The 144179-nt window shown below is 43.5% G+C and overlaps 1 protein-coding gene across 1 annotated transcript; it reads right to left on the bottom strand.

The window, feature by feature from the left end:
• Positions 1-44531: 44531 nt before the first annotated feature.
• On the bottom strand, positions 44532-110461 carry LOC137332060 (E3 ubiquitin-protein ligase MARCHF11-like). The gene is made up of 4 exons (XM_067995787.1): positions 110060-110461; positions 88925-89080; positions 59594-59786; positions 44532-44857 (listed from the first exon to the last, which is right to left on the bottom strand). Exons 1-4 carry the CDS (start codon positions 110459-110461, stop codon positions 44532-44534), a joined length of 1077 nt encoding a protein of 358 aa, XP_067851888.1.
• Between the last annotated feature and the right edge of the window lie 33718 nt (positions 110462-144179).

The raw sequence follows: 144179 nt of genomic DNA, 5'->3' as shown, positions 1-144179 counted from the left end.
TACTTCTGCGTTTCGTGGCCGACAACCAGCCTGAGAGGCAGGCAGGCAGTTGGGTGAGAAAGCCGCTGGGGATAGATCAGTGTCCTGAGGTTGGGGAGAGATCAGTGCCCTCGGGGGTTGGACGGGGGGGGAGGTTGGGGCGAGATCAGTGTCCTCTGGGGGAGGTTGGTGCGAGGTCAGCGCCCTCGGGGGTTGGACGGGGGGGGGGAGGTTGGGGCGAGATCAGTGCCCTCGGGGGGGTTGGACGGGGGGGGGAGGTTGGGGCGAGATCAGTGCCCTCGGGGGGGCAGGGGGGGGGAGGTTGGGGCGAGATCAGTGCCCTCGGGGGTTGGACGGGGGGGGGGAGGTTGGGGCGAGATCAGTGCCCTCGGGGGTTGGACGGGGGGGGGGGAGGTTGGGGCGAGATCCGTGTCCCCGGGGGTTGGACGGGGGGGGGGGAGGTTGGGGCGAGGTCAGTGTCCTCGGGGGTTGGACAGGGGGGTGGGGGGAGGTTGGGGCGAGGTCAGCGCCCTCGAGGGTTGGACGGTGGGGGAGGTTAGGGTGAGAAGTCAGTGATCGGGGTGGGGCTTGGACATGGGAGTGCCGGCCAATCGCGGGGGTCCAATTGCAGCAGGTAAGCTTGATAGGCTTGAAGGAAACGCTCCTGCTCCTCCTGGCCCACTCGCAGTGCAATAAAGGCACTGATCTCGTGACCCAGCCCTTCTTGCCTCCTTTTACCTGGTGAGATTCACGAGGCCTGGGAAAGCTGTCCTGGAGGCGTTTAAAGCTCAGTGAAAATCACCAAAACAAAACAGCTACTTAACGTCTCTTAACTTACTTAATTGCCCCTTTAATGACCCGCCCGTCGGCACTAATTGGGGACCCGACCTCGGCGATTTGGCTTCATGCACGCATCCAAACAGGCCGACGTTAAACCTGGAAGTGGGCGCATTGGAACCGGGTTGCGGTCGTGACCCAAAAAACTACTATTTTCACCTCCCACCCGACTCTAACCCACCCGTTCTTGGAGGGTTAAAATTCCCCCCTTATATAATTACAGATTCAATTGACTGTACATGTAAGAAGTTGGCAGCCTGCTTTTTAAAAAAAACCACCATGTCCTCCCCCAACATCAATAGCTAACTCGAAACAGAATTAATTTATTGCTTTTGCCTTCCTTCCTCCCACTCAGAATCAAAAGAATTATTTTCAGTGTTGCTAACAAAGCCCTTTTTAAATTGTTACAATAAGCTAGGTATAAATTCACATGAAAATATAATGGGGTAGAATTTCTCTGGAGGTTCTTGGGCTCTCTCACCGCAACTTTGGCAGAATATCGACAGAAACTCTTTATCCTGTTTCTCTAGGGTTCCCGTTGATCTCCCACTAAAGTTATGGCAGGAGATTCAGAGAATCTCTGCAGAAACTCCAGACGAGTATTTTTATGACTTGAAGCAGGACGACAAGTCATGTAGAGCCCTACTTTGCGTTCAGTCAAGAGAAATCAGCATCCTTCATGTACTTGGATCCCAATCAAGGGTGGACATTTATTTCCTAACCCAATACTAGATGCTATGCACTCAATTAGTACTGAGTTACAGAATGAGTGCATTTGTTAAGGGACGTTGGTGTAGGATAAGCAGATGGGGGTAGAAATCCGTCTTGGTGGGCAGTATTGCATAGGCCGCCCGTTCTACGCTCCGCCCGATATTCCGTCATATTGAAGTCAATGGAGCTGAGTATCAGCTGTGGAGTATAACGAGCAGCCAATCCAATATCGCCCACTTTTGCACTACTGACCAAAACAAATTTCTTCCTCGTGGTGTACTACAAAAGGAAGAGGGTGCAAAACAATGGAGATTGAGGGCATTGCAGTGGGGCGCAAGGTGAGTGAGAGATTATATTTGTGTTGGTGGTGGGTGTGATTTTTGCCCACTGCTGCCTTGAGCTTCTGCTCACAGTTGGCCGGAAAGTAATTCAGATTGTGAATCAACCAATTTCGAATGACTGCCTGTAAGCCACACCTATCGTAGAAGTAGAATAGGCCACAGCTGGCAATGAATATTATAACCATATCCTTTTCATGAGGCTAATCATAAAATCACTAATGAGTTATCTGGTCAGCTTCACTTAATCATGTTTCACTACTAGGCATGGCAGACCTATCTCCTACTTTGCTGCAGATATTTGACTGCACCAAACAGCAGGTGGAAATGAAGGGATGAAAATAAAAGTACCTCAGTCTGTGTACCAGATATCCAAGTATTCTCACATTGACAGGATGTTGGGTTATTCTCAGTTGATCTTTCAGCTCCCCCAGGGCAAACATCAAAATCAGCTTCCAGGAAATAAGGAGTTTAATTGAACATAATTGATGCACTTGCATTTCCTATCGCTTTCAGGAGACGTTCAGAATTGTATATTACTTATAATGTCTCATGAAATCTATGGCTTGCATTTTATTGAAAATGAACAAAATAATAAAGTAATATCTTGGCATATTATTATTCCAGTTTCTTATTATGATTGTCATATCAAGTAAGATTAACCTGGTTAAAGGAAATGTATTTTTCTATGTTAAATTTAATGAATCAAAAATAAAGAAGTTGAGTTATCTATGGTCTGATTATAATTGCACACAAGTCAAAAGGTCACTTACCATAATCCAACTGATTCCTCTTATGAGAAAATAGAATTTTCCAACATATTTCTTTGATGGAAATTGTTCTTATCAGCATTTCAACTTTCCATTGTAAACAAACCAATGCCAAAACTGAAAACATGCCCTGGTTCCAACTTGCTTTTAATTATGATAATCTGTAAACCACAACAGAGCTTTTTTTGTATACACATCTATATATTAGTAAATTGCCCATGGTCAGTTGGTGAATATAAGTCGTTTTATACACAGGATGGCAATGGATTGGAAGGAAACTCACTCTACTGCACCATCTAGTGGTCAGAGCCTACATCTACATTGTGACAATTGACAAATCAAAATTGCATGGGAAACACTGACATGGCAAATTACAATGATAGATGTTGACAGAAAAGAGTGACCAAAAATTGTGACAACCGGTAAAAGGCTTGTGGACAGGGTGTGTGCACCTATGAAAGATTTTTAATAATATAGATAAATATATACACTAATTAATCTCCCATGTCATTGTACATGACAAAAATAAAATAAAAGCTGTGTCTCTGTCTTTCTGTATCAGTGCTTCTCTCCTTGTCCACCACACTCTACCATTTTTTAAAATCGAAATAATAATGTTGTTTACATTCCTTAATTCAAATTATTGGATAATTCAATTTTAAGGGGAAAAATGAATGCATAGAATGGTTTGTTATATTAAAATGAACAGTGGTTCAAGGTCTCCATTGCAGAATAGAATGAGTGTTCATGAGCAACAGCCATCAGTAAACCAGAGGGTGCGTATTGTGCCATACTCAACATGGTGACAGTTTTAAAATTTAAATGACATTTCCTCAGAGTAATGTAGAGGGTAATTTTGACTTTGGACCTTATCGGATCAGCCGCTGGTTATACGTCTCTCCCGACTTTCATTTTCATTGACGTCCATAGAAATGAAAATTGGGAGAAACATATAACGGGTGGCTGATCCGATATCGCCCGTTTTACACTATCGTCTGAGATTGAAACTACCCCATTGACTGCAGAGCCAGATTGTATCTTTTAAATTTTCGTTCACCTATCTTCCTCTCGTGAAGGGGTTTTTGACAAACTTACACTCCCAGTGTGGGGCTTTTCCCACTGGGAGTGCATACTGGGATTGTGGACAGCTGCCCCAGTGATTTTTCATCCATTAGTCTTGATGTGTTGGGGATACACATTTCTCCTCTCTTGCCAACCTTCCTGCCCAGCACGCCCACTGGGGCTAACCATAACAACCTACTTCCTGTCCTACTCACACCAGCCACCCTGCCTGCTTACACTGCTAACAGATCAATAATTACCAACCCACTCTTTCTTTCTGCTAGAAAATCACATCAGCGGGTCTTAGGCGGGAAGTTGACAGTAAGTTTACTTTTACTATTTTCGTCCTGCTACCGCCCAATTTGCATTGAAAATAGAGCACAGCAGAGAGACATAAATTAACCTCTGTGTTTAAGTTTCACTTGTTTTCAGGTCTTTTAGTCTTTTGCAAAAACCCTCTATTCTGCATATTTTTTTGAATGTTAGTTGACTCTTTTCCATACTGGTTATGTGTCTCAGATACCACTTATCACCTGTTATCATTACCAGTGTAATATGTCATGTCATTTGTGTCGATGAAGCAGCTCATTTCTCTGGGTAAGTACTGTAAATTTGAATAATTTCAGCTTACATCACATTGAACACAAATCACAAAAATCATAAAGATAAATATAGATAGTGGTAATGGTGAACAGTATATTACAAACCTGTCTAATGTCTGATACGCTGAAAATAGGCTGAACACTTAGGGGGCGATTTTAGGAGACAGGTGCGTTGGGGGCGGGGGGCTCTGAAAATCGCGGAAATCCCATTCGGGTCCGGAAGCTGGCTCCAACCCGCCGACTTCAGAGTTTCCCAGGGACCCCCCTGTGTGCGGTGGGCGACCCGAAAACAGAAGTCCCGACGGCAAATTAAAGCCGGCGGGATGACCATTAAAGAGCCAAATCTACCTCGGGTACTTCAAGCACTTTACCTGTGACAGATTAAGTAGTTAGAACGATTTTTAACTTGCCCACTGCCTCTGAATCACGCCTGGTGAAACCAGGCATGAAGGGCCGGATCAGGGAACAAGAAACTAGATAAATTAAATAAAAAACCATAGACTGGAGTGAAAACACAAAATGAACCTACCTTTGCACCCTGCTCTGATCTCTCCCTCTTCACCCACCCAATCTTCCCCTGATCTTCCTTTCCCCCCCCCCCCCCCCCCCACCAGTCTTCCAGTCCAGCACCGGATGAGTTCTCGCGCTCTCGTGCTTTCTCGCCCCCCTCTCCCACCTTGCGTTGACAGGCTGGCTGCCGGGCGCGAAACCCAGAGAGAAGGTTAATTAACATCAACCAATATGCGATCGTGTCAGAAACGGTAAGTTTTTAGTTCATGCGGGTTTGCCACGCGCATCTTCACCCACCCCCCCCCCACTCCCCCCAATCCCCGCTGCCATCCCGCCACCATTGCAAAATCGAGCCCTTAAAGACTTGGGCCTTTTGATTTTTGATTTTATTTTTATTCCCAATAACATTTCAGGAAAGTCATCTTTGGGTTCAAAATTAAAAGGGCTCTAAGGAGTCAGAGCAGTTCTTTAAAACGATCATATAAGCTCATAAACTGTATTAATTAAATAGAAAGACTGTGGACATCCTGAGCACTGTACTGCTTTCACAGATTCTATTGAACACTGTTGGGAACATGATAACTGTAGAGTGACTGTGGACTTCATCAAAATATTGAATTATGGGATTGTTTGTCTCACATTTTATTGTATTTTTAAAAGTCCATCTTTTTAAACAAAGGGCCAATGGATACTTGCTATAATGCAAAGTTCCATGGAAACTAGTTATTCAATATACTATCTAAAGACACAGCTCTTGAAACTGCTAGGGAGTAGTTTATTTACCCAATGAAATGGATAGCTTTGTGACAATTTTTTTATAAAAAGGCAGTGCACCGCCATAGCTCAGTGCATGCTATAGTGCTCATGCTAAGCCATCCATATGGAGCTCTTACTTATTCAACAGGGCAGGGGTTTGTAGCTCATCAGGAAGGAAGGAAAGACATATTGATTGAATTTGTTACTATTAAAATATCATTAAAGAAGGCCAAAAGCTGAGATTAGCTGTCAACTAAATTGACTTGGATGCCAAGTTCTTCCTGTATTGATTCAGCCGCGGAAGAAAGCTTTTTGATGCTGTTGGATCAATAATCATTTTACGCTGAGCAGACCTGCTGTATAATGCCCCCTTTGAGAAAATAATTTCAAGGAGTTTTTGCGAGCAGGATCACAGTGATAGATATAATTATTGCTTTATTTTTTCAATATAACCTACAAATATTTCTAGTACAGCAGTTTCCAGGTGAACATAATGAATTTATTCAAACATCATAATAATCTTAGCATTGGATTTCCATAAGCCAAGCCATTGTTCCCTCCTGTTAATTTATTGCTTTTAAAAAAAATCCACCAGCCTGTACCCCGCACATTCGGATGGTGATTCTTGACTGCAAGTGTGTGGTCTGATTCACCTCTATTGCTGTTACATGCTGCTGTGATGGGACAGTCCGGTCTTTCCTTTGATCCAATATCTTGTTCTTACTCCCAGCATCATAGCACCTTTCTATTTTGGGTTGGGTTCTGCAATCAGTTGAACTGGAGATTCAAGGTCCCTGCTCCATGGTATGTGGCACCAAGATATCTGTCTATAAATTTAGCTCCACAAAGAATGCTCGATAAGGTTAAAAGAGAAATTTCCACGATACTGGATTCGTAGCTGTACAAGAACTTGGTTAGGCCTCATCTAGAATTGTATTGTCCTTTCACATGATGGGTAATATGGAAGCTCAGGAAAAGGTTTAAAGGGGGCCCATGAGAGTGATAACCAGTTTAAAGGCCTTTAGTTACTACAATAGGCTTAGAGAGCTGTTTCTTTTTACTCTAGGAAGGCATCGATATGATTGATTGATTTATTTAAAATAATTAAGTGACTAGACCATGCCCGAATGGATAGACTTTTTGAATTAAATAAGTTAGGGAAAACCAGCAGGTAAGCATATAAGTTATGTAAGCAAAAAAACTAAGTCAGATATCAGGAGGCTTTTCTTTTTGTAGAGGGTCATCGACATTTGGAACAAGTTGTTGGCTCGTGTAATGACTGTGGATTTTCTGCAATCATTCATAAGGTAGCGTGACTAGTTCCTGGCTGAGACTGATATCACTGCGTACAAAAAGTAGGTGGAATGTTGGATAATGTGCCTTGTGGTCACTTGGAACTCATTTTGATCGCCTTCAGGAATTTCCCACAAATCTTTTTTTCATGAATTGGCCTAGGGTCTTTTTTAATCTCTCTTTTCCCTCTCCCAGGGGATTACATGATTATTGGAGAGGTGGAAGATTGAGGGTCATTATGCTTAAATATTACTCATCTATTTGTCCAAGAATCTACTATTTTCTCATTAGCATATTTTTGTTCCTTTTTTTTGTTGCAGTGAAGTGTTACAATTCATCTGTAATCTGATTTGGAGGGGGGGGGCGGTTTAAACCAAATGTTTATAAATATTCAAATGTAGTTTGGGCAAATCTATCTAGCTCCTGTTCATCTATTCCAGGCTGTTACTGGGGCATTGTATTCACTAGGGAATCTAGTCCATATTTACCTTAGTACAGGCTTTCCCTTTTAGTTAAGCTGCACAGCTAATGGAGTAATACACATCTCCGCTTCACCAACCCATCCATATGTGATCGCCTGGACTGGTTTCGATTGCCTGAGGGGGTGGGAGAGGAATTTTCTAGAGTATGTTTTCCCTTGTTGGCTCTGGGTTTTTTCTCTTTTTTTTTGCTCCTCCCACGAGATTACATGGCTGCGGGAGTGAGGCGGGATGGGGGGGCGGGGGGAGGGAAGAAGTGTTTAGTCATGATGCTCCGGCCATTACGGTGTGGGGCAGGCTTGATGGACCAGCTGGTCTTTTCCTGCCTATCAATTTCATATGTTTGTACCCTTCCATCTACAGTTTCACAATACATCCAAGAGGCTAAGGATCTCTATGTAACAGCAATTGTTGCTTGGAGCTGGTCATTTTGATTTTTGGCACAGGATTAATGCACATGGTGCAAACAAAGTTCTTTCACTCCTCTTTTGTTAATGCCTCTATTTTGTAAACATCACTAAATAGGAATGCCAGTTATCAGCTCACACAACCTTCATCTCCCATGACACTTCCAAAGTGAAAAGAGTAAACAACTTTTATATTGAGTATCATTTAGACAGTCGGAGGAGGAAAGCCTGGGGCGCAGGCTAGACATTAAAATCAGATGGCTGATGACTGTGAGCTGCTATTTTGTATGCAGAATGACATTGGCTAAGGTCATGGAGTAAACCGTCAACCTTTTGTTTCTGGGGAGAAAAGAGAAACAGTTTTTTTTTTAAATGTGTTTTTGTCAAACTCTTGTCCTTAAGACTCTTCATGAATAGGTGCATTACAACAATAAGCCTTTAAACAATTTTATTTAACTTTAAACTGCCTTGTAATGTTAACAGCCTTCAGGCAGTCCTCATTAATAACTTCAGCATGTTTGTTTCTGTCCTGAATTACAATTGACTGTTTACTACAGTGGTTATTTTCCACATGATGGAGTTTATGAAGTCACTACAGTAGATCGAGTAGTTCTGTACAATACTGCGGCAATATTGGAAAAAATCCTACATAGAAGACAAATAAACATTCATTAATGGCAGATTCTTGTTACGGTAGTGATCTAGATCAGAACCTGTATGGAATTAAAGAATATGTAATGTTGGAAAAAAAACAGACAATTTGTAAAAAAAAATACATGGCTGTAAAAGTTAGATCAGAATCTGAGTAAATAGAAATTTGAAATCTCAAAAAAATATACAGATAGATCAGAGATTCACTGGGAGTTTTGTTCAATTCAAAGTTTGTTAGAGAGACAGGAAGAATACTATAATTGAGATCACAGGTTCTGAATAAAGGTGTCAGCCTTGTCTCAGTGAAAGCACTCTCGTGGGTTCAAGCTCCATTCCAGAGACCTGAGCACATTATCTAGGCTGACACTTCAGTGCAGTACCGCGGGAGTGCTGCACTGCCAGAGGTGTTGTCTTTCAGATAAGATGCTAAACTGAGGCCCCGTCTGCCCTCTCAGGTGGATGTAAAGGATCCTGTGAAGAAGATACTATTTGAAGAAGAGAGGGGGAATTCTCCCAGTGTCCTGGCCAACATCTATCCCTCAATCATCATCACTAAAACATATTGTCTGATCATTTATCCTATTGTTGATTGTGGGATCTTGGTGTGCAGATTGTCTGCAGTGTTTTCCTATATTATTAACAGTGACTGTATTTTAAAAACAATTGTAAACAATTTTACAACACCAAGTTATAGTCCAGCAATTTTATTTTAAATTCACAAGCTTTCGGAGGCTTCCTCCTTCGTCAGGTGAACGATGTGAAAATGAAAACCTCGAAATGAAATCGCATTTATAATTCACAGAACAATGCTTGGTGAGTACAGACAGTTTTTTCAACTGCCCGTTGCCAAGGCAATCAGTGTGCAGACAGACAGGTGTTACCTGCCAGGTCTCACAGAATATACAAATCACCAAAAAAAAACAACAAACAAAAAAAACAGAGATAGAGAGGTAGAAACATAGAAAAGACAGCAACTGACCCGTTATATTAAAAACAGATAACATTTGTTCGCTGGTGGGGTAACGTGTAGCGTGACATGAACCCAAGATCCCGGTTGAGGCCGTCCTCATGGGTGCGGAACTTTAAAAGTACTTCATTGGCTGTGAAGTGCTTTGGGCCATCCTGAGATTGTGATAAGTACTATAGAAATGCAAGTTCATTCTTTCGTTATTGAGAGAATGAAGGATGCAAGGAGTTAATAGGGATCATAGCTTGAAGACTGAAAAAGTGAAATCAGAGGACAAACAAAGGTCAAGATTTATCTTTTAAAAGCGGCTTTTTTGATTCTGGCCCTTAAAGTAAATGTTATAGTACCCAATGAAGCTATGTCACGCCAGTAAAATGAGAAATATATACAAGTCAGTATCACTCTAAAATGCCTCAAAATATCGGCGGCTTCAAGCACCACCCTCCAACCCCACCCCCTCACGATTTCAGGGCACCAGCTCCCTGTGATTTCAGGGCCCCCAATTCCTGATTTTCCACCCCCGCCCCCCGACCGCCAGTTCCTGGCTTTTGTGGAATGGGGAGTTCTTTACCCAGCACCCATAGCCAGAGAGAAACCGCTCCATCCCTGGGATTGAACTGTGCAAGCATTCAATCCCAGAGATAGAACGGTTTCTCTGCTGCTATGGATGCCGTGATCTAATTGAATGGCAGAACAGACTTGGGCTGAATGGCCTACTCCTGTTCCTATATTCCTATGTTCCCACCCGATACCTGACTAGATTCACTACTTGGCTGGGTGGCCGGAGCGGGACTTGGGCTGCAGGAAGCCATGTTTCGGGCCTCAAACAAATAATCTGGGTCAGCTGCCATGCCTGTCACACCCCCACAGGTGGCTTGCCCTTCTGCATTAAGGAATTTTGAGCCGTCAGCCTCGATGGCAGTGACCTCAGGTGAATGCTGGGTCAACAGTGCTCTGGAGGTGGGAGGAGAGGCACTTTGGGCCAGAAGTTGCTCGGAGCGGTGAACCAACAGTGCTCGCTACTCCATAGATTTATATTAACCCACTAACTTACCGCGGCCTTTACTGGGAGCACTTCCTCTAATAGGAAACGGAGAAGAGCTCAGCGTTAACTCCAGTGAAGCTAGGACCCATGGGAGAAGGGAGAAGGGAGAGGGTCACTCTCTCCCCTCGACCAATCAAATTGCAGCATCTTTGACGAGCTGCGAACAGTCTCTGCAAGCTGGGATGTAAAACCCAGGATGTGAATGGTACAACATTAAAATCATTGTAAAAACAGTTATAGACAGCAAAAAAAAAGAGAAGGTAAGAAATAATTGAGTTAAATAAAAGCGAGAAGGGAAAAGTAAAACAAAATGTTTTTAATTTGAAAAAAAATGTAATGACCAAAAACTACTAAAATAAGGGGTAATGAGACTCCACGTTTTTAAAAGTTAATTTTTATTTGTTTGGCAGTCATTAAGATTTACCGCGCCGTTAAAACTTAGTTTAGACCTGGTATTTTTAAGCGTGCCTGTTTTGTGGCGATATTAGTTACTTTCCAGCTGGGCAGATGAGCAATTTGGAGCTGGTCCATTGTTTCCACTGATTCCAGCTGGCGATACCCCTTTAATTCAAAGCTGTCATATCGCCGGCAGGAGGAGAAAGTTCCAGATTGCTGTGTTTCACTACGCATGTTGAAGGTAGTAGGGCAGGTTGAGAAAGCGCTTAAAAAAGCATACGAGACCCTGGGCATTATAAATAGAGGTATAGAGTACAAAAGTAAGGAAGTCATGATGAACTTTTATAAAACACTGGTTTGGCCACAACTGGAGCATTGTGTCCAGTTCTGGGCACTGCACTTTAGGAAGGATGTGAAGGCCTTAGGGAGGGTGCAGAAAAGATTTACTAGAATGATTCCAGGGATGAGGGACTTTAGTTACATGGATAGACTAGAGAAGCTGGGATTGTTCTCCTTGGAACAGAGACGGTTGCGAGGAGATTTGATAGAGGTATTTAAAATCATGAAGGGTCTAGACAGAGTGGATAGAGAGAAACTGTTCCCATTGGCGGAAGGGTCAAGAACCAGAGGGCATAGATTTAAGGTGATTGGCAAAAGAACCAAAGGTGACATGAGGAAAAACTTTTTTACACAGCGAATGGTTAGGATCTGGAATGTACTGCCTGAGGGGGTGGTGGAGGCAGATTCAATGATGGCTTTCGAAAGGGAACTGGAAAAGGACTTGAAAGGAAAGAATTTGCAGGGCTATCGGGAGAGGGCAGGGGAGTGCAACTAGCTGGATTGCTCTTGCATAGAGCTGACACGGACTCGATGGGCCGAATGGCCTCCTTCCATGCTGTAACCTTTCTATGATTCTATGTGCGAACCCTGGAACTTGCTCCTCTATTCCACCACTAACAACAGTGAGATCTGTTGAGCTCAGCGTTCTTTTTATAAGCAATTTCTGGGCCATTATTTTTGTTTTGTTTCCTAAAACTCACTATTTTGGATATGACCGGTTCCTTGCTCACATCCATGCCATAGGCCACAAGTACTGCTGTACTCACATCCTGAACTAAGCAGGCCCAATGCCTGCTCTGCTCCTTGGGGCACCAATTTCCCAAGGCGTCCTAAAATAGGCATTAGGCCCCTCATTTACTTATGTAAGAGGACTAATGCTTGTCTTAGATTGCCACCAAGGACGCCTGAAAAATGTCCAACTATCTTTCAGTCGTCCTTGGGGTGCACAACGTCAATCTCCTAAATTTGGACTCATTATGCCCATTTTATGCCTATAAAACAAGTTCCACAAGGTCTAATTTTTACCCCTTGGTCTCCATACTGCAAAAAGAATATTGAAGCACTGGAGAAAGTGCTGAAAAGATTAACAAGGATGTTACCAGAAGTGAGAGGATGCAGAATGAGGAGACATAAATATAAGATAGCCACTAACAGATCAAAAAGAATTTGAGAAATTTGGTGAGAATCTGGAACTCGCTGCCATATTGAGTGGTTGAAGCAGATAGTATTGACACATTTAAGGGGAGGTTTGATGCATACATGAGGGAGAAAGGAATAGAGGAAGAAGGGAATAGAGAGATGGGGACAGAGTGGGAAGACCAGCGTAGACCAGTTGGGCTGAATGGCCTGTTTCTGTGCTGTTGATTCTATGTAACATTAACTATTCAGGAAGTACAATGGTAACCTGCTTCTACTTCATCTCCTGGTAGAAGAAATAATTTGAAATAAACATGCAGAGATCTGATGTCCCTTTTATTCATTGATGAGATCTCTACAATACCCTCCTATTTGCATTCCTTGGGAATTAAGACTAAGGCGTTTCCATACTTGTGTGAAATAATTCTAGCGCAGTGGTCTTTCATTTCCAAATTTCTTTTCTCTTCTTCCCTGAAGCCAGTGACTGTCTCGATGGGTATTTCACCTCAGTGGCCATTATTCACATGTAAAGTTTGATAATGATTATCAGCAGGACACCATAGGCTTAACCCAATCCTGTCAATGAGTAGACCCACAAGACCTTGCAGTAGGACCCATTGTATAGCAGCCGGGAACAGCAATGCTGGGCAATTTCCCTTTCCATTTTCTAGGGGCATTGTGATTTAATTGAAACATCCATAGTGCTAACCTGGCTGAGATTAGCTAACCGGATACAGACCAAAGCTCGAATCTGGGACCTTCCTGCTTTATATGGTGCAGAGATGGAGACATTAGCTTTCAATTATCAAGACAGCTACTTATTGTCCTTTGCTTTAAAGAATAGATTGCAATCAGTGAAATGGAAGAGATCATGGGGTAGATTTTCTGAGTCCATGTCTGCCCCAAGCACATCGGAAAATCGTTGGTGTGTTTGCAATATTCTGATACACATTGGCAGCAGTCGAGAACTTGGTAATTACAGTCATAAAAATGATGCAAGTACCTAGATATATAAAGCAGTAAGATAATATATACATCTATCAAGGTCACATTGAAAACTCCTATGTCATGCTCTAGTCTATGGTAAAGTTCATTATAAAAGAGTCAACATTTACCCACAGTACCTGTTATGTCTAGGTATGTTGTGATTGACCTTTACAACGTTGAAAGTTCCGTCACAGAACATTAGCGGCAGAACCGCTTACCTTTACTGTGTATTGGCCCTGAGAGTCAGAGTGTACATCTACCACAAAGATAGTAGGTGGTAACATAGGAGTGTGTAAGCCCTTATCAGAGGGTCTCAGTATGAGGACCAGAGGCAAATGTATGCTTGAAGTGTGATGATAATGCACTGAGAATCTTCAGGGCTCCACCCCTATTGAGATGGCTAACTTTTTCCAGGCGATCAAGTTTTATGATGTCCCACTTTGGCTCCACTGATTTTAGTTCACGGCACCCTCTCTGCTCCCCCACTCTACCACATTGGCACTGCGCAGATGAATTTTTTCATAATCCACCCCCCCTCAAATGCTTTACTTGTCAGCAAGCCACCCCCCTATGCCCCCACTGAGATACTTTTCTGCCAACAGAGCCCCCTTCCTCCACTAAGATGATTTACTGGTCCTTCGCCAATCCCTCCCACCCAACTAAAAGCATTTTCTAGCCCCAACCCACCACTGTTCCCATCCCTTTACCCCATTCTCCTCTCCATGTTCACCTCTGTCCTTTCCCTCCCATTTCTGTCTGCCTTCCTTCTCTCCCATAACCCTTACCCTGTCCCCCTTCCTCATTTCCCCCTGTTTCCCCTACCTCCTCTGCCACCTTCCCTTTCTCTCTTCTCCCCCTCTCCTGTCTCATCTCTTCCTCTCCACACCCCGCCCCTCCTCCCCAACCTTTAACCCTTTATGACCTGAAGGAGTGTACTTGGTCTTGACTCGCAGGGATGAATTTTTACTTTAACTGCTAGGTGGAAAACAGACAATAGTGGATCGGCTGCCATTTTACACCCCGCCCAGTCTTTGTTTCCATTGAAACAGATCATCTGTTTTAGTGATGTTGGTTGAGGGATAAATATTGCCCAGGACATTGGGGAGAACTCCCCTGCTCTTCTTCAAAATATTGACATGGGATCTTTTACTTGCACCTGAGAGGGAAGACGGGGTATTGGTTTAACGTCTCAATCAAAAGATTTTATGCTCGAGTCTCTGGAGTAGGGTTTGAACCCAAAACCTTCTGACTCAAAAGCAAGAATGCTACCACTGAGCCATGGTTGACATTAACTGACAGCTTTAAAATTATGCCACAGGTTCTATTCTCAGACAGGTATGTGAATAAAGTGACATAAATCCAGTAGACTCAAGTTACGTTGTCAGACCCTGTATCATTTCTCTGCTTAGGGAACACTGAGTTCTAGACGTGTACTTTTAAGGATGTACCAAGCTTCATTTACCAGTATATGAATGCCAGTTAAATTTTAATGTTAGCAGATAGCTGACTGTTCACTGGCTCTTTTAACATCAATAAGATTTAAATAACCTTTTAACAATTCACCTGAAATTTTGTTAAATCTTACTGCAGTTGTACTGGAGTGAGTGTGATGCTGAAGTGTGGTGACACTATCTTGCCTAAACGCACTTTGGATGATTTCACACCTGAACTACACTTCACATTTTGTCACTTGGCAAAGACTAAACTGTGTTGTTATCAGTGGAAACTAATATGACTGGCCTGTGAACAGAATAAACTACCGCAAAAGTACTAGCTTACACTGGGACTGTGCAGCAAACTCATAGGGAGAAAGCAAATCCAACATCATCCAGTGCAATGTACAGAGAGCACAAAAACATGGAAGTATAATACCTGTAAATATCAAATATACCACATTCTGTACATACTTGTGTAACTCATCTGGGCAATCAGCTGCTGATCCTGGTCCTCGTTCTTTTCAGCTCTCACATCACATTCTCCACTTTCAAAATATAAACCTCTTTCTTAATGGAACATCTACAACACTGATTTGCTGCAAATATCTTATGAACTTAGGAACAGGATTGGCCCATTCAGCCCCTCAACCCTGTTTCGCCATTCAGTTAGATCATGGCTGATCTGTATCTCAACCCCATTTACCCGCTTTAGTTCCATATCCCTTAATACCCTTACCTAACAAAAATCTATCAATCTCAGTTTTTAAATTTTCAAATGGCCTAGTCTCAACAGTTTTTTTTTTGTGTGAAGAAGTGCTTTCTGACATCAGTCCTGATTGGCCTAGCTCTAACTTTACAGTTCAATGCCCCCCTTGTTCTAGACTCCCACACCAGAGGAAATCTTAAGAGCTCTGTTATAAGGTTAATTTAAAGAAATACACAAAATTATATATAATTTCTTAAATACTCATCTTTGCTTGAGATACTAGAATGCTAGTGCAGTGTCTATAACGTCAGCATTAAAAATGCAAAACAATAGCCTAAAAATTCCACAGGCCCCTTTGAGGAGGCAGATTTACAGTGTCTGGCCCCCACTCTGACCAGCCGCTGATCTTATCCCAATTAACTATTAAGGTCGTGAGTCTGGCACCTATAGCAGAGCAACAGATGTGTCCGCCCCACGGAGGAGGTAGAACTCGAAGCAGCACCTTGCCGCTCTGAAAAGGGGCGTCTGAGGCCTGAATCGGGCCCAAGATAAGCAGGCAAATAAATTTCTGATGTACCCATCAGGCAACAGAGGGATCACTATGTGTAATCAATCCCTGCGGGGCCTATCGGGGATAAGGTGGATGGAATTCCCAGGGTAGCCTGGGTATACCCCAAATACACCCCTGAAGTTAGCTTTCAACATAGCATGGATGGGCCTAAGAAGCACCCACTCCTCCCTTATGAGCAATTGGTTGGGGAAGCTGCGAGGGGCAAGGCCCCGGGGATCTGGGTTTTGCTCCAAATTGCTGCACCTTGCCAGAATTATGCCATTGTTTGGCCTGCCCACCACCCGCCCCCCCCCCCCCACTACCCATATCAGTAGAGATAAATGTGATGGAATTTCTGAAGCCACCAGATATTATTTACAACATAGTACAAATTAATTATGATTTTTATTTTGCTGAGCGCTATAAGACTTGACTTTGCTGTAACATAGCTTTATTGCTTCCAGTACTGGTATAGCAAGCTCTTGCTGGTAAGAAGGTTTATTATGTTTCAAAGAGGTACATAGAGGAGATAGTTCTTGAGGAAGTTAGGCAGTGGTAAATGATGGACATTGTTATGCCGAGCTGCACCCAGACATCTTCGAATGCGGAGATGGCAAGCGTTTTGAAGCAACCTGGGATTTACTGTAAAACATAACACTTTACGAATGACATTCACATAATCTGTGATAGAGGATACGTTGTGAGGGAGGGGGAAGAGAGATTACGATAGTTATTTTAAAAAAAATTATTCCTCCACCTTCCCACAATTGTTTTCCTTTCTCTCCTGAAAGTGTTGACTTGTGCTTTAGTGCCGTTCGATGGGCGATGACCACTTATGTGGAGATTGTGATTCTTCATGTCTGAGCCTGAACAATGAACGTCAGTGGGTTATTCAACAATAGAGGCATCACAGCTGAACAAGAATCCGTCCGCACACATTGTCCACACAGGGGCACTTTCCAGGAGCACTCACTGGCCAATAATCAGGAGTGGGAACTCTAGCAATTTTTTTCCCTCCCTATTCAAGGGACGTTGAGGCCAATTGCAGAGCTCCAACGACCTCCCCAATTGAGTTCAGCTAACTGGATATCAGTCTGGAACCTTTGTGGTTTTTATGGCTCAGTTTCAGATCAGTCAATACACAAACTGAGCAATACAAAGCTTATAACTATTTAATGTGTGGCCTGATAGCATAAACCACAAGCACTAAAGTTAAGGTTGTATGAGTTCAACATTTTTGATATTTATTGCTACACATAGGAATTGTACCATTAAGTAGCATTGCATGTCTTAAATCAAGAATATTCTTTTGGAGGAGAGCTCCCTGCCAATGGGCTGCCATAACTTGAAAACCTCACCAGGTTTCAAGACATTCTGGTTTCTGCAACTTTCAATTAAATAAGAGAGTCATTTTTGCGGTGTGTATTTAACTATAAATAATAAAATAATCGCTGGGAATTTCCTCGGGCATTCTTCTGATCGGCCGTCATAACTTCAGTGGAAGATTGCTGGAGACCCAAAGGCATAAACGAGGTTTCTACCGAACTTCCTCCAAAAGTTAATGATCGGGAGAACCCACAAGGAAATTCCTGGCAAAATATTTCTTTCTAGCTGGGTAAGACTCTTAAACGGCGTGAGTCCAGAGTCAGGCGTCCCAGTTTGGTGCGGCACTTGCAAGGACCGCTGGCCAGGAAACTGTAGGCCGACAGGGCCTGAGCTTCTGCACATTTAAATTAACGGTGGGAAATGAGACGCCCCCTGGGAGCTGTCAGTGCTGAGGACCACCAGACTTCAGGACCAGCCCTTTAAAGAGAATCAAGGAACGGAGTAATTGCTGAGAAATATTGTAAGAGCACGGCCATCAAATTGCAAAGTTTGGGATTCAAAAACATTATAGGCTGCAGGATGGTTTTGCTGCAGTCATTGTGTACTAAATGGAATCAAAGCAATGACCATGTGCTAAGCCTCCACCTCTAATTTATTTTTTTAAGTCCCAAAGTTATTTTGTCCTTGAATTTGCAGCCTTGTCTTATATAAATTCATATTGTCTATTCTGTATTTTATTGAAATGCCTGCAAAGTCAATAATTTAATTGCAGAAAGTCACCACGACAAAGCAAGTAACCAGTACTTTTATGAGCTAACGTCTGAACTCTAGGGACAAGTGTCTTGGGGTTTAATTTTCCCTACCACAGTGGGGTAATTTTGACTTTGTGCAGTAGTATAAAGCGGATGATAGAGAATCGATTGACTTCAATGGAAATAAAAATCAGGAGCGATGTAAAACAGTCTGCCGATTTACTATCACCCATTTTATACTATCACACAAAGTCAAAATTATCCCCAATAAAATTTGTTGGGGTCAAATGAGGTCACCCTGAGCTGGCAGTCAAACCCATGTGAAGGACTATTAACACAAACTGCGTAAAATGTGGGATCTTGTCCTATTAAAACAGGTAAGGGTAGATTTTATAGAACCAACCTGATTTTAATTCCGTGATTTCAATGGAATGAACATGAGGCAGGTTCTCTAACAGGCAGGCGATCCACTCCACCAGATTACTGCCATGGCTGGGGTTGGACTAGGCAACCTCCCTACCTCCCCAGTGGTGGGTGTGCTCCAGCTTTTCTGGCTATGTGGGACAGGTGAATGCTGAAGATGTGCCTGTTGTGGCGATTATGTGCTGCTTGCCGATGGACATTAATTGCCTTCTCACTGACCCCACAAGCTCGGGCAGTGTCAGTGCTGGAGGGCACCAGAGGCTGAGATCCCTGCAAACCCGCCAGGATCACTCCTCAAGGAATATTGGGAACTGGTAAATATTAAAGGCCCATCAAATGTATAACAAACCCGGCTATGGCAGAGAGTCTTATAAATTGTATTACGTTTCTGAAGAAACAACGGCCCCAAAATTCTGGCGGAATAGAAATTCTGCCATTTGAGAACCCTGAACCGCCGTTGAAAATCCCTGGGTCAGGATATCATGAGAGGTGCCCTTACCGTCTCCAAGGCAACTGGGTACTGGCCTGAGAGGAGAGGGAGGGATTTCCGTATGGCACTTTGCCCCAGGGCCAGCAAGTCACAGGGCTTGGGAGCCTTCGGGGTAATAAATTGGAAAACCTCCTCCTGACTTCTTCTGCCAGTGTGGGTAACTGATATCCAGCATTGTTATTGACGTAAATAGAAGAAACTCCCCAGCCCCGGAGTTTCAGGGCCCATAATTAGAATAAAATCCTCAAATGCGTTTATACCTGCAGGCAGTTCACATTCTGATTTGCTCCCAATGATCTTTTCAAACTTTGATGCGATAAAAGATACTTCTGAGTGAGACAAGTTTCATCGACTTCTTTCTCCTCAATTTTCTGGGACAACACTTGCGTACAGGACAGTTTACACCATTACAGGGAATTAAAAATAAACGCCCTGAGAGAGTGCAGGCTGCGATCCCAGCAGTTACACCAGGATCACACCTGCCGACGCCCGCCAGCGCAGACACCCTGCTGGAGTTTACGGGATCGGTGGGCGGGTACCTCACTGACGTGGGGCTGCTGGGTATCTGTGCCAGGACACATCTGAAGCACTCACCTACCCCATACTGTTGGAAACTTTGGCACCTGGCTACCATCAGGGGTGGGAGGTGCCCAGACCCCCAACCTGGAGACCCCATATATTTCTCCTCTCATAACAACCTCCTCCTGGCTTCTTCTGCCAATGTAGGCAATTCAATCAATCTCTCTGTGATCTATTGCATCGCAAACTCAGCCTAGGAATATCGAACGTCACCCCCAACCCCCCACTCTCACTGCCCCCCACAGCCTTGGTCCTCTATGTAATGGGGGCCGGTGTAAAAAAAAATATTTGGGTGGGGCCCACTTGGACCATTTTGGAGGCTGATATACCTTATCTCACTGGGTGTACCAGCCTCTGGTGTTACTTTGGGTCCCTAATGGACCAGGGAAGCATGTAATCTCAGTGTAAGGAGCCCCATCCACACATTCTCCATGTAAGTGACTTTGTATAGAATGGGTGGAAGCTCAGCCTCTCAAGGCCAATTGGAAATTTGCAGCCAAGGTTGGCACCCAGCGTATTCTGAGTCAGTGTTTTTTTCCCAACTATTCTGCCAAACACCTGCTGGAGTTATAGGGGGAGTTTGACAGAACAGCCAAGGGAATTCTGCCTCAAAGTCTTTTAGTTCTGGAACAGATGAACACCATATTTGTTGTTGGACATCATTATGACATGATGGGCATATGACATAACGATGCCATAACAACATGGATGACCTCATTTAACACTGCACGTTTATGAACTAAACTCCAAAGAGAATGGCCCTGCAAATAAACACGTATCTTCCCTGAAATGACTTTATGATGAACACACACTTAAGGAACGCATTTCAGGTAAAGACTGCAAATGATGTAACCATACTTTTAGCTCTTTGGAAATAAGTAGCACAAGGATTGTTAGAGATCATTTGACTCTTCCCAGGCATTTTGTTGTAACTGAATAAACTCAAGTCCCCTCCAAACTCCACTAACAGCTTTGCAAATCCTTCACTGCGATTCATCTTTACCACTGTGTCCAGCAGGTTTGTAGCAGAACGAGTCACAGATATCTGTAATGTAATAGAAATATTATCGTGTAGTTGTAGCATAAATTCAAGGAGATAAGAGGAACATTCTTCTTTTGTAATAGTCAACCTCGCAAAAGCCATCAACCAAAAAAGTTCAACAAAATACATGTATGTGTAGAGCTGGGTGTCTCTATGTACCATCTGCACATATCAGTCATTGTACGAGTAATGAGGGACAATAACATTTGTAAGTGCCAGAGTTAATCTGTATCTATTTTATTGCACAGATCTTTTTAGCACCACAGCATACAAATGCCCAACACACTAAGCAAGGGTGACAGGGCTGGGTTTGAGCCATGCTTTGCCACAGTTTGAGTTCCAATCACTTTTATTTCTTTATTATTTTATTTTGTCCCAGGTCATGGCCTATTTAACCTAGTCCTCCATCACAGTCTAAGTTAAATAACCTGTGTCCATCCATATGATCCATTTGCAGGAGGGTAATTCTAGTAGCAGCACAAAATTTGTCAATGGCACCATGCTATGTGGCCAGGTTGCTAGTGGGAGGAAATTGATATTGTTCAAGTCAATCCAGGTAAATTAGAATGACTAGCAAAGGAATTATAGGTATGTTTAAATATGGATAAATGTATGGCAATGCTTATTGGATGACGGAAATATGAAACTTGTCGGATGGCGTCACCCTATCTCTGTAAACTTCTCCAGCCCTACAACCCTCCAAGAACTCTGTGTTCCTCCAATTCTGGCCTCTTGTGCATCCCCGATTTCCTTCACCCGACCATTGGTGGCTATGCCTTCAGCTGCCTAGGCCCTAAACTCTGGAATTCCCTCTCTAAACTTCTCTGCCTCTCCACCTCTCTCTCTCCTCCTTTAAGACACTCCTTGGGCATTTTACTATATTAAAGGTGCCATATAAATACATGTTGTTGTTCTTGTTGTTGGCTTGCTAAGGTAAAAAGGATCTGGATGCGATTATTGATCATTTGCTAAAAGATATCCAGTCATTGTGAAGTTGTTGTCAACAAGACTAATCAAGTGCTGGGATGAACAATAAGGTCATTTGTTTATGTCAAATAGATTTTTTTTTAACTATATATAACTGATCTATAAGATAATTTTCTAGAATATTATGCACACTTTTAGGCATCATACCTTCAAAAGGACATTACTGCATCAGAGTGGGATCAAAGAACAAAAATAAGATAATTGGCAAAAGAACCAGAAGGGAAATGAGAAGAATTTTTTTTTAACGCAGTGAGTTGTAATGATCTGGAATGCACTGCCTGAAAGGGTGGTGGAAGCAGATTCAGTAGTAACTTTCAAAAGGGAATTGGATATATACTTGAAAAGGAAAAATTTGCAGGGCTATGGCGAAAGAGCAGGGGAGTGGGACAAACTAGATAGTTCTTTCAAAGAGCCGGCACAGGCATGAAGGGCTGAATGGCCTCCTTCTGTGTTGTATGATTCTATGATTCCAGAAGTATAGCAAAGTCCTTTATTCTTCATCCAGGAAATCCAGAATGTCATCTTCATTGGAGTAAAATAAGTAAGATCCCTGCACTAACACCAGCAACATGCCATCATTACTCCAGACTCAAGCAGGATATGCACGCCATCAGTGTGGATTATTCCTACCAGCATCGACATGGTGCCTGATGAATACATTTCCTTTAGCAGGAATACCAGAGGTGGGCTGGGTAAATCTGTTGCAGCCTATTGCGACTATAGATGGTACCAGTAAAAAAACCTGGCTAAAAAATAAGTATGAAATGAACTGGTATTGTCAACCCTTCGCCCAGTCTGACTGGCTCCTGCTCTGCAGCACCTCTAGTGGGAAACTTTCTTATAGCATCATTTCCAAGGGGCAGATAGGCATCTTCACCCTTCCCCAGCAGCGTGCCTCAGTCCCAGCTTACTGATCCTGCCTGCATAATTACCTCAGTCAGAGTCACGCACCTTTCTAAAGCGGGTCTCAGAGCGGACACATCCAGATGAGGGAATTACAGTGGGGAAAGAAATAATATGGTGGTGTTTTCTTGTACCTTATATAGGAACAGGGGTAGGCCATTCAGCCCTTCGAGCTTGTTCCGCCATTCAATTAGATCATGGCTGATCTGCATCTTAACTCCATTTACCCACCTTGGTTCCATATCCCTTAATACTCTTACCTAAGAAAAATCTATCTATCTCAGTTTTGAAATGTTCAATTGACCTAGCCTCAACAGCTTTTTGGGGGAGAGGTCCAAATTTCCACTACCCTTTATGTGAAGAAGTCCCCTCCTGACATCACTCCAAGCTCTAATTTAAGATTATTTCCCCTTGTTCTGGACTCCTCCACCAGAGGAAATAGTTTCTTTCTATCTGCCCTATCAAACCCTTTAATCATCTTTGCATTTACGTACAGCTTTGTAAAAGCTTTTTTTTCTTGAAATCTGACTTAAAAGACTTTATAATGGTAATCAGACTTAAATATAGTCCTTGAAAAATTAAGACTAAGAATTTAATGTTCAAATCTGCTAAAAACAATTAATAATTTGATTAGTATAAATCACTATTCAGTTCTTTCATGCACTTTTCCTATGGACACCACACTGCTTTACACATTGGTCTGTTTTTTGGGTCGCGACCACAACCCGTCTTTATTTCCGGGTTTAATGTCGACGTGTAAAATTCCAAGCTTCCCACTGGGAATGCAAAGTCTGAAAATTTTGCGGTTGCGACCCAAAAAAAACAACTATTTTCAACTCCCACCCGCCCCCAACTCACCCGTTCTTGGGGTTTAAAATCACTCCCCTAGATCTCAAATTGGAACATACATAACCACATTGCTAATAGATCCAACTGTCAAATTCTGCTATGTTCACTACAATTTTGAAACTCCTTTTTTACACTGTAAGTCATTAACATGAGCATTGTCAAAACTGATTAGCTCTGACTTAAAATGTCTTTCAGGAAGAATTTCACACATTTCAAGATCAGAGTTTGAACGCTTCTCCTTCCAAAAAGCAGGAATAAGAGTGGTATTCCTGTGCAAAATTCCTTCATTGGGGAGACTAATAAAAAATTTGAGTGAATATTATTATTTTGATGAAAAGTTCAAATGGCTACTCCTAATGTGGCAAAGCTGTAAATCATAATCAATTGGTGGTCATTGTCACCTACCCAGCATTTGAAATATGAACACCTCCTTTGTTCCAAAAGGACAACATTACTGGCACTTGAAAAAGTATGGGCTAATAAATGAAAATCAGCACATATTTGTTAAAGGAAAATCGTGTTTGACTAACTTGATTGAGTTCTTTGATAAAGTAATGGAGAGGGTTGATGAGGGTAGTGCGGTTGATGTTGCGTATATGGACTTTCAAAAGGAATTTGATAAAGTACCACAAAGTAGACTTGTTAGCATAACTAAAGCCCATGGGATTAAAGGGACAGTGGCAGCACGGATACAAAATTGGCTCAGGGATAGAAAGCAGAGAGTAGTGGTGAATTGTTGTTTTTCAGACTGGAGGGAAGTATACAGTGGTGTTCCCCAGGAGTCAGTATTAGGACCACTGCTCTTGTTGATATATATATATATTAATGACCTGGACTTGGGTATAGAGACAGAGATAGAAAGAAAAAGTAAAAAATGAAAATTTAAACATTTTTTAAAAATGTCTAACAACGATTAAAATCTGAAGGAATGAGACTCCACACTTATAAAAGTTCATTTTCAGTGCCAGAGGTTGTTTGGCAGGCATTAAAACTTACCATGCCATTATAAACGCACTTAGACTTAAATGACTTGACGTTCCTTTATTTGACGAGACTAGTTCGTATCCATCAGGTCAGTGCAGGAACTTCATGCTGTTCCATTCATCTGAATGGTGAGCCAGCCAGCGAGATGTTGTTTTTGCAGAGTTTACAGAGAAGGGTTGCACCTGGTAGAGCAACTTCTGCATTTCTGTGTTTGACAGCGCATGTGCGGTTGCCGGAAGTTGTTGTGCCAGATGTATAGAAATAACAGTGAGCTCTGTTAGCCTCGTCATTATTTTCAGAGGAAAATCCAACCCAATATGTTCCCATGAAAACACTTAAAGCTTGTACTTCCACCCATCACTCCCACATCAAGGGGGAGCTTCATGGAAAATGCCTGGGGTACTCCAGGAAGTCCACCCGTTATGTCCTTAAGAGGCCTCAGTGGAACTCATGCCAGCTGAGACACCAGAAAAGGCCCCAGACCTTGCCAAGAGTAAGACAGTTGATCCCAAAGGGCGCGATTACCTTATTGTACTGATGTTATGGCTCCCTTTGGAGCTGGAGATGCCTTGGAGCCACATTTTCTTCAGCCCATCGAGGGCCTCCAGGTATCCCTAGTGCACTCCCCCGGCGGATCGGGGCGAATGCTGTTGATATGCCCTTGCAGCCCTCCCGAGCATGCTCATGACTCTGTTTTCGGGATTTGGGCTGGAGTCTGTGTCCATTACTGCAGGTGTCCGGAAATCCTGCTCCGCCACTCTTCTGGCCGCAGAGCAGGATCTCCAGAATAGAATCACAAAATTTTACAACACTGAAGGAAGCTATTCGGCCCATTGTGCCTTTTACTGGCTCTCTGAAAGAGCTATCCAATTAGTCTGATTCCTCTGCCCATTCTCTATACCCTTTAAATAATTTAAAAAACAATATTTATCTATTTCACTTTTAAAAGCTGTTATGGATTCCCTTCCACCTTTACTTCTGGTAAGGAATTCTATGCCTTAACAAACCTCTGCATAAAAAAATTCTCCTAACCTCTCTCTTCATTCTAATAAATAAAACAACCAAAACACTCACCTCTCCAAAGAAAAATTGCAGCGTGTTACTTTTATCCCGCTCATAACAGTTGAAGTTTGGGTTTGCACCACTTTGGAAAAGCAATCTGAAGCAGTCTAGTTTGTTATGTAAGGTGCTAATATACAATGGGGTTTTGGCCAATAAATTCTCGTATGGCTTTGGGGACAAGTGAACTGCAAAATTCACATCTCCCCCATTGTTGATCAGCTCCTTTATGATCTCCACGTTCCCGTTCTGGGAAGCAAAAACCAAAGGCAGACATATACTGCCAGCACTCCCATTGGGCATGGCACCACCATGTAGCAGAATTTGTATGCAGTTTAAATTCTTTTCTAATATAGCAAAGTAAAAAGCACATTCTCCATTATCAGTTTGTCCCGTCAGGAATCCCGCCACCAAGAGAGACCCCACCAGGGCAAAGAGAATAGTACTGACGTTGCTGCAACGCTGACCTGAAGGAGCAGAAGTGCCCTGAAGATGGCATGAAGGCTCCCATATGAAAGCATCTGCCGAGACGAAGCCTTTAGCAGGTAAGTGCTTGAGGCTGAAGAGAAGAGAAGAGAAGAGAAGAGGAGAGGAGAGGAGAGATGAGATCACTTCAAGGCCCTTACCCTCCAGTGGGAGATCTGAGGGCCTTTACCACCACTTCCCAGGGTCTACCACCACTTTCCACATGGTGGCCTCAGGAAGCAATGGTAATTGGGGTGGATGGAAGATCCTCTGGGGACCCAGACCCTGTCCACCCCTCGCCACCATCATTTTAATGTGGTGGGTAGGGAAGGAGTGGTCAGTGTGGACGGGGCAGGTAAATCCCGGTTGGGGAGGTGATGTAGCGGTAGGACTAATGGCCCAAATTTTCCATCAATCACCATTGCTTCAGGTGAAATTATGGAAGAGAATCCAGCTCATGTTGGAATGCTGTCCAATTTTTACAATGCACACCACTTTTGCACACAGGATAGCAAATAAATAGTGCAGTATAAGCATACAGGGCCCAGGCCTGAAACAGGCATTAGGCCTGTTGCATAGGCAAATAGGGGGCTTTATACCTGTTTCAGGCCCCCTTTCCTAAATTGGGCTGCCGGCCAACTGCACTCAGGGTAACCGTGTCTACATGCGGCCTAACCAGCTGTCCTGAAAGGGACTGCTGGAGGCTGCCACCAAAAAAGCAAGTTTAAAAAAAAATACTTATGAGTGTGAAGCTGAGAGGAGCAGGAGACCGTTATCCATTGCAGGCCCCCACTCGGCCCACTCCCAATCGTCCCCTCCCGATCAGCCTCTTCCCTCCCTCCCTCCAGATCACCACCTTCATTCCTGATCTTCTCCCACCTACCTGAAGGCCACGGCTGGGGAGGCAGCTGACTCAACTTCATCCTCTTGGAACCGGTGAGCTGCCTCTGGATGCCCGATTTGTGTCCGCAGCTCACTGGCAATATGCTGATGAAGCCCGAGGCCCAATTTCAGGTGAGCCTCAGGCCTCCGGCTTTTGTTTTAGGCCCAAAAACGAGCCAAAACAAATTTCCGCCCTGAAGAGTTCTAATTGCTGTCTACAATACCGTGCACTCTAGGGAACTCTGCCACCCAGTCAGGGAATGCTGTGCACCCTGTTCAACTGATGCATCCATTCCACATAAAAAGTGACAAAGGTTTATCATTGGCTCAGTACAGGTGTATACTGCAAACTGTCTGATGTGGCATATGTCCCATGTGGGGGATTGTGAGGATGCAGTGGCACGATAGCTTCAAACAGTGGTAACTTTCCCTGCTATAGGAACATCTATGTTAGATGTTGTCTGTGGGTTATCCTGCAGCAGATGGTGTAAATCTGTGCAGCCACTCTTGTGAAGCAGAGATGGCGAGGACAGATCCACAAATCTGTCAAAGGCAGGTAGGTCCCAGCATAGTGATAGGTGCAGACCAAATGCCTCAGAAGTTGTTGCACCTATATTTGTTGGCCCCTCACAAACTCCTCTTCCTCATTTAAATCATGCAGAATGCTCAGAGCTACCAAATGAATGCCCATCCTCTGCACTTTATGCAGTGCAATTTAAATACCAGAAGCAACCAAAAATAATGAAGGAAAATGCTGGCAGAGGAAAAAAACTAAAATGCAAAAATGGTGGACTACCCAGCAAAATCAACTATGTACTTATACCATCAATCAAAATTGCCATCTCCCTTTAAGAAGCCTGCTTGAGCAAGCCAAGTCCCAAGACTCCTATGCTATCAGAAAAGGTGTACACTTTTTGGATCAAGCACGCCTACAATGGGAACATTCAGCTTGGGACCTTTTTATGTTCATTTGTTGAAACGAAGCCTATGTATGCCAGAGGCGTGGCCTCACTTTTGATCCCCAAATTGCCCATAAGAAAACTGGATGCTTGATTTTCCAATTCTCCTGCTAACAAGGCCTTGTGCCATTGGCAGTGTCTTGCAAAGTTGGCCTTACACTGTCCGTTAAATGCTGACACTTGCACCACTTTCAAAGGACAGAAAAATATCACAAACAAACCACATCAACGATGGTATATTTTATTTATATCTGTTTTAAATGGATTCTAGAAATGGACCATTAAGTAATAATTCACTAGAGACTGCAGCATATTCAAGTGAAACAATTTTAATTTCACTGCAGGAAATGGCTGTTGCTATGCATTACAATCATTAATTACATCCATGAAATATTAGATTGTCATCATGTAATAACCCTTTTTTGCATGTCAAATAAATTTTCTTAACTCACACCAATGAAAGGAAACTGTTGGAATAAACATGGACAACTTTAGACTATGGTTTCAGAGGATTGAAAATGAAGGTCCTTTTGTTCCAAAGCCAAATATTCTTATGTCCAACTGGAACTCCAACAAATAATAATATGCACAAAAAGATCAAAGGTTCACATATGCTAAGAACTGTAGACAAGAACCACCATCACTTTGGCCTGCATACCTGATCATGGGTGAAATGGAATGCAGCCCAAATTAAGGTCACCTCCTTCCTTTCCCCTATCGATTCCATTTCCTCGCACCCCTCTCCCCACCTCCCCCCCCCCCCCCCCCCCAACTACTGGAGATTAGAAATAGAAATACCCATCAAAAGTCACACACCATCCCGACTTGGGGATGTATCGCCGTTCCTTCATCGTCGCTGAGCCAAAATCCTGGAACTCCCTACCTAACACCACTGTGGGAGTACCTTCACCACACGGGCTGCAGTGGTTTAAGAGAAAGGCTTACCCATACCTTCTCAAGGGCAACTAGAAATGGGCAATAAATGCTGGCCTTGCTAGCGACACCCACAACCCAAGAATGAATATGTAGAAAACAAAAGGTTGCATAACCCTATCATTACTAGACTACCAGGAAGCTCACAATAAAACTACTTTAGGTGGAGTCTTCCTTATTCTTGGAAGCTTATGCATACCACACAATTCGCCCAACAAAGAAATAGAAGTGATGACAGGGATGGTGTTAATTTAAACTGTCAGAACAATCATTCATCTTATAACTTGTCCTTCTTCCTAAACTGACAGAATATAGAGAACACTCACCTAAGGGATTAAGTAGCGTAAAGAGTGAAACCTCCAGAAGAGTAATTATATATGTCAATGTGGTCCAGGTAGTCCCAAGTATTGGCCGCATCTTTTGTAGAATATTCATAAACTCACCTACGAAGATTCTTCCTGGGTGAATAGTAACAATTCAACAAACTACCTAGAAATTGGGGCAGGATTTCCATGGGGCTTTTGGCTGTAAGTTTGGCAGAAGATCGGTGGAAACCCTGGAGAAGCGGCTGTAAGTTTGGCAGAAGATCGGTGGAAACCCTGGAGAAGCAGCATGTACAGCTGTTCCCACTGTTTCTTTGGGGTTTCTGCTGATCTTCCGCTGAAGTTATTGGTGGAGATTGGAAGAATCTCCACGGAAATGCCACGTGAATGTTTTTGAACAAGTGGTTCACTGTAATCATGAGTTCCAAAACAACAACAGATTGTATTTATATAGTGGCTCTGAATTTCTGACTGGCTTTTCCCACTGAAATTACAGCACAAGATTGGTGGAATCTCCATAGAAACGACATAAGTAGCTGAAAATCATTTACACTATTCCTTTGGAGGATTAGCCGATTTCCTATTGAAGTCATGGTGAGAGATTGGGACAACTCCCATGGAAGTTCAGGGCCTTTAACATAATAAAACATCCCAAGAGATTTCATAGAGGAGAAACAAATGCAGAGCAGTAACAGAAGACCTGGGACAATTGAATGAAGCATATTCAAGAAGATGGGTTTTAAGGAGGCTTTTGGAGTCCAGATGTGAAGTGGCAAGGTGAAGAGATTTAGGGAGGGAGTTCCAGGGCACAGATCATAGAGAGCTGAAAGCTCTACACAAATGCCAGCAGGGGAGAATGCACAGGAGGCTAGAATTGTTGGACCATCAGATATAGGCTGGGATATAGAGCTAGAGAAGGTTAAAGAGGTAGAATAGGATCTGTAAATGAGGATGAGAATTTTGAATTTGGTACATTAAGAAATAGGAAGTCAATGGAAACATTTGGTCTATGTATTACTTTTGTTTGATCCACAAACCTGCTGGGATATTTGAAAATGCACCCCTAGGAAAGTTATATCATGCAACAATTCTAATCCCAGAGGCATTGAAAATGTTAGTTTCTGAGTGGAACTGATCAATTATAAATCACTGACCCCAACCATAAGGAACACACCACTGGACATTTCTGGAGGAAGTGAACAAGACTCCAGTCCCCATGATTTGAACACTGGAAGCATTCTGCTCAGCAAACCTAATAGATGGGTACAGGGTTTTCATATATTCAAGACAAATTTAATGGTAGAAGTGTATTCTATCGATTTGCTCCATTGCCCTAAAATGTACAGGTGTCTCCCATTCCTCCTGCTTTGGAGTTGTTGGCTGCCTAGGAGCAGATATTTTGTATGGAACTATCCCACATGTGAAAATATGAAGTTTTGCTCGAGTTACGTAATGGACAATCAATTATTCGGTAGAATTTCCCAATTTCTGACATCATTACAACAGGACTTGTCATGAGAGAGGATTCCAACCAAAATATTGGCTTCTAGGCTGCCTCTTAGCTGCAGTTCTAACAAGAATTTGCATTTATATAGAGCCTTTAACATAGTAAAATGTCCCAAGGTGCTTCACAGGAATGTTGTCAAACAAACTTTGACATTGAGCCACGTAAGGAGACATTAGGACAGGTGACCAAAAGCTTAGTCAAAGAGATAGGTTTTAAGGAGCATCTTAAAGGAGGAGAGAGAGGTGGAGAGGTTTAAGGAGGGAATTCCAGAGCTTAGGGCGTAGGTAGCTGAAGGCATGGCCTCCAAATGTGGAGCGATTTAAAATTGGGGATGCACAAGACGCCAGAATTGGAGGAGCGCCGAGATCTCAGCGGGTTGGAGGGTTGGAGGAGGTTGCAGAGATAGGGAGGAGCAAGGAGGGATTTGAAAACGAGATTGAAAATTTTAAAATCGAGTCATTGCCGAACTGGGAACACAGGGGTGATGGGCGAATGGAACTTGGTGCGAGTTAGGATACAGGCAGCACAAGATGCAAAATTTAAAACAGGGAACAAGATTAACAGACATGGCAAGTGTACAAGTATAACCCACATAATATTCTTACTTTTAATGAGATCCATCATAAGTAAGAGCCTAAAACTGGCCACTTTTTCTCTCTCCATTTTTGCCTCCCCAGGAGTTAGCATTACTAGCTATGGGGGAAGGACGGTGCATGAGGTTGCACCAGCTAGTAGCTAGGATGACTACTGATGGGACTGATGGCTTTTTATCATCATTTATCTATTTCTGTATTTCAGTAGAGTATGAATTACCCTTTTTTAAAAAAGGAGAGGCTTACCATTTTTGTGTGGTAACATTCACGTGCACACACATTGTGTATACGCACACAAAATGAGTATTTGAGTGTGCAAAGCATACATGCTACTGTGTATTTGATACGTTTTAATATTTTATTAGGATATTCACATTGATTCCAATGCCAATCCCATTTGCCATCTAACTAATAATTTATTTTATTAAGCAGGTTACAGAAACTGCATGAAATCCCAAGAGGGCAACACACTCAAGGTCAATAAATTTCCAGTGATGGTATTTCCAGTGCAGCATTAATACTGATCACACTTTCTCACCTTATAATGTCACTATTAGGAACCAGAATATTTTACAAAAGTTCGTCTTTGAGTTAAACTGTGTGAGAGGGGCATTGAGCTGGTTATTCAATGGTTAGTCAACAGTACTAGTTGATCTCCTGTGACATTATTTATGGACTTGTATGGATAGGACTCTTATCTCTCCCTTTGCCTCTGGTAGGAGGTGCTCAGCACTTGGTGATTGAAGGGACTCTAAAGCACTAAATCACACATTTACAATGACACAAGACTTTTAATGTAGATTACTTTTTCTACACCTAAGAAAACCTTTACTGTTTCCTTTTATATCACTTGCAAGTCTTTTCTTCATATTCCTTTTAACTCTTCTAATCTCCCTCTTCACCTCCTACCACACTTTCTATATTCCTTGTGGTTATTTTTAGTATTGTTAGCCATAACTTTATCATCTGTCTCTCTCTTTTAATTTTCAGTTTAGCTTTAATCTTTCAATTTACCTATGGAATTTATCACCCCTTTATTGTCTTATAGGAATATATTTATTTTGTGTTCTGTGATCTTATACTTGAAGATTTCTCACTGCTGATCTGTCAACCTGTTCCCTAATTTTTTTGCCCAGTAATTTGGGCCAGAATCCTTTTTAATCCCACTGAATTTTAACTTTGTCCAGTCCAGCACCTATCTTTGCCTCGTCACTATCCTTTTCTGTTCTTGTGTTAGCTGAACGATGTTGTTTGTGGTGACCATTTCACAGGTGTTTCCTTCCTTTCACATCAGTTATTTTCCTTGGTTCATTTCGCAGAATTAAATCAAGCAATGCTTCTTCCCTTGTTGGACCAAAAACATACTAACCTAGGAAGCAGTACTGGATGCACTCTAAAATGTGTTCCCCACTTTGACCATGTGGTACTTTTATTCCAGTCTATCTTGGGATAGTTACAATCACCCAATGTTATTGTCCTCTGTTCAGTCCGCAAGCATGACCCTGAGCTTCCGGTCACTTTTAATTCTCCATCCCACTCCCACACTGACCTCTCTGTCCTCGGCCTCCTACACTGTTCCAATGAAGCTTAATGGAAGCTCAAGGAACAGCACCTCATCTTTCAGTTAGGCACTTTACAACTTTCCAGATTCAACATTGATTTCAATAATTTCAGATCATAACCATTGCTCCCATTTTTTCAACAGCAGGTGCTGGTAATGGTTCTGCTGATGCCATTTACAGCTCCTCTATACCCATCTTTTGTTTCTTAACCTGTCCCATTATCACCCTCCTTGCCTTGCACCATCATCCCTTTTGTCATTTAATCACTCCTGCTCTCCACCCTATTGCAGTTCTTTTCTCCCTTTCCCCTTTTCCCTGGTTCTGTACTTGCTTAAAAAAAACGGTTAAATCTTCACTTTTTCCAGTTCTGACGAAAGGTCATCGACCTGAAACATTAACTCTGTTTCTCCCCCCACAGATGCTGCCTGACTTGCTGAGTATTTCCAGTGTTTTCTGTTTTTATTTCAGATTTCCAGCATCCACAGTATTTTGCTTTTGTCCTGTTGTTCTTCCTTTTCTCTCTGAACTGTCTGCAGTCAGGAGTGTGATGGAATACTTTCCACTTGCCTGGATGAGTGCAGCTCCAACACTCAAGAAGCTCGACATCATCCAGGACAAAGCAGCCCACTTGATTGGCACCCTATCCACCACCCTAAACATTCACTCCCTTCACCACTGGTGCACAGTGGCTGCAGTGTGTACCAACCACAGGATACACTGCAGCAACTTGCCAAGGCTTCTTCGACAGCACCTCCCAAACCTACGACCTCTACCACCTAGAAGGACAACCTCACACCGCCTGAGGAAGGGGAAAGCCCCCGAAAGCTTGTGGGATTAAAAATAAAATCGTTGGACTATAACTTGGTGTTGTAAAATTGTTTACAATTGTTAACCCCAGTCCATCACCGGCATCTCCACATCATAGAAGGACAAGGGCAGCAGGCACATGGGAACAACACCACCTGCACGTTCCCCTCCAAGTCACACACAAATATATCGCTGTTCCTTCATCATCACTGGGTCAAAATCCTGGAACTCCCTACTTAACAACACTGTGGGAGAACCTTCACCACACGGACTGCAGCGGTTCAAGAAGTCAGCTCACCACCACCTTCTCAAGGGCAATTAGGGATGGACCATAAATGCTGGCCTTGCGAGTGACGCCCACATTCCATGAATGAATTTAAAAAAAAGATCTCCACCTCTATTTCATCTCCACTGTTTGGTGGGGGTTGTTTCTAATAAACATCAAGAATTATACCATATCCTTTCTTAATTCTTAGCTCTATCCATGTGAATTTGTCTTAATCAAATCCCCTAGGACATCCTTACATTCAATGCTGTGAATGTGTAAAATGGCCTCAAAACATACCAATCTGCGCAGGCATTGGTCCCACTGATAATTTGTCTGGAACATTTTTTCGATAAGAACATAAGAAATAGGAGCAGGAGTAGGCCATCTGGCCACTCAAGCCTGCTCTGCCTTTCAACAAGATCATGGCTGATCTTCTACCTCAACACCATTTTCCTGCACTATCCCCATATCCCTCGATGCCTTTAATATCTAGAAATCTATCGATCTCTGTGTTGAATGTACTCAGTGACTAAGCCTCCACAGCCCTCTGGGGTAGAGAATTCCAAAGACTCACCACTTTCTGAGTGAAGAAATTTCTCTTCATCCCAGCCCTAAATGGCCTACCCCTTATTCTGAGACTGTGATCCCTGGTTCTAGACTCCCCAGCCAGGGGAAACATCCTCCTTGCATCTACCCTGTCGAGCCCTGTAAGAATTTTGTATGTTTCAATGCGATCACTTCTCATTCTTCTAAACCCTAGAGAATACAGCCCTCGTCTACTCAATCTCTCCTCATACGACAATTCCGCCTTCCCAGGAATCAGTCTGGTGAACCTTCATTGCACTCCATCTATGGCAAGTATAACCTTTCTTAGGTAAGGAGACCAAAACTGTACACAATACTCCAGGTGCGGTCTCACCAAGGCCCTGTATAATTGCAGTAAGACATCTTTACTCCTGTACTCAAATCCTCTTGTAATAAAGGCCAACATACAATTTGCCTTCCTAATTGCTTGCTGCACTTGCATGTTAGCTTTCAGTGGTTCATGTACAAGGACATCCAGGTCCCTTTGAACAAAAATCAACATTTCCCAATCTCTCATCATTTAAAAAAATACTCTGGATTTCTGTTTTTTCTACCAAAGTGGATAACTTCACATTTTTCCACATTATATTCCATCTGCCATGTTCTTGCCAACTCACTTAGCCTGTCTATAGCCCCTTGAACCCTCTTTGCATCCTCCTCACAACTCTCATTCCCACCTAGTTTTGTGTCATCAGCAAACTTGGAAATATTACAGTTGGTCCCCTCATCCAAATTATTGTTATAGATTGTGAATAGCTGGGGCCCAAGCACTGATCCCTGTGGTACCCCACTAGTCACAGTCTGCCAACCTGAAAAAGACCCATTTATTCCTACTCTGTTTCCTGTCTGTTAACCAATTCTCAATCCATGCCAGTATATTACCCCCAATTCCATGTTCTAACTTTGTTCACCAACCTCTTGTGTGGGACCTAATCGAAAGCCTTCTGAAAATCCAAATACACCACATCCACTGGTACCCCCTTATCTATTCTACTAGTTACATCCTCAAAGAACTCCAGTAGGTTTGTCAAACATGATTTCCCTTTCATAAATTCATGTTGACTCTGCCAAATCCTATTATTATTTTCTAAGTGTCCTGTTATCACATCGTTTATAATACACTCTAGCATTTTCCCTACTACTGATGTCAGGCTAACAGGTCTGTAGTTCCCTGTTTTCTCTTTCCCTCCTTTCTTAAATAGTTTGGTTACATTTGCTACCCTCCAATTTGTAGGAACCGTTCCAGAATCTATAGAATTTTGGAAGGTGACAACCAATGCATCCACTATCTCTATAGCCGCCTCTTTCAAAACCCTAGGATGTAGATCATCAGGTCCTTGGGATTTATCGTCTTTCAGTTCCATTACTTTCTCTAGTACTGTTTTTTTACTAATACTAATTTCTTTCAGTTTCTCATTCTCCACAGACCCTTGGTTCTCTATTATTTCTGGAAGGTTTTTTGTGTCTTCTTCTGTGATGTCCCAGACGGACGCCTAAAACAAGATCCCTTAACAAAATTATTTATCGAGAAGTGGGGCAGACGTTTGGAGGGTGGTGCAATGGCAGAAAGTCCAAGAAAATTCAGGACCAATATGTTTTTGATACAAAGTCATTTTCAGGATACAAAGGGTTAATTACCAGAATTGCAGCATATTTTACTGACTTGATGGTAAAAAGTCTGGAGCTGCTGAAAGAAATGGGGTAAATTTTTGTCTCCACCGCCTGAGTGGTAATTTGGCAGCGATTATCAGCCCTTTATAGGAACTGCCTAATTTGAAATCAATAGAATGAAATGGTGAAGGCAAGGACCTACCCCATGGTGTCTAGGAAATTCAAAAGGAAATGGATTAGCCATTAAAACTGTTGTCCATATCAGTTTGAAACAATGATTGGGGGGGGGGGGATTAGTGTATTCCAACAGCCCCAAGAGATATTTTCCCCTGTAATATTAGATTGGCTGCTTTCATTGAGCCCAGCAGGAGGCCTACCTGGCCAGATTATGTAGCTGCCATAGGACTCACACCAAAAAGTGCAGTGATAGTTTTGATTGGTGGCTTCATAAGCCAATCCTTGCTAAGGAAAGTTGGGGAAGGGACAGAAATTAAGCCTTTACCTTTTTCTTTCTCTTGGGGATAAAAAAAGACTCGTAGAAATACATAGGAGTTACAACATGGAAACAGGCCATTCAGCCCAACCAGTCCATGTTGGTGTTTACTCTCCACGCAAGCAAATAGTTCCAATCACATTTACCCGCTCTGTTCCCATTTCCTTCATCCGCCTATCCAATCTAATCTTGACATAGTATCTACCTCAACCACTAACTCTGGAAGTGAATTCCACAGCCTCACAACTGTGTAAACAAATTTCTTCTGCCCTTTGTTTTAAATCTCTTATATTTAATCATGCATCTATGGCCCCTCATTCTTGACCACTTAACTATTGGATACAGTCTGCTTCTGGCTACCCTGTCCCAACATAATTTTCAACACTATCAAATTGCTCTGCGTTGTTCTAATGAAAAAAGACCCCATTTTTCTTATTTGTATTTCCTCATACCAGGCAGCATCCTAGTGAATGTGCATCATACCCTCTCCAAATCCTCAATATCCTTCCTATAGCATGGAGCCCAGTACTGCACAAAATACTCTGAGTTTTTATTATGGTTTTATATAGGCTTAACATTACCTCTTGGGCTTCATGTTCTATACCTCTTGAGACAAAACCTAGAATTCCATTAGCAATTTCTATGGCTGTATGAACCTGAGGTGCTGCCTTTAATGTCCTGTGAACCTGTCCCCCCCCCCAAGTCCTTCTGCTCTTCCACAGCATCAAGCCTACTTCCATTCAAAGTATAATTACTGCTGTTAATTTTTTTAAACTAAATCCCATCTTATCAATAACCCTTTGCAACTTCCTTTAGTCTTCCAAAGAATTAACTATAACTTATATTTTGATATAATCTTCAAATTACAACAGCACTCCCTCTAGTCTTTTATTGAAATCGTTGATATACACCGTGAACAGAGGTGGCTCTAGACCTGAACCCCTTAACAGGGGTAGAGTGGTGAATATGGTTATTTTCCATTTTACGAGGAGTGATGTTAAATAGATTGAATTTCACTGAAAACTGTATTCTATTCAGTAATGTATTGCATGTAAAATAAACCAGCTCATTGGATTATAATTGGCTTTGGCCCACAAGAATGCTAATCAGTCCACCTTCTGGAAGACAGTACACTTTGAAGATAGCAGGACAAGTTGATAAGGCTACTAAAAACGCAAACGGGCTTTATAAACAGAGGCATAGAGTACATGAAAATGTTGCCAAAAGAGCTAAAAAGATTTTTAAGATTACCTTTCCAGCAGTGGGAGAATCCACTCGAACATCTGTATCACCCAGTTTCTCTTGAAAACCCCTAGCTACCATCCTCACTTTATCCTTATCAATCCCATCTGCAAGGACTTTTTTAGTACAAACCCATCGATGCGACAAAACTGCTTGACCCTTATCTTTTTCCTCAGAATAAACTCCAAATTCTTTCCAGCTATCTAACTCCCTTTGTTTTGCTTCTCTTATTCGTTTATCCTCAAATTTATTGGTAGCCACCAAAACTTCACGATCATGAGGACTTCTGCTCCTAGTTTTGTTACGTAACTGTTCTGTGGTCTTTGTTTCATTGTCTGACCTAGTCAAGCCACGTCTTCTACTTCCACTTTTATGTCTGTAGGGACTACTACTTCGAGATCTCCCTCTTTCCTCTCTAGTTCGTGATTGTTTTCTGACATGAGATTCACTTCTGAACTCCCTATCACTCCGTTTCATACTTTCCGCTCTTTTACCCCATTCTGCCAGTCCGTGGACCTCGTTGCATGGCCATCATCCTGAACATTCAACCAAAATTTAAACTCACCAGTGGTTTTGCCTGCATGTCCCAAAATTGTCACATCCCTCCATTCATTAGTCCCCTCTGGAACATATGTCACCCGTGCACCCATCATGGGCAATTGTTCTGTAGATGTGATAGCTCGGTCATGTGTTTCTTGATCACTGACATTACCATTGTCCAGCCCTTGATCTACTTCATTCTGTACGTCAGGAACCTCATCAAAAAAATCATGAACATCTGAGGCACAAGGTGCCTCGTTTGCTTCTATCAACTGCTCAGAGTCTGAGATTTTATCATTAATTCCAATTAATTGTGAGGAATGAACCTTAACAATTTGATTGCAATGTTGGACAAGTACTGTTTTACCATCACGACCAATGACCTTACCAGAGCCTTTCCATTCCCTCTGATCCTCTCTTATAATATACCAAATCTCCTGTATTGAATTCTGCCTCAGATGGTTCAATATGATGCCTCAGTGCTCTACAAATTTTCTCTGATACCTCAGCCTTGATAAAAGCCTGTCTCCCTGCATGCATAGCATTTAAATGCTCAGAAAAGATGGCACTAACTGACAATTTACATGCTGGACAATTAGTCAAAATTTTAAGCACCATGCTATCAATCACAGCATGATTCCTTTCACAAAGACCATTGCTAAGAGGGCTCTCAGCTGCTGTATTCATGACAATTATATTCGTATTCTCACACATAGCTCTGAACTCCGCATTAACTAATTCATCTCCATTATCGGTCAAAAACTTTGTTGTTGTCCCAAGTCCAGTCCCTATCCATTTTTCCATAATTTTATCTATAATAACCTTCTTCTCCTTACTCTCCTTACTATATATTAGTGTAGAAATACTAAATCTCATAGCCAGGTCAATAAAATATAAGATGAAAACATTTCTGTCTTTGTCCCATACCTTTAGATCCATAGCAACTACCTCGTTAAGGTCACGTGCTAATGGAACACTTACAATAGGACGTGGGGGCATCCGTCTATACTTCTTACAGATTTCACAGTTCTCACTAATCTTTTCCGTAAGCCTCGTATATTCTCCATCAATTACACCTGCATCTTTTAGCGGGATCTTTAAACGTTGACAAGTAGGGTGGGCAAATTGTCTATGTAACTTTAGGACAATTTTTTTTTTCTCTCATCCTTATCACCTGATGCCATTAAACTTGCCTAACACATTGATGAGAAACATTAGGTTTTATTAAGGGGATACAATAATGCCCTGACTGGGTAAACTGCAAATCAACCGATTTCCCAAATATGATTGCCTCATCGTGTTCCATGTCAAGTTTCATTTTTGCCTTTTTTGTGGAAGGTTTATCCAAAAGCATAGGTATCTCACTAGAGACTACATCCGTATTTATAAAATGGCTTACTTCAGCTATCTTACATGGAATTACCAGACTCATGAGTGACTTCAAGGTGCTGTCATCTCCAAACCTAAAATATGTAGAACTTTTATATTCCTTAATCTTGCATCGATCCTCTCTACTTAGTGAATCAAGATAACATTTTAACCAATCTGCCGCGCATACAATTGAAATACATGCACTAACACCGCACAATTAAAGGAATCTGCGACTAATACATTCATCACAGGATTAAAACTCCTTGTGACCAGTATAATCTCTTCATTTTCATCATTATCTTCATCCTTTTCCTCAGAACTACTTTCTTTGTGCGTCATTTCAAAGACCCTGTGTCTTCGCTGTGGGCAATTTGCCTCATAATGAAACTTAGAGTCACATCTAAAACATCTCCTGATTTTTCCTTGGGCATTCCTGGAGTTCATTTGCCCGTTATTACTGTCCCAATTTTGTCTTCTGTTGATATAACTGGATTTGCTGTACCTGCTTTCATCACCAATCTGGCTGTCTTTAATCCTTCTGTCATATTGATGCCTACGACCAGTCTCTTAAATTTTGAAACCTGGTCTGGCACCCACGTTTAGTATCTGGAACATTTCGAAACCTGGTGACCATTGAATCTTCTATTTTTTGTGTCACAGTGGAAGGCCTCATTTGTTCCATGAAGGCTGAAGGGAATGATTGTTTCCACAGGACTTTTTTTTAAGGCAGCAGACATTTGATCCAAGAGTCTCCTTTTCCGAGAACTGGATGCCAGTTAGGGCCAGTTGCCTGTCCATATGAGACACCTTAGCACAATCTAGTAATTTAAACACTCGTACTGATCCAGGAATTCTCAATTGGAACTTTGTCAACCTTTTGTACAATTTGTTAAAGGCCATGATATTGAATGACCGTCCATTTTCCAAAATCTATCAAATGCTGACCAGGATTTATCTGCACTTAACAGGTCATCTTCCTTGTAGATTTGATCCAGAAATTTCATTAGAAAAGTAAAACCTTCATCTTTATCCAAAAGATCTGCATCCATCTCAGAAAATATCTTACTTCTGATTTTACTTTGTTCAGGAAGCGACGATGCCAAGGCTATGCCTTGCTTTCTCTTTGGCAGAGTAGTAACCCGTGTCCACGTATCAACCTCATTCTTCCACTGGTCATACGGTTCAAACTACGAGAACATCGGAGGGAAATCGTACCTCGATGATTTAAACTTGATTTCTGCCATTTTCCACAATGGTCACTAGGATTTCATGTTTTGTTTTAAGTCCAGAAAAAAAATGTAGTTTTCAACCTCCACCTTTAGGCAACCATTCTCTGCTACCATGTAATAAATTGGATAGCCAGGTGGTGAAGGATAGAATACTAGAGCCTGATCTTCAGTTGCTTCTAAGTCTTTATTCACAGAGCTCCACATTACACACATCACACCCCAGATAAACTCTCTTATAAATGGATACAAGAGTTCCCAATTGATGTGCATCACCTGAATACAATTAACACCAATTGATATAAATTACATGATACAATTAACAAATACTTGAGGAAGGGGAGGGGTTTCCGCGACCGGTGGGCACTGTAGGGACTGGAGTACATCCTGGATCGATATAATAAAATTATTATTTGACACTTATTTTGGTGCACATAAAAACACACCCTAAAAAGAAGGAAGGGGAGGGGGTTGTGTGGGCAGATGTTGGAACTGCCTTCCCACTGCTAGCATAACTCTAGATCCCACCCTCTCGTGTTTGCAGACCCTGGAATCCTCATCTATTCCCCACATACTGAAGGCCCTGGAACTCCCCAGTGAACATTCCAAGGGTTCTGAAATCTGGCAGCACAGGTGCTTCCTGGGGTCTCACACCATGGTGGAGAAAGTCAGAGTCACCCCCCCCCCCTCTTCTCCGGTGTCCCCTTGCAACCTGCTGCTGCCAGTCCTCTGATCCACCTCTACACCCTTCCCCCCACCATCTGCTCGACCCAACCACCCCTGATGTTTTTTTTCCGACTTCCTGCTCCCACCATTATCCTGCTGTGCTGGTCACTGGTGCTAAATGCCCAACATGTGGGTGGACAGCTGGCAGCGGGAAGCAGAATGTGAGGGGAGTGTGACAGCCAGAGTATGATGCTGTATGGTGAGCAGGGAAATGGGAATGGGATAGGGAGGTCTAGCAGCTGTAGATTTAGAGGGATGATCAGGGATGGGTGGCTACATGGGACCAGTGGGGGAAGGGCTGGGGTCTCTCACTATTTTGAGGTGCGGTAGTGGAGGACAATGTAGGCTCAAGCCTTCGTCCTGTCCAAGCCACACTTTGCCACACCCATGCCCTCCCTCCCCGTTCTCTTCATTTGCTCACCTTGTTCCCATTTCCTTCCCATATTTTCCCTCCTCTAGTTTTTCCCCACCCCTCACCCCATTCTTCCCCTTCCCTTTCATTCATCCCTCTCACCCCTATCCCCTTCCCTCTCGCCCCATCTTCTTCCATTCTATCACCTGTTCTGTACCCCTGCTCTTTTCCCCTACCCCTCATGCCCCATCACGCTCACCATAAAGCCACTTTGCCAACACTATTTATTAATTACATTTTTAAAAAAGTGTTAAAATACTAGTCAATCTCCCATGGCCTTGCTTATTGTTCAGAGGAAATAGTAATCCCAAATTTACTTCAGGCCTGGGGTGCACTCCCGGCGTAAATCAGCTGGAAGTGCAGCAAAGGGAGCGGAAAATCAGGCGGGATCCAGAAATGATGATTCTCCACCAGAAGAGCGTCGGACACCAGTTTCTAAAGTGGGCTGGGGCAGGGGAAAGTTCCGCCTGTCCCATACAAGTCCCCGTACCTCATAACGAGGCAGGGCCAATACGATGGCCTTGCCTGCTGGAATACCCAAAGATTCCATCTCAATTCCACCCAGCAAGTGGGGCCACCTTGGCTGTCCAGGCTGAGGTCATGGCCTGGAAGACCATGGAATTGCCTTTTGTAATATTTGTCCCTTGATCCTCTTCCAAGGGCAGAATTGCACCTTTTGTGAGATCCCGCCATGGTCCACACTGGCTCTCTGGCTGAGAATCTAACTCAGCCCAGAAAGAGAATTCAAATTTCTGGTCTACAAAGGGTGCATTCCACACTCTAAATTGTATTTACTCACTGTATCTGTATAAATACAAGTTCTTTCTTTCTTTAAGCGCATGTGCCCATTAATTTGCACATATGCCAAGCTGCTGATACTAACAGGCCTTGAAGTTTTGATTTAGAGTCTACCCATCAATAGGCAGCAGCCCTTTCCAAACTTTTAAATAGGACAGACCAGTAAATGAGAAGAATAAGGACAAGTAGGACTGGATTGACCGTTTTGGGGTTGACAGGTTGGACATTGGCATTTAGAAGATCGTTGGAAGTAAAATCACAATATCAGGAATTCTACCAACAATAATGTACAATCAAGGCACACAACTCAAGGATGTTGCTAATATAACTACACTAGAACTATAATTGACAGCAAGTGTGTGTGTGGGGGGGGGGGGTGGGGGTTGATGAGACACTGTCTACAAACTAACATTATACTATATGTCAGAGAGTCTAAATCCATTCATGCTTTGTTAACTTGCTTGCAACGTCGCAGAGCTTAAAAGCTCAAGCATTCCACAAGTTTTCCAACATTATGCAGGCTGATTTGCAGGCTCTAACCCGTTGCACAAACAACATCAATCAAATGTCTAAAGGTTTAACATATTTTTATTAAATTAAACACATAAAAGAACATATCAGTGGCACTGCAGCATCCAAGCTGTCATCTTTATTTATTGAGCTGCTAAAAATATTACATTATAATGTATGCAAGTGAGTAAGTAACTCAGTATCTCAATGCATAAAATAACTTTACCTTTCTTCCAGTCACATGATCAGTATCAGGCATTTGCTTATGTCATGGAGACTTTTACTATGCACTATCTGATGTCATTCTACAAGGATCTGAGGCAGTTGTCCATACTGGTAAGGCACCCAGGCTTACATATACAATACTCATTATTAGGTCTTCTGATTAAAAGAACGATTTATACAACATAGTTAGGAGATGTAAAGGATGTAATGCAGTCGCTGGGTTCAGATAACCTGCAAAAAACTCTTCAGCCAAGGATAGCACAGTAGATTAGCAACTGCCCTTTCATCGCTGGGCTTGGGTTTCAATTTAGCCCACATAACAATTGGGAGAAGTCTACGTAAACTAATGTCAGTCAGTTTCACTCCAGTTCACTGCATATGACTGCTCATAATTTCACGTTGATCACCAACAAATTCTCCATCTCACTCAAAAAAGAATGAAAAGGATGTTTGGGAAATGAAAATGTCAAAGGCTGCACTAAAATCAGAGTTAAGGCATATTGTTGAGACCGTATAGTGGGAGCTTTACCCTGCATCAAACCCCATGCAGTGCATCACCTGGGAGTGGGAACACTTGATGCTGACACTGAATTAGAAAAAGCAGGAAAATTTTCCATTTTCTAGCACTGACCTCTCAGTTTGATGAACTCAAAATTCACCAAATTAAAAAAAAACTGGGAAAATAACCACTTGAGTTTCACTCTGATTTGTCACTGCTTTGTAACTGATTCCTATTTTTATTCTATGTATATTACTCAGTCAAAATTTTGAACGACTCCGTGGAGTCTTTTCAAAGTAATAATTTTGGATTTTGAAGGACGGACTCAAACGTATTACTTTTAAGTAAGGTATTTTGGCAATGTTTTGATTTTGAAAACTGCAGTACACCATGAAAAAACATATGCATAAAATATTAAGCTACAAACAGCAATCAACCAACATTTTCAATGTCTTAAAAATATATATATTACAGTAGCAATCAAGTGAGCACCATATCAAAAGGGCATGCATTTTATAAAAGTATTTTTTAAATATATTACATTTATTTACCCTGTATACTTGTTTGATCTTACAGCACAAATGTAGGAATAAACATATATGTAACTCATTGCCTGTTCATTAGACTGTGAGGAATACATTTTCATACTGTTGTTACCCTCATTACCACCTCAGCAGAACTGTTGTCATCATACTCCTCATCGTGTGGCCTGAATCGTGTGAGTAAATGTAATAAAGTGTAGCTGCAGTGAAATCCTTCAGACATTAACCGAGTTGAACCAACAGACCTTCGTGTTCTGAATTGATTCAGAGAGTCCCAAAAGGTCTGATTGGCAGAGGTTTCAGCGTTGCTGCTGTTAATTTCTATATCTTTTGATTTGTCATAATTTAACACGGTCCAATGTAGATTAACAGCTCTCCAGCGTTTAAATACCCGATATATTGCTGCTCCTTCATGAACGATTAGGCCTGTAAAAAAAGTATGAAATTATCAAAGGGGCTCTGATTACAATTCATCTTTGCATCATGTACATGGCAGCAGGCCTCTGTTAATAATGATATCAGAGAGAGCAGCCTCTTTATCAAAATGGAAGTTACCCGTTAGAGCACCTCTAATCAAAACACTGCATTTATACTTTTACGGGCAGATACCAAGATCCCGGATCACCGTAATTCAAATCAGGAAATGAGCAGATTGCGGAAACTGGACCTGCAACCTCTCACACTATGGCTTACACATAGATACGATCATCATCCCATCTATCCAATACTTTTCAGAATCCAAATATACCTGTTCCAACTATTTTTCTCATAAATATAGGGATATTTAACAGCATTCTTGTCAATATTATTCTGTATATTATTTCCCCAAACAGTCACAGAGCTCATCACATTATTGCTGACTTTCCCAATTGGTCATTCCTGTGGCCTTTCAAGTGGAGCAGGAAAAGATTCATAATTTAATATTAAAGGTGTTTCATGTGCTGAACTCAGAGAATAGGAAGAACAAAACTGGGTAAATTGATTAGTGATATACTTGTATTTTAGAGTCAGTTTGCATACATCATTTTCAGTTAGAATCAGAGGAAACGCCATTTAAAAAAACTTGACAAAACAAATAATCTTTAAATTACTGTATATAGAGGCTGAGAGGACAGGTGATCAAATAATGTTATGATTAGAAGAAATGCTGGGTAAATCAGTTTATATACACTCCTGGCGAGTGGGCTGTTTGGTGTGCGTCTAAAATTTATAGGTAGCTAAAAGTACATTAAAAAAAAGTGTTGATACTATAGATATTTTAGTCCAGGTTCGAAAATGTTATGCAAGTTCGGAGGCCACAGAGGAGCTAAGGGATTTTCAGACGTCAACAGATATTGAGGACTTTTATAACAAAGGAAACTGAGCAGAGAACATCTGGGGTCACATTCAAGGATGCAGACAATCAAGAAAAAGAGTTAAATCACCAAAAAAACATATTTTATATGAAGTTGATTTGTTATAAAAATTGGGATGATAAGGAATTTGATACGAATGAAAAACTGAAGTGCTATTAATGTGGAATGGACATATTCAGAATAATGCTAGAGAAAGGCCAAGTTAGAGAAATGCCAGCATACATCAAATCCATGCAACTGGAAGAGTTTAGTATGTGGCTGAATAGTAGCACAGGTGGGAAGACTGAAAAACTTGCATGAGAAGCACAAGTCAGATGAGGCTACAGAAACTGTGCATCTTTGATGATTACACAGAATTACATAGAATGTACAGCAGAGAAACAGGCCATTCAGCTCAACAAGTCCATGCCGGTGTTTATGCTCCCCAAGAGCCTCCTCCCTCCCTACTTAATCCAACCCTATCAGCATATCCTTCTATTCCTTACTCCCTCATGTGTTTATCGCGCTTCCCCTTAAATGCATCTATGCTAGTCACCTCAGCTGTTCCTATTGGTAACGAGTTCTACATTCTAACCACTATATGGGTAAAGAAATTTCTCCTGAATTCCTTATTGGATTTATTAGTGACTATCTTATATTTATAGCCCCTAGTTTTGATCTGCCCCACAAGTGGAAACATCTTCTCTATCAAACCCTTTCATAATCTTAAAGACCTCTATCAAGTCACCCCTCAGTCTTTTTTCTAGAGAAGTGTCTGCTGTGGCTCAGTTAATAGCACTCTTGCCTCTAAGTCAGAAGATTGTGGGTTCAAGTCCCACTCTAAAGACTTGAACACATATTCCAGGCTGACACTCCAGTGCAGTATTGAGGGAGTGCTGCACTGTTGGAGGTGCGGTCTTGCAGATGAGATGTTAAATCGAGGCCCTGCCTGCCCTCCTAAGTGGACGTAAAAGATTCCATGTGCTATTTGAAGAAGAGCAGGTGAGTTCTCCCCGGTGTCCTGGACAATATTTATCCCTCAACCAACATTACTAAAACAGATTATCTGGTCATTATCACATTGCTGTTTGTGGGACCTTGCTGTGTGCAAATTGGCTGCCGCATTTCTTACATTACAACAGTGACTACACTTCAAAAGTACTTCATTGGTTGCAAAGTGCTTTGGGACATCCTGAGGTCGTGAAAGGTGCTATATAAATGCTAGTCTTTTTTTCTTTTAGAGAAAAGAGCGCCAGCCTGTTCAATCTTTCCTGATAGACATAACATCTCAGTTCTGGTATCATCCTAGTAAATCTTTTCTGCACCTTCTCTAGTGCCTCCATATCCTTTTCATAATATGGGGACCAGAACTGTTCACAGAATTCTAAGTGTGGTCTAACCAAGGATCTATACATTTATAACATAACTTCTCTGCATTTATGGCCTTATTAACCTGCTTCGCTACTTTTAGTGATTTGTATATCTGTACCTCCAGATCCGTCTGCTCTTCGATCCCACTTCGATGCTTATATTCCAAGGAATATGTGGCCTCCTTATTCTTCCTACCGAAATGTACCACCTCACACTTATCTGTACTGAAATTCATTTGCCAATTACACATCCATTCTGCAAGTTTATTAATGTCTTCCTGTATTTTGTCACAGTCCTCCTTCATATTAACTATACCCCCCAATTTGGTGTTGTCCACAAAGTTTGAAATTGTACTTCCGATTATGTAAATGGTGAACAATGGTGGTCCCAGCAAAGGTGGGAAGTAGTGTTCCACAAGGATTGGTGCTGGGACTTTTCCCAGTTTGAGTAATTACCTTTAACCAATAACATGCACTTTAGAATGCTCAAGGAAATAATTGAGAATGTAAACAAGGCTTAGGAGCTCTATAAATACATAATATGTGCCTACTATGTAAGGGATATCAAGAGGGTAATTCTAACCTAGCCCACCCGGTGGAAAGAGTGGAAAGTAAAATCGGGCAGAGTGTAATACGGGCGGCCGATCCCATTCCATCGGTCTCCTGCTGGACAGGTTAGGTTAAAATTACCCCCCGCGTGTTATTCCACTACTTAAATAAGGTGTGAAATGGGAATTATACACCAGTTATCCTAACATCTGTAATGGGGAAAATGCTTGAGAACGGTCTACAGGATATCAACAACATTCACCTAAAGAGGAGAGGCCATAGGAGTGATCAGCATGGATTTGGAATAGATCTTGCCACATGAGTTTACTGGAATTCTTTGAGGACATAACAAAATTAATGAATAAGCGTCATCCAGTGGGTATAATTTGCTTGGTTTTTCAGAGGAATTTGAACAAGTTTCACATGCCAGGCTTCTAAAGAAAACTAAATCTTTTGGAATTAATGGAAAATTAGCAAGGTGGCTTAAAAACTGCCTCAGCAATAGAAAGGATAAAGTAATGATAAATGGAAAAAAAAACCTCTACACGGGCTACAGAGGTGTGGGTCCCTACTCTTCATACTATTCATGAAGATTATGGTAGAGAGTTCTTCAAGCACTGTCTGCAAATGGACAAAGGGATAGGAGAGAGAATTTAAAAGGGAAAGTAAATTGTGCTGATTTACTGCACAATCATAAGCGTTACAAGGGAAATACCTGTATTGCTACTGGATACCTCTGAGTTTATCCTCGTTATAGTGTTTTATATTTTAGAGATGTTCATTAGTAAGGTAGCCTGGTAACAGACATTTTGTGCAGAGCTCCTGTGATGTAACATGATGAATAGAAACAACAGGTTGAGGGCCTCTCCGTATTTGTGATGTTACTGGAGCAGAATCTCATTATGTCACATAATATCTAATACTCTTCAACAGGGATTATTGGGGCAATTAGATGCAATATCCTAACACTTTGATATTCTACTTGCTGATTAATGCACATCAGAACTGTAAGCATGTAAGCATGTAACAGACCACATGTTAAAGGAAACTGAAGAGGCATCCATTAACAAATCTGGGGGAAGGAAAGGTATTTGGGTGAAGATTATTGACCACTTATGAAGATATTATTAAAAAAGCTAACCAAGAACTGGAATATGTCTCACGGACATGTAATCACTGGCAAAGTCACACTGGAAATATAGCATGCGTTTCTGGACATCCTATCTTCAAAAGAATAATCAGGTGTTGGAAAGAGTTCAAAGAAGAGCAATAGGATATAAAACTTGTCAGTCTCGAGAGACCAAAGAATTAAAAGATTCAACCTCAGTGGCTTTCGATAAGGTCCCACACAGGAGGTTGGTGAACAAAGTTAGAGCACGTGGAATTGGGAGTAATATACTGGCATGGATTGAGAATTGGTTAACAGACAGAAAAGAGAGTAGGAATAAACGGGTCTTTTTCAGGTTGGCAAACTGTGACTTGTGGGGTACCATAGGGATCAGTGCTTGGGCCCCAGCTATTCACAATCTGTATCAATGATTTAGATGAGGAGAACAACTGTAATATTTCCAAGTTTGCTGATGACACAAAACTAGGTGGGAATGTGAGTTGTGAGGAGGATGCAAAGAGGCTTCAAGAGGGTATAGACAGGCTAAGTGAGTGGGCAAGAACATGGCAAATGGAATATAATGTGGAAAAATGTGAAGTTATCCACTTTTGTAGGAGAAACAGAAATCCAGAGCATTTTTTAAATGGTAAGAGATTGGGAAACGTTGATGTTCAAAGGGAGCTGGGTGTCCTTGTACATGAGTCACTGAAAGCTAACATGCGTGAGCAGCAAGCAATTAGGAAGGCAAATTGTATGTTGGCCTTTATTACAAGAGTACAGGAGTAAAGATGTCTTACTGCAACTATATAGGGCCTTGGTGAGACCGCACCTGGAGTATTGTGTACAATTTTGGTCTCCTTACCTAAGAAAGGATATACTTGCCATAGAGGGAGTGCAACAAAGGTTCACCAGATTGATTCCTGGGATGGCGGGATTGTCGTATGAGGAGAGATTGAGTAGACTAGGTCTGTATTCTCTAGAGTTTAGAAAAATGAGAGGTGATCTCATTGAAACATACAAAATTCTTACAGGGCTTGACAGGGTAGATGCAAGGAGGATGTTTCCCCTGGCTGGGGAGTCTAGAACCAGGGGTCACAGTCTCAGAATAAAGGGTAGGCCATTTAGGACTGAGATGAGGAGAAATTTCTTTACTCATTGGGTGGTGAATCTTTGGAATTCTCTACTGCAGAGGGCTGTGGAGGCTCAGTCATTGAGTACATTCAACACAGAGATCGATAGATTTCTAGATATTAAAGGCATCAAGGGATATGGGGATAGTGCAGGAAAATGGTGTTGAGGTAAAAGATCAGCCATGATCTTGTTGAATGGCGGAGCAGGCTTGAGGGGCCAGATGGCCTACTCCTGCTCCTATTTCTTATGTTCTTAACCTCTCACAAGGTGTGGCTATGTGCAATGGACTCCCAGCAGAAGCAAGAAATGTTTTGTGGATTAACACCTTTCAAAGAAAGTTGGATAAATAAGTGGTCAGGAAGAGGATTGGAAGCTTATATGGATAAGCACAGACAGAAGTGATCACATAGCTTCTAGAAACACCATGATTCACACGCTGTTGAAACTACACTCCACTGAAATGCAATGGTTCATGTGCTGTTGAAAGCAACCAGCCAGAGTTGAATAATATAGGTTGCAAAATTAGATTCATATTCTGTAGTTTTGAGTAAAGCGAAAGGAAAATTTTGTAGAACTTTATATCAGTAGGTTAAATACATTGGGTAGGGTCAATGATACAGTAGACTGTACATGGTCTGTAGAAGGAATGGGCTTGACGAGCTCTATGGCTTTTCCTTATTCCATGTTATCTTATGGTCTTATCTCATTGACTGCATTATAAGGTCTAGTCTGTGTAGCTGTATGCAGCATATCCATTTCATTACTGAGCTTTAAACCTTCCAAGAATAATGTCCTGTGTTGTGAGTGTAGGTTTCTGCCTTCCATTTATCAACCAACATTTTGGATGTTTAATCTTGGATGTCTAGTTATCCTAGACTACCTATTTGAGTTCCATAAAAAGTGGCTAGGTAAAGTCATCAAAGAACTTAATTCTTCTTACTAATTAGAGTGCTCATGTCTCTGTTTTGCTTTGACATGTAAACAAAGTATATACACCAATGTCCAACCAAAAAAAAGTGTTCATCAACAGCATTCCAAACATAACTGGGATAATTATATCCATATTATGGGATTTATTTCTTCATTTTAGGTGGCTGAGCATAGGATAGAAGCACAGGTAACTGTAGCAGCATTATAGAGAGAAAGGCTGCATACCGTATTCGCTGCTCATGGTGTAGTCTCCTCTAAGTTTGGGGAGACCAAACGCAGATTGGTTGATCGCTTTGCTGAACACCTCTGCTCTGTCCGCAAGCGTGACCCTGACCTGCCGGACACTTGCCATTTTAATTCTCCATCCCACTCCCAATCTGACCACTCTGTCCTCTGCCTCCTACACTGTTCCAGTGAAGTTCAATGGAAGCTCAAGGAACAGCACCTCCTCTTTCGATTAGACACTTTACAACCTTCCGGACTCGACGTTGATTTCAATAACTTCAGATCATAACCATTGCTCCCATTTTTTTGGACAGCTGGTGCTGGTAATGATTTTGCTGTTGCCATTTACAGCTCCTCTAGACCCATCTTTTGTTTCTTTACTTGTCCCATCACCACCCTCCTTGCCTTGCACCATCTTCCCTTTTGTCATTTAATGAGTCCTCCCCTCCACCCTAGCACAGACCTCCCCTTTTGTTCTTTCCTCCCCCCTTTTCCTGGCTCTGTACTTGCTTAATAACTTCTTCCAGTTCCGACGAAAGGTCATCGACCTGAAACGTTAACTCTGTTTCTTTCTCCACAGATGCTGCCTGACTTGCTGAGTATTTCCAACATTTTCTGTTTTTATTTGAGATTTACAGCATCCGCAGTATTTTGCTTTTGATAGAAAGGCCTTTGGCGACGCATACAGGTGAAATACAATCCTGCACTCGCACCCACACCGTGCATCACCAGCATCAGATCTCCAGCGTTCCTACATCACTCGGGGACCAGACCAGTATGCCCACTATCCTCTCTCCCACTTGTCCTGGCCATAGAAGTTCTAGAAACATGTATCTGAGTTAACCCAGGCATCATGGAGTATTGGCAGGAGGGAATGAACACAAGATATCCCTGTATGCATATGTAACCAACCTAACTATCTTACCCCTGAGCAACTTTCAAAGCATGAAAAAATTGATAACTCTCTGATTAACAACTCAGCTACATCGGAATACAGGGCATTTAAAATTCTGAAAAGATTGGACAGGGTAGATAGAAGCAGACTGTTTCCAGTAGTTGAGGAGCCTGGAACAAAGATGCAAGATTAAATGTGAGAGATTTAGAACAGAGAGCAAGGGAAACTTATTTACACAGAGAGTGGTGGAATTCACCTCAGGGTTTAGAGGTTGAGGCAGAAACTATGTCAACATTCAAGATTAGATTAGGTAGGTGGATGAAGAAAAAAGGACTATTTGGATTATCTTCTCACACGGAGGGTAAAAGCTGACATGGATTGAATGGGCCGAGTATTATAATTTCTATGAATGCATACCTCACAAAATTGGTTCTGGTGGTTAGTCAAAGAACATAAAGTACTGTACCTTGGTGCCAAGTGATATCAGCATAACCTTCCTATAACCCTGATTCAACAGTTGATGGTTAACTTTATGTTTGGATGTTTATATATAAAAGACATGGATCTAGCTAGCAGCATCATCTGAAGAAAGTTTCACAGTTAGGAAGTGAATCTTTGATATTGGACTTTAAAATTGGATTGATAGGCAACATTGAGGTGAAGTTACAGAAGTTCTTGAGTTCTTGACATAAACATGGAGGTCTGGGTTAAGTACTTGAAGACTGACATCTTTTCATATCTCTGTGATGTTAATCCACTCTGGCACAAAGTTAACCATCCTCATTCATTCCATTGATCCTAATGACTTTGGGCATGGCATCCCAGCGGAAGCGATGGTGTTTCTCTGCAGCATGTCAAACATAATTACAACTGGCAGATCTGGGCATTGTAGAACGTTGATGTTACTAACTGCAACAAATAAGGCCAAATCTCCTTGATAATCATACACATCTATCCTTCTGTGACATTTGCCCCCGCAAATTCATTTGTGATTACCAAGCCAAAGATCTGGATGTTTGCAACTAAGGAGTACTTGAAATTTTTATTTTTTATGGTCCATTTTTCATGACAGTGTTTATGAACTGGTGTTCTCGGTATTGATACACTTGCCGATCTACTGTCCAATTCTGTCTATATCTAGCTGAAGTTACTTGGTTGCTGCTTGCCTTTCAGATGGGGAGTTCACCAAAGTGCAGTCATTATTAGAAAGGCTATGATCATTTTCAGCAGGTCACTGCCCCCCAGTTTCCCTGCGTAGGTGTTGCAATAATGATAGTTGGCAAGCATTAACCAGTATTTGCATCCTTTGAAGGAGTCACATATCCAATTCACCAATGTCCCAGATGCAAGAAGAGCACAGCTTCACTATAAAAGCAAAATGCTACACTGGATGCAATAGAGGTTGGTTTGCAAATTTTTAGGAGCATAATTTTGTAAAATTTATGCATAATTATGATCTGTTCAACTAAACAATGTGGTTAGAAGTGTTATATTTACGATGTCACTACATTCAGGGACTGGAGTAGTACTTCCCCTATGGTGGTTAATAAATCCTATTGTCAACGCAGATGTATATATCAACGGTTTTTCTTGAAATTTTTTTCAGGGAGATGATAATCAGTTTTGAATGAAATAATGTTGACCAAGAATTTTAATTTGGAATATAGGTGACTAAGGTTTTGGTTACACAATTGAATGAACAACAAATTATCATAATTTTTTGCAACTCTAATAGCTCTGCTGTCTTGACCAATTTTTCTATGGAATGGGAGAAGCGTACCTAAGCTGTCCCCATTGCAATGTAGTTTGTAGAGAGCTGATTTGCACAATAGCAATATTTAACAGGTGCAATTAATACTTTTGTTAATGTAATGTGGTGTAGGGCAGTGAGTCCAAATTAAATGGCTTATTTGACAAGTATCCTAAATCTTATATAACCTAACAGTATGGGACTCAGTAATTTGAAATTAGATACCTATGGTAACAGTTTAGGAACATAGGAACAGGATTGCCCATTCAGCCCCTCGAGCTTGTTCTGCCATTCAATGAGATCATGGCTGATTGTATTCTAACTCCATCCACCCACCTTGGCTCCATATCCCTTAATACCCCTGGCTAGCAAAAATCTATTGATATCAGATCTAAAAATTATTAATTGAGCCGGCATCTACTGCTTTTTGTGGGAGAGAGTTCCACACTTCCACCACCCTTTGCATGAAGAAGTGTTTCCTAACTTCTCTCCTGAATGGCCTGGCTCTGATTTTCAGGTTATGTCCCCTTGTCCTAGACTCCCCACCAGCGGGAAAAGTATCTCTCTATCTGCTCCATCAATTCCTTTCAAAATCCTAAAAACCTGAATCATATCACCTCTTAACCGTTTACATTCCTGGGAATACAAGCCTAGTTTACGTAATCTCTCCTCATAATCTAACCCATGGAGCCCTGATAACATTCTGGTGAATCTACACTGCACTCCTTCCAAGGCCAATATGTCCTTTCGAGGGTGTGATACCCAGAACTGTACACATACCAAAGATATGGTCTAACCAGGGCTTTGTATTGCTGTAGCAAAACTATCTAGCCCTCAAGTTAGAAAGGCTGACATTCCATTAGCCTTTTTGATTATTTTTTGTACCTGATCACTACATTTTAGTGATCTGTGTACATGGACCCCTAAATCTCTTTGGACCTCCACTGTTCCTAGCTTTTCACCATTTAAAAAATACTTGGATGTATTCTTTTTTGGTCCAAAATAGATGACCTCACACTTATCTGCGTTGAAATCCATCTGCCACAGTTTTGCCCACTCATTTAATCTATCAATATCTCTTTGTACTTCTATGCTCCCATCTATACTACTTACTATGCCACCAATCTTTGTATCATCGGCAAACTTGGATATATGGCTCTCTATTGTGTCATTAATAAATATAGTAAATAGTTGAGGCCCCGGCACCGACTCTTGTGGGACACCACTAGTCACTTCCCTCCAATTCGAGTACATACCCATTATCCCTACACTCTGTCTTCTACTGCCTAACCAATCTCCTAACCAGTTCAATAATTTGCCTTTAATTCCATGAGGTTTAATTTTAGCTAAGTCTCTTATGTGGAACCTTATCAAATGCCTTCTGGAAGTCCATAGACATTCCCATATCTATTTCTTCAGTTATTTCTTCAAAAAATTCAATTAGGTTCGTTAGATATGACCTACCCTTTGCAAATCCATGTTGGTTCTCTCTAATCAGATTTTGTGTTGCAATGTGTCCTTTTGTGTGTCTTTGCTGTGAAACAGATAGTCAGCTATGTGAGGCGCTAGTTCATGCTGCTAGAGGAAGAGATTTTAATACATTTCTGCTGCATTTTCATATTGGTGTCCCAAAATTACATTAGGATTCTGAAGAGACAATGGGAGTAATTTTCATCTCTGCTGCGTGGCTGATAACCTGGCAAAGCAGATCACCTGCCCATTGTAGTAGCAGCCTGATTTGCATCCCATCGATTTCAATGGAATGAAAATCGGACGGGTTCTACAATGGGCAGGTGATCCACTCCACTAGGTTACTGGCTAGGCGGCATCATTTAAAATGATCCCCAATGCCCTCATATGGCACAGGAAGGCTGCAATGATATTACAACAAATTGATTTATACAGCACCTTTTAATGTAGAAAATGTCCCAAGGCTGTTTACAAAGTCAAAGGGAACGGTATTGAGCCATGGATGGAGAGATTAGGAGGGATCAAAAAACTTGCACAAAAAAGTGTTTTTGTTTTTAGAAGATTTTTAAAGGTGGAAGGAGAAGTGGAGAGGGGAAGGGGTTTAAGGAGGGACTTCCAGATCATAGGACAGAGGCAACTGAAAGCTGTCATCAATGGTGGGTTGTAGGGAGAGGGTGATTCATAAGAGGCTGGGGTCGGAATAATGCAGGGTGCAGCAGGGGATACAGTGCTGGAGGAGGTTGCAGAGATAGCGTGGGATAAGACCACGAGGGACTTTAAAATGGGGACAACGATTTTGAATTTAATGCGCTGGGGTTCAGGGAGCCAGTGTAGGTCATGGAGATGGGTGAGTGGGATTTAGTGTGGGACTGGGGATGGGCAGAGTTTTGAACAGTTGAAGTTTGGAGAGTGAAGGACGATAAGGAGAACATTGGAGAAATTGAGTCTAGAGGTGACAAAGGCACATATAAGGGATACAGCAGCTGACCGGCTAATGTAGGGGTGAAGATGGACAATATTGCGGAGGAAGGAATTGCAGTTTTGGTGAATAGGATGTGAGGTTTGAAACTCAGCTGTGGGTCAAATTGGATGTCATGGTTTTATGCAATCTGGTTCAACTTGAGTCATAGCCAGGGAGGGGGATGGAATCAGTGGCAAGGCAGTACAGTTTATGGCAGGGGTTCTTCCTGATGTTCATGTGACAAAAATGAAATGTTTTTATCTAGGTGGCTGTCCTTTTAAATCCTGTCACAATATGTAAAGATTTCTAAAACCAATCGCAACAACTGGTTGTGAAATTCCGGGGTCCCGGCTCCGCAACTGGAAATGCAGTGGAGTTTGACTCTCAACTGCCCATGGCCTTCCATGTAGACCCCATCCCAAATGACAGAAATAGGGCCATTTCCATAATCATGGCAGGTGGGCCACATCTGGCGTGAATTCCACTGGGCCTAGGGAGAGCATAATTGGCAGAATTCTTGGGGTAACCCCAGGAATTCCTTCTCCCTCCCCAACCACCCCTTGTCCCTAAATTACTCACAGGGTGTAAGGAGGGCAGCTGCAAGATTTATCTGCTCCCCTGACTGCAATTTGGGCTTCATTTTACATGAGGCAGAAACCTGGTGGATTCAGGTTCCGTCCCAAATTGCAGCTGCTTCGCCGATGAGCCACCTGTTTTACTCCCTTCCAGGCCCACAGAATTTCAGGACCCATGTCTCCAGCCTAAGTTGATACAAATGTTGCAATGGTTTGATCAGGTTACTAAACTGGGTGAGGAACCAAATCACATTATTCAAACATAAGCAATGCTGTTTGATTGGTTCAGTAATGGGTATGACTAACCGCTCCTTTTTGAATTGATGGACTCCCACGATGACAATGTGGGGGTGGGAAGACAATCCACTCCTTGAGATGCTCCAGCTGTGCTTTGATAGGTGAGAATAGAACCAAGCAAGGGCAGTCCTACTGAACTGGACAATGAAAGAGAGGCATTGGAGAAGGACCATTTGGTTGACCATGTTGAAAGATGCAGAGAGGACAAGGAAAATGAGGAAGGATAATGCACCACAGCCACAGACAATGTAATTCAGTGTAATTCATGACAGCTTACGGCCTTTTTGGTGTTGCGGGGAGGGGGGGTGCCAAACTGATTGGAGGGATTCAAACAGGAAGATGCGGGAAAGGTGGCCATGAACCAAAGCAAAATACTGCGGATGCTGGAAATCTGAAATAAAAACAGAAAATGCTGGAAATACTCAGCAAGTCAGGCAGCACCTGTGGAGAAAGAAACAGGTCGATGACCTTTTGTCAGATCTGGAAGAAGTTAACAGTTTATAAGGAAGTACAGAGGCAGGGAATGATGATGGGGGGGAGGAGATGGGGTGGAAATAACAAAAATGGAAGGTCTCTGATAAGGTGGAGGGCAGGAGTGATTAAATGACAAAAGGGATGATGGTGCAAGGCAAGGAGGGTGGTAATGGGACAAGTAAAGAAACAAAAGATTGGTCTAGAGAAGCTGTAAATGGCAACATCAGAACCATTGCCAGCATCTGCTGTCCGAAAAAATGAGAGGGGTGGTTATGATCTGAAGTTGTTGAAATCGATGTTATAGAATCATAGAATGGTTATAGCACGGAAGGAGGCCATTCGGCCCATCGAGTTTGCGCCAGCTCTATGCAAGAGCAATCCAGCTAGTCCCACTCCCCGCCCTTTCCCCATAGCCCTGCAATTTTTTTTCCTTTCAAGTACTTATCCAGTACCCTTTTGAAGGCCATGATTGACTCTGCCTCCACCATCCCCTTGGGCAGTGCATTCCAGAACCAAACCACTCGCTGTGTAAAAAAGTTTTTCCTCAGGTTACCTTTGGTTCTTTTGCAAATCACCTTAAATCTATGTCCTCTGGTCCTTGACTTTTCCGCCAATGGGAACAATGCTGGGTCCGGATGGTTGTAAAGTGACTAATCAAAAGATGAGGTGCTGTTCCTCGAGCTTCCGTTGAGCTTCATTGGAACAGTGTAAGAGGCTGAGGTCAGTGGGAGTGGGACGGAGAATTAAAATGGCAAGCGATCGGCAGGTCAGGGTTATGCTTGCGGACTGAACGGAGGTGTTCAGCAAAGCGATCACCCAATCTGCGTTTGGGCTCCCCAATGTAGAGTCAACTGCATCATGAGCAGCGAATACAGTAAACTAAATTGAAAGAAGTACAAGTAAATCGCTGTTTCACCTGGAAGGAGTGTTTGGGGCCCTGGATGGTGGGAAGGGAGGAGGTGAAAGAGCTGGTGTTGCCTCTTCTGCACTTGCAGGGAAAGGTGCCGTGGGAAGGAGAGCAGGTGTTGGGGGTGATGGAAGAGTGGACCAGGGTGTCGTGGTGGGAATGGTCCCTTCGGAATGCTGAAAGGGGAGGGGAAGATGTGTTTAGTGGTGGCATCGTGCTGGAGGTGGCGGAAACGGCAGAGGATGATCCATTCAATATGGAGGCTGGCAGGGTGGAAAGTAAGGACAAGGGGGCCGTATCAGGCTTCTGGGAGGGAAGGGAAGGGGTGAGGAGCAGAAGTGCGGGAAATGGGACGGACACAGTCGAAGGCCCTGTCGACCACAGTGGAGGGGAATCCTCGGTTGAGGAGAAAGGAAGACATGTCGGAAGCACCGGTGTGGAAGGTGGCACCATTGGAACAGATGCGACAGACGGAAAAACTAGAAGGGAATAGAGTCCTTACAGGAAGCGGGTGGGAGGAAGTGTAATCAAGGCAGCTGTGGGAGTCATTGGGCTTATAGAGATATTGGTGAACAGCCTATCCCCAGAAATGGCGATAGAGAAGTCGAGGAAGGGAGGGGAAGAGTTGGAGATGGACCGTGTGAAGGTGAATGGGAGGTGGAAATTGGAAGCAAAGTTGGTGAAATTTTCTAGTTCGGGGTGAGAGCAGGAAGCGGCACCAACAGAGTCATCACTGTACTGGAAAAAGAAGTGAGGGAGGGGACCTGAGTAGGATTGGAACAAGGATTTTTCCACATATCCCACAAAAAGGCAGGCATAGCTAGGAACCATACGGGTTCCCATAGCGACATCTTTTATTTGGAGGAAGTGAGTGGAGTCAAAAGAGAAGTTGTTCAATGTAAGAACATCTCTCAAATTTCTGATATTAATAAATCTGCAATAAAGGCAACTCAAACCTGTGTTTCAAAAGAAAATCTCCCTCCAATAAATTACCATTTTGTTAGCAGGAATGGACTCCCATTGTGTCAATTTAGGCATAAAATAAGAATGCTGAAAGTTTTCCATCCAGACCATGGATAATTTATTTTGAACGGGTTAATGAGACCCCTCATATCATCAACGTTAATTTCTAGGCTTTAGTGTTGACAGAAATATATATTCGGCTCTTCTCATTCATTCAACCTACCTATGCAAACAAGGTCCATAAAGCCATACATTCCATAGCAGATCTGAAATAAGATGTCTCTTCTCTGCCAAACTGCAGCAGGACTGAAGGCTGACCATAAAAGCCAGGTCACACTTGCTATCAGAAAAAGGCAACCAAGGATCACTGCTATTATTTGAACCTTTTCAACCAAGGTCACTGTGATAGGTTCCCACTACAGGAGAAAAAAAAAAAGCATATTAATTTAAAATAGAGAGCATCAATAAATAAAACATTTTTTAAGCAAACTGCCACCACTATTATCATAGAATCATAGAAGTTACAACATGGAAACAGGCCCTTCGGCCCATATAGGTTTCCTTCTGAAAAAATGACATAACTTTACGTTTGCAACAAATAAATGTGTTGTAGTACAGTGTTCTGTGGAGATAATTATGTGGTATGGCAAATACCACACAAAGAAACATGAATTATTATTGTCAACTATTTCCTTCCCCATTGCTGTTTTCACTTTATAGTGATATATTATAAATAAGTTCAATGATTCTCACTAGTGGAGATACTGAAGGAGGCTCTCCCCCCATCAAAGTAATCCAGACTGAATCCCATTCTGTAGTCCAAAAATTTGGTAGTGTAGAGTTCTGCATTTTTATTTGTTTTATTTCTTGTTCTTCTTGTACTAATTTCCTGTAATCGGAACAGATATATCTTTATTATATATTAAATTCAGTACGTGGAGGATGTATTTCATTGTACCTCACAACCTGTTGCACTTGTAGGCAGCACTGTGTTAGGTACTTTCAATATTTAATGTGTCACACTTTGTCACAGCTTGTGTGAGACACAATAGCTGCATTTTTTTATTGTGAGAGTATATCACCCATTTATTGTGCAATCATGCCACAGGATGCTTTTCCCTCACAAATCACTCAAAATGCTTTTGGAAAATGTTTTTAACATATGATTTTTTTTCTCAGGAACTGAAATTTCTAATGTCCAAAATAAGGATTTAAGCAAAATAAAAAAAAAATCCAAAAATTGCTTATTTACAATACACGATTGAATGTATCCATTGAAGTATCTTTTGTGACTTTTAATCCTTCATTAAAGTTTTGACATGAAGCCTTAACTTCTCCCAAAAGCCTAGGATTGTACTTGATTTGCCCAGAGCTGTGACACTGTGAGCTGAGTTTGAATTGTGCAGTTTGAGCATGTGCAGCTGATTTCTCAGGATACATTAGTGCTGTTAATTCAGTTGTAGTATGAAATGTTTTTCTCTACTTATAGCAGTTTATGCACGAAGGTTTTTCAAAATGATACAAAGGAAAGCTAGAGAACAAACGCTTTATTTATTCAAGTATAATTATAGCGTTCATTAAACCAAGAGGTTATGTTTTTAAAAAACACATGGTGTGTTTGTATGTGTACGAGTGGGGAAAAAGAGGCTACTCATTATATACCTGTTATAGCTTTTATTTTCTGTTCTTTAAATTTTAGAAATGCATTAAGCTCAGATAATGTGTCTTTCCTCATTGTAATTCAGTTCATTTTTAAAAGTATGAAGTTTGAAGCATACAGCTTTCAATTATCTCACCTCATTATCACCTGTGTTATGTTGACAGTTAAAAAATGAAAATATTCTAATTGCTAACTGCTATCTAACATAGAGGACATGAAGAAAGAGAGAGACAGAAAGAGAGAAAGATAAATTGTCTTTCCTCATCTTAATTAGTTTTAAAAAATGTTAAAAAAAGTTGAATTTTGAAAATTCTAATTACCACCTGTGTTATGTTCATTATAATTTTCATATGGCTGTGTGCAAGAGAGAGAGAGAACTAGATACAAAAATAATTGTCTAGGCACCAATCACATAACACCAAATACAATGTTTTACAGCGATCCCTTGGAAGGTCACAAACCAATGCTGCCATAGATGGGATTTCATTGGTACACCGGAACAGGAGTAGGCCGTTCAACCCCTTCTATTCTATTAGATCATGGCTGATGTGTACCTCAACTCCATTTATCCACCTTAGCCCCATATCCCTTGATACCCTTACCTAACAAAAATCTATTGATTTTAGTCTTGAAAATTTTAATTAAGCCAGCATGCACAGTCTTTACGGGGAGAGAGTTCCAAATTTCCACTACTCTTTGTGTGTAAAATGCTTGATGATTTCATTCCTAAATGGCCTAGCTGTAATTTTAAGATTATGTCTCCTTGTTCTGGATTCCCCCACCAGAGGAAATAGTTTCTCTGTATCTACCCTATCGAATCCCTTTATCATTTTACAAGGTTACCTCCAATTCCGTGCACTGTTATCTCTTGTGCAAAACCTTATCAAATGCCTTCTAGGTCTATATAGACAACATCCATAGATACTCCCCTATCCACCACATTAGTGACCTTCTCTCACAAATCCATGCTGACTCTCTGATCAGCTCATACTTGTCTAAGTGCTCAGCCACTCTGTCCCTGATTATAGATTCCAGTAACTTCCCCACAACTGATGTTAAACTGAAAGGTCTGCCGTTTTCTGGTTTCTCCCTCTCTCCCTTCTTAAATAATGGAGTGACATTCGCAATTTTTCCAATCCAAAAGCACAATTCCTAAATCTAGAGAGGTTTGGAAAATTATGATCTCCCCTCCACAGTGATACCAGACAAAGGACTCTCACGCTGCCAAGCCCCAGCAGCTGCACTACAGTACTGTGAAACTCTGGAACCCCCACCCCAGTTCTGGCAAAATCCAGAACCATCCCCTCAGTGCTACCGAAATGCAGAACTGCCCCCAAGTGCAGCTAAACCTAATTTCCGCGCCCCCCCAATCCCAGTACTGCTAAATACCAGATATCTATCTCCAACGTTCGCATATTATGTACCATTTTGCTTTGTATTCTCAGCTATATAAATGGTAAGGGATAAGAGTTAATACATATAGATAATGGAATATATATAAATATACAATGGCTACTCAATTCAGTTTTCGGAGAACAGTGGACACAGTGGTAAAATTCGATCTCCTTACTATTTACTAAAAATTCAATTTGTCTTATTCAATCATTATAAATAAGTGGCATTGCACATTACTATTGTTATAAAATAGTAAATCTTCTGACTCGCATGAGCAATGCCATGAGAAATCTACTAGTATATTAAAAATCTTACATCTGTGCATACTTCCCGTCAGCTTTTTGCATTTTAAATTTGTAGATCCAAACAGAAACTGCTTATATAAACATGTCAAATTGTAATGACATCTGCCCGTCAGTGGTAGCATTTCTGTTTTACATCTCCCAGCTCCTCAGCCTGTAATGCATAGAAACACCTGTGCTTCAACCAACTCTCTTTTTCTGCTTTTCAAATTGCTTTGAATTTTTCTATTTAACTGTAAGAAATCTGTGTCTTCTTAAAAATCTTACATCTGCAAACACTTCCTGTCTTTAAAACCGATTTCCTAGCGTCATATTTTTGTCACACTTTCCACGTCAACTTTTTATCACAATAAATGCCTATATCCACATTTATAATGTTTTTTTCCGGTGTAGGCTCAGCATCTTGTACTTATGCAATTTGGCCACTAAATGGCTTTTTACCACAAATTGCTCAAAATGCTTTTTGAAAATTTATCATTTAAAAATTTTTGACCTGCCATTTTTTAATCAGTATATGAGATGTATCCAAAATAAGGGTTTAAACAAAATAATATAAATCAAAAAATTACATATTTCACAATAATGATAAAATGTATCTATTGAATTGTCATGTCTGTCTTTTCATGCCTTCAATTAAGTTTTTACTTGAAGGCTTCAGCCTCTCCCAACAGCCTGGTCTTGGACCTGATTTTTTTTGCCAGTTGACGCTGCGAGCTGAATTTAGATTGTACAGTCTGGACATGTTCAGTGTACCGTTCAACCGGCTTCTAGCAGTTTCAGCCCAGTAGCTTTTCTTAAAATAATTTTGAACAGCAAGAGGACATATTTCAAAAGATTCCTGAGGTAATGTTTACATTGAGTTTTTTTTAAAAAAAACAGAGAGTGAGAGCGAGAGTGACACTCCCTGATTTTAATTCCAGGTAGGGAGGTGAGTTGGAAACTCATTCGCTACTCCAGAAATGAGGCTCAGACTATCCTGGGCTTCATATAAATCTCGCCAGATGACTGCCACCCAGAACAGGTGGGAAGCGGCAGAAAATTGCACGGTCCAGGGACCGCTCACCCACACCAGCTGGGTGGAGGGATCAGCTTCAGGGGATATCTTGCTGGGATTTCACGTTTGAAAAAGGGGCAAAGTTCATATCAGGGGAGGCCTAAGCTTTTCTTGTGGGGCCCAGTGGAACACTCCTGTTTCTTCTAGCCCCATAAGGAAAGTACAAAATACTTACCTGTTTGGATCTTTTCTGACCCTGGGTCCTCTTCCCCACTGTTTTCACCTGGCAGGAAAGCTACAGCGACTTCCGACTCAAACCGTTCAGTTAAAATGGCAGTCGTCGCCTGAATGAGTCATTGGGCCCTGTCATCCATACGTACAGAAGGAATCTGCTGGTTTTGGGCAGGTGTACTTGCGCCTGCCCAGTACAGCAAGTTAAAATTCAAAACGTTGAGTTTCTAGCAGCTCTGCGGCGAGTAAGTAACCTGGGCGATTTTAACTGCCCACCCGCCCAGTTTCCGCTGAATATGTTGCGTTTAAATTGCCCAGAGAGAGAGAGAGACAGACAGACAGACAGTGTACTGATTACACACCTGTAGTAGCCCTTGTTTGTGATACAGAAAGCTCAGAAAGTGTATTAAGCTGAAAGAGAGAGAAAGGAACTGAGGTCAGAGAATGTGAGAGAAAGAGATGGTGAGAGAATCATTCTCCATTTAATATTAGTTCAATTTTCAAAAATAAACTGTTGAATTTTGAAGTCAACTTTTTGTTCTGTTTTTTTGACAGTTAGAAAAGATCCTTACACCTGAGAAAACGATTCTAATTATTATTACCCACGAGACAGAGAAACTGAGACACAGATAGAGACACACAAACAATAAAAAACAAGTTGAATTTTGAAAGCAAACAAACCCTCTGGGATACAGAAAGGGAAAGGGGGAGGGGTGAGAAACACATTGAGAATGAGGGACCTTTCACCATCTGCCCTTGGGTAGAGCAAGTAGGAGTGGGAGGGGAGTGAATGAGGCATTAAGTATGAGATCAGTGACAACGGAGCTAGGAGGATGGAAAGATATTAGGCTTTAGCAGGCAGTTTAAAGGGGGAGAGGTTAGTGGGAAGGTGCAGAAGTGGGGCATGCGGTGGGAGTGAGGGGATGCAGTGAAGCACGAGAGTTTGGTGGAGGGGATGAGAAGGGAACTAATTGAGGACCGCATTTTTGCTGCAACCCACACCCCAAATGTAGCCTGCAGCCATTGGTGGCTCCTTTCCTTATCACACCACAGCCTCCTCCCTGAAAGGAAAAAAGAATAAATGACAGCGAGAAACAGAAGAGGGCAGAGAGAAGCAAAAAGAAGACTTAGGGAGAGGGAAGCAGAAGAAGAGTAACCACACTTTGGGACGTCCTGAGGCATATGGACCACACTTTCCCAGCCGGGGGCCAGCTGCCTTCAGGGCAGCCTAATTTTGCAAAGGGGGTCTTAAACAGATGTTGGGCCCCTACTTGCATAATCAAAGGGCCTAAGGCACGGGCCCTGGACGCCTCTTTTTCTACCTTTGTGGGTGGCACACGTCCGGCACGTAATGGATGTGTGCGCCCCTCCCACTATATTGGATGCTTAGGTGCTCATTTTGCGCCTGTAAACAGACGTGGCACCAACGAATTTCTAGGCCTGTGGTTGTAGCATCATTTCAAGCTTTTTTTTGTCTTCAGTACATGTTGAAGTGTAATTATGAGAGGACATTTGAGGTTAGTAAATTAGATCTTCATAAACTGCAGCAAAATTTAATTGGCAATGTTGTATTCCCTATTTATTTTTAATTACAGTATTAAGAGTTTTTAACTCAGTGTCTTGATTGAAATATCAGCGTTCAATTGGTCTCAGAGTGTTTGATATTTTCACTGAAGCTGAATCTTCTATTTTGTTGTTAGTCTAATTAATGGACCTAGTTAATTTGATACTGGAAATCTTAGCTATTAATAAGATGTTGGGGCCAAATTTCCTTTCAGGGGCAAGACCGGGTTATGCTGGCTCCAGCCCCTTTTACTACCTGCCAAAATTTAGGTTTGAAGTGGGGGCGGATCCTGTAGTATTCTGGTCTTCCAAGAAGCACATTAGGGCTACTTTTTCTGGCCCACTTCTGCCCTGCTGCTGAGCAGGAGTAGCACACCCGAAGTGCACTACACATATTCAGATCCAGGATTGCCGGTATTTTAGTCCTTGGCAAGGCCTGGTGCTGGCAGAAGGGGCAAGACATTTAAGTGCAGCTACAGGTCTCTCAGGCAGGTAACTGGTTATTCTGTGAAAAGGGGACATGCTTGTTGGGTCTAATAGCATTTACCTATTCCTAAAATTATTAAGTCTAGAGGGGTGTATGCTTAGGGGAGAATAACAAGAATTGCTAATAAAGTAATGTGGCATTCACCTTCAGATCTGGGACTTCATCTAGGTACCTACATGTAGGTCAGTCAGCAGAATGCTAAGAAGTTTAAAGTGTGTTTGAGCCAGTGGTAAATCTGCTAACTATCCCTTGAAGGGAACATTGTGGCTAGTACTAGTGATCCTACCTGATAGGGAGCCCAGCTTCCCGATAAGGTGACCACTGCCATCAAAGATAGAATTTCAGAGTGGATTCTTAACCCCTGCTTTTGGGGAGATGCTGAGGGGGTGAAGTTGGTCTTGGACAGTAATGCAAACTGGGTGATGGTGAATCGGCAGCCAGTTTTACGTCCCACCCAATTTTCATTCCCACTGACTTCAATGGAAAAGAAAATCAAGCGGGGTGTAAGATGAGCTGTCGGTTCACTATTGCCCAGTTTGCACCACTGTCCAAGACAAACTTCACCATCAAGATGTCTTTCCCCAGTCACAACATGGCTCTTGATGAATACCTTTCCTAGAGGTATCAGCGTAATGCTTGAGATACTGGTTCCAAAAATGCTCAGCCATTCCAGCAAGCTGCAGCTGTAACTTTGGTGGCAGTCAGCCAGAACGGCAGCAAAATTGGTGTGGACCCAAGTATGTTGGGACTTGGCCGTAATGCCTGTATGGCCTTGTTGGGGTAGAGCCTCCATCCACCTCTGGAAGGCCACTGACATAATAGGTGCAGAGCCAAAGTCATAGAGTCCCTAGGTCAGATGTTCCCATGCTCCGACCCTCAGTCGGAATCCAGGGTAGCATTGGATTAGCATCACTGAAATTGGCAGGAGTGGGGCCCACATGGGTGTCCAGGCTGGAGCTGGGGCCTGGACTACCCAAGATCAGAGGGCGCAATTTTTTTTTTCACATTTCACTTTTTAAAGCGGGCTTGTTCTTCCAAAGTGAGGGGCTAGACCCCCTCCCCTGGCTGGCCCCTTTCCATTGGCATTTCCAGGGTTGTTGGTGCTGCAGATGCACCCCCAAACCGCCAACAGCTCACTTCTGTAGGATCCTTAAATTTCAGCAGGGTCAGCGGCGGAATTTCATTGCTGGAATAGCATCCTATGGATTTTCTGGGCCACCTTTTAAATATTTATATATTTATTTTTCTCGCTCTCTTTCAAGGCGTTGTTTGCATTGCATCAATGATTAGAAATATAGGATAAATGTTTCACTTTTGTACTCTGGATGCAGAGCACTGCACGCCAAGGTTCACAACGGTACACTGGGTATAGAGGATCGTGAGCCCTTTATGAAGCCCACCCCATTTTTCACCCATTTGAAATTGCATGTGGGACATGTAATCCTCTGTGCCCTATAGTCCTATGGACGCTTCCCGTGTGTGGGCTTTGCGTCTGGAGCAGAAAGAGGAAAATTACTCCTGATATCTTCAACATTTGGCCCAAATGTGTTCTCCTTCACAATATCGTGGAACTTATTCTGAAGCCTAGATTTTCCATCGCCATCCGCCTGACCTTGGAGTGGTGATCGGGTGACCGGAGGAAGAAAACGACTCTTCCACTGGAACTCTGAGCACTGCAATCAGGATGCAAAGTGGGTACTGACTTACATTGGCTCCCAGTCTGGCAACACAGAGATTTTAAAATCCTCATCCTCATTTTCAAATCCCACCATGGCTTCGTCCCTCCCTATGTCAATAACATGCTCCAGCCCCACAATCCTCTAGGTTCTCTGCGCTCCTCCAATTCTGGCCTCTTGCACATTCCCGATTTGCATTGCTCCACCACTGTCAACTGTACCTTCAGCTGCCTAGTCCCTAAGCTCTGGAATTCACTCCCTAAACCTCTCCGCTTCTCTCTCCTCCTTTAAGATGCTCCTTAAAACCTAGCACCAAACTTTTGATCACCTGTCCTAATATCTCCTTATGTGGCTCGGTGTCAAATCCTGTGAAGTGCCTTGGGACTTTTCACTACATTAAAGGTGCTATATAAATGCAAGTTGTTGTTGCTTCCTGCTGGCAGAGCAGCGGCAGCGGATGAATCTGCCTACAAAGGTGGGTGCTTCCTTTAAACATTTATATGAGGCTCAGACTGCGTTGCACACCATTTTTTGCCATTCTGGCAAGCAGTATGTTAAAAGTTAATCGTGCCCGTGTGAAATGCACATCCAGGGTTGGTGGGCGGCGGTAAGTGTACTGGAGGTCATGGTGACAGTGACCCTAAAATTTCACACCATTTTCATTATGTTTATAGTGTAAAGACAGAGAAATGTATTTTTTGGGCCAGCAAATTGGGGCAGAAGCCATTTATCCTGGGTTTCTGCCCTAAAATCGATCTACCCGCGGCTTCAAACATGATTTGACCCTTTCTGCCATCCACCAGCCGAGTACCAGTCAAGTAATTTTAAATATATTTAAAATAGAGTGGCTCAGCAGGCCCAAATTTCATTATTTTACACTCTCAGTGCACTAGGCATAAGGCAGAATGAGAAATATAAAGCACAGCCTTTTCCAGGATCAGCTGCGACAGGTGGCAGTGAGTTTCTGACCCTGAGCTAGGCAGTCACAGGTGATCTCTGTAATATCAGCCAGGGTGTAATATGGGTATGCATTCATCAGGTGACTGACATACTTTACAGGATGGCTGGCAAACTCATCGACTTTGTTATCATGGCATCACAAAAAAGCAGTAGTGAGATAGGGCCATCCAGTTTTATGGAGTTGCTGGCTTTCCTAAGTTTGAGAGTGCAATAGATAGCACCCAAGTTGATTTGTGAGCTCCTACAGTCAACCCCATCAACCTTCTCAACAGAAAAGGCTGAACATACAAATTGTCTGGGACAGCATCCAAAGGATCCTACACATCAACACAAGATTTTGCTGGAAGTTGTCTCGATGTATTTGGCTCTCCCTGACTTCAGAGAAGAAATTTAGGTCAACGGATGACTTGTGGGTGACCAGGCATGCCACCTGCTCCCATGGATAATATCTTCATTAAGAGTTGCCTGAACAGCAGCAGAGGAGCATTACAACAAAGTGTATGCGTCTACCAGAGTGTTAATCAAGAGGATCATCGGGGTCATAAAGGAGCACTTTGGCTGCCGTGACAGATTGGGAGAGGCTGTATAGTATATGCCAGCATAGTGCCATGCATAGTTGTGGCCTGGTGTGCTCTGCACAGCTTTGCCATACAAAAAGGCCTGAACATTGCTGTGGAGGTGGCCCCAGCTGCTTTGGAGGCAGAAATACATGGAGGAGAGCATTAGGATAGCAGTCATTCAGACTGTGCAAGGGGCATCAGAGCACAACTGATCACTGAAGTCTTCTCTCTGTTTAATACAGTCCAGCTTTGTCACCGCTGTCTCGACTTCTTCTCCCTCATCTTCAAATAAGGATCAATCCAGTACCCATTCCTAGGACATGACAACACATCAACCTCTTTGCCCCTACATGGCCATGCCAATATTAATCACCTGATTGAGTAAATCAGCACAAAATAAATACACCCTTTCTTGCATAACTCTAATCACCACAAATAACAAAGCATGACGTAAGCAAACATTTTGTTTTAATACAACACAACGCAAGCCAACCTACTCTTTCCTAAAACAGTGCTTCCCCTGTGGAAGTGCATTTCTTTCTCCTATTCTAGTGCTTCTCCTAGGTGCGACCTAAGGGCCAGCATCACAAGAAGTGATTTGTAGCACAGGAGTAGCCAAAGGTTATAGGGCTGAGGTGGCCCTCCTCTCATGGCAGCTTGATCCTGGGCAGGAGCTGCTGCTGGCTGCATCTCTGGAGCTTGTGCCTGCACAGCCTGATGTTTCTGCCTGCATGCCACTTGTATGGTGCTTTGAGGGAGAAAGCTGGAGGCCTGGCATGTGCTGCTGTCCTGAGATATGGCAGCCTCAGGCTGTCGCCATTCCAATAAGCCTAGATCTGTGTCCTCAAAGATCAGCCGGATGGCTGGTCTAATGGCAGCTATCAGAGCCTGAAGGCCCTGAGAGACAGCAGCCTGCACCTTGTCAATCAGGGTCTGGAGGCCAATACACAGGATACTGTCTTTTCTGTCCCCAACTGCCACCAGGACTTCTGTGGAGGTGGTCTGGTCTGACTGATCCCCGGCTACTTCTTAGATGGAGGTTTGCTACTGAATCTAATGAAACTCCAATGATGTCTGCAATTAATAAAAAGCTTCCTCATGGTTACTGCAAATGAGGGCTGTTGACTGTACAGTCTCATCTGTCAGTTGCCGCACATGCTTAGAGATTGGTCTTAGAGCCTGCAGGTAGGTGTGATGTTCCTCGAGCATCCTCCTTTTCAGGCGAATACCTATGAGTTCTGCGTCGCACAAATCCAAAAGACATGGGCAGCCCTTCTCCTTGGCCTCTGCTGGAAAGATGGCACATTTTCATCTACTCCCCTCCCCTCTCTTCCAGCTCTTTCTTGCTCTTTGAATCATCTGCTGCCACATCCTCACTAATACTATCTCATTCCCTCCTGGGTGAGAAAGTACCTGAGCTGGTGTTTGAAAGTGAAAAAACAAGTGACAGAGAGGGTGAGATCGAGGTGGATTGTGGCAGAGGAACAGGACAGGATGTCAGTGCAGGAACTCATGGGTCGGCTTCACCACAACTTCCCCTCCCTCTTCAGCGCCATCATCCTCACCTGCGCCATCCTCATAATCCTCCTTCTCATCATCATCTTCCTCCTCTTCCTCATTGTCTGTCCCCCATTGCTGTGGTGGATCTGCAGGAAATAGGGTACAAGCTAAGAATAGGTGAAGATTACTGCCTTCGGATAAAGGAGACAGAAGTGGGTGGAAGCTGGTGGCTGTGTGTTGCTTTACAGCCATGCAGTCACTAACCTGGTGTCAGCACTATACCCCTGGGAGTTAACCCAGTGCCTTGCATTCCACCACAGGAATGGTTTCATCGAGGCCACACTAACACTGTCAGCTATAACATTGAATAAGTGGAATATTTACAAAATAGGCATTTTCTCAGGAAATCTCAAGTCACACATATAAAATCTACATTTGCCTGCCCTTTAGCACATAAGCTAAAGCAAATAAACCAGGCTACAGCTATGTATTGTAACCAAGTTTTTTTTATGTCTAACTGAGAGAGAGGGAGAGAGAGTGATGCAGACTGACATGGGCATGCATGTGCACTAAAAAAAGAAAGGAAATAAAATTGCTGCAGAAAGACAGAATACAGAAAATCTGCATGGAAATAGCCAATTTTGTAGTGGAAAGTAGTACTTCCTTTTCCCCTCTGGTTTGCGACCTAAGTTATAGTCATGACTTCTACCAATCAAGCCACTTATTAGATGGTGGATCCAGTCTTCTTAAAATTTGACACTATTCTCCACCATGTCTTCAGTATTTCTATACATGTAAAGCTCAACCAAATGAAACATGGTTCAAAACTATGAGAAGGAAAAAAACATTCTTTAAACTATAAGGTAACATTCAGAATACAAATTATTATATATTTCCACTCTATTAGAACTGACTGGAGGAATATCCCAATGAATCGGATATATATTGCTGTGCGCCTGATGTTTACAATGAAAAATATTTTGATACCATTATTTGGAAATAACTTCTTTGCAGAATGCACTTATGAAAAGTTATGCCTGTGATTAATAATGTGTGTTTGAGAAATTTTTATAACACTAATATGTTCCATGCAAGTGAAGACTAAGCCCATTAATTACAGGAGCACCATGTGCAACAGAGTATTGCTGAGGCTTTCAACAACCAGACCTCAATTTGCATTGTAAATTGCTCAAGTGCAATGTGTACACAAATTGTGACCCATTACGGCCAGGTGAAAGGGACAGGGCACAAAGAAGGGGTCAATACTGGTGTTACTTATTTTACTTAAAAATTTTTTTTATGTATAATAAATAGTTAACACTGATTAAAAACAACATGGTCTATTCACTGCTAACCAAAGCTACATCAATGCAAACAATGGTCCTTCTATGCAGTAATCCATAAAATGCTAAAATAATGTAATCTACAGTAGTGCATGATCATCTATTACATATTAAAAATGAGAGGTGGATCACATCATTTCAAAATGCATTGAAAACTCCAATGTCAACCTGATCTTATGGATAATCCCTGAATAAGCGTCCATGTATACTTGCATATCTGATATGCCTGTAAGTGGTGCTGTGGTAGGGGTTTTCAATATAACGTGCTCCTGGTCCATTTGTGCTGCTCAAAGCTGTTTCCTGGTCCAATGTTCACCTCTTCTGGCCCCCTGCTGACTTTATGTTGTCTGTTGCTGCTGCTGCTGCATCGGTGCTCTTCCACCCACCCGTGTGACTGCCTAGCTGTCTCCTTCCATGTAGCTGTCTGCCTCCTGAGCCTCATCCATTATTCAGGTTGCACAGGTAAGCTCATTTGCCCTGAAATTCCATGGAGGTCTCCTGCCATAACTTCGGTGAAAGACTGGCAGAACCCCCAAGACATTGGTGTAATCTGGTCCACTTCGGCTAAAACAGCTCTGGCCTCCTTTTCACCTCTGAGCGCTCACTTTTTTTGTTAAGAGCGATCATTTTCTAACATAATTAGGTAACAATCTAATTCTAATTTATTTGATTTAAAAGTATAGAGAAATGAATTTTTTTTTAAAAAAAGATCCTTATGTAGAATTTTTGTTGTCACAGAATTTTTTTTTAAGCACGGTAAGTTTGGTGTCAATGCCTCCCCGCTTCCCACTTTCCCTCCTCTCCATCCCTTGCCTGCACACCCTTCTTCCCCAGCACTCTCCCCCGTCCTTCCTATCCCTTGTCCCGACAAGCTTTTTTCCTATTTCTCCTCCTCTTTTCCTCTCTTCCCCCACCTTCACTCTGCTCCTCTCCCCTTCTCCATTTCTCATCCTTCCCCCTTCTGCCCTACTTGTCCTTCTTTGCCCTTCCCCTCTGCTCTCTTCTCCTATCCCCATTCTTATCCCTTCCACGCAAGCATCATACATATCATCATTCTCCTGGCCTGTAACTTTCCCTTACTCCCTGTTCCTCCCTGCCTGGGCATCTAACTCTGCTGTGCCTTCCCTCTCACCCTAACATCTAACCAGATAAACGTTTTACCATTCCCCCAACCTCTACCTTCCCCATAGCCTATAATCTCACTCTACCTTCCCCCATCCCTTTTGCACCCACCCTGCTCTAACTTCCCCCTCTGATCTCTTTTGACCTCCAGCATTGTAGTTATCCCATGGTTCTGGTCAAATTACCCCCTGCCCTCTAACCCCACTTCACCTAAAGACTGCAATTAGTCTTGACTCCCCATGTGCAAAACCAGATCAACTGGTCATTTTAAACTATGAACTATGAGAAATATGAAACAATTAACTTTTGAAGTACACAGCATATCAGGATATAATTTCACTGAAATGTTGTACATATTACATTTGTTATGCAACTGTACAGAGTTTTGTCAAATAGAGATATCCTCTAGTTTTCTCCAAAGATAACCTGCCATATCCATCATAGTTCCTCATAGGAAAGCCTTTTTCTGACTCAATGTAGGTCTGAATGATGATATTCCATTGTGGTACAGGGTAGATCTGATGGTGTCTTAAAGCAATACATTGGGAGATAATCCACAGGAACAATCAGGCTGCAGAATACTGATGGCATGTACTTACATAATCTGCACTTGATTGAAGCAATGCTTCACAGAGAAGACAAACATACCTAACCTCTGATATGTGGAGCTAATGGCCCCATTCTTCATGCTTTGGGACTGTGACGATGGAGGTGAAGGGAATTCATCTGTGGACTGTTGAGTCTTACCAGTGACTGCTTAGTGAAGGATGCTTTGTATAAGAAATTGCCTCTTGCATACTCAGGTGTTTGCTCTTCACAATAACTTTGTTGCATGTCCTTTATTTCTAAGACGTTGTCAGCCATACCTCCTTCTCCTGTGAGATCATGATAGCTTGCAGCTGAGGATGAAAATGTGGATGATTTGTCAGTAGAGGGATAAGAACGAGGTATTGCTTAATTCATGAAGGACCACTGAAAAATTAAAAGATTGTATGAAACAAAGGGAAAGAAAAAAAAGGGAAATGATTGTGGAGATTTGAAATTTAATTATGGCTGTGCTGAACTTATTAAAAGGCTTAAAGGACCTGCACTGCAAGTTATTGAAATGTGTGTCACATATAGCTGAGACTGCAATGTGTGAAGTATTAGAGGTGGGCCTAAAAAAAAAGTCAAACTTACCAGAATCAGCAGTGTTAGAAGATGGATCAAGTCCTGGTTCTACTAGTTGGGCTGGCCTCATTTCTGCCCTGGTCTCGATCTGTGGTTCTGATTGGGCTTTTCAAAGTGGGTCTTTTCTCGGTAAATGCATTTTTATGTTTGCCTGGCCAAACGATAGAAATTCTTGAATGCGGTTTCTGCAATTTTCTGGTGTTGAACTAACTTTATATATAGTTAACTTTGCAGCAATGCACTGATTCCTTTGTTGGATTTTAATTGTTGTTCCTTGGAATTTTGTCCCCAGAAATAAATCTTGGCATTTTACAATTTATTTCCCTCAGCATTTGCAGTGAGATGTTGGAAAACTTCAGTTTCCTCTGTATCTTCACTCAAGACCATTTTCTATTCTTTTCTGCTTTGCAGTGGTCAAGTGGCTCACAACTGTAGCTAAGCCTATTGAACCCACTTTTTAATAAGTGAATTCTGATTGGAAGTTTTATTGTTCCACCAGTTGAAACAGTGATATAGAGTGACATGTTTTGTGTCATCAGTGGACTCTACGGTGGAAAATGTTTTTTTTTCTTTTCAATGTTTCTTTTCAATTCTTTTCTCAAAATTGGTTGAAAATTTGATGTCCAGAAAAAGAATGATACATTTCCTTGAGGCTTTCTCCATCTATACGTAAAGGTTAACTTGGTACAAGAGGGAAAGCAGATAAAAACAGCATTTTGATTTAAGCAAGAGAAACAAGATTTTTGTTTAATTTTTAAAAGCTGCAAACAGGCAGAAATATAATAATTCTTAAAAGGACTGGCAAACTATTCACATACCAATAAATGCAGTAAAAACAAAGATAATCATTGCTATAGAGTAGGCCGATGCTACAAAGGGGAGCACGGGAGGCATCAAATGGTTTGAATGAATGGAGCATTCGACCCACAATTTTAGGATGCAGTAAAATAATTTTTACTATTATAGGAACATAGGAATATAGGAACAGGAGTAGGCCATTCAGCCCCTCGAGCCTGCTCCACCATTTGCTAAGATCATGGCTGATCTGTGATCCAACTCCATATACCTGCCTTTGGCCCATATCCCTTAATATCTTTGGTTGCCAAAAAGCTATCTATCTCAGATTTAAATTTAGCAATTGAGCTAGTATCAATTGCCGTTTGCGGAAGAGAGTTCCAAACTTCTACCACCCTTTGTGTGTAGAGATGTTTTCTAATCTCGCTCCTGAAAGGTCTGGCTCTAATTTTTAGACTGTGCCCCCTACTCCTAGAATCCCCAACCAGCGGAAATAGTTTCTCTCTATCCACCCTATCTGTTCCCCTTAATATCTTATAAACTTCGATCAGATCACCCCATAACCTTCGAAACTCCAGAGAATACAACCCCAATTTGTGTAATCTCTCCTCGTAACTTAACCCTTGAAGTCCGGGTATCATTCTAGTAAACCTACGCTGCACTCCCTCCAAGGCCAATATGTCCTTCCGAAGGAGCGGTGCCCAGAACTGCTCACAGTACTCCAGGTGCGGTCTAACCAGGGTTTTGTATAGCTGCAGCATAACTTCTGCCCCCTTGTACTCTAGTCCTCTAGATATAAAGGCTAGCATTCCATTAACCTTATTGATTATTTTCTGCAACTGTTCATGACACTTCAATGATCTATGTACCTGAACCCCTAAGTCCCTTTGGACATCCACTGTTTTTAACTTTTTACCATTTAGAAAGTACCCTGTTCTATCCTTTTTTGATCCAAAGTGGATGACCTCACATTTGTCGACATTGAATTCCAATGGCCACAGTTTTGCCCATTCACCTAATCTATCACTATCCCTTTGTAATTTTATGTTTCCATCTACACTGCTTACAATGCCACCAAGCTTTGTATCATCGGCAAACTTAGATATGAGACTTTCTATGCCTTCATCTAAGTCGTTAATAAATAATGTGAATAATTGAGGCCCCAAGACAGATCCCTGCGGGACTCCACGAGCCTCATCCTGCCAATGTAAGTACGTTCCCATTATCCCTACTCTCTGTCGCCTTTCGCTCAGCCAACTTCCTAACCAAGTCCGTACTTTTCCCTCGATTCCATGGGCTTCTATCTTAGCTAACAGTCTCTTATGTGGGACCTTATCAAATGCTTTCTGGAAGTCCATATAAATAACATCCATTGACATTCCACTGTCCACTACTTTAGTCACCTCTTCAAAAAATTCGATCAGGTTTGTCAGGCACGACCTACCTTTCACAAATCCATGCTGGCTCTCTCTGATTAACTGAAAATTCTCGAGGTGTTCAGTCACCCTATCCTTAATTATAAACTCCAGCAATTTCCACACAACAAATGTTAGGCTAACCGGTCTATAATTCCCCGGTTTCCCTCTTTCACCTTTCTTAAAAAGCAGAGTGACATGTGCAATTTTCCAATCTAGAGGGACAGTTCCCGAATCTAGAGAACTTTGAAAGATTATAGTTAGGGCATCTGCTCACCTACTTCCTTTAAAACCCTGCATGGAAACCATCTGGTCTGGGGATTTGTCACTCTTTAGTGCTATTATTTTCTTCATTACTGTTGTTTTACTTATGTTAATTTTATTGAGTCCCTGTCCCCGATTCAACATTAGTTTTCTTGGGATTTCCGGCATGCTATCCTCTTTTTCTACTATAAATACTGATGCAAAGTAATTATTCAACATATCCGCCATTTCCCCATTGTCAATGACAATATCCCCACTTTCAGTTTTTAAGGGGCCAACACTGCTCCTGACCACCCTCTTTTTCCTAATATAACTATAAAAGTTCTTCGAATTGGTTTTGATATCCCTTGCAAGTTTCTTTTCATACTCTCTTTTTGTAGCTCTTACCATCTTTGTTGATCTTTGTATCTTTCCCATTCACCAGGATCTGTGCCATTTTTTGCCTTTTTGTATGCCCTTTCTTTATGTCTTATACTGTCCCGTACCTCTTTAGTTGTCCATGGCTGTTTTTTTTGGCAAGTAGAGTTCTTGCCCCTCAGTGATATAAACCGATTCTATGTCACGTTAAATGTTTCATTAAACATTTCCCACTGATCATCAGTCGTTTTACCCATTAACAGATTTGCCCAGTTTACTGTGGACAGTCTCTGTCTCATCCTATTGAAGTCGGCCTTACCCAAGTCTAGAATCTTAGCAGCTGATTCGCTTTTTTCCCTTTCAAACACTACCTTGAACTTGATAATTGGAGGTATTTTATAATTGGAGGTATTTGTCTTGATGAACACTATCTGTTTCCTTGGCCTTCTGTATTCTATAACAGTCCCTTGCAGTTAAACAGCACCAGATGTAATGGGTGATGCCACAATCCCAACGAAGAGCGCTGCCCACAGGAAATCTCGGGAAATTATGGGCGTGTGGCCTATGATTTTCCGCCTATTAAAGTTATTGGAAAATCTTGGTCTGCATGCACATTTTCTCTTGAGTTATGCTCGCTCCAAGCTTGGGAGGCGAGATTCTTCTGCCTACCATCCCATTAAACACTGAAAAATGAGGCAGTCAGCAGACATCTTTTTTAAAACTTCCTGCCCACTGGCTGCCTGAAACCACCCAAATTGATTTTCGAGCAAGCTTTGAAAGGGGGGGGCCAGCGCATCCTCCCATAATAGGTGGGAGCCTTATTAAGATATTTAAATCCAGGTCCTTTGCTGGTTGTAGAACCCCAACGCAATTTTCATGTATGAATGCGCAGGCTGCACCCGGTAATTCTAATCTCACTGTCTATTTTTACCTGACAAAGAGTTTTTAACAGTCAACAACAACTTGCATTTATATAACATCTTTAATGTAGTAAATCGTCCCAAGGCACTTCACAGGAGCGTTATCAAACAAAATTTGACACCGAGCCATATAAAGAGGTATTAGGACAGGCCTGGTCAAAGAGGTAGGTTTTAAGGAGCGTCTTAAAGGAGGAAAGAGAGGTAGAGAGGTGGAGAGGTTTAGGGAGGGAATTCCAGAGCTTAGGGCCTAGGCAGCTGAAAGCACGGCCGCCAATCGTGGAGCGATTAAAATCGGGGATACGCACAAGGCAAGAATTAGAGGTGCCCAGAGATTTCGGAGGGTTGTAGGGCTGGAGGAGGTTACAGAGATAGGGAGGGGTGAGACCATGGAGGGATTTAAAAACAAAAATGAGAATTTTAAAATCGAGGCATTCCCGGACTGGGAACCAATGTAGGTCAGTGAGCACAAGGGTGATGGGAGAACGGGACTTGGTGTGAGCGAGGATACAGGCAGCAGAGTTTTGGATGAGCTCAAGTTTTTGGAGGGTGGAAGATGGGAGGCCAGCCAGGAAAGCATTTGAATAGTCCAGTCTGGAGGTAACAAAGGCATGGATAACTTCTCTCTGTCTACTACTGAACCAAAATAACTATATTTGAGGAATGCTCTCTTCTTTGCTTTTATTCCATGCACCACCTCCCTTGTTGCCCACACAGGCTTTCTCTTATTCCTATTGTGTTTCTTATCCAGTAGCATAAATTGACATAGTAATCCTTACATTTTGCATTTAAAAGTATGCTGCTTCCCTAAACTTTGTCCCTCTAACAATCTATTCCAATCCAACTCCATTAATTGTTCCCTTGTGTCCCTAAAGTCCACCTTCCTAAAACGAAGACTCTCTGTTGTACTTTCCTTATCTGTAGTGAGTCTGATGCCAAATTCATTTATGTTATGGTCACTGTTTCCAAGATGTTCCCTAACTTTAATTTGTTCAGTTATCTCTGGTTTGTTATACAAAACCAGATCCAGAGTTGCCTCCCTCTTGTGTGCTTCTTATCCATCTGGGTCAAGCAGGATATAACTCTCTTTGCTGTTGGTCTTCCTAGTTAATTCCCCATAGGTTAAAATTCCTATGACAATTATATGCCCCTCGCTATCTGTTTGCATAATTTAGTATCCAGTAGTCCATTCTGACTCAGTGGGCCCGATGTTAGCAGGGCTGCGGGTTCTCGGCAGGGGGGCTGTCGGGCGCGTGGGTAACGCGCCCGGTGAAATTAGTCAATTTCCCGCGCGATTGTAGCATCCAATCCAATCCGCGCGTCGGGCGGGCTGCCCATGCGCAGTAAGATCTGTCAGCTGGAGGCGCTCTATTTAAAGGGGCAGTCCTCCACTGACAGATGCTGCAACAAACAGAAAAAATTACAGCATGGAGCAGCCCAGGGGGAAGGCTGCTCCCAGTTTAATGATGCCTCACTCCAGGTATCAATACATGGGGTGAGGAGGAGGGGGAGGACAGAGATCTTCCTCCCGGCGGGCGGGAGGAAGCGGCCTGCCTCTGCCACCAGGAAGGCCTGGCTCGAGGTGGCAGAGGAGGTCACCAGCACAACCAACATATCGCCCACCTGCATACAGTGCAGGAGGCGCTCCAATGACCTCAGTAGGTCAGCCAAAGTGAGTACACGTAGTCTTTCCCCTACACTCCGTCTGCCACATCACTGCCCCCACCCCACATCTCCTTCAGCACTGCCAACACAACTCTGTCACATCACCCCTCATACCCACTCAAACCTCATCCTCTTCTTACCTGCACCTATTCACCTCACCAGTACTCATCCTGCCACTACCACTCAACCCAATCCTCATACAATCTCATGGCTCTATCTCATACTCACCCTCTCGTGCATCTCTTTCACGGCCAGCCTCACTCAACCTGCCACTACCTGTGCTGCAGCCACAGGACATGCATCACATATGTGCAGTAGGCAGCGTAAGGCAAACGTGTCGTGAGCATGAAGGGGATGCACAAGGGTGTCTGAGGGTTTGTCATGGGTGTTACTTATATTGAATTTCTGACCAACTCACATTACATATTATATTGGCACCACTATTGCCATGTCTTCGCGAATCCTGTCTGGTTTGTGCAATAATGCCCTCTCCTGAGGATCACTATGAGGACCCACAACTGATGCCACCCATTGTGTCACTGCAGAGTGGGTGTAGGTGTATTTGCAGGGCTCTTTTCCGCAGACGACTGAGAGACATCGGCGATGTCCCCGGTTGCACCCTGGAAGGATGCGGAACAGAAGTTGTTGAGGGCAGTGGTGACTTTGACAGCGACAGGTAAGAAGATGGTGCTCGGGCCAGCCGGGAACAGCTCGGCATGAAGGAGGCTGCAGATGTCCACAACTACATGTTGAGTGACTCTGAGCCTCCGTGTGCACTGCTGCTCAGAGAGGTCCAGGAAGCTGAGCCTCGGTCTGTGGACCCTGTGGCAAGGGTAGTGCCCTCTGCGATGCATCTCTCTCTGCGGTAGCCCTCCCTCCTGCTTTACAGGTGGATGTGTCACAGCACTCTGTTGTGGAGCTCCACGTGTCAGAGGTGGACGGCGTGGATGGCGAGGCTGGTGAGGCTGGCGATGCTGTTCGCCCTCTGAGGAGGTCATGACTGCAGCTACGGCGGCCCCCATCCTCAAGATGTACATCTGAGGGGGTCCGCAAGGTAGGTACATGTGTCTGGACCCCGGGGTAAGTGTGCAGGTTGGTGACTTTGACTGTCAGGAGGAGGGTGGTGGAGGCCAAACTTTGTCCCAAGTGACAGAGTGGCCTCCTGCAATGGGTGAGGGTCTCCCCCCACCCACCTGTCAAATCCTTTGCAGCTGCCACAGGCTGACAGCTGCAACACATCCATTTGACCTGGGAGTGTTTCCCCCAGTGTGGGAAACAGTCCCAGTTTGCTCTAAAATCCCACATAATCCCTTAATCAGGTCAGTTAATGACCTGAAATGCCTACATAAATACCTTCAAGTGGAACCCCGCTGGCTTTAATTGCCTGCGGGATTCCCACCAGCGGGGCCTGCGCACACACGCCGGCGCGTCAGCGGGGAACCCGGAAGTGCGCGGGTTCGGGGCGGGCTCCGGTACCGCGCCGGGATTCTCCGATTTTCGGAGCCCCCCCGCCAGGAACGCACCCGATAGCGGGTGGTAAAATGACGCCCAGTGACTTGGAACAGATCTCAGCAGCCAGTGTGTTCTGTGTATAATCCCTCATCTCAATCCATAACACTTCTACCTTGTCTGTACTGAATCCAGGTTTAATTATTTCCCTTAACTTCATATTTTCCTTTACATAAAATTTGTACAACAAATGAGATACAAGTGTATGGAGGGACTTTCCTTGCCATATAATTAAATATCCTCTGATGCCATTTCAGTTCATTATCTGAAACTTGGTACATGATCTACCCACTTTTATGTTTGTAAAATTAGTCACATTCCCAAACTATTAGCTTGCATATATATATATAAAGTGATGTTGAGACAAACTGACATTTGGAGCATGATTTTAAAAGGGAAGAACAGGGTGGGGGGTGGGGGCAGTAAAAATTTTAAAAATCTAAAATGCGGCCCCAGCCTGCCCACTTCTGGTTATCACGGAGGTAGGACGAGGGGCAGACGACGAACCTGCTCTCAGGAGGCTGATCGGTTACTAAAAGCTTTCAAGGCCTCCATTTTTACAGATTTTTTTTTTAACCCCTGAGGGCCGGGATTCTCGGGGCTTCTGCTTCACACTACGTGAGAGGAGGTGAGAAGGCCCGAAACTGCAGGTAAGCCCTTCATAACACAGCTTGTGGGTCCGGAGGAGCAGGAGTGCTTCCCCCAGGCCCAACAAGCCTACCTGCAGTGACCACCCCCATGATCTCCGACCCCCCCCGGACCACGATCTCCGACCCTCCCCCCCCGACCACGATCTCCGACCCCCCCCCCGACCACGATCTCCGACCCCCCCCCGACCACGACCTCCGACCCCCCCCGACCACGACCTCCGACCCCCCCGACCACGACCTCCGACCCCCCCGACCACGACCTCCGACCCCCCGACCACGACCTCCGACCCCCCCGACCACGACCTCCGACCCCCCCGACCACAACCTCCGACCCCCCCGACCACAACCTCCGACCCCCCCGACCACAACCTCCGACCCCCCCGACCACAACCTCCGACCCCCCCGACCACAACCTCCGACCCCCCCGACCACAACCTCCGACCCCCCCGACCACGACCTCCGACCCCTCCGACCCCCCGACCACGACCTCCGACCCCCCGACCACGACCTCCGACCCCCCCGACCACGACCTCCGACCCCCCCGACCACGACCTCCGACCCCCCCGACCACGATCTCCGACCACCCCCACCATGATCTCCGACCCCCCCCCGACCATGATCTCCGACACGCCCCCCATGATCTCTGATCCAACACCCCATGACCTCCAATCCCGACCCCACCGATGACTGAGCCCCCCCCGAAAACTGAGCACCCTGATGACCCCCGATGACTGAGCCCCCCGACCCTTCCAATGACTGAACCCCCTGACCTCCCCCCAATGACTGAGCCCCCCCCACCCCCCCACCCCAATCTAACACTTACCTGTTCACGTCCTCTTCCTTCCTCTTCTCCTATCCGACTGAGGCCAGCCTGTCAATCAAGCTGGCCTGTTGGACGGGAAATGTATATAAAAAAACAAAACACGTCCTTACGTCAAAATCCTAAGGACATCCGGGAAACCCGTACTTCTGGGTTTCCCGCCAGGAATTCCAATCCCCGCACCCCCCCCCGCCGATAAAATCATGCCCTTGGACCTTGTGGATTGACCATCAAAAAACAGTACTCTTCATTTATATCTTGTGGTGAAAGTATAACACAGTGCAAGCATTAAATTAATGATTAATAAGAGTACCAAATGCTCAGTTACAATTATTCAAACAACAGCATGCTCTGACATTAATCGGCTTCAGTTCAAATTGTACCAACACAATATATTATTATTGCATTACTTATTAATGTATTATTATTTAAGTGGAAATCAAAGCATCTGGGAGTATTAAAACAGTCAAAGTCACTTTTTTTCATATCTATACAAACAAATCAATAAATACATAGATGCATAGAGGGAGAGAGAAAAAGAGAGAGAGTGAGAGATAGACTGACAGAGACAGAGAAATGCACCATTTTTATCTATTGAGTAAAGAGTTCATAACTTATGAGTAGCATAAATGAAACTTCTATTTCAATGTTCCTTGTGTGAGTTTCAATTTGTACTGTTGAATGTTTTTAGTTATAAAAGTTTATTTTATTACTAGGGAATCTTTAACTAAAGAAAAGCGTCATCAATCACTATATAACATGATGGCATTTCTCACACTTATATTTTTGCCGCAGCAAGAATTTTTCCACAATCTGTCTACAGTATCTAAATTCAGTATACTAAGTTATAAGTAACCAATGTGTTACTAATATTACAATTAAAATAAACAGGTTAGTTTCTTTGTTAAAATAATAGACAAAGGAATTTTATATGAACATGTTAACACTCTTTCTATCAATGTCGAACAATGCAGTTTCAACTCAGAGTATAAGACCATAAGAGATAGGAGCAGGAGTAGGCTATTTCGCTCTTCAAGCCTGCTCCGCCATTTAATGAGATCATGGCTAATCTGATTTTTACCTCAACTCCACTTTCCTGCCTTTTCCCCATATCCTTTGACTCCCTTGCTGATCAAAAATTAGTCTAACTCAGCCTCGAATATATTCAATGACTCAGCCTCCACAGCTTTTTAGGGTAAAGAATTCCAAAAATTCATGACCCTCTGGGAGAAGAAATTCCTCCTCATTTCCGTCTTAAACGGGCGACCCCTTATTCTGAGACTATGCCCCCTAGTTTTAGATTCCCCCATGAGGGGTAACATCCTCTCAGCATTGTGTTTCATGTACGAGGACACCCAGATCCTTCTGTACTGCAGCATTTTGTAGTATTTCTCCATTCAAATAATATTTTGCTTTTTTATTTTTCCTGCCAAAGTGGATGTCTTCACATTTTCCCACATTATATTCCATCTGCCTATCCAGTCCCCTCAGAATCTTGTATGTTTCAATAAGATCTCATCTCATTCTTCTAAACTCCAATGAGTATAGATCCAACCTGTTCAATCTTTCCTCATAAGACAACCCTTCCATACCCGGAATCAACCTAGTGAACCTTCTCTGAACTGCCTCCAATGCAAGTATATCCTTCCTTAAATAAGGGCACCAGAACTGTATGCAGTACTCCAGGTGTGGTCTCTCCAGCACCCTGTACAGTTGACTTCCCTGCTTTTATACTCCATCCTCCTAGAAATAAAGGCCAATATTCCGTTTGCCTTCCGGATTACCTGCTGCACCTGTATGTTGACATATTGTGTTTCATGTACGAGGACACCCAGATCCTTCTGTACCGCAGCATTTTGTAGTATTTCTCCATTCAAATAATATTTTGCTTTTTTATTTTTCCTGCCAAAGTGGATGTCTTCACATTTTCCCACATTATATTCCATCTGCCAAATTTTTGCCCATTCACTTAACCTGTCAATATCCCTTTGCAGATATTTTGGCCTCGATATTAGGAGGGAGGCGAGTTGGCAGCGGGGGGTCGACTGGGCGCGTGGGTATCGCGCCCAGTGAATTCGGGGTGCTCCGCACGCGATCGCAGCTAAATTGAACGCACTTACCTTGGCTTCTGGGTTTCGCGCTGGAAAGCTGCGCAGCGGGCGGACTGCGCACCCGCATCATAGGCTGTCAGCTGGAGGAGCCTTATTTAAAGGGGCAGTCCCCCACTGACTAATGCTGCAGAAAGGAGCCAAAATTACAGCATGGAGCAGCCCCGGGGAAGGCTGCTCCCAGGTTTAATGATGCCTCACTCCAGGTCCTACTGGATGAGGTGAGGAGGAGGGGGAGGACAGAGATCTTCTCCCCAGCGGGCGGGAGGAACTGGCCTGCCTCTACCACCAAGAAGGCCTGACTCGAGGTGGCAGAGGAGGTCACCAGCACCACCAACATATCACGCAACTGCATAAAGTGCAGGAGGCGCTTCAATGACCGAACTAGGTCAGCCGAAGTGAGTACACTTACTCATTCCCCTACACTCCGTCTGCCACAACACCACCCCGACCCCACATCTCCTTCTGTACTGCCAACACTACTCTATCACATCACTCCTCACACCCACTCAAAGCTCATCCTCATCATACCTGCACTTACTCAACTCGCCAGTACTCATCCCACCATTACCACTCAACCCAATCCTCATACAATCTCATGGCTCTGTCTCATACTCACCCTCTGATGCATCTCTTTCACGGTCAGCCTCACCCAACCTGCCACTACCTGTTCTGGAGCCACAGGGCATGAATCACATATGTGCAGTAGGCAGCGTAAGGCAAACATGTCATGAGCATGAAGGAGATGCACAAGGGTGTTGGAGGGTTTGTCATGGTTTTTACTTATATTTGATTTCTGATCAACTGACATTACATATTATATTGTCACCACTACTGCCATGCCTTTGCAAATCTTGTCTGGTTTGTGCAATAATGCCCTTTCCTGAGGATCACCATGAATACCCACACCTGATGCCACCCATTGTGTCACTGCAGAGTGGGTGTAGGTGTATTTGCAGGGCTCTTTTGTGCAGACGACTGAGAGACGTCAGCGATGTCCCTGGTGGCACCCTGGAAGGATGCGGAACAGAAATTGTTGAGGGCAGTGGTGACTTTGACAGCGACAGGTAAGAAGATAGTGCTCGGGTCAGCCAGGAACAGCTCGGCATGAAGGAGGCTGCAGATGTCCACAACTACATGTCGAGTGACTCTGAGCCTCCGTGTGCACTGCTGCTCAGAGAGGTCCAGGAAGCTGAGCCTCGGTCTGTAGACCCTGTGGCGAGGGTAGTGCCTTCTGCGAAGCATCTCTCTCTGCTGTTGCCCTCCCTCCTGCTGTGCAGGTGGATGTGTCACAGCACTGTGTTGTGGAGCTCCACGTGTCAGAGGTGGACGGCGTGGCCGGCGAGGCTGGTGATGCTGTTCGTCCTCCGAGGAGGTCATGACTGCAGCTCTGGCGGCCCCCATCCGGAAGATGTATGTTTGAGGGGGTCCGCAAGGTAGGTAAATGTGTCTGCACACCGGGGTTGAGGTTCCAAGTTGGTGAATTTTATTGTTAGGAGGAGGGTGGTGGAGGCCAAACTTTGTCCAAAGTGACAGAGTGGCCTCCTGCGGTGAGTGAGGGTCTCCCACCCCCACCTGTCAAATGGACCTTTGCAGCTGCCACAGGCTGGTGGCTGCAACACGTCCATTTCAACTGGGAGTGTTTCCCCCAGTACGGGAAACACGCTCAGTTTAGATGAAAATCCCACCCCTCCTAAAATATCCTACAAATCAGGTCTGCTAACGACCTGAACTATGATGTGGAGATGCCGGTGATGGACTGGGGTTGACAATTGTAAACAATTTTACAACACCAAGTTATAGTCCAGCAATTTTATTTTAAATTCACAAGCTTTCGGAGGCTACCTCCTTCCTCAGGTGAACGATGTGGAAATGTAATTTCCACATCGTTCACCTGAGGAAGAAGGTAGCCTCCGAAAGCTTGTGAATTTAAAATAAAATTGCTGGACTATAACTTGGTGTTGTAAAATTGTTTACACAATTAGACCTGAACTATCATATTAATTGCCTTAAGTGGGCTTTAATTGCCGGCGGGAGTCCCGCATGCGGGGGCTGCGTGCGTATCTAAGCGCATCACTGGGGAACCCGGAAGTGGGCGGGTTGGAGCCGGGCTCCGGACCCGCCCCGGGAATCCCCGATTTTCGGAGCCCCCCCCGCTACGAACCTGCCGGCTTGGGCGTCCAAAAATCGAGCCCTTTGTGTCCTCCTCGCAACTTGCTTTTCCATCTATCTTTGTACAATCAGCAAATTTGGCCACAATACACTCTGTTCCTTCATCCAAGTCATTGATATAGATTGTAAATAGCACTGATCCCTGCGGCACCCCACTAGTTACAGATTGCCAGTTTGAAAATTACCCTTTTATCACAACTCTTTGTTTTCTGTTAGTTAGCCAATCCTCTTTCCATGCCAGTATATTGCCCCCAACACCATGAGCTCTTACCTTGTGCAGTAACCTTTTATGTGGCACCTTATTGAATGCCTTTTGGAAATTCAAATATACTGCATCCACTGGTTCCCCTTTATCCACCCTGCCCATTACTTCCTCAAAGAACTCTAATAAATTTGTCAGATACAATTTTCCTTTCATAAAACCACGTTGACTCTCTTTGATTGTATTATGAGTCTCCAAATGTCCTGCTACTACTTCCTTAAAAATGGATTCTAGCATTTTCCCAATGACAGATGTTAGGCTAATTGGTCTATAGTTACCCGCTTTCTGTCTCACTCCTTCTTGAATAGGGGTGTTACATTTGCGGTTTTCCAATCCACTGGGACCTTTCCAGAATCTAGTGAATTCTGGAAGATTACAACCAATGCATCCACTATCTCTGTAGCCACTTCTTTTAAGACCCTCAGATGCAAGCCATCAGGTCCAGGGGACTTTTCAGCCTTAGCAGCAACTTCATGTGAACCCAAAGAATAAAGTTCACTGGACAGTAAAGGTGCACTGGCATAACTAATTAGTGTAAGCAAAGTCTATCATTGAGACATACTGTTCTTGGCATAAAACCCTTCCTGATCCACTGTGCAAACACCTCAGCCTACGGTATAGAATCATAGAATCATAGAAGTTACAACATGGAAACAGGCCCTTCGGCCCAACATGTCCATGTCGCCCAGTTTATACCACTAAGCTAGTCCCAATTGCCTGCACTTGGCCCATATCCCTCTATACCCATCTTACCCATGTAACTGTCCAAATGCTTTTTAAAAGACAAAATTGTACCCGCCTCTACTACTGCCTCTGGCAGCTCGTTCCAGACACTCACCACCCTTTGAGTGAAAAAATTGCCCCTCTGGACCCTTTTGTATCTCTCCCCTCTCACCTTAAATCTATGCCCCCTCGTTATAGACTCCCCTACCTTTGGGAAAAGATTTTGACTATCGACCTTATCTATGCCCCTCATTATTTTATAGACTTCTATAAGATCACCCCTTAACCTCCTACTCTCCAGGGAAAAAAGTCCCAGTCTGTCTAACCTCTCCCTATAAGTCAAACCATCAAGTCCCGGTAGCATCCTAGTAAATCTTTTCTGCACTCTTTCTAGTTTAATAATATCCTTTCTATAATAGGGTGACCAGAACTGTACACAGTACTCCAAGTGTGGCCTCACCAATGCCCTGTACAACTTCAACAAGACATTCCAACTCCTGCATTCAATGTTCTGACCAATGAAACCAAGCATGCCGAATGCCTTCTTCACCACCCTATCCACCTGTGACTCCACTTTCAAGGAGCTATGAATCTGTACTCCTAGATCTCTTTGTTCTATAACTCTCCCCAACGCCCTACCATTAACGGAGTAGGTCCTGGCCCGATTCGATCTACCAAAATGCATCACCTCACATTTATCTAAATTAAACTCCATCTGCCATTCATCGGCCCACTGGCCCAATTGATCAAGATCCCGTTGCAATCCCAGATAACCTTCTTCACTGTCCACAATGCCACCAATCTTGGTGTCATCTGCAAACTTACTAACCATGCCTCCTAAATTCTCATCCAAATCATTAATATAAATAACAAACAACAGCGGACCCAGTAATGGACTTTATTAATGAATGTACTTGGTATGATGATTCTTTACCTGGCACGGTCTTTTCATTCTTATTGCTACCACATGGTATCTGTAACAGCAAATCTCACAGCTCCATGACCCTCTTTCACTAATCCATTTCAAAAGGCATGGCTGGTGGGAGTAGCGTACTGAGCCATCACATCGACAAGGACTCAACAATTCACCCTGAAGGAGGCACAAAGGAAGAACAAAATACAGTGAAGATTTAACAAACTGCAATACTGTTACTGCCAGCTAGTGTAAATATGCTTAGTCCAAATGATCCCTCAGATGAAACATATTACTATTTGATTCTCAAAGTATTCAAATTAATATGAGTGTGCTTTTCTAATATGAATAGGTAAAATATGATCAATTAATAAGCTTCAACTAATTTTTAACTCTCTCAAATGTTATAGCCACAAAGAAACTTATATCACCGTGCTTCTCTACAGAAGATGAAATTTGCCTGTGTCACCTAAGGGAGGAGAAAATAGCCAAGGAAATTCCCCAGGTTGAGGTCTTCACTGGCCTGGCAACCCCATCCTACCAAGAGATGCAAGAGGGAAAAATAGAAATTACAAAAATAAGAAAAAATTAATAATTTGCAGTTCACAAAACCAGGCACTTCTATACCAACTCAGTCTATCACTAAGTCAGTGAGGATGTTTGTAAGAATACTTCATCATTTCAAACAGGTTCTTTTAATGCAATAAAGATGCATCTGCTGTAGTTTAAATGGAATAAAGAGCATTTCTTCCAGTTCTTTCTAATTGCTTCCCTGCTCATCCCATGACTAAGGCACCTTAATGGAAATGCCAATCAGCTGCTCAGTGTTCTCATCTAGTAGGCAATTAATTTTTATGATGTTCTTGTAGCTGTTAATAAAAATCCCTTCATGCTAAAACCTGCTATATGGATTATGTTTCTGTCGCTTTCATTACCGTCCTTTTTTCACCTGGTCTTAAAGGACTGGTAGAAAGCTGAAATCTGAATAGAAAACCTCTGACCTGGACTTTGGATATATTTCCTCAAAAGTCATTCTTTCAGTTAGATCTTTTTAATTGGCATACTTGTCTAAAGTTTTTTTTGAACTTCTTGTTCAGAGAGTAGGCTCCCCATATCTTGTGATCATTGTAGGGTGTGCTTTGTTACCTTCAGTGACTTAGAACTGATTGGTCGTACATCAGGGAATAATTCACAACTTTCCAGCTAGCCACCCATATTCCTTCACATGCTCAGTTCCTGACTTCAAGCATGCAACAATGGAAGGTATTAACTATTGATCTTGGACAAGCCCACAAAAAAGAAGAAAATAAGCAGGACAGTCACCATGTCGTCTGCAGAATAGTGCCTAAGCAGCATTGGCGGAGGCTTAGGAATAAGTTGCCTATTCTCTTGGCCATGAATCATACATTATGGAAGGAGACCCAAACACAGGATCATGGAAGAAAATATCTTAAAAAGGTTTGAATTTCATCCTTAAAAAAGAAAAATCACAGCTACAGGCCAATACTTATATGTTAGATAGCTTCCTAGCTAAAATATAAAAATACTCTGAAAAGTTAGCAATTATCTATTTGCAATTGATTGGATATATGTCACTGGCAAACTTCACTGGGACCTGGCCATGGGGCTCAGTTTCTGGGATGGCTTTAGGTGGCCAGAGCCTCCGCCGTCCCTACAAGGCCATTGACATAAAAGAGGCAGGCCCACTACGCCAAGGAAAATCCATGCCATAAAATCAAACAGTCTTTATTTCTTAATCATTTGTTTCACTACACAATCCTTTAGGTACGCAGGAAATTTCAAATTCCTCAGTGGATTCTGGTGTGTTTAAATAAAATGTCTCATGTTGGCTTTATATTCTCAAATAATTCAGCCTTGTTGCCTTCGTCCTCAGAATCACTTTTATGTTAATCACATCAGGCTCAACTTCTTGTAATGACAGATATACCTTGTTACTCTCTGACCATCCTTTTCCACAGCCATTGCTCATTCTTTTTTTGCTTGTGGTGTGAATGGAGGGGACAGTTTTTCCTTGCTCATAACTTTTCACCCAAGATTTGTTTCCTTCCTTGATCTCTGACTTTTGAATGTGATTTTGTCTGTCCTTCTGGATCAGATCATTCAGCTTTATTATGCTCATGTGTTGAAGTGCTCTTCTTTTTCTGATTCAATAAGGCTGTAGCAGATGCTTTATGTATGTTCTCATGAGAGTGCCATTGCAGTTTCTCATAAATTTGTGCAAATCTTGCTTCTGTAATTTTCCTTCAACTACGGCTCTGTGAGCTAAAAACATCCCATAAATCTTTCTGTTTTCCCATTATTATGTCTGTGTATATCAAGATGAAGGGCATTAGTGCTGAAGAATGAAATACTTTCCATTTCAGTACCCACGGTCAGTATCAATCAGTCTTAAGTCTGGTTTAGCACAGCTAGACTAGTGTTGACCAATAGAAATTGCTGACTAGCCACAGGAGTGGCTAAGGTGACACCATTTTACCCACACGCATTCATTTTAGTACAAAATGCCTTAAGTACCCTCACACAACATAGGTAAATAGAATCATAGAAGTTTACAACATGGAAACAGGCCCTTCGGCCCAACATGTCCATGTTGCCCAGTTTATACCACTGAGCTAGTCCCAATTGCCTGCACTTGGCCCATATCCCTCTATACCCATCTTACCCATGCAACTGTCCAAATGCTTTTTAAAAGACAAAATTGTACCCGCCTCTACTACTGCCTTTGGCAGCTCGTTCCAGACACTTACCACCCTTTGAGTGAAAAAATTGCCCCTCTGGACCCTTTTGTATCTCTCCCCTCTCACCTTAAATCTATGCCCCCTCGTCATAGACTCCCCTACCTTTGGGAAAAGATTTTGACTATTGACCTTATCTATGTCCCTCATTATTTTATAGACTTCTATAAGATCACCCCGAAACCTCCTACTCTCCAGGGAAAAAAGTCTCAGCCTATCCAACCTCTCCCTATAAGTCAAACCATCAAGTCCCGGTAGCATCCTAGTAAATCTTTTCTGCACTCTTTCTAGTTTAATAATATCCTTTCTATAATAGGGTGACCAGAACTGTACACAGTATTCCAAGTGTGGCCTAACTAATGTCTTGTACAACTTCAACAAGACATCCCAACTCCTGTATTCAATGTTCTGACCAATGAAACTAAGCATGCTGAATGCCTTCTTCACCACCCTATCCACCTGTGACTCCACTTTCAAGGAGCTATGAACCTGTACTCCTAGATCTCTTTGTTCTATAACTCTCCCCAACGCCCTACCATTAACGGAGTAGGTCCTGGCCCGATTTGATCTACCAAAATGCATCACCTCACATTTATCTAAATTAAACTCCATCTGATATTCATCGGCCCACTGGCCCAATTTATCAAGATCCCGTTGCAATCTTAGATAACCTTCTTCACTGTCCACAATGCCACCAATCTTGGTGTCATCTGCAAACTTACTAACCATGCCTCCTAAATTCTCATCCAAATCATTAATATAAATAACAAATAACAGCGGACCCAGCACCGATCCCTGAGGCACACCGCTGGTCACAGGCCTCCAGTTTGAAAAACAACCCTCTACAACCACCCTCTGTCCTCTGTCATCAAGCCAATTTTGTATCCAATTGGCTACCTCACCTTGGATCCCGTGAGATTTAACCTTATGTAACAACCTACCATGCGGTACCTTGTCAAAGGCTTTGCTAAAGTCCATGTAGACCACGTCTACTGCACAGCCCTCATCTATCTTCTTGGTTACCCCTTCAAAAAACTCAATCAAATTTGTGAGACGTGATTTTCCTCTCACAAAACCATGCTGACTGTTCCTAATCAGTCCCTGCCTCTCCAAATGCCCGTAGATCCTGTCCCTCAGAATACCCTCTAACAACTTACCCACTACAGATGTCAGGCTCAGCGGTCTGTAGTTCCCAGGCTTTTCCCTGCCGCCCTTCTTAAACAAAGGCACAACATTTGCTACCCTCCAATCTTCAGGCACCTCACCTGAAGCTGTCGATGATTGAAATATCTCTGCTAGGGGACCCGCAATTTCCTCCCTCACCTCCCATAACGTCCTGGGATACATTTCATCAGGTCCCGGAGATTTATCTACCTTGATGCGCGTTAAGACTTCCAACACCTCCCTCTCTGTAATATGTACACTCCTCAAGATATCACTATTTATTTCCCCAAGTTCCCTAACATCCATGCCTTTCTCAACCGTAAATACCGATGCGAAATAGTCATTTAGGATCTCACCCATCTCTAGTGGTTCCGCACATAGATGACCTTGTTGATCCTTAAGTGGCCCTACTCTCTCCCTAGTTACTCTTTTGCCCTTTATGTATTTGTAGAAGCTCTTTGGATTCTCCTTTGCCTTATCTGCCAAAGCAATCTCATATCCCCTTTTTGCCCTCATGATTTCTCTCTTAACTCTACTCTGGCAATCTCTATACTCTTCAAGGGATCCACTTGATCCCAGCTGCCTATGCATGTCATATGCCTCCTTCTTCTTTCTGACTAGGGCCTCAATCTCCCGAGTCATCCAAGGTTCCCTACTTCTACCAGCCTTGCCCTTCACTTTATAAGGAATGTGCTTACCCTGAACCCTGGTTAACACACTTTTGAAGGCCTCCCACTTACCAGACGTCCCTTTGCCTGCCAACAGACTCTCCCAATCAACTTCTGAAAGTTCCTGTCTAATACCATCAAAATTGGCCTTTCCCCAATTTAGAATTTTAACTTCTGGGCCAGACCTATCATTCTCCATAGCTATCCTAAAACTAATGGAATTATGATCACTGGTCCCAAAGTGATCCCTCACTAACACTTCTGTCACCTGCCCTTCCTTGTGTATATTTACTTAATAAACATCCACCACCCTTCAGTATAATGGAAGTAAAGCACTCACAACAATCAAAAAATATTCATACAATCTGACTTTCATCTTACCATTTTACCAAAAATGCACAAAATGTTTAAAGTACACATGCATATACCATGCGAATATGAGTATTGAGATCACATGCCAAACGACGATGTCTATTACTCATTTTTTAATTTACTAATTAGAAATGCAATTAGCCACATGTGGCTAGCAGCTAACGTATTGGACAACACTGAGCTAGAAGTGAAGTAAAGGTCCCTCTCCTCTGCCGACAACTGTGCCTCGGTCCAAGCTCAGAAGAGTATTCTCTACTGCACCAGTGTTGCACTTTTTTACCCATTTCTCACACCAATTATCCTGTGTGCCAATTAATGCTGAACTGTGTTGTGGGCCCATGCCCTCTAGGAACTGGATTAAGACCTACCCAACTCATTTCATAGAGGATCCTTATAGCCAACAGACAAAGATGACTTTCATTCACTTCCCCCATCAGTATTGATAATATGTAGAATTATATGAACTGCAAAAATGTTGTCCAGGTATGACAAGTGTCAAGTATCAATTACAGTATTTCAACTTCTGGAATCCTTGAAACCTTAGGGGTGGTTTTACAAATTCAAACTACTGGCAGGAAAAGCTCCTTGCCGGGCACAGAAATTCTCAAAATTGCCCCTTTTGACTAGTCACTTATGATAACAAGCAGGTCATTGTCAAATGGAAAGCATCCACAGAAACCAATCACTTACATTCAGCACCTTGTGTTTTCCAGCAAGTCCTGCAGGATTTTGCAGCTACCTCAACTTTGTAGGCGATGTCAGGGAACCACACTGTTTCACGTAGCAACAATTTTGTCTCCAGGATTTCTTGGTGATTACTATACATGACAGTATTGGTAGGAGTGACCACCGCACAGTCCTCGTGGAGACGAAGTCACGTCTTCATACTGAAGACATCGTCCATCGTATTGTGTGGCACTACCACTGTGCTAAATGGGGTAGATTCAGAACAGATCTAGCAGCTCAAAATTGGGCATCCGTGAGGCGCTGTGGGCCATCAGCAGCAGCAGAACTATATTCCAGCACAATCTGTAACCTCATGGCCCAGCATATCCCTCACTCTACCATTACCGTCATGCCAGGGGATCAAACCTGGTTCAATGAGGAATGTAGAAGAGCATGCCAGGAGCAGCACCAGGCGTACCTAAAAATGAGGTGCCAACCTGGTGAAGCTACAACACAGGACTACGTGCATGCTAAACAGCGGAAGCAGCATGCTATTGACAGAGCTAAGCGATCCCACACCCCTTCCGTCTTGCGTTTCCGCTTCACCCTGCTTCTTCACTTCCTCCGGGCGCTACTCTGTGGTGTTCTTGGTTTGAAATGTACTGGTTTGGAATTGTGATATTTACTTTGAACTGTTTGTACCTTTAAAGTCTATGAAATATAAAAAAAAAGCGATCCCACAACCAACGGATCAGATCAAAGCTCTGCAGTCCTGCCACATCCAGTCGTGGATGATGGTGGACAATTAAACAACTAACGGGAGGAGGAGGCTCTCCATCCTCAATGATGGCAGAGTCCATCACGTGAGTGCAAAAGACAAGGCTGAAGCGTTTGCAAGCATCTTAGCCTCCTCCCAAGATCCCCATCATCACAGAAGCCAGTCTTCAGCCAATTCGATTCACTCCACGTGATATCAAGAAACGGCTGAGTGCAGTGGATACAACAAAGACTACGGGCCCCGACAACATCCTGGCTGGAGACTTGTGCTCCAGAACTAGCCGCACTTCTAGCCAAGCTGTTCCAGTACAGCTACAACACTGGCATCTACCCAACAAAGTGAAAAATTGCCCAGGTATGTCCTGTCCACAAAAAGCAGGACAAATCCAATTCGGCCAATTACCGACCCATCAGTCTACTCTCAATCATCAGCAAAGTGATGGAAGGTTATCGTCGCCAGTGCTATCAAGCAGCATTTACTCACCAATAACCTGCACACCGATGCTCAGTTTGGGTTCTGCCAGGACCATTCGGCTCCAGACCTCATTACAGCCTTGGTCCAAAAATGGACAAAAGAGCTGAATTCCAGAGGTGAGGTGAGAGTGACTGCCCTTGACATCAAGGCAGCATTTGACCGATTGTGGCATCAAGGAGGCCTAGTAAAATTGAAGTTAATGGGAATCAGGGGGAAAACTCACCAGTGGCTGGAGTCATACCTAGTGCAGAAAATAATCAAGAAGGCAAATGGAATGCTGGCCTTTATATCTAGAGGACAAGAGTACAAGGGGGCAGAAGTTATGCTGCAGCTATACAAAACCCTGGTTAGGCCGCACCTGGAGTACTGTGAGCAGTTCTGGGCACCGCACCTTCGGAAGGACATATTGGCCTTGGAGGGAGTGCAGCGTAGGTTTACTAGAATGATACCCGGACTTCAAGGGTTAAGTTACGAGGAGAGATTACACAAATTGGGGTTATATTCTCTAGAGTTTCGAAGGTTAAGGGGTGATCTGATCGAAGTTTATAAGATATTAAGGGGAACAGATAGGGTGGATAGAGAGAAACTATTTCCGCTGGTTGGGGATTCTAGGAGTAGGGGACACAGTCTAAAAATTAGAGCCAGACCTTTCAGGAGCGAGATTAGAAAACATTTCTACACACAAAGGGTTGTAGAAGTTTGGAACTCTCTTCCGCAAACGGCAATTGATACTAGCTCAATTGCTAAATTTAAATCTGAGATAGATAGCTTTTTGGCAACCAAAGGTATTAAGGGATATGGGCCAAAGGCAGGTATATGGAGTTAGATCACAGATCAGCCATGATCTTATCAAATGGCGGAGCAGGCACGAGGGGCTGAATGGCCTACTCCTGTTCCTATGTTCCTATGTACAAAGGAAGATGGTAGTGGTTGTTGGAGGACAATCATCTCAGCCCCAGGACATTGCTGCAGGAGTTCCTTAGGGCAGTGTCCTAGGCCCAACCATCTTCAGCTGCTTCATCAACGACCTTCCCTCCATCATAAGGTCAGAAGTGGGGATGCTTGCACAGTGTTCAGCTACATTTGCAACCCCTCAGATAATGAAGCAGCCCATGCCCGCATGCAGCAAGACTTGGACAACATCCAGGCTTGGGCTGATAAGTGGCAAATAACATTCACGCCACACAAGTGCCAGGCAATGACCCCCTCCAAAAAAAGAGCCCAACCACCTCCCCTTGACATTCAACAGCATTACCATCGCCGAATCCCCCACCATCAACATCCCGGGGGGTCACCATTAACCAGAAACTTAATTGGACCAGCCATATAAATACTGTGGCTACAAGAGCAGGTCAGAGGCTGGGTGTTCTGTGGCGAGTGACTCAAATCCTGACTCCCCAAAGCCTTTCCACCATCTACAAGGCACAAGTCAGGTGTGTGATGAAATACTCTCCACTTGTCTGGATGAGTGCAGCTCCAACAAGCTCGACAACATCCAGGACAAAATAGCTTGCTTGACTGGCACCCCATCCACCACCTTAAACATTCACTCCCTCCACCATCAGCACACTGTGGCAGCAGTGTGTACCATCTACAAGATGCACTGCAGAAACTAGCCAAGGCTTCTTCGACAGCACCACCCAAACCCGCGACCTCTACCATCTAGAAAGACAAGGGCAGCAGGTGCATAGGAACAACGCCACCTGCACGTTCCCCTCCTCCAAGTCACATACCATCCTGACTTGGAAATATATCGCCGCTCTTTCATCGTCGCTAGGTCAAAATCCTGGAACTCCCTACCTAACAACGCTGTGGGAGAACCTTCACCGCACAGACTGCAGCGGTTCAAGAAGGCGGCTCACCACCACCTTCTCAAGGGCAATTAGGGATGGGCAATAAATGCTGGCCTCGCCAGCGACGCCCACATCCCATGAACGAATAAAATAAGTGCAAGGCTCACTGTGCAATCTTGCAATGTTTCAGGCGAAACAGATATATATATTCCACAACAATGTGTGTGTCTTTATTAGTCAGTTTGCTGGCACAATATTCCAACTTGTGGGAAGTATTTTTCTTTGTTTCTTGTCTAACTTATGATTCCTTCTGTGCTGTATTATCAATGATTCCATGAGTGTCTTTTGGAGTAATTTACAATGACTCTGATGATGGTGCAATGAAGCTGATGAACTCTTCAGCCTATTTTGAGGAGCAGCTCCCAATGGAATCTGGATTTGGGTGTTGCGCTGCGATGTGCTAAATTTTCTGTTCCTGCACAATACCCTATAGTCCTGTGTTATTATTGGAATTTCAAAAGCCTGCTCTGGATTCAGAATGGAGGCGTCAGTGTCAGCTTTCCAGCTACAAGGGGTTCATAATCTGTAATAAACTTGACTGGGCTATTCTGCAGGAGATAGCGAATGACTAGTACAACTTCCAGTTCTTGGCTTTATTAACCTGAGTTAACGTTGTGCTAAGACTGACGGAACTTGGAATCATCCCAAATTCCGTGGTGTTCTCATTATTGAAGCTACATATTATCACTAAAAAGTGAGTTGTTCAACTGCTGTTAGTCTTTATTATATTTAGCTTGCCACTTGAATTTTGTATCTTTTACTATTACTATTACAACTGCTATTACAATTACTATTACTATTACTATTGATTGAATGGACTAGCTAGATGAAACCCTATTATGATTGTAGTGAGTATAAGGACATTGTGTACGTGACCATGCTAGTAGATTTCTCACTCAACAGAGCTTGGCAATGGAAGTGCTTCCCGGATAGCAGCCTTAAAATTAACAGCCTCTGTAGCCATTTTTAATGCTTTTTTGGCACATAATTTTTTTTAAACAGTAAGTGCTAACGACATCTTCAAGAGAACTGATAAAGCAGAAGTAATATGAAATATGTTCTCAGTGGAAACTTTCTGAGCAGGGCAAAATGCTCAGAATATTGGTCACTAACAGGCCACTAACATCATCAGCCCAAAGTTTCCAGGTTGTAAATAAATCCAATGTTGGGCTGCATAGCAAATGGTATAACATGCAAGTTGAAAGAGGTGCTTTTAAAATTATACCTGGTATTAGTGAGACCATTTCTGGGGAAGAAAGGCTGCCTCTGTGAGTTATATATAACAAAATTATTAACTTGTTGATAAAGAACATGTTTATACTTTTGCTACATATAGAGAACACAGAAAATCTTCCCTCAGAGTATCATGTCCGTTTTGGACCCACTATTATTGTTGTTGGAGAAAGTTCAACGGAGGGCTACAAGATTAATACCAGAACTTAGAGGCCTGAACTATGAAGAGTGATGATGTACCCTGGGACTTTTCTCTCTTCAGAAGACAAAGAAGAGATTTCATAGAAGATTTTAAATGGTTTGATAAGTTGGAAACAGGTGGGTTTTCTCAGGTGTATGCAGAATTCCAGACCAAGGGCATAAATTTAAGTTAAGGAAAAGTTAATTAAATAGGCAATTCAAATCAAATTTATTTAAGTAAAGGGTGATCAACATTTGGAACAAACAACCAATGAAGGTATTGGCCCAGAAACTTTAAGGGATTTCAAATTTTAAGGATAGTCTCCACTGATCTTTATTTACTATATTCTTCTTGCTATGTTGTGGCTAGTTGCAGAAATATTAATAGATGCATCTAATCTTTTAGTTACAACTTAAAATTTCAAACAAACTATCTTTCAGGGTGGCAATCATCTTAACAGGTAAAGAGAGCCTGCTTCAAAGTATTGTGTTGCATGCATATGAATATGTTACAACTTGTTATGGCCTATTGGCATTACATTGTCAGGAATCTTACAACACCAGGTTATAGTCCAACAGTTTTATTTGAAAATCACAAGCTTTCAGAGCTTACCTCCTTCGTCAGGTGACCTGACGAAGGAGGTAAGCTCCGAAAGCTTGTGATTTTCAAATAAAACTGTTGGACTATAACCTGGTGTTGTAAGATTCCTTACATTTGTCCACCCCAGTCCATCACCGGCATCTCCACATCACGGCATTACATTAGTAGCATATAAGTAAAATGATTAAATAAAATTTAGCTACGCTATCAGATACTCTATTATGTAGGGTGGATATCATTTATTTTCATACAGCCAACTGAGATACAAACCAAGAAGGAAACAATATTGAAAATGTGAGATAAAAACAGAAAATGCTGGAAACATTCAGCAGGTCAGACAGCATTTGTGGTGAGAGAAACAGAGTTAACTTATTAGGTCGATGATCTTTCATTAAAACTGATGAAAAGGCACTGACCTGAAACGTTAACTCTGTTTCTCTCTCCACAGATGCTGCCTGACCTGCTGAGCGTTTCCAGCATTTTCTGTTTTTATTTCAGATTTCCAGCATCCGCAGTATTTTGCTTTTGTTTGAAAATGTGAGAGTCAGCCTTTCCTTCACTTCCTTCATACACAACCACCCGCGCCCCCCCCTCTCCACCCCACACCAATTTTTAAAGTTATTTTTCTCATTATTTCAGTCCACTTTTACTGCACACCATAGGGCAACAAGCAACCTACTACTAGTCCTTTGTCACTCTTGCATGGACCACTGGAAGTTACCAGAGGGCAGTGTTGGTTAGCTTATTTCCCTGATGCTCCCTTATGGGATACCATTTCTTTAATTAAGAACTATGGATTTACAAATGAACTCCAACTAGAATAACTTTTAACTGAATTATGCTTTAATAAATTTCCAAATGATTTTTTTGAAGTGAGAGATGGGGACGTAGTTAGGTTCATACTAACATTTCACTACATATCAAAGCACACAGACCAGTCTGAAAGCATAAAATAAATTGAATATTTCACGGTACAGACATGATTAAGGCTGGTTATAGTGTTTGTGCCCTTGACTGATGAATCCAGCTTGTGGAACATTAAGATTATTAGGTCATTCGCCCAACAGCAAAAAGACATTTAAGATGCTTTAAAGCATTTGTCATTGTACTTGCCTCACAACTCCTTGAAGGCTGCTTATTCAATATGGCAAAGGTTAATGTAAACCCCTAGATTCTTACATGAAAACACTGAGCTACAGAACGTTGTGATATAATCAATGCAGACGGGGATAATTTATTCTATATGTATAAAATGGATTTCCTGCTAAATTTTAAAAATCAATACAGGGCTGGACAGATGTATTGTTTACCTAGACTGAATTTTACAGACCATATGTTCCTCTGGGTTCTTTTCATTTTTTAAATGAAGAAGGCTGCTAATATTTAGTAGCCTTTTAACAAATAATGCCCTGAAAAAAAACTGCATTATATTTTCTACTGTGTTTTTACCATTGTGTGCTGCAAATTAAACTAGATATCTTCTTTTAAACATGTTCCATATTGCTAACTGCTTTCAAAGTAATGTCTTTGCAATTTATTTTGTTTTTGATTTCAGTTCACAAAGGACAGTGTGGTAAATTTTCTTTCACTGCATGGGCAGTAATCTGGTGGAGCGGATCGCCTGCCCATTATAGAATTCGCCCCATTTTGACCCCATTAATTTCAATGGAATGAAAATTGGACTGTTCCATAATGGGTGGGCAATGCATCCTACCAGATTACTGCCCATATAGTGAAGAGAAAAATTTACCTCATTGTGTACTACTCAGAATGTGATTTTAATTATTGAGACTACAATAACTGTACCTTGGGGACATGGCTCTTCATCCAGCCTGACTGCGTGGATAAAAATCTTCTCTCATAAGAATCCTAAGTCATGTGAAATGAGATTGGCAAGCCCGAATCCACTTCCAGATAGACACGAGTACACAACAAGAACTGTTGTTAATTTAGCACCAAATGACTATAAATTGACAATACCACTCCAAAAGACCTTAAGCATGGTTGATTTGGAAAACACATTAGCGAGGTCTTTTAATGAGTTTGCCCTCCGAATGTGGATCCTTGCCTGCTGGGAGTGCATATCGGAAATTCAGATCTGTAGGCACCTCATTATTATATGTCCATTAATTTTAATGGAAATGTGGGTCAGAATTCCCAATCTGCAATCCTGGCAGGTGAAGTTCCTCAAAGGGAGTATAATCTTGTAAAATTACCCACTGCATATATTTTAAAAATATAAATATGTCTTCATATTCATTTTTTATCACAGTTTATTTAAAGTCTCCAAGGTACCTCTGCCATGACAGGTAGCTTTTCTTTTTAGATGCCAATCAGGTAAGAGATATAAGTATTGGAGATGCAGCACCTTTCCATTTTTGGCACTGCATCAACTTCAAGTACTTCCTGGTTAGATATACCGCCCAAATGCAGAGTAACTCTCCCTGGAGAACCCCAATAATGTCTCCTTTCTGGCTATTAGGCATTTGGTAGCTTCAACCCAGTTTGGAATACAGCACAAATCAGTCTATAATCCAACATACTTTAGCAATGTCTCTCACAGGCCATCTGTGTGTCTGGTGTGAGAAATAGAAAATAAATTTATTAGTGCAGTACGGGATCTTTCGCTAATGGTAAGATTAAGGCACAGTGCTGCTAGTTTTACTCTGCATTTGACACTGATAAAGCTGAAATAGGGATGTTTGGAGCTAAAATGTAGGAATAAATCTCCTCTTAATGAAAAAACAAATGATCCAAACAATGGCCCGGAATTTCCCTGATTTTATTTACAGCAAAATCAAGCTGATATTTACACTGGCTCCTACACCAATTAGGCCAATGGGAAATTACACACAGGTTTCCTGTGGATCCCATTTGCCTACACTGGAACGTAAAAAAAGTATAAAACACGTGCAAATTCAGCGTAATCGATGGGGGCCTGAGGAAACTCAGGTGGAGCACTACTAAAGCACTGAACATATGCCACTCATCAGTAAGGCCTGGAAGTTGGAGATAAATGTCAGACTATTTCTGTCTTTAATTATTTTGGATAATCCTGTACGGCAAAATTGTGAAGTGCGCAGTAGGCCGCAATTATTCTTGCCATCCTTTCTGTTGCAAAACTCCTATAGATCTCTCCACCACCTGCCTGATCACTGCATGGGCTCGATTGTAACACTCCTCTGCCTCACACGGTCGACAGCCCCTTGAACCCGAGGGAAGCCAGCAAGCCTGTTGAAGTGAATAGCCCACTTCTCTACTTCACATGGGACATGCCATAGGTGAAGAAGTTCAGTGCCCTCCAGAAAAGGGCCTCTGTCACCTGGCAAATTCAGGTCCTTACAACTCTTCAGTTGCTATTACATAGATCCTTGGGCGCCGTAAAAATTCAGGGCTGTGGTAACCTTCATTTGTGCTGATAACGCTCTGCGGGATGATGACTGTGGTTTGAGGCCTTCTTCCAGAATGACACACAGGTGGCCGATGGCTTCCTTCATGAAGCACTGTCTCCTGACACACAACTCCTCAGAAAGGTCTTAATACAACCTACGTGGCTTATACACTCTCGGGAAGATGGGTAATAGCAAACAGTCTGCTGTCTTCTGCCATGATGCCTCACTCTCATAGCCTATGGCCTCTGCTGCTTCTCCTCCTCCATTATAACACAGAGAGAAGGCCATACTGGCTGCTCAGTCCTTTGGAACGCCTGAGTTTTGGGGGGGGGTGGTGCGGGGGCGAGGGGTCATGGGGTCCAAAAAATCTTGGATGCAGTGTGACTGATAGCACTGTTTTACTGTACATGCAGGTCTCACAAAGAAGAAAAAAAATTCCCCCCAAAAAATTGCAAGGAAACTTGCAAACAAGCTGCAGAAATCCAGCAAAAAAGTTTGGGGACTCTTCAGAGCTGAAACCCCTTAGTTACGCCATTATCAGGTGATGTGGCTCTGCTGTGTTTGTCATATCTGGGCATAAATCTACACCTCCGTATTAGTGGTGTAAAAGAAGGAAACTCATGTGAGCTGCTCCTTAGCATGGGGGCAAAGCTATGTAAATTAGTGGCAGAGGATTTCGGTGGGCATTTAGCAAAAGCAACCAAACCAAAAAGAGTGAGGAAACTCATGTGTAGCGATGTTTCAGCATAAAAGTGGAATCAGTTTCCTCACTAAAAACTTCACTACGCCGCACGCATGCCGTAGTTACGCCGAAAAATACGAGGAAATTCCGGGCTAAATTTTTCTTTAAAAATTGAAATCAATCAGAATTTTTCTTAACTGTTTAATTTTGAAAAGGGATATTAATGGTTTGAACAGGTTTATTTTACAGTATGTTGCCATTTTAGTGCTCTGTATGCATTACATTGAGAATAACAAAAAGCTTGAAAGTGTTTTTCAAATAATGTGAAACTCAAGCGGTTATAAGTGTCATCTGAATCCTTACAATGGGTAACAGACTTGAACACATTATCAACCATCTCTTTAATATTATTTATGATATGAGTTGATATCTGATTTGCTGTTTGACTTATTACTGCAAATTGTATTTTTTTCTCACTGACACTCACCACTGTTATAACAGCTGGCAAGTGTAGCTATGCAGCTTTATGTCACCCGACAAGAAGATATATTTATATTGAAAAGAACACTTATACTGAATGTTATACATCTGTGAAATAGTATATTATTTTTCAGCAAAACTGTTTATTTCTATCAAGTGAACCCCATTAAAATCATGATCTTGTGTCATAATAATGTACCAAAGCCACAACAAAATTCAAATTGCCACAATGCCAGCAATAAACAGTAGTAAAAAAAGATATAAGCCTAGAAACTCTACTCACACCTGAAAATGGGCATGCGGGGGCAGGGCACTGAACACACCTGTTCACATGGTCGCAGGAACCATGTGAAATTCGTGCTGGAAGGTCATTAACATTAGACAGGTGTGCAGCCAGCGCTACCTGCTACCCATAGCCTGCTTTTTGGCTGCACGCCTGTTTTGGGGGGCAGGAAATCGGGCGTCATTGCCACCACTTAAAGGCAGCCTGCACATCTTAAAGGAGAGTTGCACTGTGGTTGCAGCCAGCGGGAAACATTTTCTAAGGGCAAACATAGCTGCGAGAGCTGTAGATAGGCCATCCAGGTTCTCTGATGCAGCTGCAGAGGCCATGGAGCAGGCATTTGACAGGAGAAGGGACATCCTGATTCCCTTGGGGAGCAGAAAGCCCCCCATCCCTTCACTCTCCAACAATCACTGCACCACACTTCGCTCCACCGCCTTCTCCTCCTACTCACACACTCTGCACCTCCCACTGTTAGCACTATTGGAACCTTCACTTCTCCACACCTATATTATTCGCCTCTAATAGGCTCATTTGCAAAACAGCTCACAAGGCTACCAACCACTAACAGATTCCCTTCTTTCTTGAAGGCTGCACACAACATGAGACAGCAGGCAATGATTAGAGGACAGCAAAGCCGCCTACACATTCTTTGCCCACTGGAGAATCAGGTCCTCAACATAATGGGCAGGGACAAGTCATGGCCATGACGGGGAGGAGGAGGAGATGTCCCAAAGGGTTTCTTCACAGCTTACACACTTTTCCCTTCTCTCTTCTATTTCCCCCTACAAAATCTGCATGACAAACAGCAGCTGCTTTCAGCAGCCAGTAATCTCTCTCTGCTTACTCTTGACAATAAAAGCGAACCCTTGGCCCTCTCTTTCACTTCATGTGCAGAAAACGTTGATGCCCCTATGGCACTTGGGGAAGAGGAAAGCAGCCTTCTTCAAAATGCACCATCTGCCTAGCAAGCACCAGCTCAGAGTCTAGCACCATACGTACTTTAGAAGGTAACTAGAGGAGGGGTCTTGATATGGTGAATCACCGAGCACAAGCATGCAGGAGCTAGGGTAGGGAGATAGAATGGCACAGGAGCTCCAACATTGACTTCAAGGGCCCAAACTACTGAAGAAAGTTGATGGCCATACACCAGGAAATGCTAATTGCATTGGCCTGTCTACCAATGAGCTAACGCACAATAAAGGAGTCCTGCTCCAACTTATGGGGCTTCGTGCAAGGCATGGCGACCATGCTGTCAACCACAAAGTGGCTGGTCAGCTCTATGAACACGGCAGTGGAGCCCACCATGATGGAGCCCCTTGTGATAGCTTCCATGGCAGCTCACACTGCCAAGTAAGCTCAGGAGCTGCCATCTTGGCTCTGGGGTCCAGCATTGACTGGGGCTTCCAGAGCATCACGTCATTACTGCAATCTGTTCTCACCACTTACCTGCAAGGCAGGGCCAAGGGCCGCCTGATCTCTCCCTGCCAGCAGCTAGCTTCTGCCCTCTTCCCATCTGTTCCTGAAACATAGGCTAGCAAGTGCATTTTGCACTCATCCGCCTGCCTGAAACCCGTTTGGGGTTCAAATCAAAGCTCCCTGTTTCTCTTGTCTCTCCTCACAACTAAAGCCTTTCATCCCTGGTACCATATTTTGTACTCATGATGTTGACGTCCTTCCTAAAGTAAGGGACTCAAAATTGAACACAATATTCTAATTGCAATCTAATCAAAGATTTGTATTGGTTTAGCATTACCTCTTAAGTTTATATACACTCTATGTGCCTATTAGGAAATCTAGCATTCCATGTGTTTTTTTTCAACTTGCCCTTTTAAAGATGTGTATCTGAACCCCTAAGTCAACCTGTTCCTTTATTCATTGTAAAGTTTGACCATTTAATGTATAGATCCTCTCCTTATTCTTCCTCCCAAATGTGTCATCATTAAATTTAATCTTACAACTATCTAGACAATCCACTCCTGAAGTCACTTCACAGTTAACCTATGTTGTGTCATTTGCAAATTTTGATACTGCATTCCCAATGCCCAAGTCCAGATCATTTATATATATATTGAGAAAAGCAATGGTCACAACATTGACCCCTGGAGGACACCACCACTTAAATCAATCCAGTCTGAAAAACACCCATTAACCACTACTTTCTGTTTTCTGTCCTTCAGCCAACTTCCTAGGCTGCCACACTCTTATTTAATACTATCTGCCTCCTACATGACACCTTATCAAATACCTTTTCAAAATCCATATACACATCCATGGCATTTTCTTTATCAATGAACTCCATTATTTTGTCAAAGAACTCTATTAAGTTGGTCAGACAAATCCATGCTGGCTGTCCTTATTTAACCCATGTACTTCTGGGTATTAAGTTTATCCCATATTATGATCTCAGGAAGCTTACCCACTACCAATGGTAGACTGACTGGCCTACAATTATCTGAGCCTTTACAGTTGCCTCTCTGAGATCCTTCAGCATTCTGGGATGTGTGCAATGAGGGCCCAGTGCCTTTTCACCTTGAATTCAACTTTTTTCAGTATTACTTCCTTATCGGTCCTATCTAATTCTCTGCAGCTCCTCCTCTTGAAGTCTTTCATTCCCGCTATCATACTCTTCCGTAAAAACTGTATTTCCACCATTCTTTCATCCTCCATAGGAAGATTTCCTTTGTCATCTCTAATTGGCCCTACCCTTTCTTTAACTATTCTTTTACTTTTTATTGTATTTATAAAATTCTTTACTATTTATTCCCCTTTATGTTATCTGCCAGTGTTTTTTTTTCATATGCCCTCAATCTTTCTATTCTTTTTTACTTCCCCTCTACATTTTCCTTTTTGGCTTAATTTTCTTTGGTATTATTTATCCTATATTTGTCTTATGACTCTTCTTAAAGTTTAATTTTAATTTTTAATTTCTCTACTCATCCAAGGAATTCCAGATGTTGCTGCACCATCTACGTCTTGTGGGTCTAGTCTGTACCCTAATTATCTCCGTTTGAATGTTTCCCATTGTTTGTGAACCGTCTTATTTGCCACTTTTTCATTCCAGTTTATTTGGGCTAGTTCACTTTGCATTTCAATGAAACTGTTTATTTTACTAATACAGTACCTTTATTTTTGACTGTTCCCTCTCAATTTTTATATTTTAATAAATTATGATTACTGTCTCCTAGATATTCCCCAGCCCGTATACTACCTACTTGCTCCACTTTATTACTTAGAACTAGATCCAGAATTGCCACTTTCCTTTTGGATTAAAACATACTGATCGAAAAAACAGAAACATTATAGAACCCAACCCCTTTTTATCACATACATGACTCTTACTTCCTCATTTATCTGGATAATTATAACCTTGTTGTTCCTGCATTTAAAAAAAATCCTACACATCTCTTCGTCTATGACCCGTGATTTACAATATGCTCCCATTAAAGTAATATCTCCTTGCTTATTGCCAACTCTAGCAAATAGATCCAGCTTTTGCAACATCCTCTATCATTTCATGTTCTAGTGCTGTGCTGGACCTTTTGATTAACACTACTACCCAGCCTCTCTTTATTTCCTATTCGATCCTTCCTTAATATTTAGTAACCAGGAGTTTTTAGCTCCTAGTCTTGCCCTACCCTAAGCTACATCTCTCTTAATGCAATTACATCATACCCTGTATATATAGCACAAAGCTTGAGCAGATTATTAGGTTAGCATGAGCTCTGAGATAAGTGCTGTCTGGAAACATACATATTTGTTATTCTTTACAGAAATGGTTACTACCATACAAAAAAAGTGCTAATTTTCCACAATGCCACACCTGAAACTGTATTGTGTGGTTCATCTACAGCAATTATGGAATTTTATTTTACTGATTATATCATTACTGATAGCAATAAATTATTGGATTTATTCAAAGTGTAAAAGACTCAAATCACTAACTTCCAAAGTGCAAGTAAATTATTAGGTCTTTCTCAAGAATTGAATTATCCTAAAAATGCACCATTACTGATAGAATGCCACAAATGTTCATATAAATACATATAAAATTAACACAAACTGCAAACATTTAAAAGCAAAATACTACAGATGCTGGAAATCTGAAATAAAAACAGAAAACGTTGGAAAAGCTCAGCACTTTCTGTTTTTACTGCAAATATTTAATTATTTTGAATTTTAATTGTAAAAGACCAATGTCAGTAATTCTTGAGGATGATGTGACTTATGGAGCTGCTTTCCCATTGGTTATCAATTGTCATGATCCATCGTTGCAATAATGTGCACACTTTCTAAAGATGAGCATTTGGATGAGCACTTGAAATGCCATAGCATACAAGGCTACGGACCAAATGCTGGAATATGGGATTAGAGTAGACAGGGCTGATGGCCGGCGCGGACACGATGGGCCGAAGGGCCTCTATCCGTGCTGTATAACTCTATGACTCTATGCCAGCGATGGACTGGGGTGGACAACACCAGGTTATAGTCCAGGTTATAGCTTGCACAACACCAGGTTATAGTCCAACAGTTTTATTTTAAATCACTCACCTGACGAAGGAGGAAAGCTCCGAAAGCTTGTGATTTAAAATAAAACTGTTGGACTATAACCTGGTGTTGTGCAAGTCCTTACTTTCTAAAAAAGCCGAGTAATGCACCGAGTACCGGTGTAATGTTTTAATTGTCACTCACTTGAAATGCGGAGGGAGTGGAATTATTGTCCCGCAGAATAAGTGTATTTTTTTTTTCTGATGGAAAAATTTAACTTGCTCAGTGCCAACCTCGAAGCGCTTTCAATAAGTAAAGAGAAATGTAGGAATCAAGTCAACGATCGGTCAGCGGCAGTTAAATGGATGAACTCCGGGCTGGGAGCAAATATACATGCGGTGCTGACCCAGGGTGCTGAAACTTAAACTCACTGTCAGTCAAGCTGGTTCCGCGGTCAGACCACCCGCCCGCAGTGCAATGCGCATCCAGTCATACAGGGGTGTTAAAAATCACTCAAACATTTAAACCCCAGCCTGGAAATAGTTACACAAGTTCATTTTCAGATGTAAAAGGGAAACCGAGAGTGCAAAATAGACACATCCTCTCGGAACGCGCATTGTTTAGCGGAACATCACCTGAAGAGCTTTAAAAATGAGTGTTTCTGTTTTGATTGCACAGAGCGATTGCCTCACTCTCTCCCCTCCTCTCCCTCCCCACTCCACTCTCCCCTCCCTCCCCACTCTCCCCCCTCCTCCCCACTCTCTCCCCTCCTCCCCCTCACTCTCTCCCCACTCTCCTCTAGTGTTTCTTTTACCTGTTCCGACCCCTGGAAGCAAGATTCTGCAGGTGGGAGTGATGCCCCACTCCTCCTCCCCCCCTCCTCCCCCCCCCTCTCCCCACCCCCCCCTCTCCCCTCTCCCCACCCCCTCTCCCCACCCCCCCCCCTCTCCCCTCTCCCCACCCCCCCCCTCTCCCCTCTCCCCACCCCCCCCCCTCTCCCCTCTCCCCACCCCCCTCTCCCCACCCCCCCCCCCCCACTCTCCCCTCTCCCCCCCCCCCCCACTCTCCCCTAGTGTTTTCTTTTACCTGTTCCGACCCCTGGAAGCAGATTCTGCAGGTGGGAGTGATGCCCCCGTTGCGAAAGCTGCTGTTGCTGCTGCACACCGACTCGGCGTCATTGGGGGAGGAGACGGCCCCGCTCTGGTAGCCCTCGTGGTCGGGAGCCCGGCTCTCCTCCTTGCCCTGGCCGCGGCGCTCCCTCTCCTCGGGTCTCGCCGAGATCAGCCTCTCCTTCTCGCCGGCCGCCGCCGCCGCCTCCTCCTCCTCTTCCTCCTTCAGACCGGCCGGCGGCGAATCTCCGCCGAGAGCGCCCCCCTCCGGGCCCGGGCCGGCGGCGGCGGCGGTGGCCGGGGCCCCGCTCCCGCTCCTCTCCCTCTCCCCCTCCTCCTGGTGCTCGTCCTGCTGCTGCAGCAGCTGCCGCTCGCTCATAGCGCGGCGATGGGATGGCGGAGGGTGTGTGTGCGCCGTGTGTGTGTGGGACTGGCGGGGGCGGGGAGAGACCTCTGGTATCTTCAGGCAAAAAAAAGAGGGAGGAGGAAGATGGGTGATGATGATATGAGGGGAGGGGGGGGGGGATTGGTTCAAAGAGTGCGGGTAGGAGGAGGGGAGGAATAGGGAAGGGAGAAGAGGAAGAGGGGAGGAAGGAGGGGAAGAGGGGAGGAAGGAGGGGAAGGGGGGGGGAGGAAGGAGGGGAAGGGGGGGGGAGGAAGGGGGGGGGGAGGAAGGAGGGGGAAGGGGGGGGGAGGAAGGAGGGGAAGGGGGGGGGAGGAAGGAGGGGAAGGGGGGGGGAGGAAGGAGGGGAAGGGGGGGGGAGGAAGGGGGGGGGGAGGGGGGAGGGGGAAGGAGGGGGAAGGGGGGGGAGGAAGGGGGGGGAGGAAGGGGGGGGAGGGGGAAGGGGGGGGAGGAAGGAGGGGGGGAGGGGGGAAGGAGGGGGGAAGAGGGAAGAGGGGAGAAGGAGGAGGGGGGAAGAGAAGAGGGAGGAGGGAGAAGAGGGGGAGGAGGAGGGGGAAGAGGGGGAGGAGGAGGGGGAAGAGGGGAGAAGGAGGAGGGTGAAGAGGAGAGGAGGGGGAAGAGGAGAGAAGGAGGAGGGGGAAGAGGGGAGGGAGAGGAGGGGAGAAGGAGGAGGAGGAAGTCCTGGGAAAGGGGGAGTGGAAGAAAGGAAGAGAAGCCTTTAAAATCCTCTTAAAAGGAGACAGACCATTTCAATCTGCAGCGTGGAGCAAGAGAGAGGGAAGGAGGAGGAGGAGAGAGGAGAGAGGAGCTCCACGGATGCAGCCGGTTGGGGAAGCGGCCACGAGTGAGTGGAGACGGTGAATGAGACACACAGACATGCACAGGAGGAGCAGCAGCAGCAAGAGGAGGAGGAGGAGGAGCAGAGCCCGGCAGCCGTTTAACGGGGACAGGTTCGGTTCACCGGGAAACACCCGATTCAGATCATCACAGCCGTGGAACGCGGAGCCGGCGTCACAATGCCGCCGCGTTCTAGAACCCAGACCGCTTCACTGCCGCCTGGAACTCGAGAAATAATAACAAGACAGCGAGCCCGGCGACCATTGTTTCGTCACAAACCGGGCACCAGGAGACGAGGGGAGGGGGGGGGGAACTAAACGTTCTCGGCTCGCGAGACAGGGTTTGCAGAGTGGAGACAGCAACATCGCTGCTATCAAATGTGGCGTCTGTTACTGTCACTTGGGGAGGAGGGGTGGTGGTAATGATTAATTTGAATTAGTTCTACTTTATTCATTTCCCTTTTGCTTTCTGGGCTTCAGCTCGTCCATTCTCCCGATTCCCCCAGTGCAAGAAGGCTACTGGAACTGTAGAGGCCAAGATTTCACAAGCATCAGAAAGTCTTAGGACATCAGCGAAGTTAATGCAAGAACATATTCTGATTAGTGCATGACATACTCAGACCGATGCATAAATAAAGGGATTTTTTTTCTTCTTCTTTATCGATGTGATGGATATTAGTGCTGAGGAAATGGAACGCTTCCTATTTCAGCATCAAGTGCTGCTGTGGGAAATATATGGCACAGCTCGCTGAGGAGCAAAGTTCCCTCTATTCTGTTCCAACTATATGCCTCAGATCACCTCCTCCACTGCACAAGTGTTCGATCATCCTTAAGGCTGTCTGAGCAACTCTGCCAGCAGCGCGAAATTTGAATTCAACCCAGGTCACGGAGCAAAATTAAACTTCTGGAATTTCGAGGATTATTTTCAACAACAATAACTTGCATTTATATAGCACCTTTAACATAGAAAAAAAATTCCAAGCCAATGCACGGAAATGTAATCAGACAAAAATCAACACCAAGCCAAAGGAGATATTAGATAGGGTGACTAAAAGCTTGGTCAAAATCTGGATTTTGAGGAAGGTCTTAAATGTGGAGAGGGAGGTGGAGATCCAGAGAGGTTTAGGAAGAGAATTTCAGAGCTTAGAGCCTAGATGGCTAATGGCATGACCATCAATAGTGGGACAAAGGGAGTGGGGAATGCACAAGAGGCCAGATTTGGAGGAACAATGAATTCTCAGAGTGTTGTAGGGCTGGAGTCGGTTACAGAGATAAATAGGGGCAAGGCCATGAAGGAATTTGAACATGTGGATGGGAATTTTAAATTTGAGAGATTGGGAGCCAATATAAGTCAACGAGCACAGGGGTGATGATGTGAGCAGCACTTGGTGCGAGAAAAGATACAGGCAGCAGAATTTTGGATGAATTGAAGTTTATGGAGAATAGGATGCTGACCAGGAGAGCATTGGATGTTGCAACAGCACAGATGAGGGTTTCGGCAACAGATATGCGGAGGTTGGGGTTGAGATGGATGATGCTACAGAGGTGGAAGTATGCAGTCTTTGTGATGGAGAGGCTATGAAGTTAGAAACTCAGCTTGGGATCAAATAGAACACTGAGGTTGCAAACAGTCTGGTTCAACTTGAGACAATGTCTGGGGAGGGAAATGGAATCGATGGTGAGGGTACAGAGTTTGTGTTGGGGGCTGAAGATGATGGCATTGATCTTGCCAATTTTTAACTGGAGGAAATTGTGGCTTATCCAGGACGTGATATGGGACAAGCAGTCTGACAACACAAAGGCAGTGAAGGGTCGAGAGAGGTGGTGAAGAGGTAGAGCTGAGTTGTCGTCAGCGTATATTTGGAACCTGACCCTGACCCTATGATTTTGGATAATGTCGCCAAGGGCCAGCATGTAGATGAGAAAGAGGAGGAGACCATAGATAGATCATTGGGAGACTCTAGAGAAAAAGGTGTTGGGTAGGAAGCAAAGCCATTGCAGATGATGCTGTGACTGCAATTGTATAGGTAAGAGTGGAACCAAGTGAGGGCAGTCCCACTGAGCTGGACAACAGAGCAGAGGCATTGGAGGAGGATGGTGTGGTCGACTGTGATCTAACATTATCTAAGAATCAGATTAGTCTGCAATGAAATAGTTGCACATTTCTCATAACAGTTTGTAACCCAAAAATTGAATGGTAGGCATAACAATGAAAATTTATATAATGTACAAATGCGATATGATTGTTCTGACTTATGCAGTTCATGGCATGTATTTCATGAATACAGTACTCTATGCCATGTGAAAGAAAGATTGTGTGTTGATTTTGTGTGTGACTCACTACAAACTAGAGATTACAACTGTTTCTTTATGCTGGATGTGCCAACTCATATGCATACGTTCAACTTTCACCCTCATTCTATTGCAATCATAATATTCGCTTGGCACTCTTTACTTGTTTTTCCAAGGTTTCATGCTCCTATCAAACCAACACAGTTATTTTCCCTGTATTCCTGTGATGGTTTGAAAGAGTGGCTGAAAGAGTGGTGTGGCAAGCAGGGATTTCAATTCTTGGGGTACTGGAACCAGTACTGAGGAAGGAGGGAGCTGTTCCGTTGGGAGGGGCTCCACTTAAACCGGACTGGGACCAGTATCCTGGTAAATCAAATAACTAGGGTGGTTAAACTAAGAAGTGGGGGGGGGGGAGGGATCAGGTAAGGGTAATTTTATCAGTCTAAAAAGAGAAGTCAAGGCTCTAGAGCAGTGTAAAAGCAGAGTGTGTCAGGAAGGGTCAGAGAGTTTAACAAAGGTAATAGGGCATTAATGACTAAGGTCACATCAGGGAAAAAAAGTAAAAAGTTAAAATTAAAGGTGCTATATCTGAATGCACAAAGTATTCATGACAAGATAGATGAATTAATGGCACAAATAGAGATAAATGGATTTGATCTAGTAGCCATTTCTGAGACATGGTTGCAGGATGACTAAGGTTGGGAACTAAATATTCCAGGGTACTTGACTTTTAGAAAAGATAGGCAAAATGGAAAATGAGGGGGTGTAGTCCTGATACTAAAGGGTGAGATAAAGGCAGTAGTAAGAAAGGATCTTAGCTCAGAAAATCAGGATGTAGAATCAGTATGGGTGGAGCTAAGAAATAACAAGGGGCAGAAAACACTGGTGGGAGTAGTTTACAGGCCCCCTAACAGCAGTTATAGTGTTGGACAGAGTATAAATCAGGAAATTAGAGGAGCATGTAATAAGGGTAATGCAATAATCTTGGGGGACTTTAATCTTCATATAGACTGGGCAAACCAAATTGACAAAAGTAGTTTGGAGTATGAGTTCATGGAATGCATCTGAGAGAGTTTTCGAGAACAATATGCAGAGGAACCAATTAAGGAAAAGGTTATTTTAGATCTAGTACTGAGTAATGAGACTGGATTAATTAGTAATCTTATAATAAAGGATCCCCTGGGAAGAGTGATCATAATATGATAGAATTTCATATTGAGTTTGAGAGTGATGTAGGTAAGTCCGAAACTAGGATCTTAAATTTAAACAAAGCCAATTAGGTAGGTATGAAGGGCGAGTTGACTAAGGTAGATTGGGAAATTAGATTAAAAGTTATGATGGTAGATAAGCAATGGTGAACATTTAAAGAAATAATTCAAAATTCCCTATGAATATACATACGCTTAAGGAATAAAAACTCCACAGGAAAAATAATCCAACCGTGGTTAACTAAACATTTACTCCCTTCATGGGTGCACAGTGGCTGCAGTGTGTACCATCCACAGGATGCACTGCAGCAACTCGCCAAGGCTTCTTCGACAGCACCTCCCAGACCCGCGACCTCTACCACCTAGAAGGACAAGAGCAGCAGGCACATGGGAACAACACCACCTGCACGTTCCCCTCCAAGTCACACACCATCCCGACTTGGAAATATATCGCCGTTCCTTCATTGTCGCTGGGTCAAAATCCTGGAACTCCCTTCCTAACAGTACTGTGGGAGAACCTTCACCACACAGACTGCAGCGGTTCAAGAAGGCGGCTCACCACCACCTTCTCAAGGGCAATTAGGGATGGGCAATAAATGCCGGCCTCACCAGCGATGCCCACATCCCATGAACGAACAAAAAAAAATTAAAAGAGACTTACAATGTAGCCAAACAGAGTATTAGGCCTGAGGATTGGGAGGGATTAGAAATCAGCAAAGGATAACCAAGAAATTGATAAAGAGGGAGAAAATTGAATATTAAATTGAAGATTAAAGTAGCAAGAAATATAAAAACAGATTGGAAGCTTCTACAAGTACATAAAAAGGAAGAGATTATCCTGACATCAGTAGTAGGGAAAATGCTGGAATCTATTATTAAGGACGTAGTAACAGGGCACTTAGAAAATCATAATATGATTAGGCAGAGTCAACACGATTTTATGAAAGGGAAATCATGTTTGACAAATCTGTTGGAGTTTTCTGAGGGTATACTAGCAGGGTAGATAAGAGAGAACCAGTGGATGTAGTATATTTGGATTTTGAAAAGGCATTCGATAAGGTGAAACGTAAGAGGTTGTTACACAAGATTAGGACTCATGGGAGTGGGGATAATATATTAGCATGGATTGAGGATTGGTTAATGGACAGAAAACAGAGAGTAGGAATAAACGGGTCATTTTCAGGTTGGCAGGTTGTAACTAGTGGAGTGGTGCAGGGATCGGTGCTTGGACCTTAGCTATATACAATCTATATTAATGACTTCAATGAAGAGACCGAGTATAATGTAACGAAGTTTGCTGACAATACAAAGATAGGTGAGAAAGTAAGCTGTGAGGAGGACGCAAAGTCTGCAAAGGGCTATCGATAGGCTAAGGGGGGGCAAGAAGGTGATAGGTGGAGTACAATGTGGGGAAATGTGAGGTTATTCACTTTGGTAGGAAAAATAGAAAAACAGAATATTTTTAAAATGGTGATAAACTATTAAATGTTGGAGTTCAGAGGGGTTTGGGTGTCCTTGTACATGAAACACAGGAAGTTAACATGCAGGTACAGCAAGCAATTAGGAAGGCAAATGGAATGTTGGCTTTTATTGCAAAGGGGTTGGAGTACAAGAGTAAGGAAGTCTTGCTGCAATTCTACAGAGCTTTGGTAAGACCACACCTGGAATACTGTGTACAGTTTTGGTCTCCTTATCTAAGGGAGGATATACTTGCCTTGGAGGCAGTGCAACGAAGGTTCACTAGGATGATTCCTGGGATGAGTGGGATGTCCTATGAGGAAAGATTGAGTAGAATGGGCCTATACTCTCTCAAGTTTAGAAGAATGAGAGATGATCTTATTGAAACATGTAAGATTCTGAGAGGACTTGACAGGGTAGATGCTGAGAGATTGTTTCCCCTGGCTGGAGAGTCTAGAACTAGGGGACATAGTCTCAGGATAAGGGGTCGGACATTTAGGACTGAGATAAGGAAGAATTTCTTCACTCAGAGGGTCGTGAATATTTGGAATTCTGTACCCCACAGGGCTGTGGATGCTCGGTCATTGAGTATATTCAAGGTTGAGGTTGATGGATTTTTGGACTCTAAGAGAATCAAGGGATATGGGGTTCGGGCAGGAAAGTGGAGTTGAGGTCAAAGATCAGCCGTGATCTTATTGAATGGCAGAGCAGGCTCAAGGGGCAGTACTCCTGCTCTTATTTCTTATGTTCTTATAGTTTCATTCAGCCACTTCCTTGTGCTCAAGCAATAGTTACTAATTGCACTAATTGCAATTACGAATTAGCATTGTTTCCCTTGCCTTTATGCTGCAACTCCAGAATAAGCTTTTGTTCATGTTATTGACATCCAACAATCCCTATTTGAGGCAACCACTACTTTGATACCCACACAAATCTCACCGAAACCACTACCAGCTTCATAACTACAATAAGTTATGTATCTTATCAGATTCTTTCACCTAATCCAATATGGTTGGTCTATACCATATTGTATTTAGTCAACTCCATTTTCTCTGCTTCAAAAGTAATCAATATATATGTAAAATCCTTCCTAAATCAAAGATCTTTCTCAGCTAACTGGAAGCTCCACTATCCCAGCTAAAATAATGCTGGTTTGTCTTTATTCTTAATCACTCTACATCCTCATTGATTGATGTTATAACCATACTACTGCTTTAATTAACAATCCATCTTCCTACTTTATTTTGTGCTTTCTCCAATTTTATAAACCTACATTAACCACCTTATCTGCTGTTTCCAATATCCGTTCTGTAAAATGTGTTCACAATGAACTTTATTTGATCTTTGGTTCTGCCAATCATACCAGTACTCATGTTCCTTTGTTTTTAGTGGTCTTTCTTTTCACAAATAACCACAAATTGTTATTTGTATTATGTTTCTTAGAGAAGTTTATTGTCTTTAATGATGTCCCAGATATGCTTACCATGCTCAATGTTTTGTCTTTGTATTTACCAATCTGTCTATATGCAAACTTTACTTTGACTGTCACCACTTTCTTAATCATCATATTTTTCTACAGTATGTAATATGGTTCTAATAAGTTGAAACATTTCAGCTATGTAGCCATTTTCAAATTGAACTTACCTACCTATCTTTCGATCTATCTATTATACATTAAATTCAGTACATGGGACACATATTTCATTGAAAACTTATTATAAGTATGTGCAGTACCTGTTACTCCTGTTAATTGAGGTCAATGGAAAATGAAATCCGACGGGGTGTGAAATGGGCAGTTGATCTGATCCTGTTAGCTTCCTGCGGGTTAGGTTAAAATTACCCTCTCTGTGTGCATTGACATAAGAGATCAACTAGATATATATTAAATTCAGTGTGTGGGTGTGTGTTTCATTAAAAACTATTTAGAAGCACCTGCAATACTTGTTACTCCTGTAGGTGGTGATGTGATAGGTATGTTCAATGTTAAAGATATCACACTGTGTGACACACATATTTTATTTTGAAGAACATCGCCTGAGATGGCACAATCTGACCATTGGGATCCCATAAATCGCTCAAAATACTTTTTTATCTGGTACTTTTTTTCTTTGTAACTGAAAATTCTTCTGTCCAAAATTAAGTTTTAGACAAAATAATAAATTCAAATAATTACATATTTCACAATAATGTTATTAAGTTTATGCATTGAATTGCCTCTTGTGATGTAATATCTACATTAACACTCTTTCTTGAAGACCTCAGCCTCTCCCAAAGCCTGGACGTGACTTGATATTTTTGCACTGAGTTGTGACTCTGTAAGCTGAATTTTTATTTTGCAATCCGAGCAAGTGCAGTGTACTTAATTTTCCAAATGCATGTACTGATAGATATTTTTCTTTACCTCCCAGCAATTTCTGTCCAGCAGCTTTTCTTCAAATAATTTTGAAAAACAAGAATATAAATTTAAATGACTTTACTAAGGTAAAATTTATATTGTTTTTTCTTTTGAAAGCGGAGAGGCTGTGTATGTTTTGTGTGTGACAGAGAAAATGAGAGTGTTCTGATTACATACCTAATGTAGTTTTTGTTTTGTTCTATGAACAAGGTTCTACAGAAGTTTAACATAACTTCTGTGCTTTGCACCCCAGTGATTTGCAGGCAGGAAAGCTGCCGGGGAACGGATGGAAGGTAAGTCGGAGTTTGTGGCGGGAATGGGGGCCCTTCACGGGTGGAGACAGATATCGCGGGGGTGGGGGTGAGCAGTCGGAGATCGTAGGGAGGTGGGAGGAGTCGGAGATCGCGGGGCGGGGGGAGTTGGAGATCGCCGGGGGTGGGAGAAGTCGGAGATCGCAGGGGGGTGGGGGAAGTCGGACATCACTGGGTTTGATTGGGAGGGGGGTCTGTAAAGAGGTTAGCTTGTGGGGGGGGGGGGCAAGCACTTCTGCTTCTCTTGGCCCACAAGCAGTGATTTAAATGCACTTACCTCATGGATCCAGCACTTCTCGCCTCTTTTTACCTGCCGGGAATCCTGCGGCCCAGGAAACCAAGCCTCCATGGGCTAAAAATAAAAATGTTGGTAAAATGGAGACACACAACCTCCTTAAAATTTTTTATTGACGTCCTGTCTCCTGAGAGCGGGTTGTTTGCCTAGCCCCTGACCCACCTCCGACCTGCCTCCATTAAACCGCGGGCGCATTGAAGCTGGGTTGCGGTCACTCTGCAAATTTCAATTATTTTAACTTTCCACTTGCCCCTAACCCACCCGTTCTTGGTGGTTAAACTCACCCCATATTCTTTCATGCAGAATTTTGTCAAATGCCTTTTGGAAGTATAAGTACATAATGTTATAGGGCTTGCCACAGTCCACTTGGGATGTCACTTCTTTAAAGATGTTGAGAAGGTTGGTTAGGCATGTTCTTCCATGTTGGCTAGTGTTTACTAGGTTATTATTGTACAGATACTCCTGATAATCAATTGCAATCTTTTACATGGAGCAGAAGTAAGACTAATGGGTCTGTAGTTGATTGCGTCTAATTTGTCCCCCTTTTTAACAATGGGCACCACAATTGCCTACTTCTAATCTATTGATATCTCCCCAGTTTTCAGTGACTCCCTCATAATGATTGTCAGTGCCTCACAAATCTCCAACCTAGTCTCTCTCAGCACTCTGGTATAAATCATAGAATCAAAGAATCATAGAAAGATTACAGCACAGAAGGAGGTCATTTGGCCCATCGAGCCCAAGCCAGCTCTTTGTAAGAGCAATTCAGTTAGTCTCATTCCCCCGTTCTGTCCCCGTAGCCCTGCAATTTTTTTCCCTTCAAGTATTTATCCAATTCCTTTTTGAAAGCTACGACTGAATCTGCTTCTACCACCCTTTCAGGCAGCACATTCCAGACCATAACTACTCGCTACACAAAAAAGATTTTCCTGAGGTCGCCTTGGTTCTTTTGCGAATCACCGTAAATCTGTGTCCTCTGGTTCTCGGCCCTTCCGCCAATGGGAACAGTTTTTTTTAATTTACTTTATCTAAACCTTTCATGATTTTTAACACTTCTATCAAATCTCCTCTTAAACTTCTCTGCTCTAAGGGGAACAACCCCAGCTTCTCCAGCCTATCCACGTAACTGAAATCCCTCATCCCTGGAATCATTCCAGTAAATCTTTTCTGCACCCTCTATCAGGCCTTCATATCCTTCCTAAAGTGCAGTGCCCAGAACTGGACACAATACTCCAGCTGTGGTCAAACCATTGTTTTATAAAGGTTCAACATAACTTCCTTGCTTTTGTACTCTATGCTTCTCTTTATAAAGCTCAAGATCCCGTATGATTTTTTAACAGCTTTCTCAACCTGTCCTGCCACCTTCAAAGATTTGTGCACATATACCCCCAGGTCTCTCTGTTCCTGCACCCTCTTTAGAATTGTACCATTTAGTTTATATTGCCTCTCCTCATTCTTATTGTCAAAATATATCACGTCGCACTTCTCTGCATTAAATTTCATCTGCCATGTGTCCGCCCATTTCACCAGCCTGTCTATATCCTCTTGAAGTCTATTACTATCCTCCTCACTGTTTACTACACTTCCAAGTATTGTGTCATCTTCAAATTTTGAAATTGTGCCCTGTACTCCCAAGTTCAAGTCATTAATATATATCAAAAAAAGCAGTGGTCCTAGTACCGACCCCTGGGGAACACCACTGTACACCTCCCTCCAGTCTGAAGGACAACCGTTCACCACTACTCTCTGCTTCCTGTCACTTAACCAATTTTGTATCCATGCTGCCACTGCCCTTTTTATACCATGGGCTTCAATTTTGCTGACAAGCCTATTATGTGGCACTTTATCAAACGCCTTTTGAAAGTCCATATACACAATATTGACTGCATTGCCCTCATCAACTCTCTCTGTTACCTCATCAAAAACTCAATCATGTTAGTTAAAATTGATTTGCCTTTAACAAATCCGTGCTGGCTTTCCTTTATTAATCCACACTTGTCCAATTGACTATTAATTTTGTCGCAGATTATCGTTTCTAAAAGTTTCCCAACAACCAAGGGTAAACTGACTGGCCTGTAGTTGAACAAGGGTGCAACATTTGCAATTATCCAGTCCTCTAGCACCAGCCCTATAACTAAGGACAAATGGAAGATTAAGGCCAGCACCTCTGCAATTTCCACCCTTACTTCCCTTAGCACCCTAGGATGCATCCCTTTTGGACCGGGTGATTTATCTACTTTAAGTGCGGCCAGCTTTTCTCATACCTCCTCTTTATCAATTTTTGGTCCATCCAGTATCTCAAATACCTCCTCTTTTACTATGACTTTGGCAGTATCTTCTTCCTTGGTAAAGACAGATGCAAAATATTCATTTAGTACCTCAGCCATGTCTTCTGCCTCCATGTGTAGATCTCCTTTTTGGTCCCTAATTAGCCCCACCCCTCCTCTTACTACCTGTTTGCTATTTATATGCCTAGAAGACTTTTGGATTCCCTTTTATGTTAGCCACCAGTCTATTCTCATACACTCTCTTTGCCCCTCTTAGTTCCTTTTTCACTTCTCCTCTGTTCTTTCTATATTCAGCCTGATTCTTACTTCTACGTTCAACCTGACATCTGTCATACACCCTCTTTTACTGCTTCATCTTACTCTCTATCTCTTTCATCATCCAGGGAGCTCTGGCTTTGGTTGCTCTATCTTTTCCCCTCGTGGGAATGTACCTAGACTGTACCCAAACCATCTCCTCTTTAAAGGCCGCCCATTGTTCGATTACAGTTTTGCCTGCCAATCTTTGATTCCAATTTATCCGGGCCAGATCCGTTCTCAACCCACTGAAATTGGCCCTCCTCCAATTAAGTATTTTTACTTTAGGTTGCTCCTTGTCCTTTTCCATAACAAATCTAAGCCTTATGATTTTATGATCACTGTTCCCTAAATGTTCCTCCACTGACACTTGTTCCACTTGCCCCACTTGCCCCATTTGATTCCCTGGAACCAGATCCAGCAATACCTCCTTCCTTGTTGGGCAGGAAACATACTGACCAAGAAAATTATCCTGAACACACTTCAGAAATTCCTCCCCCTCTTTGGCATTTATACTATGACTATCCTAGTCTATATTAGGGAAGTTGAAGTCCCCCATTATCACCACTCTATAGTTCTTGCAACTCTCTGTGATTTCCCTGCAAATTTTCTTCTTTATATCCTTCCTACTAATTGGTGGCCTATAGAATACACGCAGTAGTGTAATGGCACCTCGATTGTTGCTTAACTCTAACCAAGTAGATTCTGACCTTGCCCCCTCAAGGGCATCCTCTCTCTCCAGCACCGCAATATTCACCTTAATCAATACCGCCACCCCACCTCTAACACTTGTCATTTATTTGTTTTGAGCCCTTTTAGCTCAACATTTTTTTACTGTTATGTTTAACATCAGCTACTATGCTTTTTTCTAAGTTTCTCTTTGCCTCTCTGATCACCCTTTCAAATTGTTTCTGTATTTCTTATATTCATTCCCAGTGAACCTATCCTGCTTGATCTCTGAGGGATTTGTAGAAATCATTTTTTCTCTTCATATCATTTTTACTTTAATTGTTAATCCATTTGAGTCAGGTTCGTTTTGGTATTTATTATTTGGTATGTATTTATCTTGCATACTCAGCATTCTGCCTTCGAGGTGTTCAACTTGTCATTTACTGAAATGTTGTTGAACAACAGCCAACTGTTCAGTTGTTTAGTTGTTCCCTCATATTATTCAATTTAGCCTTTTGTTTTTTTTAATTCTGTACTTGGCTCCTGGTCTTAAGTGTTTCTGGATCCCAGATCATGTTAAAGTTCTGTTGGAGGAGAGTCCTGGAATTTGAGGGTGAGCTTTTTTACAATTCGATTAAAAGCGGTTCTACTCTATTCACATTCTGGTCTTTTGGACAGCATCAGTAAATCTGGAGAATTCTTGGCATGGAGGGTGATTTAGGATAAATGGAGTCTCTCCCTTTTCCAATATTTCTCTTTCCAGACAATTATTTGGCTCCCTAATGAAATTTACTATTTGCTAATTCAGGTCAAGTCAGATGTAATGAAATGAATGGAGGCAAACTTCTCTCACTTATTAGAAAAATACTCAAAAATGTAGGCAAATAGAACATGTTTCCCTTTATTACATGAAATGGAATAGAAACAATTTATAGGAATATTATCCCTGAATTAAATTAGATCAAATCCATAATCCCCTCAGAGAGGCCCCAAAATACTAATAGACATCTAAAATGTATGAAGTGGAAATCAATCAGCAACTGCCTTTCCTAAAATACAGCATTGTACTGAAGGTGGTGGCTTGGCAGTCCTTCAGTCAAGATTGTGCTGTGCTGATTTTCAGGATCCAACACCAGAAAATAAATGTATGTTTTGATTCTTCAGTTATTTACAGGAGTAACAAATGATAATGTTCTCAGCTTTGGTCTTGCAGAAATTGAATTCACTTTCAGAGAATACGAGTTAATGATACGGTGGCTTCCCAAATTCAAAATAAAAAATAAAAATAAGCCATAGGGTTTCCTGACTATGAACATCAGAAGAACATGAAGCTGGTTGAACAATTTTAAAATTTTCTTGCAGATCTGAATTATGGAGGGCGGGATTTTAACTGCCAAATGGTTTCTAGCAGGAAACCATTGGTTTCAGTTAGATTCCCACCCACCCTACGGCAGAACGAGACCCAGCGATTTTAACTGCCCGGCCTCATTGGCATGCCGCCGACCAACTTACCACCAGAGGGCTGCCATCGTTGGTGTAACTTTACCACATTATGAGCCACAGCCTTCAGTAGAGTAGAGGACAAAATATTTTAAAGTGGCGGGCAAAATTGAATACTCCGACATGAAATTTGATGATGCCACACCTATTTTACAGGCGTATAATTTTTTTTATTAATTCGTGAGATGTGGACGTCGCTGGCGAGGCCAGCATTTATTGCCCATCCCTAATTGCCCTTGAGAAGGTGGTCGGGAGCCGCCTTCTTGAACCGCTGCAGTCCGTGTAGTGAAGGTTCTCCCACAGTGCTGTTAGGGAGGGAGTTCCAGGATTTTGACCCAGCGACGATGAAGGAACGGCGATATATTTCCAAGTCGGAATGGTGTGTGACTTGGAGGGGAATGTGCAGGTGGTGTTGTTCCCATGTGCCTGCTGCTCTTGTCCTTCTAGTTGGTAGAGGTCGCAGGTTTGGGAGGTGCTGTCGAAGAAGCCTTGGCTAGTTTCTGCAGTGCATCTTGTGGATGGTACACACTGCAGCCACTGAATTGATAGCACTATCGACGACACCTTCCATCACTTTGCTGATGATTGAAAGTAGACTGATGGGGCGGTAATTGGCCGGATTGGATTTGTCCTGCTTTTTGTGGACAGGACTTACCTGGGCAATTTTTCACATTGTTGGGTAGATGCCAGTGTTGTAGTTGTACTGGAACAGCTTGGCTAGAGGCGCGGCTAGTTCTGGAGCACAAGTCTTCAGCACTACAGCCGGGATTTTGTCGGGGCCCATAGGCTTTGCTGTATCCGGTGCACTCAGCCGTTTCTTGATATCACGTTGAGTGAATCAAATTGGCTGAAGACTGGCTTCTGTGATGGTGGAGATATCGGGAGGTGGCCGAGATGGATCGTCTTTTTTTTTATTCGTTCATGGGATGTGGGCGTCGCTGGCGAGGCCGGCATTTATTGCCCATCCCTAATTGCCCTTGAGAAGGTGGTGGTGAGCCGCCTTCTTGAACCGCTGCAGTCCGTGTGGTGATGGTTCTCCCACAGTGCTGTTAGAAAGGGAGTTCCAGGATTTTGACCCAGCAACGATGAAGGAATGGCGATATATTTCCAAGTCGGGATGGTGTGTGACTTGGAGGGGAACGTGCAGGTGGTGTTGTTCCCATGTGCCTGCTGCTCTTGTCCTTCTAGTTGGTAGAGGTTGTGGGTTTGGGAGGTGCTGTCGAAGAAGCATTGGCGAGTTGCTGCAGTGCATCTTGTGGATGGTACACACTGCAGCCACAGTGCGCCGGTGGTGAAGGGAGTGAATGTTTAGGGTGGTGGATGGGATGCCAATCAAGCGGGCTTCTTTATCTTGGATGGTGTCGAGCTTCTTGAGTGTTGTTGGAGCTGCACTCATCCAAGCAAGTGGAGAGTATTCCATCACACTCCTGACTTGTGCCTTGTAGATGATGGCATGGCTTTGGGGAGTCAGGAGGTGAGTCACTTGCCGCAGAATACCCAGCCTCTGACCTGCTCTTGTAGCCACAGTATTTATATGGCTGGTCCAGTTAAGTTTCTGGTCAATGGTGACCCCCAGGATGTTGATGGTGGGGGATTCGGCGAAGGTGATGCCGTTGAATGTCAAGGGGAGGTGGTTAGACTCTCTCTTGTTGGAGATGGTCATTGCCTGGCACTCAACTGGCGCGAATGTTATTTGCCACTTATCAGCCCAAGCCTGGATGTTGTCCAGGTCTTGCTGCGTGCGGGCTCGGACTGCTTCATTATTTGAGGGGTTGCGAATGGAACTGAACACTGTGCAATCATCAGCGAACATTCCCATTTCTGACCTTATGATGGAGGGAAGGTAATTGATGAAGCAGCTGAAGATGGTTGGGCCTAGGACACTGCCTTGAGGAACTCCTGCAGCAATGTCCTGGGGCTGAGATGATTGGCCTCCAACAACCTCTACCATCTTCCTTTGTGCTAGGTATGACTCCAGCCACTGGAGAGTTTTCCCCCTGATTCCCATTGACTTCAATTTTACTAGGGCTCCTTGGTGCCATACTTGGTCAAATGCTGCCTTGATGTCAAGGGCAGTCACTCTCACCTCACCTCTGGAATTCAGCTCTTTTGTCCATGTTTGGACCAAGGCTGTAATGAGGTCTGGAGCCGAGTGGTCCTGGCGGAACCCAAACTGAGCATCGGTGAGCAGGTTATTGGTGAGTAAGTGCCGCTTGATAGCACTGTCGACGACACCTTCCATCACTTTGCTGATGATTGAGAGACTGATGGGGCGGTAATTGGCCGGATTGGATTTGTCCTGCTTTTTGTGGACAGGACATACCTGGGCAATTTTCCACATTGTCGGGTAGATGCCAGTGTTGTAGCTGAACTGGAACAGCTTGGCTAGAGGCGCGGCTAGTTCTGGAGCACAAGTCTTCAGCACTACAGCTGGGATGTTGTCGGGGCCCATAGCCTTTTCTGTATCCAGTGCACTCAGCCGTTTCTTGATATCACGTGGAGTGAATTGAATTGGCTGAAGACTGGCTTCTGTGATGGTGGGGATATCGGGAGGAGGCCGAGATGGATCATCCACTCGGCACTTCTGGCTGAAGATGGTTGCAAACGCTTCAGCCTTGTCTTTTGCACTCACGTGCTGGACTCCGCCATCATTGAGGATGGGGATGTTTGCAGAGCCTCCTCCTCCCGTTAGTTGTTTAATTGTCCACCACCATTCACGACTGGATGTGGCAGGACTGCAGAGCTTTGATCTGATCCGTTGGTTGTGGAATCGCTTAGCTCTGTCTATAGCATGTTGCTTCCACTGTTTAGCACGCATGTAGTCCTGAGTTGTAGCTTCACCAGGTTGGCACCTCATTTTTAGGTACGCCTGGTGCTGCTCCTGGCATGCTCTTCTACACTCCTCATTGAACCAGGGTTGATCTCCTGGCTTGTTGGTAATGATAGAGTGAGGAATATGCCGGGCCATGAGGTTACAGATTGTGCTGGAATACAATTCTGCTGCTGCTGATGGCCCACAATGCCTCATGGATGCCCAGTTTTGAGCTGCTAGATCTGTTCTGAATCTATCCCTTTTTGCACAGTGGTAGTGCCACACAACACGTTGGATGGTGTCCTCAGTGCGAAGACAGGACTTCATCTCCATGAGGACTGTGCGGTGGTCACTCCTACCAATACTGTCATGGACAGATGCATTTGCGACAGGCAGATTGGTGAGGATGAGGTCAAGTAAGTCTTTCCCTCGTGTTGGTTCACTCACCACCTGCCGCAGGCCCAGTCTGGCAGCTATGTCCTTCAGGACTCGGCCAGTTCGGTCAGTAGTTGTGCTACCGAGCCACTCTTGGTGATGGACATTGAAGTCCCCCACCCAGAGTACATTTTGTGCCCTTGCTACCCTCAGCGCTTCCTCCAAGTGGTGCTCAACATGGAGGAGGACTGATTCATCAGCTGAGGGAAGACGGTAGGTGGTAATCAGCAGGAGGTTTCCTTGCCCATGTTTGACCTGATGCCATGAGATTTCATGGGGTCCAGAGTCAATGTTGAGGACTCCCGGGGCCACTCCCTCCTGACTGTATATCACTGTACCGCCACCTCTGGTGGGTCTGTCCTGCCGGTGGGACAGGACATACCCAGGGATGGTGATGGAAGAGTCTGGGACGTTGGCTGAAAGATATGATTCTGTGAGTATGGCTATGTCAGGCTGTTGCTTGACTAGTCTGTGGGACAGCTCTCCCAATTTTGGCACAAGCCCCCAGATGTTAGTAAGGAGGACCTTGCAGGGTCGACTGGGCTTGGTGTTTTGCCGTTGTCGTGTCCGGTGCCTAGTGGTCCGATGCCGGGTGGTCCGTCCGGTTTTATTCTTATTATGACTTTACAACTGAGTGGCTTGCACTCTTAATCTGTGACATCCTGTGTTTCACTGTTTTGACTGCACAACATCGTTAATGTCTTATGCCCCTGAAAATAATTAAAAATATATGATGCTGCTGTGACTATTTTGAAGCGTTCAAGTGGGAGCAGTGAAGCAATATACATTTATTGTCAAGATTTTGAAGTTTTAAACATAAGTGGATCCATTGGGTAACTGGATGTTACAGTGAGGTAGGATATTGCCCTTTCACCAGTCGAACCTGAGTTTAAATCCATGCCCAAAGGTCTCAAAATGATGAATCGACCTCCTAAATGATAAGTTTTAACACCCTCAACCTAATTCCAAATGGACATGGGTCTACAGCACAAAACTACTTACAGCTTGGCACCAATTAATATTAAATTGCCGACCCCACTTATAGAGGCAAGCTGGTTGGCAGGTTTGGAGAAACTGAGATTTCACATTGGTATAGCGAAGGGTTCTGTTGTAAGTTTGCAATTAAGGCACATTGGAGGAGATTTTCAACTCTTGCCCAAAATGGGTATGAAGTGGGGGGTGTCCGCTATGCCTGCCCAAAGCCGATAATTTGAAGAACACATCATTTTGGGGCGTTTGCCTCATTACCATAGGAAGGGTGAGCTGTCAGCAATACGCACTTGTAATTGGCAGCTCGCTCATTGAAGGGGTGGAAAATCCAGTGCAGCTCCCATGACTCAAAGGTAGCCTGCACCTCTTGAAGGGGAAGTGCCTTTTAATTAATACTGCCTTTTCTTCTACTGGATTTATGGGAAATGATTGTTGCCAGGGCCTCCTGCTTCTGTGGTGGTGCTGTGCAGCTCCTTGTAGAGGAGGTAACTAGGAGGAAGGAAGTCTTCTTCCCCACAGGTGGACGCAGAGTGCCCTGCTAAATAGCCTGGCAATGGTGGTCAGAGATTGTACAGCAAGTCAATGCCAGAAGCATTACACCTATGACCTGGCAACAATGCTGGAAGAAATTCAATGACTTGTCCAGAGCTGCTAAGGTAAGACTCCCATTCACAGCTTTCTTACTCTCTGCACAGGCCCACACCACTCTACCTGAGTTATTTATAGGGACCCTCAGCTGCTCTCCAGTAAATCACTGATTTGCTCATTTGGACTGCTTTTACTGTTTTGGCTTTTGTTGCTATGGTTAAACTATCCAGAAAGTTATTTGGTTGAGTCCAAAATTAAATTTTGACCAGGGGCTTCTGGCATTATCTTTGCTGGTATTATGGGCATGGGGATTGGGAGGAGCAGCAGGTAGAAATCCACAAACCTGCAGCTGCAGGGAGAAAATGCAGAAGGAGTCTGTGTCTGCATGCAGCACGACCTGGACAACACCCAGGCTTGGGCCGATAAGTGGCAAGTAACATTTGCGCCAGACAAGTGCCAGGCAATGACCATCTCCAACAAAAGCGAGTCTAACCACCTCTCCTTGACATTCAATGGCATTACCATCACCAAATCCCCCACCATCAACATCCTGGGGGTCACCATTGACCAGAAGCTTAACTGGACCAGCCATATAAATACTATGGCTAAAAGAGCAGGTCAGAGGCTGGGTATTCTGCAGCGAGTGACTCACCTTCTGACTCCCCAAAACCTTTCCAACATCTACAAGGCACAGGTCATGAGTGTGATGGAATACTCTCCACTTGCCTGGATGAGTGCAGCTCCAACAACACTTAAGAAGCTTGACACTATCCAGGTCAAAGCAGCCCGCTTGATTGGCACCCCATCCACCACCCTAAACATTCACTGCCTTCACCACCGGCGCACTGTGGCTGCAGTGTGTACCATCCACAGAATGCACTGCAGCAACTCGCCAATGCTTCTTCGACAGCACCTCCCAAATCCACGACCTCTACCACCTAGAAAGACAAGGGCAGCAGGCACATGGGAACAACACCACCTGCACGTTCCCCTCCAAGTCACACACCATCCCGACTTGGAAATATATCGCCGTTCCTTCATCGTCGCTGGGTCAAAATCTTGGAACTCCCTCCTTAACAGCACTGTGGGAGGAATTTCACCACACGGACTGCAGCAGCTCAAGAAGGCGGCTCCCACCGCCTTCTCAAGGGCAATTAGGGATGGGCAATAAATGCCTGCCAGTGACGCCCACATCCCATGAATGAATAAAAAATGGAAGGAGGAGAGCTTGTGAGAGGCCTCACCTCATTTCCCTGTTTCCATTGTCCCACAAGACAACCAACCATCAAATATTCCAGTGATTTATTGCAACTATTTACAGAAACATTACTTTCTTTTTTCATTGTGCACACCCCTTGTGACCACACAAGCCTTTCTCTGCCCTATTCTAAAACAACTTCTATGTGCTACCTGAGGTCCTGGGGCATGAAACGTAGAAGGCTGCTGCAAAATATTCTGAGCCTCTTGGGATGGAGGTGACCCTTCTCTCCGGGAACCCAAGTTCAGGGATGGACACGGAACAGGCTGACTGTTTGTCATGGGCACCTGGTCAGCCTGGTTCTGCAAAACTAAAGACCACTGTGCTCCCCTGTCTTACAATGAGTTTAAACCCTTTCAGATGCTGGTGCACGGCAAAGCAGGGCAACTATCCCAGCCATATGCCGCACATCTTGAGAGATGTATAGCTTCCATATGTGTCAGATACTCTGCTAGCATCCTTCTTTCATGGCTGAACCCCTCAGATGATAATCCGCATGCGCCATAGTCAGGGATTAACATATCTTACACTTCCACTAAGCTACATCAAGCTCCACTTCCACATCTGCATCTTTTAGCTTCCTTATGCTCTGTGCTGTACCTGCGTGATAGGAGGAAGTGCCCTGCCTCTGCCACCAAGAAGGCCTGGCTCGAGGTGATAGAGGAGGAGCACTGTGGCAATGCAGGGAGCGGATAATGACCTAACCAGGTCAGTAAAAGTGAGTACAGTTACTGATTCACCTACATCATGTACATTACCCCCCTCACTCTGTCTTGCCAAGCCTACTCCATCACATCACTCCTTACACCCACTTAAGTCTCAGAATCAACTTACCTTTACTTCCTGTGCACTTCCTCACCTCCCCATTTGTGAACCCACCAATCCCACTCACCCCAATCCTGATGCAATGTGATGAATCTGTCTGATAGTCACCCTCTGATGCAAAAGGCAGTAAGGGAGAGTGTACAGAACATGACCGGACAGATGGTCTGAGAAAGCAGGGCAAAGACCAAGGGAAGTCTAGATTAAACTGCATTTATTTCAATGCAAGAAGTCTGATGGGCAAGGCAGATGAACTCAGGGCATGGATGGGTACATGGGACTGGGATGTTATAGCTATTACTGAAACATGGCTAAGGGAGGGGCAGGACTGGCAGCTCAATGTTCCAGGGTACAGATGCTATAGGAAAGATAGAGCAGGAGGTAAGAGAGGAGGGGGAGTTGCGTTCTTGATTAGGGAGAACATCACGGCAGTAGTGAGAGGGGATATATCCGAGGGTTCGCCCACTGAGTCCATATGGGTAGAACTGAAAAATAAGAAGGGAGAGATCACTTTGATAGGATTGTACTACAGACCCCCAAATAGTCAACGGGAAATTGAGGAGCAAATATGTAAGGAGATTACAGACAGCTGCAAGAAAAATAGGGTGGTAATAGTAGGGGACTTTAACTTTCCCAACATTGACTGGGACAGCCATAGCATTAGGGGCTTGGATGGAGAGAAATTTGTTGAGTGTATTCAGGAGGAATTTCTCATTCAGTATGTGGATGGCCCGACTAGAGAGGGGGCAAAACTTGACCTCCTCTTGGGAAATAAGGAAGGGCAGGTGACAGAAGTGTTAGTGAGGGATCACTTTGGGACCAGTGATCATAATTCCATTAGTTTCAAGATAGCTATGGAGAAGGATAGGTCTGGCCCAAAAGTTAAAATTCTAAATTGGGGAAAGGCCAATTTTGATGGTATTAGACAGGAACTTTCAGAAGTTGATTGGGAGAGTCTGTTGGCAGGCAAAGGGACGTCTGGTAAGTGGGAGGCTTTCAAAAGTGTGTTAACCAGGGTTCAGGGTAAGCACATTCCTTATAAAGTGAAGGGCAAGGCTGGTAGAAGTAGGGAACCTTGGATGACTCGGGAGATTGAGGCACTAGTCAAAAATAAGAAGGAGGCATATGACATGCATAGGCAGCTGGGATCAAGTGGATCCCTTGAAGAGTACAGAGATCGCCGGAGTAGAGTTAAGAGAGAAATCAGGAGGGCAAAAAGGGGATATGAGATTGCTTTGGCAGATCAGGCAAAGGTGAATCCAAAGAGCTTCTACAAATACATAAAGGGCAAAAGGGTAACTAGGGAGAGAGTAGGGCCTCTTAAGGATCAACAAGGTCATCTATGTGCGGAACCACAAGAGATGGGTGAGATCCTGAATGAATATTTCACATCGGTATTTACGGTTGAGAAAGGCATGGATGTTAGGGAACTTGGGGAAATAAATAGTGATGTCTTGAGGAGTGTACATATTACAGAGAGGGAGGTGCTGGAAGTCTTAACGCGCATCAAGGTAGATAAATCTCCGGGACCTGATGAAATGTATCCCAGGACGTTATGGGAGGTTAGGGAGGAAATTGCGGGTCCCCGAGCAGAGATATTTGAATCATCCACCGCTACAGGTGAGGTGCCTGAAGATTGGAGGGTAGCAAATGTTGTGCCTTTGTTTAAGAAGGGCGGCAGGGAAAAGCCTGGGAACTACAGACCAGTGAGCCTGACATCTGTAGTGGGTAAGTTGTTAGAGGGTATTCTGAGGGACAGAATCTACAGGCATTTGGAGAGGCAGGGACTAATTAGGAACAGTCAGCATGGTTTTGTGAGAGGAAAATCATGTCTCACGAATTTGATTGAGTTTTTTGAAGGGGTAACCAAGAAGATAGATGAGGGCTGTGCAGTAGACGTGGTCTACATGGACTTCAGCAAAGCATTTGACAAGGTACCGCATGGTAGGTTGTTACATAAGGTTAAATCTCATGGGATCCAAGGTGAGGTAGCCAATTGGATACAAAATTGGCTTGACGACAGAAGACAGAGGGTGGTTGTCGAGGGTTGTTTTTCAAACTGGATGCCTGTGTCCAGCGGTGTGCCTCAGGGATCGGTGCTGGGTCCGCTGTTATTTGTTATTTATATTAATGATTTGGATGAGAATTTAGGAGGCATGGTTAGTAAGTTTGCAGATGACACCAAGATTGGTGGCATTGTGGACAGTGAAGAAGGTTATCTAGGATTGCAACGGGATCTTGATAAATTGGGCCAGTGGGCCGATGAATGGCAGATGGAGTTTAATTTAGATAAATGTGAGGTGATGCATTTTGGTAGATCGAATCGGGCCAGGACCTACTCCGTTAATGGTAGGGCGTTGGGGAGAGTTATAGAACAAAGAGATCTAGGAGTACAGATTCATAGCTCCTTGAAAGTGGAGTCACAGGTGGATAGGGTGGTGAAGAAGGCATTCAGCATGCTTGGTTTCATTGGTCAGAACATTGAATGCAGGAGTTGGGATGTCTTGTTGAAGTTGTACAGGGCATTGGTGAGGCCACACTTGGAGTACTGTGTACAGTTCTGGTCACCCTATTATAGAAAGGATATTATTAAACTAGAAAGAGTGCAGAAAAGATTTACTAGGATGCTACCGGGACTTGATGGTTTGACTTACAGGGAGAGGTTAGACAGACTGGGACTTTATTCCCTGGAGAGTAGGAGGTTAAGGGGTGATCTTATAGAAGTCTATAAAATAATGAGGGGCATAGATAAGGTCGATAGTCAAAATCTTTTCCCAAAGGTAGGGGAGTCTATAACGAGGGGGCACAGATTTAAGGTGAGAGGGGAGAGATACAAAAGGATCCAGAGGGGCAATTTTTTCACTCAAAGGGTGGTGAGTGTCTGGAACGAGCTGCCAGAGGCAGTAGTAGAGGCGGGTACAATTTTGTCTTTTAAAAAGCATTTGGACAGTTACATGGGGAAGATGGGTATCGAGGGATATGGGCCAAGTGCAGGCAATTGGGACTAGCGAAGTGGTATAAACTGGGCGACATGGACATGTTGGGCCGAAGGGCCTGTTTCCATGTTGTAACTTCTATGATTCTATGATTCTATCTCTTTCATTGTCAGCCTCACTCAAAGCAATGCATCCGTCGGGTGACCCCGTCACCCTCACTCACTCACACGTCTGTTCTTTCTCCCCTTGTAGGAGAAGAGAGCGCAAAATGCACGTGAGAGGAGTAGGACTGGAGGGGGGTCACCACAAATAGTGACCCTGACAGGGGTGGAGGAGGAGGTCTTGGAGCACAGCCGAACGCAGGAATGCCTGGCAGTCGGAGATGGCGAGACTGGCACCCCGCAAACGTCTGGTGACAGAACTTTAACATCCTCCACGCACAACATGGATTGATGTTATCAGTGATTATTCTGTTGCACACCTTAAGATGCTCATCGCAACATCACTTCTGCGGTGATTCTTAATAATGCTGTATGTTCTCTTCCAGGGCCTTCAAGGAGTGCTGAAGCAACAGACGACCTGGACGAGGGCGATTCCTCAGAGGAGCTCCATTCCTCTGAGGGTGCACGGTCACCTCGATGGGTCCTATTAGAGAGTTAGTTGGGTTGTCACCTGGTGATTCACCACTCACAAGTGAGCACGAGCAGACACTGGTGGCAGGTGGAGCGTCTGCTTTGGGGGGGGGGGCGCACTCCTCTCCAAGCTCTGCTCAGCTGGACACAGATGCTGAACCCCGGGGGCCATCCTTGAGAAGGAGAATGATCGAGGTACAGATGCACCTTTGCGACTTACTGGAAGACGTGCCATGCACATGCTCCACAATAGCAGAGAGGATGGAGGAGTCCACCTTCAGCATTAGTGGATTGGTGGCGCAGTTAAGTGTGGGAATGCCTGCAATGGAGAGAATGGCAGCCTCCATTGAGCTTCAAGCGTGGCTCACAAATGAGTCCATTCAGGCCCTGACAACGGCCATGCGGACTCAGGGTGACCAATAATCTGCCACCTTAAACAGGCAGACAGATACATTAGCAGTGGCCTTACAAGCATCACAGATGTCGTCCAAGCCACTGTCCAGTAGAGTGGTGGGAGTGATGTGGCTGTGGCCCTGGAGAGGGATGATGGTGAAAGGAAACATGGAAGTGGGGACTCCACTCAAAGTGATCCCACATCTCACCATTGCCTCCGCCCCCTCAACCAGTACCCGCAATGCTGCTTCCTCTCCAGATGGCCGAGTCTGTCCCTCCACAGGTGCAGATGGAGCAGTCTTTAGAGGGGCCCTCACGGGCTCCAAAGCCCAGAGCTTGTAGGCTGAGTCCATCTCAGCAGTCAGGGCAGGGACCTGAGCAACCTGCCACTACCTCTGCTGAAGCTACACCGAATGCACCCTGTAGAAGTAGTAGGAAGAAGATGGGGAAAGTTTTGTGATCAACAAGGGTATGCACAAAGTGGTCTGACTAAATGTCATGTTTTTCATTTCTCTTTGTTTTTTGTTACATTTACAATAAATGTCACACTTGTCACCATCACTGCCACGTCTTGTCCATTCTTGAGTCCCTTTTGTGAAAACGCCCTTTCATGTCCCCCATGAACGGCGAGGCGTGATGCCACCCATTGGGCGTGTTTACAATGGGTGTATGTGTGGTTGTAGGACTGTTTTGTGCAAATGGAGGTGGAGGGTGGGGGCTGGTGTTAGTTTTGGTGGTGATCATTCAAGGTGGTCTGAGTACTTCACTATCTTCACTTTGAAGATCTCCTTATGAGAATCTATCAAATATGAAGACTCCCTGGCATCACGAGTAGCCAGGTGTACCGTTGGTCTGCCAATGGCGTCGTCATCATCGTCGTCATCGTCGTCGTCGTTGTCCTCCTCCTCCTTCTCAATCACCTTCACCTCCACCATCACCATCATCATCATCTCCATCTCCATGTTGCCGGCAGATGAGGATACTTCATGAGCGCATTTGAGCTCCTCCACATGTAATCCTCTCTGTTTAGCAATGTTGTGCAGGATGCAACACATGACTATTATTCTACACACCCTCGCCGGTGAGTACTGAAGGGATCCCTCAGATCCAGGCACCTGAAGCGCATCTTCAGCATTCCTGTGGCTTGTTTGATGACAGACCAGGTGGTGATATGACTGTCGTTGTATCACTGCTGTGCCTCGCTGGTAAAGTTTCTCAGAGTTGTCATGAGCCATGTCTGCAGGGGGTATCCCTTGTCTTCTGCGTGGAAGAGGGCCGGGATGTTGGATTCATGCAAAATGAAGGAATCATGACAGCTGCCAGGGTATTTGGCACACACCTGCAGAAACCTCTTCTGGAGGTTGCAAATCAGCTGTACACTGATGGAATGATATCCCTTTCAGTTGATGTACAGTCTTGGCTCATGTGGGAAGCCAGACAGAGAATGGAAACCCACTACCCTCTCAGTCTGGCTGATGTCATCAATGAGGAAGTCATATGCTCTGGCAAACAAGCTATCCATCATCCGTCGTCTACACTTATGTGCAGAGGACTGAGAGATCCTGGTGATGTCACCAGTGGCGCCCTGGAAGGATCCGGAGGCAAAGAAATTGAGGGCAGTGGTGACTTTAATTGCGACAGGCAACGCGTGGCCACCAGGGCCAGTCAGGAGCAGCTCTGCATGAAGGAGCCTGCAGCTGTCTGCGACCACCTGGCGACTCAATCTGAGCCTGCTCCTCAGAGAGGTCCAGGAAGCCTCAGCCTCTGTCCGTAGACCCTCTCACGTGGGTAGTGCCTCCTGTGACCTTGGCCCCTCCGTTGTTCCCCTCTCTGCTCTTCTGCAGGTCCCTGTGGCGCACCTCTGTCCTGTGGAGCTGCAACTCCCAGAACTGCATGCCGTGCCTGGCGCAGATGGTGATGTGCCTCCTCTTCAGATGTAATGCTGAATAAATTCATTGTGCCCTCCATCCTGATGTTGTCAGTTTGTAGGTAAATATGTGTGAGCACAAGAGTTCTGAGTGTGAACAATGAAATCTCAGCCGAAACACTAAGAACTCCCAGCCAATAGTTTGTCTGAGAGAACTGCTTGCCCTGCTGCAAAAACTCACCTTTCATCCTCATTTGTGAATCACTGGTTTAAAGGTTCAAATGGCTGTCGGCTGCAACTCGCTTCTGTTTCCAGAGGCCACGGGAGACACGTATAGAAGCAGTTAAAATAGCTTGTGTAATTCAAACCACAAAAATTTAACATCTTTAAGTCTTTTAAGTTCCTCAATTGGCCCTTTAAATATCATCCTGCCGGCTTGAAGTGCCAGTGGGACGTCTGGGTTTCAGAAGCGCGCACGCACTCAGATGTGTCTGGGTTAAATCCGGAAGTCGGCAGGTTGGAGCCAGGATGCGGTCCTGCTCCCAAAACCAACAATTTTCACCGCCCACCTGCCCCCAACCCATCCATTCTTTGGGGTTAAAATTTACCCCATGTTTCCTCCATTGGGAGCAGACTATCCAAAGAAGAGAATTTTCTGCTGGGCCTCACCGGGCCCTCTCCACACTATTGGAATGTCATGGTTGCTGCTCCAACATTCTGACTGGCGGATTGATGCAGTTGCCTTTGAATCCTTCCAGGTGTGGAGTGTACGGCCAGGAATTTCAGTCCCCTAAAATTTTACCATTAAAAATTAGATATATAGAATCATAGAATGGTTACAGCACAGAAGGAGGCCATTCGGCCCATCAAGCCCGGCTCTTTGTAAGAACAATCCAGTTAGTTCCATTCCCCCACCCTTTCCCCTAGCCCTGCAAATTTTTTCCCTTCAAGTATTTATCCAATTCTTTTTGAAAGCCACGAATGAATCTGCTTCCACCACCCCTTCAGGCAGTGCATTCTATATCATAACCACTCGTTGTGTAAAAAAGCTTTTCCTCATGCTATCTTTGGTTCTTTTGCCAACCATCTTAAATCTGTGTCCTCTGGTTCTTCACCCTTCCGCCAATGGGAACTGTTTCTATCTACTCTGTCTAGGCCCTTCATGATTTTGAATACCTCTATCAAATCTCCTCTTAACCTTCTCTACCCTAAGGCGAACAACCCCAGCTTCTCCAGTCTATTCACGTAACTGAAGTCCTTCATCCCTGGAACCATTCTAGTAAACCTTTTCTGCACCCTCTGTAAGACCTTCACATCTTTCCTAAACTGCGGTGCCCAGAATTGGACACAATACTCCAGTTGTGGCCGAACCAGTGTTTTATGAAGGTTCATCATAACTTCCTTGCTTTTGTACTCTATGCCTCTATTTGTAAAGGATCCCGTATGCTTTTTTAACTGCTTTCTCAACCTGCCCTGTCACCTTCCACAACCTGTGCACATATACCCCCAGTTCTCTCTGTTCCTGTACCACTTTAGAATTGTGCCCTTTAGTTTATATTGCCTCTCCTCTTTCTTCCTACCAAAATGTGTCACTTTGCACTTCTCTGCATTAAATGTCATCTGCCATGTGTCCACCCATTCCACCAGTCTGTCTATATTCTCTTGAAGTCTATCACTATATTCCTCACTGTTCACTACACTTCCAAGTTTTGTGTCATCTGCAAATTTTGAAATTGTGCCCTGTACACCCAAGTTCAAGTCATTAATATATATCAAGAAAAGTAGTGGTCCCAGCACTGACTCCTGGGGAACACCACTGTACACTTCCCTCTAATCCGATAAACAACTGTTCACCACCACTCTCTGTTTCCTATTACTTAGCCAATTTCGTATCCATGCTGCCACTGCCCCTTTTATTCCATGGGATTCAATTTTGCTGACAAGCCTATTATGTAGCACTTTATCAAACACCTTTTGGAAATCCATATAAGAACATAAGAACATAAGAAATAGGAGCAGGCGTAGGCCAATCGGCCCCTCGAGCCTGCTCCGCCATTCAATAAGATCATGGCTGATCTGATCCTAACCTCAAATCTAAATTCATGTCCAATTTTCTGCCCGCTCCCCGTAACCCCTAATTCCCTTTACTTCTAGGAAACTGTCCATTTCTGTTTTAAATTTATTTAATGATGTAGCTTCAACAGCTTCCTGGGGCAGCAAATTCCACAGACCTACTACCCTCTGAGTGAAGAAGTTTCTCCTCATCTCAGTTTTGAAAGAGCAGCCCCTTATTCTAAGATTATGCCCCCTAGTTCTAGTTTCACCCATCCTTGGGAACATCCTTACCGCATCCACCCGATCAAGCCCCTTCACAATCTTATATGTTTCAATAAGATCGCCTCTCATTCTTCTGAACTCCAATGAGTAGAGTCACAATCTACTCAACCTCTCCTCATATGTCCACCCCCTCATCCCTGGGATTAACCGAGTGAACCTTCTTTGTACTGCCTCGAGAGCAAGTATGTCTTTTCTTAAGTATGGACACCAAAACTGTATGCAGTATTCCAGGTGCGGTCTCACCAATACCTTATATAACTGCAGTAATACCTCCCTGTTTTTATATTCTATCCCCCTAGCAATAAAAGCCAACATTCCGTTGGCCTTCTTGATCACCTGCTGCACCTGCATACTAACTTTTTGATTTTCTTGCACTAGGACCCCCAGATCCCTTTGTACTGCAGTACTTTCCAGTTTCTCGCCATTAAGATAATAACTTGCTCTCTGTTTTTTCCTGCCAAAGTGCATAACCTCACATTTTCCAATATTGTATTGCATCTGCCAAATCTCCGCCCACTCACCCAGCCTGTCTATATCCCCTTGTAGGTTTTTTATGTCCTCCTCACTCTCTACTTTCCCTCCCATCTTTGTATCATCTGCAAACTTTGATATGTTACACTCGGTCCCCTCCTCCAAATCGTTAATATAGATTGTAAAGTCTCTCTCAACACCAACATTCAATAGTTTCTCACCATTTAAAAATTTTCTGTTTTTCTATTCTTCCTACCAAAGTAAATAACCTCACATTTCCCCACATTATACTCCATCTGCCACCTTCTTGCCCACTCACTTAATTCTGTCTATATTCCTTTGCAGACTCTTTGTGGCCTCCTCACAGCTTACTTTCCCACCTAGCTTTGTATCCACAGCAAACTTGGATACATTACACTCGGTCCCTTCATCTAATTCATTAATATAGATTGTAAATAGCTCAGGCCCAAGCAACGATTCTTGCTGCACCCAAAGAGATTAAGGAGAGCGAAGCAGAAGAAAGGAGATAACGGGAGACAGAAGTAGAAGAGAAGAGACAAAGAAAGAAAGAAACAGACAAGACGTGCGGTGTGCGGACAACACAGTGTGAACTGCTGAGAGTTTGGTAAGTGTGGGAGTTCGGTGAAGCTTTGCCTTGCTTTTCCTAACTTTTTCCCCAGAGCGGCAGTGGACCTGAGCGTAGAAGACTGAGATTGGGGAATAAAAGCAGCAGCAGACCTGCAACAAGAGAAAACTACTGTGCGACGTCACAGGTGAGGCAGGAGAGTCCGAGAGGTGAGCACAGTATAAAAGGAGAAACCTAGAGCGGGAGGAGAGTCTGAGAGTCTAAGGCAAGTCATGGCAGCACAGCTCGCACCCGTGATATGCTCCTCCTGCACTATGTGGGAAGTCATGGACACTACCAGTGTCCCTGGCGACCATGTGTGCAGGAAGTGTGTCCAGCTGCAGCTACTGGCTAATCGTATTTCGGAGCTGGAGCTGCGGGTGGATTCATTGTGGAGCATCCGCGATGCTGAGACTATCGTGGATAGCACGTTCAGTGAGGTGGTCACACCGCAGGTAAAGATTACGCAGGCAGAAAGGAAATGGGTGACCGCCAGGCAGAGTAAAAGGACTGGGCAGGTAAAGCAGGAGTCCCCTGGGGCCATCTCCCTCTCAAACAGATATACCGCTTTGGATACTGTTGGGGGAGATGGCTTATCAGGGGAAAGCAGCGAGAGCCAAGTTTGGGGCACCACGGGTGGCTCTGCTGCACAGGATGGGAGGAAGAAGAGTGGCAGGGCTATAGTGATAGGGGATTCAATTGTAAGGGGAACAGATAGGCGTTTCTGCGGCCGCAAACGTGACTCCAGGATGGTATGTTGCCTCCTTGGTGCTAGGGTCAAGGATGTCACGGAGCGGCTGCAGGGCATTCTGGAGGGGGAGGGTGAACAGCCAGTAGTCGTGGTCCATATTGGTACCAACGACATAGGTAAAAAAAGGGATGAGGTCCTGCAAGGTGAATTTAAGGAGTTAGGAGATAAATTAAAAAGCAGTGATCTCAGGATTACTACCAGTGCCACGTGCTAGTGAATATAGGAACAGGAGAATAGACAGGATGAATGCGTGGCTGCAGGGATGGTGTAGGAGGGAGGGATTTAGATTCCTGGGACATTGGGACTGGTTCTGGGGAAGGTGGGACCTGTACAAGTGGGACGGGTTACACCCGAGCAGGACTGGGACCAATGTCCTCGCGGGGGTGTTTGCTAGTGCTGTTGGGGAAAGTTTAAACTAGAGTGGCAGGGGGATGGGAACCTGAGCGGGGAGTCAGAAGGGAATAAAGTTGAAAGCAGCAAGAGAGGAGAAGACCCAGGGGAAATCTACAATACAAATAGTACACACAGTTGTTCAGGAACAAGTGAAAGGGAAAAGTGTAGAGCAGCGGAAAGAAAGTGTACATTAGGCACGACAGATAAAATAAAAACTAGAAGGCGTAAGGCGATTAACCCAGCATCAAAGCTGAAGGTCAGGCTAGAGTGTATGGCCCAACTAAGAGTTCTATATACAAATGCACGGAGTATAAGGAATAAATTAAATGAACTACAGGTACAAATTCAAATTGGAGGGTATGACATGATAGCTATTACTGAGACTTGGCTGCAGGATGGTCAGGATTGGGAACTAATTATACTGGGTTATAAGGTCTACAGGAGAGATAGGGAAGATGGAAGAGGGGGAGGAGTAGCCTTAATGATTAGAGATTAAATCACTTCAATGATAAAGGGGGATATAACGAGAAGTAAGCAGCCAACAGAGACCTTATGGGTTGAATTGAAAAATAGGAAAGGATCTAAGGCTATAGTGGGAGTTGTACATAGGAGCCCTGGCAGCAGCTCTGAAGTGCTAGATTGTATAAATGCAGAGATTAGACAAGCGTGTAAGAAAGGCATAGTGGTCTTAATGGGGGACTTTAACCTTCACATAGATTGGGAAAAGCAGACTAGCAACTGTCAGAAAGGTAGTGAGTTTCTTGAGTGTGTCCGGGATAGTTTTCTGCAGCAGTATGTCCTAGAGGCAACAAGGGGGCAAGCCATATTAGATTTAGTAATGAGTAATGAACCAGATTTAGTTAACGGCTTAACTGTGCGTGAACATCTATCCAATAGTGATCATAACATGATCGATTTCAATGTAGTGTTTGAAAGGGAAAAAAGTGAATCAGCTGCTAAGATTCTAGACTTGGGCAAGGCCGACTTCAATGGGATGAGACAGAGACTGTCCACAGTAAACCGGGCAAATCTGCTGATGGGTAAAACGACTGATGATCAGTGGGAAATGTTTAAAGAAACATTTAACGTGATACAGAATCGGTTTATACCCCTGAGGGGCAAGAACTCTACTGGCCAAAAAAAACAGCCATGGACAACTAAAGAGGTAAGGGACAGTATAAGAAATAAGGAAAGGGCATACAAAAAGGCAAAAAATGGCACAGATCCTGGCGAATGGGAAAGATACAAAGATCAACAAAGGGTCACAAAACAGATAGTAAGGGCTACAAAAAGAGAGTATGAAAAGAAACTCGCAAGGGATATCAAAACCAATATGAAGAACTTTTATAGTTATATTAGGAAAAAGAGGGTGGTCAGGAGCAGTGTTGGCCCCTTAAAAACTGAAAGTGGGGATATTGTCATTGACAATGGGGAAATGGCAGACATGTTGAACAATTACTTTGCGTCAGTATTTACAGTCGAAAAAGAGGATAGCATGCCGGAAATCCCAAGAAAACTAACATTGAATCGGGGACAGGGACTCGATAAAATTAACATAAGTAAAGCAACAGTAATGAAGAAAATAATAGCACTAAAGAGTGACAAACCCCCAGGACCAGATGGTTTCCATCCCAGGGTTTTAAAGGAAGGAGGTGAGCAAATTACAGATGCCCTAACTATAATCTTTCAAAGTTCTCTAGGTTCAGGAACTGTCCCTCTAGATTGGAAAATTGCACATATTACTCTGCTTTTTAAGAAAAGAGAGAGAGGGAAACCGAGGAATTATAGACCAGTTAGCCTAACATCTGTTGTGGGGAAAATGCTGGAGTCTATAATTAAGGATAGGGTGACTGAACACCTCGAGAATTTTCAGTTAATCAGCGAGAGCCAGCATGGATTTGTGAAAGGTAGGTCGTGCCTGACAAACCTGATTGAATTTTTTGAAGAGGTGACTAAAGTAGTGGACAAGGGAATGTCAATGGATGTTATTTATATGGACTTCCAGAAGGCATTTGATAAGGTCCCACATAAGAGACTGTTAGCTAAGATAGAAGCCCATGGAATCGAGGGAAAAGTACGGACTTGGTTAGGAAGTTGGCTGAGCGAAAGGCGACAGAGAGTAGGGATAATGGGAAGGTACACACATTGGCAGGATGTGACTAGTGGAGTCCCGCAGGGATCTGTCTTGGGGCCTCAATTATTCACAATATTTATTAACGACTTCGATGAAGGCATAGAAAGTCTCATATCTAAGTTTGCCGATGATACAAAGATTGGTGGCATTGTAAGCAGTGTAGATGAAAACATAAAATTACAAAGCGATATTGATAGATTCGATGAATGGGCAAAACTGTGGCAAATGGAATTCAATGTAGACAAATGTGAGGTCATCCACTTTGGATCAAAAAAGGATAGAACATGGTACTTTCTAAATGGTAAAAAGTTAAAAACAGTGGATGTCCAAAGGGACTTAGGGGTTCAGGTACATAGATCATTGAAGTGTCATGAACAGGTGCAGAAAATAATCAAGAAGGCAAATGGAATGCTGGCCTTTATATCTAGAGGACTAGAGTACAAGGGGGCAGAAGTTATGCTGCAGCTATACAAAACACTGGTTAGACCGCACCTGGAGTACTGTGAGCAGTTCTGGGCACCGCACCTTCGGAAGGACATATTGGCCTTGGAGGGAGTGCAGCGTAGGTTTACTAGAATGATACCCGGACTTCAAGGGTTAAGTTACGAGGAGAGATTACACAAATTGGGGTTGTATTCTCTGGAGTTTCGAAGGTTAAGGGGTGATCTGATCGAAGTTTATAAGATATTAAGGGGAACAGATAG

The sequence above is a fragment of the Heptranchias perlo genome, chromosome 2 (assembly GCF_035084215.1).
Source record: "Heptranchias perlo isolate sHepPer1 chromosome 2, sHepPer1.hap1, whole genome shotgun sequence".
Lineage (NCBI taxonomy): Eukaryota > Metazoa > Chordata > Chondrichthyes > Hexanchiformes > Hexanchidae > Heptranchias > Heptranchias perlo.
Note: the sequence above shows the minus strand (reverse complement) of the source record. Positions and strands in the feature narration are given on the sequence as shown.

Excerpts from the sequence above, each read along its gene's own strand:
- LOC137332060 (XM_067995787.1), bottom strand. The coding sequence starts at position 110,461 with ATGAGCGAGCGGCAGCTGCTGCAGCAGCAGGACGAGCACCAGGAGGAG. Across the intron at positions 89,081-110,059 it reads GCTTCCAGGGGTCGGAACAG|GGTGAATTGTTGAGTCCTTG; the intron begins GTAAAAGAAAAC and ends TGCCTCCTTCAG. Across the intron at positions 44,858-59,593 it reads TATGGACCTTGTTTGCATAG|GCCTAATCGTTCATGAAGGA; the intron begins GTAGGTTGAATG and ends CTTTTTTTACAG.